This window comes from Suncus etruscus, chromosome 17, assembly GCF_024139225.1.
Source record: "Suncus etruscus isolate mSunEtr1 chromosome 17, mSunEtr1.pri.cur, whole genome shotgun sequence".
NCBI lineage: Eukaryota > Metazoa > Chordata > Mammalia > Eulipotyphla > Soricidae > Suncus > Suncus etruscus.
In genome coordinates, this window is record NC_064864.1 from 58433838 (window position 1) to 58578016 (window position 144179).

Genomic DNA, 144179 nt, shown 5'->3' on the forward strand with positions numbered 1-144179 from the left:
AGGAGGGCAGGCAGACATCTGGCCTCCAGTTCCCTCTTTGATTCTGGAGACCAGCTCTTGCCAGGTATGGGGTTTGGGGAGGCCCCATACCAGAGCCCTTCTCCCTGGCCTGGGGAGTGCTGGGAGGCTTGGTAGGCCCCCAGCCGTCCTTCTCTTTTTCCCCTGACTTCAGGCCTTCCCTGGGTGCCAGCTCAGATGGCCAGAAATGGGTTCAGGTGGACTCTTAGTAGTCCTCAGGCTTCCCCCCTCCCTCTCCCTACACTAATGGAAATGCACTTTGGGAGGAGGGCGGGCTGTTTTAGTACTCGTTTATGTTGGGACAGTCACTGGAATTTTTCTCTTTGTTTTCCTATTGATAGTATTGTATGCATATATTTTATATATCCATAACATCCATCTTGTATTGTGACCTTGATACTGCCCTACAAATCTCATTTCTATTATTTTACTGCCTCAGTCCCAACCCTTATTTCCTCCCATCTTCCCATGTAGATGCAACTCATGACATGAAGCTCACCACATAGAGTGATAAGTGCAGTTAGAGAAATAACTACCCTGAAAACTATCATAACAATGTGAATTAATGAGGGAAAAAGAAAGCCTGTCTCGAGTAGAGGTGTGGGTGGGGTGGGGAGTAGATAGAGCTGGGAAATTGGTGGTGGGAATCCTGCACTGGTGAAGGGGGGTGTTCTTTACTGTAATCATACAACTATAATTATATTTGTAATCATGCTGTTTAAATAAAGATAATTTATAAAGAAAAACAGGTAGTACAGTGCACAGGACACTTGTCTTATAGAACTCCATCCTGGGTTTATTCCCTGGAACCTCATTTGGTCCCCCAAGCCCTATCAGGGAGTAATCCCTGCAATCAGATCTCTGAACACTACTAATTATGTTCCCCCCCAAAAAAGAACAGTAAAATAAAATTACCCCACTCTTTTGATCTAGAAACCTCACTACTGGAGTGAAGCCCCACATTTGGGTACAAAGCTCTTTTTAGTCATTCCTAAGGTTAGAGATTTAATTGTGTTATATACAATTGTGGAAGTGAAGGACATGGGGGATAGAAGTTAGAAGACAAATGACCCAAACTCCCTAAATAAACTCCTATATTTCTGTCCAGGGAGCTAGCTCAAGAGTCAGGGGCACATGCCTGGCATACACAAGAACCCAAGTTTGATCCTTGGTAGTACCTAGCTCCTGAACATCATCTCCAGATATTGCCCTGATGGCCCGCAGCTCCAAAGATCTTGAGCACCATCTCATCACCATCCACTGAACCACCCAATCTGGTTAGCTGTCTAAGATATTAGAAATGCCCTAAAATTCAACTTTAAAAATAAGCCTATACATTTAAAAGGTAGAAGGATAAAATATGATGTTATGTCCATTTCTACCACTTTCTATGGTGTTCACCAGTAAACCCAACCCTGGAGCAGCTACAAAATAATCAATATTTGTGATGGGGATTTTTGTTTTTTTTTTAATAATCAATATTTGAAGTTTTTTTATTTTTATAGTATATTGAAATCATTGTGATTTATAATGTTCTTAATGGTTGGGTTTCAGACATACAGTGTTTCAGGGCCAATCTCACCACCAGTGTTTACCTTCCTCCACCAAATTGCATTCCATGCACCACTTCCTGCACTCAACCTTGCCATCATAGCATGCCCATTTTAAGTTTTGATTGTTAAAGTTTGGGTCTCTTGATTTTATTGCTGTTTACTTTGGCTTGGATATTTAATTCTGTCATTTGTTAACACCAACAATGCACCTGGGACCTCTTGGCTCCTGTCCTTCATCTTTTCATAGTTGTATTTCTCCTTCTCCACTCAATTTCAATAATCGCATGAATAATCAATGAATAAATATCAATGAATAGCATTGATTTAGAATATGCCCTTCAACATAATTTGTCAGTCCAAACTTATCACAGAACAGAAGAGAAATTGAGGGGTAGTGTTCTGATGTGTAGCCTCCTTTTCAGGGTCCATACATGGGTATTGTTAGATTACAATTTGGAGAAAGAGTTGTCCATTAAAGCCTTAAAGAACCTCCCTTGCAAACGTGCTAATCAGGCATATATTATGCGAGGGCATTTGTTTGATCTAACCCATGTTTGAGGTAAGCATGGAACTCAAGACTGGCCATGAGGACTGAACCTGGGGTATTGACCTACACCTCTGAGAAGAGCATCTCTTTTTAATGAGCATGACTAGGCACCTGGGGTCCATCTTCCTGAGAAGCCTTCCTAGGAACTGTACTTTGAAGAGACAGGTCCCCAAAATGAAAGAAAGCAAAGCCCTATCACCCCCATTTGACCTTCGAGGAACACCCGTGTGTGAGACAAATGGCCTCTGGAATTTTCCAGGAGGTAAATTCACTTCCTTCCTTCTTCCACACAGATATACATTCATGTTTATTTACCACTCAGCTCTGAGGTTTGCTGATATGTATTTAAATTGTGTTTCTGTCACTAGAAACACAAGTCCTGTGGACATGTAGCTCTGAGGATTTTCCCAGCATCACCATCCCAGCCCTGGGCTCTGGGGGCTGCTATTTGAACACACCATATGCACAGACAAGCACCTCCTCCGTGGGCCCATGCCACCTGCCAGCATTCTGGGCCCTCCCTGCTGCCATCTGCTTCCCTCTGGGAACCATCTGTCACCTGCCCCAGCACGGGACATGCTCCCTCCCCAGTGACTTCTCCCACAGCCTCTGCTCAAATGCAGCTTCAGTCAGAGGTGTGACACCTATCCAGCATGGCAGCCACTCACAGCTCGAGATGCTTTGCACTTACCTCCTGTTCGACTTCTCACTTCACAGGGCTTTTTAACTACTTATCAATCTTCTCACCAGCAGACACATTAACTACTCTCAAGAATGCCTTCACTTTTCTCTGCTTACTGACTTGTAAGGAATAAAGCCGGGCATGGAAAGATGCCTCAGACTCAGAGTCCCTGTTAGTCCATGGAGAAGAGCAGAGGGGCACTTCTGGAATGCTTGTAAAAGTTCACCAAGAATTTTCCTAAAATCCACCACAAGGGAAAGACGTGGGTGCTCAGTCTCTCTTCAGATCCCTTCCTCCTCCCCTCAGCATTTCTCTTACTCTATCTAGATCTCTTCAAACACTCAATATTCTGGGCAGGAGGAGATGGAATTTCATGTCTAACCTGCTCCCCAGATAATAGACACAATCAAGGTCTGGGGGCTCCAAGTAAATAGTACCCCTGAATTTTTAGCATTGTGTGTCTTTATCCAAGATCACATTTCTCCAGTGTTTGGCTGTCTGGAAGATCAAAATTGACTCCCTCTTTACAAAGCATACAACAGTCCTAGGTAGGTGTCTGCCCTTGAGCTGCTGGCAGTGAGACCCCAGCACTGAGGATAATCAAGGGGTCTCTTGGGCATGGGAGGAAGTGTGTACTTCTCCATCTTACAGTGTAAATTTGGTGGACCTTGCCACAGGATTTTCTAAAGGACAGTAACTTCCATTCACAGGTTGCTGCCATCTGAAAGGATACCCCCCTGTGTGGACTGTGATACCCCCACTTCAGCCTTTGAGCAGTGTCCAGCTCAGTTCTCCGAAGAAAGCATTGTGGAGGCATGACTACTCAATTCAGGCCATGTAACCCAGAGAACAAGTGACTGTGTGTGTGAGGGGAGCAGAGTTTTCATTTTACCAATGGGAGGGTAAGATTGTGTCTGACAGGTAATCTGTTTGACCACCCAACAAGACCTGTGACAGCCCCACAACTCAGAATCATCCAGCTCATCTGTCCATGGTCCCAGGATATATGACATTAATCGATGGGTAATTCTCTTCAAATTTGGCTCTGAGCCTACCAGCACCAGAATTAACATGGAGTGTGATGATTTGAACATTTTTTTATAATTTTTTTATTTTGAATTATGAGAACAAAGGATGCAAAGAAAGAGGATAAGGTAAAGTTACAGTGGAAGGACAATCACCCATAACATAATTATCAGAAGAAGTCCCCTTGCTGATATCTTAACTTTGAACTTTCACCAAAGAAAGTTAAGATAAATAAAACAGAATCCATGTGCAATTACTTTGTCCCTCAAGTCCCCAGATTGTAGCACATTCTAATATTTCTTAACAGCACACAAGGCAATCTAAAGCCATCAAACTTACGTAACTCCTTAAACATTAGAGGCATAGTATTTTTTACATTTCCATGTACATGCATATTAGCTTAAGTTAACCTCAAATTTTAAGTGGGTGCGTTTTAAGGATTAGAGTCAAAGGAGCACAGTAAAAACGGTGTTAGAGTGGCAATTGTTGTTTGCATAGGCCCACCAAAATATGAGAGGCATAGAAAGGAATAACCTTGGCCTAAACACAAAGAGATCCTACCCCTGAAGTTTCCTGGCATAAGACCAGTTCTAGGCCTCAGGAAAGTTATCGTTCGCTCCAAGACATTGTCCGTAGTGCCAACACACTTATCACACAGTCTCTGTTGTTGGTCTCATGTTTCTGTATTAAAGATTCTAAAATCTGCATGTCCTACATTGAAGTCATGATGTGGAGTGCCTTCTCGTTTCACCTCACTATGAAAGGGCAATGCAGGAAGCCCTGTCCTGTAAGCAGGTTGTTGTTGTTAAGTCTTCTCAGTGTTAAGGGAAGTCTCTTTTGAGCAGGACGATGTCTGAGCAGTGGTAGGGTCTTCCGTGGTAGAGGATTGCTTCCAGGTGATGTTATAGACAAACCTCACCATAAAGGGGCAATACAACAAGCCCTGTACAGTAAGCAGGTCATTGTTCTTGTTGTCTTCTCAGTGTTTAGCGGTGTCTCTTTTGAGTAGATCAATGTCAGAGCAGCTGTAGGGTCATCCCTGGTACAGGAATGCCTCCGAGTGATGTTATATACAACCTTGGATGTTTTGTAAATGTCTTCTGTAGATCAAGGGGTAAATGGAGAATGCCCATTCTTCTGAGGCCTGTGCCAGGTCTTTATGTCAATGTTCAGGGTGTAAGGTCTCATTGCACTACAAGATTTGTGTGTTCTCATTTCTATTAGATAAGAACTTATTGGTATGTATAGTATTTTCCCATGTTAGTGTGCCTACGCAAACAAGATATAAAGCCACGTAGTGCTATCAGATATATGGGGGCATAAGAACATTTCCAACAAGACCCATGACTTGGTTCAAACATAAGTATTAAACTGAGAGATTGTTTCACACCAAATTCCATATTGAGCAGTTCACAAAGAGAAGATAAAAAACATGGGGGGGGGATCATCACTGTATAAGAAAGTATTTAGCAAAAGTTATAGCCGTCAAAGAAAACACCCATAAAATGATGAAAAGATATGTGTCCTTTTTATGCCTTTTAAAATAGTTGGGTGGGTGTTAACTCTAGGGCACCACTTTGGTCTGTGACTTAGGACTCAACAGTACTTAAGTTAGAAAGGGTAAAAAAGGAGTAATGATGATAGGAGTTAAAGAAGTTAAAGAGAAATATGAACTTATGAAGGGGTATGCAACAGGGCAGAGTACAAAATGGACATTCTGCATACATAAAAACATAATTCAATGATAGTGAGTACTATTAATGTTTCTTGTGAGAGTACGATTAATGTTTCTTGTGAGAGTACTATTAATGTTTCTTGTGCACGCGCAGGGGCGATAGCCTCCGCGCGATTTTGAAAATGTAGACTGGACAGAGATTACCAGTGCAAGCCAAACCTCCTCCTGCTAGACTCCCAGCTCCCAGGAAGGAGAGATCCTTCAAGAAGCTGAAAGACCAGAAGTTCAGAGCCCCACCCAGACCCTCCCTAAAGAGCCGCATGGATAGTGGGGGAAGGCCTAGGGTAACTTCAAGCTCCACCAAGGGAGCCAACTCACTGGCTTGCCCAGTCGTGTGGCCCGGGGAAGCCCTGGAGATCTGGAGCAAGGTGGCAGAGGGGTGCTGGGGTTACCCAAGTCCCGCACCCCCCCTAGGCCTGGCCAAGCAGGCCTCCGGCATGGCAGGGGCCTGCCAAACCTCCTCCTGCTAGACTCCCAGCTCCCAGGAAGGAGAGATCCTTCAAGAAGCTGGGAGACCAGAAGTTCAGAGCCCCACCCAGACCCTCCCTAAGGAGCCGCATGGATAGTGGGGGAAGGCCTAGGGTACCTTCAAGCTCCACAAAGGGACCCAACTCACCGGCTTGCCCAGGCATGTGGCCCGGGGAAGCCCTGGAGATCTGGAGCAAGGCGGCAGAGGGGTGCTGGGGTTACCCAAGTCCCGCACCCCCCCTAGGCCTGGCCAAGCAGGCCTCCGGCATGGCAGGGGCCTGCCAAACCTCCTCCTGCTAGACTCTCGGCTCCCAGGAAGGAGAGATCCTTCAAGAAGCTGGGAGACCAGAAGTTCAGAGCCCCACCCAGACCCTCCCTAAGGAGCCGCATGGATAGTGGGGGAAGGCCTAGGGTACCTTCAAGCTCCACCAAGGGACCCAACTCACCGGCTTGCCCAGGCATGTGGCCCGGGGAAGCCCTGGAGATCTGGAGCAAGGCAGCAGAGGGGTGCTGGGGTTGCCCAAGTCCCGCACCCCCCCAGGCCTGGCCAAGCAGGCCTCCGGCATGGCAGGGGCCTGCCAAACCTCCTCCTGCTAGACTCCCAGCTGCCAGGAAGGAGAGATCCTTCAAGAAGCTGGGAGACCAGAAGTTCAGAGCCCCACCCAGACCCTCCCTAAGGAGCCGTATGGATAGTGGGGGAAGGCCTAGGGTACCTTCAAGCTCCACCTAGGGACCCAACTCACCGGCTTGCCCAGGCGTGTGGCCCGGGGTGCCCTGGAGATCTGGAGCAAGGCAGCAGAGGGGTGCTTGGGTTACCCAAGTCCCGCACCCCCTCCAGGCCTGGCCAAGCAGGCCTCCGGCATGGCAGGGGCCTGCCAAACCTCCTCCTGCTAGACTCCCAGCTGCCAGGAAGGAGAGATCCTTCAAGAAGCTGGGAGACCAGAAGTTCAGAGCCCCACCCAGACCCTCCCTAAGGAGCCGCATGGATAGTGGGGGAAGGCCTAGGGTACCTTCAAGCTCCACAAAGGGACCCAACTCACCGGCTTGCCCAGGGGTGTGGCCCGGGGAAGCCCTGGAGATCTGGAGCAAGGCGGCAGAGGGGTGCTGGGGTTACCCAAGTCCCGCACCCCCCCTAGGCCTGGCCAAGCAGGCCTCCGGCATGGCAGGGGCCTGCCAAACCTCCTCCTGCTAGACTCTCGGCTCCCAGGAAGGAGAGATCCTTCAAGAAGCTGGGAGACCAGAAGTTCAGAGCCCCACCCAGACCCTCCCTAAGGAGCCGCATGGATAGTGGGGGAAGGCCTAGGGTACCTTCAAGCTCCACAAAGGGACCCAACTCACCGGCTTGCCCAGGCATGTGGCCCGGGGAAGCCCTGGAGATCTGGAGCAAGGCAGCAGAGGGGTGCTGGGGTTGCCCAAGTCCCGCACCCCCCCAGGCCTGGCCAAGCAGGCCTCCGGCATGGCAGGGGCCTGCCAAACCTCCTCCTGCTAGACTCCCAGCTCCCAGGAAGGAGAGATCCTTCAAGAAGCTGGGAGACCAGAAGTTCAGAGCCCCACCCAGACCCTCCCTAAGGAGCCGCATGGATAGTGGGGGAAGGCCTAGGGTACCTTCAAGCTCCACAAAGGGACCCAACTCACCGGCTTGCCCAGGCATGTGGCCCGGGGAAGCCCTGGAGATCTGGAGCAAGGCGGCAGAGGGGTGCTGGGGTTACCCAAGTCCCGCACCCCCCCTAGGCCTGGCCAAGCAGGCCTCCGGCATGGCGGGGGCCTGCCAACCTCCTCCTGCTAGACTCCCGGCTCCCAGGAAGCGACTTGAACATTTTTAACACTGTATTTAGTCTCTTGGTTAGGAGCGCAGAATCTGATATGATTGTTCCATGGTACATGCTTAGGGACTACCCTCCCTGGAACCTTCCTGACCCTCATTCTCCTCTCTTGCTGCTTCTCTGACTGATCAGATAAGATGTTGAGGTTTAGGCTGCCAGGGTATCAATACTTCTTTCCACCAAGTTCCAGAATATAGTCAGGGAAGTTGGAGGTCATGCATGGGGCAAGAGATTATAATTGACTTAAAAGCCAAGTGATAGCAGTGAGATCATTCAGTTCAATGCTTTCTTTAAAAACACATTTTAAAAAAGGAAACAAAGATCCTAGAGAGATCATACAGCTGGTAAGTCACCTTACTTGTACATAGCTGACCCTAGTTTGATTCTAGCACCAGATATTCTAGCACCAGAATGACCGTTGAGCACGTAGCCAGGAGTAAGCCCTGAGAGCTTCCAGTTGTGGCTCAAATACCAAGAAATAAAAATAAAAAAACAGCATAAAAGAAGGCAGGAAAGTGAGGGGTCCAGATCTAGGAAGGTGAAAGTATATAACATCCATCTTTCATCAATGGAAGAGGCTTCAGAGGAGATGCGTAGGCACAAAGCTCCTAGTGATGAATGAGACCACTGATCCTTCCTCTTTTACCTCCAGGCATCATTAGAGGTAAAGGACATTGCTGACAAAGACATAGCTATGCGCCAGGAAACATGATCAGGCACGTTTTACTCCTCTTCCTTTGAAAAGGGAAAAGTGCTTTATTGCCTCAACCTTGATTATCATGTAAAAAAAACAAACAAACATTATTCATATGGTTTTATTGAATAGGACTGCCAGAGCCCAGACCCTGGTGAATGAACCTGATGCAGAGACACCACAATAATTAAGAAAACAAGACAGACATAATAGAGAAAGCATAAGATCAGGGGGCTCCAGCCTTATATATACACGTGCCCTCACATACATAAATGTGCACAAGAAAACATATTTACCATATACATGGAGATACACTTGTGTGTACAGGCATACACATATGAATATGTATATACATATATGTGTATATGCATATACACTTACATGCATAGGCATAGAGGCACATATATACAACATGCACAGAAATAGACATACATAAATGCAACACACAGACCTGTGTACACACATGTGGCCATACATAAGTATATAATTACAAGTATACACAGATATGCCTATGAAGGAACACACACAATGCATACCTGTACACACAGTTGCAGACATAGCAAAGACAATGCAGGTCCTAGCACCTACTTTTTTAACAAGCCTGTTTGTTCATGGTTCAAGGAAGCTACAGCGATTATATCTCTAGAGAAAACCACAGATTTTCAAGAAATAGATATCATGATCCTGCTTCAGGGGATTTCAAATCTGGGAAGAGGGAAAATCAGCCTCCATGAGGGATTAACCTGCAGATGCAGAAACACAGAAACAAAGGAACAAAGCCATGTCAGATAGGAATGGCTGCATAAGGACAAACATTTCTTCTATCACCTCTCCCTGACTCTTTATGTCTGAGCTCCAAAGTGAATCTCAATTTGTAAACTGGGGGCCATGCTGGGGACACAGACATGTCGTGTGTCAAGGCCATGTGAAAAATGTGCTTCTCTTCTGCCTTTCTTCCATGCCAAGCCCAAATTTATTCCATCCCTTCATTCCACAGCAAGAAACAGGAGTCAAGGATAGTCATCCCTAGCAAAGTAACCTCTAGAACAAATTTATTTGTTTCAGAGAAGGAAGCAAAGGTAGACTAGCCAGCTATGGAGAAGGATTCCTAGTCCCTGCAGGGATGTGATCCCTGGCCTAGTCTATGGCAGAAGGGTTCGCACTGTTCCAGAGAAGCAACTGGATCCATGAAATTTGGTATCCAAGAGAATATGGTTCACATTCTGTCCTTGCCAACTAATAATTATGAAAATGTGTACAGGCTTATTTCAACCCACAGTGTCTGGTTCTCGGTTTGCCCATGTGACATCTATTTCTTCTTCTTCAGATAACAGATGTGATTTTCCTTATACCTGAATATGTCTAACAGTCTCACCATAGGCCCTCAAGGTGGCATAAATCTCAGGCCAGTGATTATGTTCCATCACCCTGGCCATAGCATTAAATCTCCATGGTCCATAACACAAGCTAGAGGCAGTAGAGTCAATCTTGGGATTTGGAGTTGGGACTTACAAGAAGAAAAAACTTTTTTTACCGTATTTAAAACTGAGAAGGAATAAATTCAATGTATTAGGATTTCTTACCTCCAAGAAAATCTAGAAACACAAGGGAGAAAGTGGAAACAAAAATTAAATTTTATTTTATCATTAAGACCTTTCTAGCTCCAGATATGCTTAAAGTCTTAAAATTTTTATATAGAAATATACAATTCAGGGCCGGAGCAATAGCACAGTGGTAGGGTATTTGCCTTGCATGCAGCTGACACAAGATGAACCTGGGTTCTATCCCTGGCATCCCATATGCTTCCCCAAGCCAGAAGCGATTTCTGAGCGTATAGCCAGGAGTAACCCCTGAGCATCAACGGGTATGGGCAACAAACCAAAATAAAATTAAAAAAATACACACCTCTCTGTAAAATAAAAATCGATAAGTTGTGAGGTCACCCCACATGTTTCTAATCTCTTAGGTGGATGGGTTTGAAGAAGCCGAATAACTGTGAAGAAATAATAAAAAGCCAGTCTGCTTTTTGCCTCGATGTCTCTCTGCACCAACCAAAGCCAGAACTGACTTTTCTTTACTATCTCAGAATAAAATCCACCAGGGAAGAGTGGTTCAGGTGGGCTTTTACATATCAAAGGAGAGATTTATCTATTTCCCATAAATAGAAAGATGGGGGAACACATTTGTTTTGGGTGAATAGCTAGCTAGCTGGGTGTCATCCTACACCTCTCTACCTATGCCAATTTGACCCAATGCTTAACATTTGTAGCCACACCTCTAAGTAATATGTGCTCTAGTCCTAGTCCTTCATAAAATATAAAGAATATCATCTGAGTTTTAAAACCCATGTGATTGTGGTGAGGTAAACCTAAAATATAGTAAGTGATTCCTAACGTGTTGCCCTTTAATGCTAACTTCAGCTAGATGAAATGACAGATTTGGCATCAAGACTCAAGCTCACTATTCCATTCATATCTCTCCATCCCTCAACCCTCTTGAAAGTATGTGACAAGTCCTGGCCAAAGAAAACTCTGTTCAACAATGAAGAGTGTTTGACCTTTGATCACTCGTTAGCTTTGTAAAGGTATGATGACAGCACATGATCAAAGCAGCCAGAGCCTGAATGGAGGGCAGCTGTCCTGGAGGATTGTTAGAGCCACATCTGCTGGGGTAAACCTCTGCAATGTAGAGACAACTATTTATAGCATCAGAGTCTAACCTATATTGACTAAGAGACTCTTCCAAAGAAAACTTCCTAGCAAAGCTGTTACTCCATGCAGCAACTCATACAAGCCTCGAAGACATCATCGCCCCCTACACCCCATTCCAATTTCTAGAGCACGTCCTTAGGGAAGTTGGTAAAGCCTATTATTAAAATAAGTGCCCCTCAGTACTTTCTCCTCAGAATCCTCCTTTTCTTTTCTTTCTTTTCACCACACCATCTTCTTCAATATGTAACAATGGAGTGGGTAGAAGTCTAAACTCTCTTTATGGATTATTACCTTAAATCTCACAACAACCTTATGTAATGATCTAGAGTCTTTATCTCACACAATAGAAATCAAATCTAGGACTGTGCTTGGAAAGCTACTAAGTGATTTAAAATTGGGGGTTATTTAGAACCTAGGAGGACTGAGAGGTCAAAATTCTACCCAAGTCCAACCATTGGCAGGGTATGCCAAAGGACATGGGTCCCCACTTACAGGCCTGGCTCCCCAATGTCATCAGTATTGTCTTGGTCTCATTCTCATAGCCTCAATCACCTCACACTTGAGAGACTTGCCTGCCTAAGTCAAGACCTTGGACAGAAGTAGCCATTTTCTCAACCCATACTGGGTTCTTGGCAGACTGTTCTGGATCAGGTGCATTACCTGGACATGTTAGCTAGGATGCAAGGGGGATGTTCCAGAGCCAGGAAGTGCCCCCTCATTCTCTCTATTTCTGCTTTAGATGAAGGCCCATACATGGAAGACAACAACATTCAAGTCTCCGTATTTCAAATTCCTCGCCAAGACCTCTCTCACCAAGGAGGTATGAATAGGCAATTAATAATATGCATTTGAAGAAGTGCCCAGAGATGAGCATGAAGGGAGCAGCCAGATCTTGTAGCTTCTTCTGCTGAGCAGGGAGAGCAGAAAACAGCTTGAGTCGCTGGCTTCTCTTTACAGTAGAGTCAGATCCCAAAGCTCCAGTTGCAGTTGGCTGGAAAAGGATCTTAATTCTAGCAAAGACCCTAGTCATTCACTGTGCTTTCATCTATTTCTGCCTGGTAATTCACTACTTAACCTGCCTACAGCAACCAGTGGGCATTTTCCCAAAGCAGAGATGCTCCTATAACTCAGTATTATTATAATTATTTCCAGGTGTGGCCTTGACATCGAAACATGGAAAAGCTTTCCCCAACTGAAAGCCAAGATCAAGAATAACATAGAAATCTTGAAGATAATCCAGAGTACTCTTTGCTGGAAAACATGGCTCCTTGGAGCTGGAGAGATGGTGTGGGGTTTAAGACTCAGACCCAGATTCAACTCCCAATCCCACACGATCCTAAAACATCACCAGTTGCAACCTGAAAAGCCATAGGCACTAGAGGAGCTGAGCAGCACCAAATCCTCAGGCCCCTACATTGAATCACTGGCTGTTGTGAGCCATATTCTGTTTGCAAGACGCCAGCGCCTGCAAACAGATCCTTCGTAGAGTTCAGGAAAAATTCCACGGGGAGAAGGTGGACACGCGGAATGGCGAATAACGGAAATATATTGTAGAAATGAAATGAAACCACGCAGATTGCATGGGGACTTCATTCAAGGAACGAAGACAAATTTATTTTTTAAGCTGGCAGCTTTTAAAGGTTAGAGACTTGGAAGGCAGATGCAAATTCTAGGCATCAAAGAAACTGGGAGAAGAATGGAAAGACCCTGGCTAGATTAGCATATTAAAGAGCTGAATACTGAAGGTGAAAAAGACAGCTTGTTTTGGGTTCGCTTTGCTTTGGGTAAAACAGAAGGAAAAAGTAATTATCGGGTGAAATGTGAGGAATGTATCAGAGTTTCGGGGTGAAAAGTGAAATTACTTTATTATGAGCTAAGTAATGGAAAAAACCTGAATTTAGGCGCCAAGGTAGGAAAAATTACAGGGAGCTGTTGAATGGGAGATTTTTTGGCGGGATTAGCACTGTCCTTTGTTGTAGGAAGAAATAACTAAGGCCTGATTTCTAATAAAGGTTTAAAATAAAGAGAGAAATAGTTACAGCCCATATGAAATTATGTCCAAATAATCCACGCAAAGGGTCAAGTGATTTTGACTGCTCTAAGCGGGCCTTTTTGGCAGATAATTTCTTTTTTCAGGAGAGCACTACACTTTGGTGTGTGCTTCTCCAGAGTGGGGTGTAGCAACTGGCCAAATAACCTTCCACAAAAGGTGTTCAGGGCCTCTTAACATCATTTGGGAGAATCCCTCAAAGAAAAAAACACACAACAAGAAAAAAATATCCTTTGAAAAGCCAGTCCTTTCTCTACCTTTCCCTCCTAGGAACCATAATACTCAGCAGCACTCCCAGAAAAGGTAACTCTGAAACCAGTACCTGACTGGGCCTTAACTCTACATAAACTGACTTTCCTCTAGATCTGGATTACTTGGTCTTTTCTTGATGGGTGTTCAAGTGCAATAAACAAGGACCTCAAAAGCCACTGCCTTCCACTGTCACTTTATAGAGGAGGAAACTGAGGCTTAAAGAGGAAGCTGGGCTCTCCAGCTGAAGCAAAGGCCGGAACTCCCACGGCCCCATGTTTGAATTGCCTCCCTGCAAAGAATGCTAAGCAAAGGCTTCTGATGAGCGCTTGGTCAAAAGTTCATCAGCAAAATGTTTGTTCTTCCTAATGAGGTTAAACGCATGGAAGCCAATCCAGAGCCTGTGGCTCCCACAAAAGCCATCTTTTCCGCTTACTCTCATCTAATTACAGGGAGGTACAGTAATTGGAAACAGGCAATCTTGGATGGACGGGCAGGGTTTCAGGAAATGCAAACCTCTAATACAATTCTGCCTGGAAGAGGCTGCAGCCACCCTCCTGAGCGGCTGGGCCTCCTGCAAGGCTGGCCTGGGGAGAGGAAGCAAATGCCCAGGTTCCAGAGGACTCTGGGAAAGGGGCTTTCTTTGGGGACAAGATCACTCGGGCTTGGAAGAGCTCTAACCCTGCCGGAAAAAAAATCTAAGTCTTGTGTTACTGTAATGGGGAGAGAAAGAAGTCTTCTGTGCTTGGCCAGGTCTTGGAGTGGGGGTGAAAGGGCTGTGCAGGGTGAAGTGGGTAGTTACACTTACTGAGTAGGTTTAGGTACTGGGTTGGGTGTTGGTCCCATATTAAGGACTGATCCCTTTTATTTATTTTTTTGTTGTTGTTTGGGGTCCATACCCAGTCATTCTCAGAGCTTACTTCTGTCTCTACTCATAGTGATTATTACTCTTAGCAGGGTTCAGGAAACTGTGTAGGATACCAGGGATTAAGCCCAGATTGACCATATGTAAGGACAGTGCCTTCCCACTGAACTATCTCTAGTCTTTGGTTTCTTCCTGTAACCCATGAGAGAGGCACCTTTGTTGAGAAGAAGGATGGGGAGAGTGTGGAGGGTTTGACTCTGTTTGGCTCAGAGAAGGTGAGATCAGAGCTCTCACTTGCTCTGTTCCTCCCTCCAGGCGAGTGAGCCTTGTGTCAGCCCAGCCCTGGCAAGTGGAGAGAAGCAGAAAGCCTATTACAGAAAGAACAGAGGGGCAGATGCTGAACAGAGGACACAGAGGGTTTGGAAAGAAGTGCTGGCATGCAAAGTGTATCTCTGTTCTGCCCCATTGCCATAGGACACTGGCCATGACATCCCGCCATCCCCCACCATTCCTGGGGGCTGCCAACCCCAGCATCTGCCACAGGCAGGCTGGCTGCAGAGGGACAGTGGGGAGCCCCATCAGTCCATTGGCACCATCTGGCCTTCTAGGAGCACAGAGGCCCCTCAATTGGCTGCAGAGTGTGAGTTAAGCTGATCTCCAGTGGCTACCACTTAACAGGTCGGGGCCCATGGGTCCCCAAAACGGAAGAGTCGGCAGCTGAAGTCGGAAAGTAGCTTTGCAGCCAAAATGGCTGCAGGTGGTTTCTCCTGTTTGCCATCAGTCTCGTTAGCAGGACCCGATCTGCACATCATGGTTTTCCCATCTGGTGCCCACCAGCTGGGCTACTGGCAGCCAGAATTGATTTTTTTCTATCTCCCTCTCCCTGCTTCTTTCTCTCCTTTTCCCTCTTCCTCTTCTTTTCTTCTTCACTCCTCTCTTCCCCTCCTCTCTCTTCCTTCTCTGCTTTTTTAATTCCAAGCCAACTGGCTAATCAGTTTAAATCATAAGCACCTACCCCCATGTTGTCCTCATTTTAGCCCCATCTTCAAGGCTGAAGCAAAGTGGAGAGAAAGGCTTTCATAATCCAATCAGCTAAGTGGGATCCACCCTCCATTCCCCCCCTGAGGATGCACAAATGGTTCCAGAAGGCCACACTTAGTTAGAGGAAGGAGAAGGAAAGGCCACCTGTATATAGAAGTCATCTTTCTGCATAAGTCACTTCTGTTGTCCTGCTAACAGGCCTGGGGCCTTTCTAGAACCATCTCAGTCTCGCTTTTCATGGTGGATGGGAGAAGATAAACTGAAGCCCTTTTGGTGCCTCAGTAGGAAGTAGTTTCTTCCTTGAGATTCCAGAGTCTCCCAGGATGCCCTAGGCCTTCAGTTCTCACACACATCTGACAGTACATAGCTGCTTTCTCCAGGGTTCAGCTTCTCTGGGAGTCAACTATAGATAATATGCAACTCCTCCCCACCCAGATCCTTCGAGTCCTCTTATAGGGAGATAGGAATGACCTCTTATAGGGAGATAGGAATCACTTACTAGCAGAGCAATGCAAAGCAAAAAAAAAAAAAAAAGTGAAATATCAAATCATTGTGAGAATAGTAGAACCTGCATTAATGGGAATATGGTAACAAAGGAACCTCATTTCCTGAAGGTGGGGATGTTGACTGGAGCAACCTCTCTGGAAAACAGTATGGAGGCTCCTTAAAACACTCAGATAGAGCTTCTATATAATCAACTCAGCAATCCCACTTTTTGGCATCCATCTCAAGAATACAAAAACAGGTCCTGTCTCCTGAACCTCTTGGGTGTGGGCCGAAAAGGGCCCAGAAAAATCGCTCTCCCAGAGGCTCATTCAAGGGGCCGGATCGCCAAGGAACTGCTTCCTAAAGTGAAAACAGGCTATAAGCAGTACTTCACAGAAGGCAGGTCCCCTGTTTGTGATGTCAGGCTGGGAAAATCTACGCTGGCCTAGTGGGGCCCGACTATGAGAAACTGTGAGTGCTGCCTGTGTGTGTTTGTCTCCTGTCCTGTCTAGCTTCGCTATGTGGCCGTGCACTCTTTCTTAGGAAAGAACGCCACTACAACAAAAAGAAAAAAAATCACACTAAGAACTGAGCTGGATCACTGAAGCCCAGCATTTCTCCCCCGACTGTGTTCTCTGCTGCATGCTCGGGCCTAATTTCATCCTGTGTGAGGCTTCATCCATGGAGGACTCCCCTTCCTTGGAGGCAAGTTGACACACGCAGAAAGGGCGGAGCCAGAGGAGCATGGCCTAGCACATCATTTAGCCAATGAATAGCACCACAACACATAGAAAACCCACAATACAAGTGTGACAATGGGGAAACAACGGCAGGCCAGCATTAGACATAAAGAATGAAGATGACAATTCTGATGACCAGAAAATGGCCAACCAACTAATCAATCTCTCAGATAAGGAGTTTAGACAAGAAATATGGAAGATGCTCAAAGAACTCAAAGAAACCATGGATCGAGTTAAACAGAACACTAATAAGAACCAAGAAAATATAAAGACAGAAATCACAAAACTCCAAACTGAAATAACAGGTCAAATAACAGGCCTGAGAAACTCAGTAAACAAATTGAGTGACAAAATTAATACACTCTCTAACAGGCTAACAGAAGATGAGAATAGAATTGGTGCTGTGGAAGATGAGATAAATAAAAACTCTGTACAGCGGGAGAGATTGGAAAAAAAACTTAAAGCAAATGAACAGACAATGGAAAAAATTAGTCAAAGAATGGGAACAAATAAAAATAGAAGGTCTATCTGGTTGTTGCAACCAACACTGGACAGTACGCACCCAGGGACCAACAACAACAACAGCAACAAAAAGCTCTAGCCTAGCTTTTGGTATATGATCTGTTCAACAAACAAGAGCTCCAATTCCAGAAGTCTGACTGAGACAACCGCAACTGAACGGGTCTTCTGGAAACATAATGAAAGACTTTATCCCAGGCTCCATTCTAGGAGCAACATAACGACCAAGAACAACAACTACAGAAGATAGATTAAAACGACACTGACAAAGCATAACTGCTAGAACCACAAAGAAAGACTTCATAAACTCCATTCCCTGAGCTGCACAGCCACCAAGATCTCTAGAAATAGAGGTCTGATTTTACCATCCAAGACAAAGCAGAAGTCTTCCACACATCACGAAAGCAGCAAGGAGAGAGTAAATGATCATGCAAGGAGTCTAGAGTTAATCCCATGACAGTATACTTCAGGGGTGGAGAAACCCTGTATCTCCTAGGTCAGGGGTCTTCAAACTACGGCCCTCCGGCCACATGCAGCCCGCAGAGGAGTCTGATCCGGCCCGCCAGCAGTGAGCGCTGTTTGGTTGCCAAGATACCTGCCAGCATATACACTCAGTGTATATCCAAATATCAGGAACCATGCACTCAAAATGGTAACCATCTTTGGTAGCACTTATGCCTGTGAACAGACTTTTTCAAGAATGAAACATCTGAAATCTCCAACCAGATCAAGATTAACTGATGCCCACTTGCATCACTTGTTATGGCTGGCAGTGACAAATATGGAACCGGACATTGACCATCTCTTTAGCCAAAAGCAGGCCCATAGTTCCCATTGAAATACTGGTGCGTGATCTGTTTATTTATAAATGGTTTTCATTTTATTTATATAAGATATGTGCAGTGTGAGTAGGAATTAGTAGCTCATATAGTCCAGCCCTCCAGCTCTCTAAGGGACCGTAATCCGGCCCCCACTTTAAAAAGTTTGAAGACCCCTGTCCTAGGTCAAGGGAATTCCCTCTACAATATCCCCAGTAGTTACTGTGCCTATGCAGGGGGATAAAGAAAAGGAGAAAAAAAGCACAAAACAATCATTTTTCCACATGTTTATTTACCAATTGATCGATTTTTTTTTTACGTCTTTGTTTTGGTGTGGAGACTACGGTTGATGTCTCCAATATTATTTTATATTATTTTGTCTTGTCTTTCTCTTTCTTTTTGCACTCGAGCATGATTTGCTTTCAGAACTGAGACTATTGTGTGGTGCCTGTCTTTATTCTTGTAGTGCTCACTGGTTATTTAATTCGATTTTTTTCCTGTATTGTTGTGGTATCTCAATTACCTTTTATACGTCCTCGCTCAAACTGAGGTTGGAAGCCTCTAGAAGGACTCTGCCCATTTTCAGTGTACTTGACTTTTGACTTTTTTTCCCTCTTATTTTGTACCCCAATCTATTGCTTTTCTTTTCTTCAAACAAAACCACATACCTCGATTTTTCTAGCTCTGCCTCTTAAATAGAGGGGGAAACAAAGGAGGGTTCCAAGACTAAACAGATATGTGATCACTAATAGTAAGCCAGTCAAAGAGGGGTCCACCTACTCTAGCAGCCTGGGGGATGATGGTGGGGTATATGGGTTGTAGAAAGGGAACTGGAATGGGGGGAGGACATAGTTGGTGATGGGTATTCCCCTAATTCAATGTTAATATATACCTAAAATACTATGGTGAAAGATATGTAAGCCATTATGGAAAAAAATTGTGTTTTTAATCAAAAACTTTCTTTGACTTACATGTATTATTATTTATCAATTATATAATAAGTTATGTTATATCACTATTTTATGTTAGTTTACCTCATTATGTTAATCAATTTTGTCTCTTGAATAAATTCTTACAATACAAAATATATATATAAATAAATAAATAAAAAGAAAATAGAAGTCTATGATAAGCTCAACAGAAACAACTTAAGAATCATTGGAGTCCCAGAGACCCTGGAAGAAAACTTACAGGAAGAATCAACAGTCAAGAACATCATTAAAGAGAACCTTCCAGAGCTAAAGAATATATGAGATCAAATCCTGCATGCCCAAAGAGTACCAACCAAAAGAGACTCCAGAAAAAATACCCCAAGACACATCCTAGTCACAACGATGAATCCCACAGATAGAAATAGAATACTGCAAGCAGAAAAGATCAAAAAGGGAAATTACATTCAAGGAGATATCCTTGAGATTTACAGCAGACCTGTCACCAGAAACACTCAAGGCCAGAAAGCAGTGGTGGGACATAGTGACAAAACTCAGTGAAATAAATGCTTCACCAAGAATACTGTACCCAGCAAAACTCACTTTTAGGTTTGACGGAAAAATACCTATTTCACAGACAAACAACAGCTCAGAAATTTTACAGACTCAAAACCAGTCTTACGAGAAAAACTGAAAGACCTAATTTAAGACAAAACTGACCAAAAGACACACCAAATTTCGATATAAAGATTGCATTAAATCCCAGGACAACTCTTTCTCTCAACATCAATGGACTAAATGCACCAATTAAGAGACACAGAGTGGCTAAATGGATCAAAAAAAACTCAATCCAACCTTCTGCTGCCTACAAGAAATGCACCTGAATAGTCAGAACAAACATCGACTCAAAATAAAAGGCTGGAGGAAAATTATCCAAGTAAACAACACCCATAAAAAAGCTGGAGTGGCCATACTAATATCAGATGATGCAAACTTTATACTCAGGAAAGCTGTAAGGGACAAAGATGGACACTTTGTATTAATCAAGGGATATGTACAGCAGGAAGAAATCACTCTCCTAAACATATATGCACCGAATGAGGGGCCAGCAAAATATTTAATACAATTGTTGACAAATCTGAAAAATAATATCAATAGCAACACAATAATTGTGGGGGACCTCAACACAGCTTTGTCAACACTGGATAGGTCAACCAGACTGAAACCCAACAAGAATATACTAGACCTGAGAAGAGAAATGAAAGAAAGAGGCCTACTAGATATATATAGGGCACTCCATCCCCAGAAACCTGGATACACATTTTTCTCCAGTGTACATGGGACATTCTCCAGGATAGACTACATGCTGGCACATAAAACATACCACCATAATATCAAGAAGATAGAAATTTAGCAGGATACCTTTGCTGACCACAAGGCTCTGAAATTATATGTGAAATTCAAAGGGACACAGAAGAAAAACTTTAACACCTGGAAGTTAAACAGCCTCATACTGAATAACCAGTGAGTCCAAGATGAAATCAAAGAGGAAATCAAAACTTTCCTGGAAACAAATAATAATAAAGACACAAACTATCAGAACTTATAAGACACAACAAAAGCAGTACTGAGAGGAAAATTTATAGCTTTGCAAGCACAGATCCAAAAGGAAGAAAGGGCCTACCTGAATAGCTTAATGACGCAGCTCATAGAATTAGAAAGTGCTCAACAAAAGGACCCAAAAATAGAGAGACAGAAGGAAATAACAAAGCTGAGAGCAGAAATCAACGAAGTGGAAACCCAAAAAACAGTCCAAAAGATCAACAAAGCAGAAGTTGGTTCTTCGAAAAAATAAACAAAATTGATAGACCACTGGCAAAACTAACAAAGAACGAGAGAGAGAAACTTGATAACTCATATTAGGAATGAAAAAGGAGAGATCACTACTGATATGGCAGAGATTCAAAGGATAACAGAAACTACTTTGAGAAACTCTATGCCACTAAAAATGAGAACCTGGAAGAAATGGATAAATTCTTGGACTCCTATAGTCTTCCATGGCTGAATGAAGAGGATGTAGCATATCTAAACACCCCCTTCACTACTGATGAAATTAAATTGATGGAATCAAATATCTGCCCAAGAACAAAAGCCCAATATGAATTCTTTCAAACTTTCCAAGAGAAACTACTACCAAATCACTAATGATTTCTTTCAAACTTTCCAAGAAAAACGACTACCAAATCCTGGCAAGACTCTTTCATGAAATCAAAAAAATGGGAACACTTCCAAATAGCTTTTATGAAGCCAACATCACCTTGATACCTAAACCAGACAGAGATGCTATCAAAAAAGAAAATTACAGACCAATATCACTGATGAATGCAGATTCAAATATCCTCAACAAAATCCTGGCAAATAGGATTCAATGCCTCATTAAGAAGATCATCCACTACAATCAAGTAGGCTTCATCCCAGGAATGCAAGGCTAGTTTAATATCCGTAAATCTATCAACATAATACACAACATCAACAACAAGAAAAATAAAAATCACATGATCATATCAATAGATGCAGAGAAAGCATTTGATAAGGTCCAACACCCATTCTTGATCAAAACTCTCAGCAAGATGGGAACGAAAGGAACCTTTCTCAATATAGTTAAAGCCATCTACCACAAGCCAGTGGCAAATATCCTCCATGGAGAAAAACTAAGAGCCTTTCCTCTAAATTCTGGCACAAGACAAGGCTGTCCTCCCTCACCACTCCTATTCAACATAGTACTGGAAGTACTTGCTATAGCGATTAGGCAAGAAAAAGATATCAAGAAAATCCTGATAGGAAAGGAAGAAGTCAAGCTCTCACTGTTTGCAGATGACATGCAAACAGTACTTAGAAAACCCTAAATACTCTACCAAAAAGCTTCTAGAAACAATAGACTCATATAGCAAAGTGGCAGGCTACAAAATTAACACATAACAATCAATGGCCTTTCTATACACCAATAGTAATAAGGAAGAAATGGACATTAAGAAAACAACCCCATCCACAATTGTGCACACAAACTCAAATATCTTGGAATCAACATGACTAAAAACATGAAGGACCTATACAAAGAAAACTATAAAACTCTGCTCCAAGAAATAAGAGAGGACACGCAGAAATGGAAACACATACCCTACTCATGGATTGGCAGGACTAATATCATCAAAATGGCAATACTCCCCAAAGCATTGTACAGATTTAATGTGATCCCTCTAAAGATACCGTTGACATTCTTCAAAGAAGTGGATCAGGCACTTTTGAAATTCATTTGGAATAATAAACACCCTAGAATAGCTAAAGCAATTATTGGAGAAAAGATTATGGGAGGAATTACTTTCCCCAACTTTAAACTTTACTACAAAGCAATAGTTATCAAAACAGCATGGTACTGAAATAAAGACAGGCCCTCAGATCAGTGGAATAGGCTTGAATACTCAGGGAATGTTCCCCAGACATGCAATCACCTAATTTTTGATTAAGGAGCAAGAAATCCTAAATGGAGTAAAGAAAGCCTCTTCAGCAAGTGGTGTTGGCACAACTGGCTAGCCACTTGCAGAAAATTGAACTTAGACGTTAACATCCTGTACATCATGTAAAATCCAAATGGATTAAAGACCTTGATATCAGACCTGAAACCATAAGATATATAGAACAACACAAAACATTTCAGGACATTGAGACTACAGGCATATTCAAGGAGAAAACTGCACTCTCCAAGCAAGTGAAAGCAGAGATTAACAGATGGGAATATATTAAACTGAAAAGCTTCTGCACCTTAAAAGAAATAGTGCCCAGGATACAAGAGCCACCCACTGAGTGGGAGAAACTATTCACCCAATACCCATCAGATAAGGGGCTAATCTCCAAAATATACAAGGCACTGACAGAACTTTACAAGAAAAATATATCTAATCCCATCAAAAAATGGGGAGAATGGACAGACACTTTGACAAAGAAGAAATACAAATGGCAAACGACACATTAAAAATGCTCCACATCACTAATCATCAGGGAGATGCAAATCAAAACAACGATGAGATACCACCTCACACCCCAGAGATTGGCACACATCACAAAGAATGAGAATAAACAGTGTTGGCGGGGAGGTGGAGAGAAAGGAACTTTTTTTTTTTTTTGGTTTTTGGTTTTTGGGCCACACCTGGCGGTGCTCAGGGGTTACTCCTGGCTGTCTGCTCAGAAATAGCTCCTGGCAGGCATGGTGGACCATATGGGACACCGGGATTCAAACCAACCACCTTAGGTCCTGGATCGGCTGATTGCAAGGCAAATGCTGCTGTGCTATCTCTCTGGGCCCGAGAAAGGAACTCTTATCCACTGCTGGTGAGAATGCCATCTAGTTCAACCTTTAAGGAAAGCGATATGGAGATTCCTCCAAAAACTGGAAATCGAGCTCCCATACGATCCAGCTATACCACTCCTAGGAATATACCCTAGGAACACAAAAATACAATACAAAAACCCCTTCCTTACATCTATATTCATTGCAGCACTATTTATCATAGCAAGACTCTGGAAACAACCAAGATGCCCTTCAACAGACGAATGGCTAAAGAAACTGTGGTACATATACACCATGGAATATTATGCAGCTGTCAGGAGAGATGAAGTCATGAAATTTTCCTATACATGAATGTACATGGAATCTATTATGCTGAGTGAAATAAGTAGAGAGACAGAGGAAGACAGAGAATGGTCTCACTCATCTATGGGTTTTAAGAAAAATGAAAGACATTCTTGCAATAATAATTTTCAGACACAAAACAGAGAAGGGCTGGAAGTTACAGCTCACCTCATGAAGCTCACCACAAACAGGGATGAGTTTAGTTAGAGAAATAACTACATTTTGAACTATCCTAATAATGAGAATGTATAATGGAAATAGAAAGCCTGTCTAGAGTAAAGGTGGGGGTGGGATGGGTAGGAGGGAGATTTGGGACATTGGTGATGGGAATGTTGCACTGGTGATGGGTGGTGTTCTTTACATAACTGAAACCCAAACTAAATCATGTATGTAATCAAGGTGTTTAAATAAAATATAAAAAAAGAATACAAAAACAGCCACTTGAAAATACATACACTCTATCACAACAGTCAGGATATAGAAATAATCCAAAAAGCTCACAACAGATGAGTGAGTATATAAGTGGAGGTTTATTAGCACAATGGAATACTATGAAGTTCTAAGAAAGAGGAGATGATACAGTTTGTCATAATTTTGAATGAATTGGAGGGCATAGTGTTAAGTGACTAAGTTGAAGGAAAGAGGATATCTGTGGTATGAGAGAAAGAAAAAAATGGGAATAGACTAGATCCTTCATTGACAACCCCTAGGTCCTGGATTACAGAACTGAGACAATTAAGCATGGCAGTAAGGGTCCTGGGGGTAAGAGAAAGACTGAAAAAGCACAAGGACAGTTCTAAAAGGTGTCAGGCACTTTGGTGCTGGTGAGGGGTAGCAACTGTACATCAAGACCATAACCACTGACACACTACTGTAAACATGTTTCTTTAACTTCAGTAACAATAAAACATTAATAATTAGGAATGCAAAGAGGACTCTGCTAGGGTGGGTCCTGCTTCCTTTCCATTTTTATCAGATGGGGTCTGATCTGTCCTTGGAAGTCCTGACCAGTTGAAATGCCAGAGCTGGGAAGTGATTTCTCTTCGCCTTCCTGCTCTCAGCAGAACAGATTCAGAACAAGACAGGCTATATGCTGAGGATGGAAGGAAGGGCCAAGAAGGAAACAGAAGTGATGATCACCAATTAATATTTGGAGTGAGAGCCAGACTCAGTGGCACTCAGATATTACTCCAGGCTCTGTGCTCAAAAATCACACCTGGAAGGCTTGGGGGACCACATAGGATGCTGGGGATTGAGCCTGGGTCCACCATATGCAAGACAAATGCCCCAGACACTGCACATTATTCTGGCCCTACCAGTTAATATTTTCTAAATATGATTCTGCCACTTGGAAAGACAGTCTCGGAACCAGGCAGCATCACCCAAGATTAAGCAGGTGCTGTGGAAGAATGTGCCATAAAGGCAAAGGATTCAATTTCCTGGGATGTGAGTCAACATCTCATGTGAGATGTTCACAGGAGCCCTGGGAACAGGTGGCCATAGCTCTAGAAACTACTATTCACATTCCTCAAAGGGAATGGGTCCTTGCCAATAGTGAGCATTCACCACTGACCTACTTCTGGGGAGAAGGAAGCCATTCACAGCAGGTTCATGTCTCAAGATTAGAGCAGGAGGCTCCACCCTCAGGTTCTTCCAGAATCTCTTGGTCCCTTCTCCATCGTGCTCACTTCCTGAAAGGAAAAGTTGTCCAGCCTTGCCAACTACTACCGGGTCCTTTCCAATCACTCAGTGGGAGATCAGGGATTCCATGCCCAGTTGCAGGGCCAGGAGAGGATTGGCCTGTTGGTACCTGAGCACACACCTTTGAGGGAGACTGGGGGACACAGGTTGCAGTGTCTAGCACGACCTGATTCCTGCTAGAAGTTCTGACAATGCCCTGGATCTTTTTAGTCAACAAACACACACTAGAAACCTGTTCTTTGCCCTGCCCAGTCTCAGCCCCAGGGATGCAGGCGTGACAGTGTAGAGAAGGTCCCAACTCTGGGAGCATCATATGGAGCAATGGAACAAAGTGAACCTGAAAACCTAGAAATCAATTCTTCTGTGTGAAACAATGACATCAAGAAAGCAGAAACAGGACATAGCTCAGGAGTGAGCACATACTTTGCATGCATAAGACCCTGGGTTCAACCCCTAGCATTGGGGGAATGAAGGGGATGGCAGCTGTGGAAGTGGTTTCAGGGACTGGAGCACATGATGTGTATGTGCAAGCCCCAGACCCAATGGCCACATGCTCCCCTAGCAGCCCCAAGGATAACCAACTCCCCCCATAAAACTACAAGAAATAACAACCCAACACAGGCCACTACAATTGAAGCCAGAAACGTTTTTCTCCAAAGGGCCCATAGTCTCCTCTGTTTTGTGAGCCAAATGAGCTGTCACCAGACCCACAGCTGGAGGCTCGTTGGCTTCCGATGCCAATAGGTTAAGGAAGGCGAGAGGCCAAATGCCTCCAGGTCTCAACTGCAGATCAGACTACAGTGAGCCCTGGGCACAGTATCTGCTAACTAGAGGGTAGGGGACCATCCCTGGGAAACTAATATTTTTAAATAAAATAAATTTTTCAACTGAGTCACTGTAAGATACAGTTACAAAGTTGCCCATGATTGAGTTTCAGTCATACAATCTCCAACATCCATTCTTTCCCCAGTGCACATTTTCCACCACCAATGTCCACAGCTTTCTCCCACCTTCCCCACCGCCTTCTCCTTTCTCTCTTTCTCTCTCTCCCCATCCTCCCTTGTTTTTCCTTTTAGGCACTGCAGTTTAGAATAGTACTGAAGGAATATCATGTATGTCATTTTATCTCCTTTCAGCACCCAGTTATCCAGAGTGATCACTTCCAATGATCAAATCCTTGTCACAGTGTTCTCTTCTCTGACCTAAATCCTCCTTGACTATTTTTGACAAGCTTTTTACCATAGAAGAAAGCCTGGTCCTCCTGGTCCTCATCTCTATTGTCTTTAAGAATCATTATTATTCTATCTTGGATTATTTTCTGACAAATGAGTATAATCTTTCTATGTCTATTCATCCCCCTCTGACTCATTTTGCTCAGCATAATACTCTCCATACCCATCCATGTATAAGCAAATTTCATGACTTCATTTTCCCTAACTGCTGCAATTGGTGCTGGGAAAAGTGCTCAGCTACATGGGAAAAAGAAAAAAACTCAAACCTCTACTATCATGCACAAAAGTCAAATAAAAATGGATTAAAGACCTTGATATAAGACCTTAAACCATAAGGTATATAGTAGAAAACTTAGGCAATATTCTTCATGACATTGAAGTTTGAGGTATCTTCAAGGGCTAAACACCAATGACCAAACAAATGGAAGCAAAGATAAACAAATGGGACTACATTAAACTAAGAAGCTTTTATACTTCAAAAGAAACAGTGACCAGGATACAAAGACTGCCTATGGATTGGGAGAAACTATTTATCCAAAACTTATTTAAAAAGAAGTTAATATCTCAAGAACTGGCAAAGTTTAACAAGAAAAATATCTAACCCCAGCAAGAAATGGGGAAAAGAGATAAATAGAAACTTCCTCAAAAAAGAAATATTGATGGCCAAAAGGCATAAGAAAAAGAGTTCCATCTCATTAATCATCAAGGAGATGCAAATCAAAACAACAATGAGATATCATCTCACACTACAGAGACGGGGACACATCATAAAGAACAAGAACAACCAGTGCTGGTGTTAATGCGGGGAGAGAGGGACTCTCATTCACCACTGCTGGGAATGCAGACTGGTCCAGCCTTTCTGGAAAATAATATTCCTCAAAAAAACTAGAAATTGAGCTTCCATAGTACCCTGCAATACTGCTCCTGGGGATATAACCTAGGAGCCCAAAACCACAATGTAAAAAAGCGTTCTGCATTTTAATGTTCATTGCAGCACTATTCACAATAATCTGGAAATAACCCGAATGCCCAAGGACAGATGAGCAGATAAAGAAATCATGGTACAATGGAGAACTGGCTTAAAACATGGCATCCTTTATTAACAATAGTGTAAACCACAGTATCAAAAAGAAAGAGGGGGAAAGAAGGAGAAATAGAGTAAGAGAGAGAGAGAGAGAGAGAGAGAGAGAGAAGAAAATGTATGCCCCAGAGACAGAAAGGGGAGAGGGCATCAGGGAGGGTGAGAGGGTAACTGGGGCCATTGGTGGTGGGAAATAAATGTGCACTGATGAAGGTTGTTGTACATTGTATGACTGCAACTCAATCATAAACAACTTTATCTATGGGTGAAAAAACAGCTGCATTATGAACAATCTTGTAACTGTTTAAATTAAAAAATAGAATAAAAGTTACGCCTACCCCCAAAACAAAATTGACTAAAAAATGACTTTTAAAAAGGTGAGGTGCAGCCTGGGAATCATCCTGGTGAGGGTCAGGGCTTGGGCTAGTAAGGAGAGGGGTGGGTGTTTGTGGGACCCACTTGGAGACTGTCCAGGTGAGCTGGGGACCTAATGGGAGGGAGTTTATTCGAAGCCTGGGCAACTGTATGCTAAGAACTGGCTCCTCTTCAGGAGAGGGGCACCTCTTTGCTGCTATGACTCCCAGCCCATAGCTGTGTAGCAGCAGGAGTGGGGACTGAGTTGGAGAGCAGAAAACAGTCAGGGAAAGGCTCACCTAATATGAGCAGCTCAGGGGAAAGGGTGTGAAGGTGAGGGGACTTCAGGTGCATAAATTCTTGATCTCCAGAGACTCAAAACAGTGCAACTACAGAATCTCAGAAGGACCCTCTAAAATAGGGACACAACCATTTGCAACCCAGGCCTCATATATCAGATTAAAAGAGCCCAGCACTGGCCTGAAGGACAGGAGAACTTAGGGAGATTTTAGTGGAGGAGCCCAATTCTTGGTGCCCCAAGGCTCCATCCCTCCCCTTGGTGCTCAGATTTCAAGGGACCCAAAGGAATAAGCACATGGGGACTGTCAACCAGTCAGTGCACACACTGGGATATTTTTCCAAGTTGAACTTTTATTATCTTTGTGTAAAAGCTGGGCCAGGTAAAGTGATAGAAATGCCAGCCTGATCGAAGAAAGCCTGATGGCAGAAGTATGCTATGAGCTGTGATTGGACAATCCCCCACTGTAAAACTGAACAAGGGTCTGATCAAACCTCCAGATGCAAATTCCAGACTATATATAACTCCCAACCCCAGGGCATGAGTTTCCAGGGATCCTGGAGACACCAGCAGACAGAGGCCATGTATAAATGCACAAAATCGGTGACCAGATCTCTCAGCTCCAGCTCACAGGCCAAACTGAAGAGAGGACTGCCCAAGAGACTGTTATAAGCCTGAGTTGCAGTCAGTGCTGCCTGGTCCTAAGGAGCAATCCAGAGACACAAAGAGAAGTGAGGTACAAAGAACATTGAGCCCAGGAATTACTGTCCATGTTTTCAGGTCTAATCCTGGCTTTTTGAGGATGCCTGATTGTTATTGTTTAATCATAATCTTTTAGAACTGCTGGTTGAAGACTTACAGATGAAACAATACAATGTCAGACCTTTGCTATGAAACTGTCCTGAGGCAGAAAGGCCTAATATGGCAGGGACAGAACTGGCCCTGAGCCAAAGACCATACACATGCACAGTTGGGAGCACAGGGCTTCATTACTCTATAGGGGTGCAACATGAGAGTGAACAGAAAGTGTTTTTAAAGCCTTATGCTATCAGACTACCTCTGTTGTTAGCTCTGCCAGAGCCTAGTAAGACAGACTCAGGCTCCTGCCTTTTAGGGGAAAGAAGTGGAAAAGAAAGGGGAAGGAAGGAAGGAAGGAAGGAAGGAAGGAAGGAAGGAAGGAAGGAAGGAAGGAAGGAAGGAAGGAAGGAAGGAAGGAAGGAAGGAAGGGAGGGAGGGAGGGAGGGAGGGAGGGAGGGAGGGAGGGAGGGAGGGAGGGAGGGGAGGGAGGGAGGGAGGAAGGAAGGAAGGAAGGAAGGAAGGAAGGAAGGAAGGAAGGAAGGAAGGAAGGAAGGAAGGAAGGGAGGGAGGGAGGGAGGGAGGGAGAGAGGGAGGGAAGGAGGGAGGGAGGGAGGGAGGGAGGGAGGGAGGGAAGGAAGGAAGGAAGGAAGGAAGGAAGGAAGGAAGGAAGGAAGGAAGGAAGGAAGGAAGGAAGGAAGGGAGGGAGGGAGGGAGGGAGGGAGGGAGGGAGGGAGGGAAGGGAGGGAGGGAGGGAGGGAGGGAGGGAGGGAAGGAAGGAAGGAAGGAAGGAAGGAAGGGAGGGAGGGAGGGAGGGAGGGAGGGAAGGAAGGAAGGAAGGAAGGAAGGAAGGAAGGAAGGAAGGAAGGAAGGAAGGAAGGAAGGAAGGAAAGGAAGGAAGGAAGGGAGGGAGGGAGGGAGGGGAGGGGAGGGAGGGAGGGGAGGGAAGGAATAAAGGAGGGAGGGAGGGAGGGAATAAAGGAGGGAGGGAGGAAGGGAGGGAGGGAAAAAGAAGAAAGGAAGGAAGGAAAGAAGGAAAGAAGAAGGAAGGGAGGAAGGAAGGAAGAAGAAAGGGAGGAAGGAAGGAAGGAAGGGAGGAAGGAAGGAAGGAAGGAAGGAAGGAAGGAAGGAAGGAAGGAAGGAAGGAAGGAAGGAAGGAAGGAAGGAAGGAAGGAAGGAAGGAAGGGAGGGAGGAAGGAAGGAAGGAAGAATAAAGGGAGGGAGAAGCAAGGGAAGGGAGGGAGGGAGGGAGAAGGGAGGGAAAGAAGGAAGGGAAAAGGAAGGAGGAAGGAGGGAGTGAAAGAGGAAGGGAGGAAGGGAGGGAGGGAGGGAAAGAGGACGAGAAACTTCCAGTCACACAGCAGGATGGAGGGACAGAGCCTTGGCCCACAGATTCCAGGTTTCTCTGAGTGCCTTTGCAATATGGCAACCTTTTCATCCTCATCCCTTGAACTTCGAGATCTGCCCTGATGGGAACTATTCAGACCCCCAACCCAAGGGGCTCCCCCAGCACCAGGAGAACTATGCCCTGGGAGGGCTTTACCACATTCAGCCCCACCCCCTACATTGTCAACCTCATGAGTTCCTCCCAGTCTCTGAGCAGTTTCCATCAGGGTGGTGCTCATGTTGGTGGGAATCATCTGCTGATGGTATTTCAGCCCCAGTAGATTAATAACATGTCAGACCAGCCTGTTCTAGAACGAGCCCAGCAAGGCGGGGGGGGGGGGGAGGAAGCCACTGCAGATCAGCACTGCGCCTGGCTCCCGCTGCCACAACAGAAGCTGTTGCCAGGAGGGGTGAAAATTGGCAGCCCAGATGCCAGTCACCCAAGCTGCAGAGCTGGAGACGCAGGAGGAGCTGACAAGCCCCCATATGATCTCAGTGTTTCCCACAACTTGGAGCTGGAACTTTCAGAATCCCATAGGTGCCCAGGACCCAGAACTTGGGCTCCCCACTAGACCCCCTTCCTAGGACAACTTCCCTGCCCTGCAGAGAATTTGGCCCCATCTTTATGAGCCAAGGCAGAGCTGGGGGCACTGGGCCTTGGTTCCCTTGGGTAGGGAATGAGGCATTGAGCTCTGGGAAAAAAGCTGACCTTCCAGGTTGGGTCCTGACTCTGAGAAGACCCTGCCAGGCCCTGTGGCTGAGTCTCCTCTGCGACTCCATCCTCTTTGCCTAACTGGATCCCCACAACAGGGATCCAAGACCAGTTCACTGCCTTCCTGTTCTTCTCCCTCCAACACCCCACACACATACCCAGATGCTCCAAACCCCACAGCTCGGGGCTCCTAAAATCTGCTGCCTTTGTTTCCAGCTCCCTCCACCCAGACCACAGCTCCCTGGGGGCCACTTGGGTGCACAGATTTTGAGTCTTATGAGCACAGAAGACAGCAAGGCCGAGAAGCTGTGTGCTAAAGAAAGTCATGCAACACACACACACACACACACACACACACACACACACACACACACACACACACACACACACACACACACCAGGGCTAGTCTCTCACAAGCCCAGGGAAGCAACAGCTACCTTTGGAGAAGCAGAGAGAAAAGGGGTGCCCGACCCATGAGGGGTTCTTTCAGGCAGGCGGGATTGCTGCGATTTCAGGCGGCACGGAAGGGCGCTGGCGCCCTCTAGTGGAAGGAAGGGCCGCTGCGCTGCTGCCCCTGGATTCTGCTCTTTAAGGACCTGCTTCCTTGGGAGCTTGGGAGAAGATTCAGCGGCCAGAACAGCGCCTGCCCATGGCCAAACCGTGAACTGCAGGACGCTTGCCTCGCAGGACACTAGTCCCTCCTAGTCCGGGTTCAGTGATTCCTCGTCTCCCTCAGAACCCCAGCCGCCCAAAGGCCCTGCAAGCAGCTCTGTGGGTCTCATTTTAACTAGGTGCAAAATGAGGCTCGGCACGGTAGATTTACCAGGAGAGTTCGTTTGCAACGAGGAGGAAGCGGACCTGTGTTCAATCTGCAGCATCCCATATGGTCCGGGAGAGATTTTTGAGCACGGAGCCAGGAGTAACCCCTGCTCACTCCCCCAATTACATTTTCATCAACACCCCGGTTTTATTCACTGCACTCAGCATTGCAAATTTTCTTCATTTCTTCCTTTTACCCTTTCTTGCCAACTGGAACAGAAGCTGCAAGAGGACACTGCAGGGTTCACTGTGTGTCACTGTTACCTTGCTTCATACAGTGGGAACTTTGTGAATGTTGGAAGGAAGGATGGAAGGAAGAAATGGATGGAAGGATGGATAGATGGATAGATGACTGGAAGGAAGGAATGAAAGAAGGAAGGAACGGATCAGTGAAGGGGGTGGGTGGCTGGAAGGCAGAATGGATGGAAGGATGATGGAAGGATGGATGGATGGATGGATGGATGGATGGATGGATGGATGGATGGATGGATGGTGTATGAATGAATGGATGCATGCATGGATGAAAGGATGAATGGACGGATAGGAGAGGGGATGGATACATGGATGGATAGATACATGGATGGGTGAATACATGGATGGATGGTGATGAATCCAGTGTCATAGAAGTGCAGGGAGGGTACAGAAGAATGAACAGCCAACTGGGGTCTGGCTAGTGAATAGTGAGGTTGTAAAACTAGGAATCTTGACCTTGGGGATTAGCAGAAGGAAAAAGGCCCAGGAAACAATGACTACAAGCAGGAAGGGAGGGTACCAGAGCCGTGGCTAAGGCGGCTATCCCCAACGTGGCAATGACAAGAGCCTGCCCCTGCCCTGGGACCTTCAGACAATTCCCAGCCATGTAGAGGCTGTACTAGGACAGTGGACAGAGACCCTAGACAGGAGAGGTGGGCTGCGGGAGCCACGCCCATTGTTGCCCCGAGAATCCCCAAACCACGGTTCTGTTTGCGCTTCCCTTGTTGCCTTCTCTTGAAGGGTCAGTCCTAGGGTCATTAGTGGCATAGGAGCAGTCGGGGCGCCCCACTGCTAGGGCGAACCCCAATCCCACTGCTAAGGAGTCAGAAACCTTTTATTGCAGCCTGAGCGTCGGAGCGCACGGTGAAGTGCCAGCGCCACCTCGCGGACGGAGCCTGCAAGCGCAGCGTGACCGCACCCTTCCCTGCAAGTTCGAGGCCCTAAGGCTGAGTCGCCCCCTAAGTTTTGGGGTAGCTCGGGAGCACCAAGTTCTCGCCCCATACCAGACGCCTACCTGCCTGCTGGTTTGTGCAACGTCCGTCAGAGCCCTCGGTAAAGCAGAAGGTCTGCGGGAAGGTTTCTATGTCACCTGCAAAGGTTTACTAAAGGGACAGCTAAAGGGACTTTCTGTAGAGTGCACGCCCCCACCACCGACCCCCACACCCCGTGCCTGAAGGTTCTTTGCTGCTTTGAGTGCCCTGCCAGGTGAGCCCGGTCATTGATCTGAAGACCTACGCCCAACTAGGATTGGAACCCAGAAACGCTGCGGCAGGGCTGCAAGGCACTAGCCTCTGGAAAAGATCTAAGATCTAAGGTGGGGGTTGCAGCCACTGCAAAGAGGTAGGAACAAGAATGTTCGGGTTGAGGCATCTGAGTCTCCTGCTCAGGACTCCGGGACACAAACTTCCCCCCTCCCCCAATAACAACTCTGTGTATGTTTAATGTATTATAGTTAAGGCAGGAAGGAAGGGAGGGAGGGAGGGTGAGAGGGAGGAACAGAAGGATAAAGGACCCTGTCTTCACCGGTATTCCATCTTGCCCATTCCCAAGGCCTTCCCACCCATATCTAGAGTTTCACTTGTATTCTAGTGCCCAGAACTGCTTCTCAAATGATGTTATCTAGGCCCTTGTTTTGTTCCTTTGCTACCACAGAGTAGATACCCCAGGTCCACTTCTCTCCCACAATGCCTTGTTCCAAGTAATTGAAAACTTCAGGATTTCATGTTTTTCATACAGCTGGATAGCGTCCCATTGCATAGCCACAACCTCTTTGTCCATTCATCTATAGATTATAGATGGGTTGCTACCATCTCTGACATTGAATCTTAAATGTCTCTATGGAAGCCTTCAACATGTGAAAATTGGGGTTTCTACATTAAAAAAAATCGGACAAAATGGAAAACCGATCTTTTGTTGTTGTTGCAAGGGGCACTCCCAGCAGTGCTCAAGGATCATGCCTGACTACACTGGGGATCAGTCCCATCGAGCCACCTGCAAGGCAAGGGTCTGATTTGTTATATTAGCTCTTCAGGCCCTAAATAATCTTGGTTTTGTTGTTTGGGGGCCAATGCTCAGAGTTTATTCTTAGCTTTGTGCTCAGGGTCACTCTATGTAGGGCTCAAAGAATCTTATGGAATGCCTGAATGGCCACATGCAGGCAATGCCCTGCCTTTGAATCAGAGGAGATAGCAGTAACTACAGAGGTGAGAAGAGAGAGGGGAGAGAGGAGGAAAAGGAAGATGAGGGGTGGGAGAGAGAGAACAGAGAGGAGAGGAAAGGGTAAAGAGACAGAGACAGAGACAGAGACAGAGAGAGAGCGAGACAGAGACCGACAGAGAGAGAGACAGACAGACAGAGACAGACAGACAGACAGAGAGACAGAGAGAGAGAGACAGAGAGAGACAGAGAGAGAGAGGAGAGAAAAGAGAAGAGAGGGCAGAAAGAGAGACTTATGGGAACCAGTAGAGCCAGGGAAACAGCTCAGTTCTAATGTCAAGCAAGGCTTTGTGTATGTTAGACCTTTGTGCAGGTATGGACAGAAGACAGACCACAATGCTAAGAGGGGAATGAACCTGATGAAATTTAGCACAGGACAGAAGACCACAAATGTGGCACCAGAATGACCACCTATGAAGGAGTGACTGTGGTTTAGAATTTGGCTAGCATTTCTGCTATTTGGCAGTAGCCAGAGAGCTGCTCTGGCAAAGAAAAGCATCCATGTGCCCAAAGTCAGGTGAGGCAAGTGTGGGCATCAATATCACAGGACTGGCTGAGGCCAGGCTGGGGGCAAGTGGGCACAGCCAGGCCATGACAAGGCATGTGCTTAACTACCACCCTGGAGCAGAACTCGGGGGAGTGGCAGTGCCTGGTTCTTCGAAAGGATCCATGGACAAGAGAGCACCTGGAAAATATTTGTATCGTGTTTCAGAAAAGCAAATGAATATCCGAGTAATTATTCTGCATGAGTAGAAACTCCAACTGCTTCAGTGGACACTTCTGTAGAATATCTACGAAAATACAACAGGAATCCTCAGAGAAACCCAGCAACTCTGTGCTCTCAATCTTCAGAGCCCCAAATGTTTGCCCAGATTTAAAGAGTTCTGAGTCAAGAATAAAAATCATACACTGCAGGTTCATGAATTTAGATTATCAGGAAAAGTTCAAGCCTGTTAATGAAAGTCCATGGTAAGTAAAACAACTGTAAATCAATTATGTAAGGAACTTTTAACTACAAAAGGAAGACAAAATATGTTTTTTAATTTATTAAAACAAAACTACACATCTGTGCTTCTTACAATACATCTCACAGGCATAAAAATCAATCAACATTTTCAAATAAATCTCTCTCACAAAGTCACACAGTGTTATTTTACAGTACTTTAGAGTAATTCTTTTTACAACAATCTAACATTTCTTTGTACAACAGGCAAACAGTTTAACACCTTCTTCCATCAAGGCATTGCAGAGATTTAGATCTTTAAAAATAAAGTCAAAAGTCTCTTTCAAATGCAATCATTAGTTTGTATTAAACTAAATTGCCAACTCTCAAGTTCCTAAGAGTGTTTAGAAAACAAAAACAGATTTAAATCCAAATTAAATCATATAAACCTCAATGATAGATTCTATCATTTTTAAACACTAGAACTACCTATGGATAAAAATCTGCATTGAAATATGCAGTGTTTCCTCCTAGATCTGAATTGCCCGTTCCATTTCATCTTTGCGTTAAAATTACAACTTTTAATGGAAAAAAGAAATCCATGTCAGTAGAACTTTCCATGAAAGGAAAGAGTCCCATCCACGCATGTTAGTTTTCTGTGCTTTTGTCTCAAGGGGAAGAAACAGAGCTCTATAAACTGTACCGATTGTACAAAATGCACACAAATTCTGCCCAAGTGCCCTCTGTCCATGATTGTAATATCCCTGCAGGGAATGACCTAACATAGTACTTCCATGGGGTACTAGTGAGAGGTTCACCGATGCACAGTGGGGGGCGAGGTCTGGGGCTACAGTAATTTGGGACATGCTGGGTCAGACAGCCATGCACGGCCAGACCCGGAGCCCTTATTGCAAAAAAGTGCATTGTGAGTTTCTAGGAAAGAGAATTCATGAGCAAATCCATTTTACCAGCAAAACACGAACAGAAACACCTATGACCATCCTACAGAGCAACTCCTATGACCACACAAAAAATGGCAGGAACTGTTTTCCGCTTCGGGGAACTGGAAATTCCACCATCTGAAGTGACTAGCACTCCTCCCCAACGGATCACTCTGTGAGAACAAATAGAACCTTAGGATGAGGCAGTATCATGTTCAGTCACTAACTCCACATTTGTCGCCCTGATTATTTCCCTTTTTTTTCCCTCAAAGACTAAAGAGAGCGAAATTTCCTGCCCCTCTTTGGAATTACTCAGGACATTCTCAGTTTGAAAGAGTGCAGCTGCCTATTGCTTAGAGTTTATTCTGGTTGCTGCTAGGGTTGTGTTTTAAATTGGACTCACAGTCTTCCCCTGGATAGCATGCATTTCAGTTTCCGAGAAATGCAAAAAGAGTAAACTGTAATAAGTTATTTACAAGCACCTAGTTTGTTTAATCTTACGTGGAAGCCATACAAATAAGTCTTCTAGCAAGAGAGTGCTGTCCGGACGAGGGATGGGACGGTACATGTGGTTCAGTACTGAGGCACTGAAGAAAGGCTTGTGCTAAAATAACTCAAGGGTCAGCGTGGCTGGATGAGCAGAACTTTGGTAGAGATTTTTTTTCTTCCTTAAGGAAAGGTTTCAAAGCACCAGTTAATTATGAAAAGCATGCACATTTCTTCTCACAGTGAGTTAACTGGCAAGAGAGCTTAGCAATTCATACACAGCATTCCCAAAAGCACTGGGAGAGTTCTAGAAAACAAGCCAACTCAAAAGGGAAAATAAAGGCCAAGAAGCCATGGTGCTTTGCCCAGGCTGGCAGAGTGAGGCTCTTAGCAGAGGCCACAGGCAAGGCAGCATTGTCTCTGGGAAGGGGAGCCCCAATCTGGACTTTCCAGCTAACAAGGAAGAGTTAGAGTTGCCCTTGCTCTGCAACTTACAGGGTAAATAAAAGAGACGTGGGGAAATGTTTGCTTGCCCAGTAAGAAATGCTCAAGGGCAGAAATAAAGCCCCAGGGAGAGAGTTGAAAGCAGAGTGGCCAGAAGACCTTTCACCTTAGGAGGTGGCGTAGGAGGGACATGAGGTCCTACATGACAGCACAGAGCCGCCATCTGCAGTGTGGCAAAACACCAGCAACCTCACTCACATTACTGTTCTGAGCATCACGGGAGATCTGAAAGTGCCAGGCCCAAACCCAATACTCTCCCAAGACTTGTGGAATCTTTACCAAACTACTAGTAGTGTTCAAAATCCAAACATCTCAAAGCACAAACTTAATTCTCAGTCCTCTCATATTAAATTAAAAAACTAGGCAATCTTCATCTGGCAGATTCCTGGCTCCATAAATAATACCAAGCAGCGAAAGAACCATACACTGTTAGAACACGGTCTCATATCACATGATTTTTAACAATTCATCATAATTACTACAACTGGCTTACCAGTATGCTCCCTGCTGCCAAAAGGCACCTGCCTGCCAGAGTCAATTTTCCTAATCATTTGCCACTATCTGGCATTGAGGTTTAGGAAGACAATCCATTAAAAACTTTTAAAAACTGTGATTTCAATTTTCCTTGAAGCTAAAAAAATTTTTTGATAAATGCCTCCATCCATTTACCAGCAAACTGACCTGTCAGTACACTGAACAGGCCACACGCTGTCTAATGACTGGGAAGCCAAGCCCATACAGGCACACAAGCACATTCACTCCTCTTCAAGGCCTGGCAGTGGAGCCAACACGGTCCATCAGACCAAAGGATGCAGGTCGGCATGGCCGCTCTCTGGCTGGAGGTTCATGAGGAACAGCAGGACCAGAGAGAGGCAGGTACCAGGGTCCGGAGCAGTACAGAGAGGAAGCAGGAGTTGTTCCAAAATACTTGCTGGTTATTTAAAACAATGGCACTTTTGAAATGAGCAAGACGTTTTTTAATTCAGCTCTCTGGCCAAGTTCACCTTGAATCTGGCCAGCCAAATTGACTTCTTGATATCAGCTGTCTGGAATTCCCGGAGCTCTGGACCTTAACTGATAGGGCTCAAAAATAGGTTCCCTGGATTAGGTCAAAACACTTCCTTAGCCTGGCAGCAGGGGGCAGCACAATGATTCCTGGAGTTGATGCACATGAGCCCAATTATTTGTAAAGCACTTTGGGGGAGGAAAAGGGAAAGGGGGGTCACATTTAAAGCTGAGTCACGATCAACAAAGATAAACCTGCAAAGGAACAAACAGTGAAGGGACAATTCCATGATTTTCAGAGGAAGCACTGACCATCGGAAATTAAACTAACAAATCACCTGACAGCAGGAGTCTACAAAATTCAGGTCTAGAGCACAACTACATTTTGTTTGCAGCCATCACAGCAATTAGTCCTTAACAGTAAGTCGTACTTAAAATGTAAATTTAATAAGCTGCAAAATCATTTTCTTTTCAGATTTCATTTCATAATCTACTGATTCTGTTCCCACAGAGGCTGCAGCCCCCAACCCTGCCCACGAGCATTGCCTGTGGGCTCCTCAGCGACAGGGACGTGCAAAGATCCACAGACGAGGGATGGGCGAAGGCACTTGTCTCCCAGGAGGTCCCACCGGACCACACGTGGCACCTTCTGCTCTCCAGCTCGAGGCCGGAGCCTACGTGGGAATGGTCCCGTCCCCTGGCTGCCACTTGCCGGCGTGACCTACAGCACCACGAAGCTCAGGATGTACTCCAGGAGTTTCTGACGGTTGCACTGAGGTAGAAAAGTGCTGCTGAGTTCTAGAACAGACACTCGCTTTTGTTTGGTCTCTTTGAAAACCTAGAGAAAGGACACATGAAACTCAAGACCACAAAAGGAAAAGGACATACCTGTTACCTAGCCATCTGTTCCTGAATCCACAGGCCCCAAAGACTCAAAACCTGCTACTGGCATTTTGAGCGCTGGCCCATGGGTAGCCCAAGGCCCATGAAAAGACTCTGCAGGTGGTGATGTGGAGTGAGGGGGAATGGGAGGAACTCAACTAGTGAACCGAACTTTCAATTTTACAGCAGAAGGAAGTCATAAAAGCTCCTGACAAAAGCCACTGGGATCTCCAGGCAGCTTGGCCCACATAGTTCATGAAGGTACTGAGGATGCCACAGCAATGTTTTTAGAAACATGAAACAATAACCATTGTTCTATGACCAGAAAACAAGATCTCTTCCAAAGTTATAGAACCACCTGGAAACACATTAACACGTGCTATAGTGTAAAAACTGTTTAGGAATGAGAGGAAAACCAGGAAAATTCCAGGTCTCATAAATCTATACTGGCAGGCCTTGCCTCAATGTGGCCCTCACTAAATCCCCAGAAAGTTTCATGACTGACCCAACAGAAACTGTTTCTCTCAGGGTTCACCTCAACACACTAGACCTAAACAGTAAGTTTGACAACGTAAGCAAAGGACACTCACCCCAATATCTTTAAACATTTTCACAGCATTCTTCACGAGGCAATAGGTGGCACTCTCAGCTGAAAAAGGAAGAATAAAACCTGATCAGAGGTTTGGGCCAGGAGCAGGGAAAGAACAGCACACAGTGAGGAAGTGTGGGAGGGACTGAAGGTCCCTCACAAGGCTTAAGAGTCACACTATAGTCCTGCCCTCTGTGGCCTGTGAAGCTTGAACAAACTGAATTTCTTTAAAACAGTCATGTCATCTTCCAAGGACATAAAGAGGGACAAGAGACAGATGGACAGACAGGGCAGAAGATGTGTGTGGTGAAAGGACACCTTCCTTTTTGCTCTATAACAGCCCCGAGCCATTTACTAATGACAGTTCTCCATTCCCTCTGTTTCTAAAAATACATTAGAGTAATTTTAGCACTTATGTAAAGCGCCACACCTGTCACTCATTTGACAGGTTGTCTAAATGCTGGCCAGAGAAGGGAGCAAACTGGATGTCCCTGCCAGGAGCATCCTCGGGTAAATGAGGGGTATGCCCCCCCAGCCACAGGCAGACACATTCCCAATAGCATTTCTCACAGGGGCAAGAACTAGATTTTGATCCTAAACCACCCAAACACCCACCAACAAATGAATCGCTCAAGGTTTGAAGAGGCACATGATGGACGACAGGGTGCAACTGAGCCCTACAAGAATGAGCCCCCCATCCCTACCCCACAACGATGCTAAGAGAAAATAAAAAGGAAGATGCAATGTGTAGGATATCCTGTCTACGATGGAAGTAGATGATGCTGCCCAGACTCAATCAAGCCCTCTACCCAAAACAGACCAGTGCAGTGACCTGCAGAATCAGAGGTCAGGGTAATTGCACATTATTTCCCCAATTGCCAATGATGAGCAGAATCCAGCCACCCACCCAGAAGGGCCGCTGCACCAGGAGCCACCCCACGTACCGTACACTGCCACACTCCGCTCAGTCCTGGTGAGCAGGTATTTGTGAAGCTTCTGCAGGTACTCAGGCTCGGCCACAGGCCCACTAAAATTGTGGATGAAGATGGCAGCAGAGCTGTAGGCCTCCAGCAGAGGGCCCAGGAGCCTCTGCAGGAAGGTGAGGAACTGCTGATGCTGCTTGGACTGGCTCACCTGGGGATTAAAGAGGGGGCGAAAAGGGGAGGTGAGGCCAGGGAAGAGACCGAGGGAGATTCTTCAGTGTCAGAGACTGGAAGCCAAAGGCAGCCCCGCTGTGTGCACAGACCCTCAGCTGAGGCCAGATGCAGGATCAGGAGCCGGTTCTCTATAGCAGCTATTGATGCTGATGGCAGAGGAGGCTCAAGTTCACAGCCATTGAGCAGAATCTGTTGTTTCTATGTAAATGGCATCACTGGGACCCACTATTGTCCTATGTGGTCATATAGTCAGTACAACAATCAAGGTTACCCTTGTCCTTTCCCAGTCCTGCTTCTACCCTACTGCCTACAGCCCACAGTCCAGTCCCAGCCCAGTAGGGGAATACCAGAAGGGATGGAGTTCTTACGGGGGGCTGGAGGAACTCCCATGGTAGCTCCCCAGAATATGCAGTGTATATGAAGCATGGAGCTAAGATCACAGCCCCAACCAAAATCACAGGCCATTCTTCTGAGTTCCTGCTTAACCGTGAAGCTGAGTGTTCTTCCTGCACATCTGAATGAGTCTGGTTGGGTCCAGTATTGACGGTGAGTCGTTCATTGAATTTTTTTCACTATATCCCATCACTGTCTTTGGGACCAGATGGTTTCCTGTGGTAAATCTGTTATAAATCTTAAGTTTGCTCCTTTATATGTAACTTCCTTTTTTGATTTTGCTGCTTTCAGAATTTGATATATCTATATCCAAAAGAGCCATATATCTATGGCTTTCATCACTGTGACTAGGATGTGCGTTGGGGTATTTTTATTTGAATCCTTTGAGCTTATATTCTTCAGGTATCCTAGATGTGGGTGCGAGCATTCTCCAGCTCTGGGAACTCAGCGATGATGTCTTTGACTGTTGCTTCTTCATAGGAGTTTTCTTCCTGGCTTTCAGAGACCCCAATGATTCTTATGTTGTTTCTTTTATGTTTGTTTGTTTTTTCTGTTTTTGGGTCACACCCAGTGGTACTCAGGGGTTACTCCTGGCTCTGTGCTCAGAAGTTGCTCCTGGCAGGCTCAAGGATGCCAGGATTCGAACCACCATATATCCTGGATTGGCTGCATGCAAGGTAAATGCCCTACTCTGTGCCAGTTCTCTTAGGGTGCTTCAGTTGAATTTATCCCAAAGTTATCTTGTTGTCTATTTGTTTATTTTAAGGCTTTTTTCCTTCTTCTGTTGTTGTCTAAACATGTCTGCACTTCTGTCCTCAACTGTTATTCTGCTGGTGAAGCCTTTCAATGAATTTTTCATTTTACCTACCAAGTTTTTCAGTTCTGACTTTTATTTTCCTCATTTTTTGCTCTCATATTCTCCTATTTTATTGGCAGTCCATTCTATTGTTTCTTTGAGCTCATTGGACATCCTAAGCTTTTCCACTCTGAACTCCTTTTCAGAGAAGTTATATAGGAGGTTACTACTGCTGAATGAGTTGTAGTCTTCAACCACAAAGCATGGTGGGGTTTTGTGTTGCTTTATGATGTTCGTTTGTAGTCTCAAGGAGTATCGTATTTTTCGTACTGTAAGACGTACTTTTTCCCCACAAAAGTGTGTCTTATGGAGTGAATGCTGCCTGGAGCTGAAGGCTGAGTGCAAGGAAGGAGAGCATCTAGAAACTATGTGAGTCTTATGGTCAGATGCGTCTTATAGAACAAAAAATATGGTATATTTTACTGGTCACTATCAGTCTTCCCCACTGCCAGGGAAGTCTGAGAGGAGCTTATATTTGTGAGATTATATTGAGATCCTGTGGCCTTTGATTGTGTGTGAGAGTTCGTCTGTTGAAGTAGGTCAATTAGGTCTGCCTGTGGGTTGCACGCTATGGGCTGTTGTAGACCTGAGGCTCTGCTCTGGAAGCAGGAATCTGCAGCCCTAGAGGGCCACCCCCCAATCTGTACCCATGGGCTTGGTCTCTGACCCATCAGTGCTCAGGAAGTCCCTTATTTATGGCAGGTCATTCAGCTCTGCCTGCTGGCTGCGGCTCATAGGGCCATTCTCAATCAAGAAACTTCTCAGTGTCATAAGTAACCTCCAGAAGCTAGACTCTGTGTGTGTGTGTGTGTGTGTGTGTGTGTGTGTGTGTGTGTGTGTGTGTAATTTACTACTTTCTAAATTACAAGTCAGACAAAAGCATCATAGACGATTGTGTGTGTGTGTGTGTGTGTGTGTGTGTGTGTGTGTGTGTGTGTGTGTGTGTGTGTAATTTACTACTTTCTAAATTACAAGTCAGACAAAAGCATCATAGACGATTTGTCCTAATGATCCAAATTTTTTTCTGAGATCAGCCCTCCTTTCATTGAGACATTGAGGGCAAATAGTCTATGGAAAGATACAAACTCCTAGGACAACAAGATGGAGAAGGGCTCAGACAGAGCAAGCAGGAGATGACAGCTGACAATCTTTCCCTTGCCAAGGGACTTCCTGGCTCTGGGGACTTGTCATAGACAGGCATCTGGGGAGAGAGGCATGAAGGGCCACCCCCTAAGACATATCCAGTGTCATTTTCAGCCTCTTCTGTCCTTGTCCGTTTACCATGCTGCACACCTTCATGTACTGAGCTCACCTGGCTCAGGTACTTTCCTTAGCTAGGAGGTGGCCCCACAGATGCCCTGGACATGAAAAAGTCACCAGGACCTCCACTTTTAAAACCTCCCTGATCAGAGGTGACACAAACCCCAATCCTCACCTTATCACCCACCCAAAATGCTTCCCCAAAGTACCTTCAGAAAGCAATCTCGCTGCTCCTCACCAAAGTCACTGTCTTCATCTTCTTCATCACTGCGCCAAGACATAGGAGCAGGCAGCTTCTTGCCCCAGTGCTGCTCAGCAAGACCAGGGCTCATGTCCTCTTGATCATCTTGCTATGCCAAGGAAAAGACAACAGTAAATCAGTGAACACCCAGCACCCACCTCTCTGGGGCCCAAACACAGCAGTAGCTCACTGTCCTGACCTCCCACAATCTCTGTTCAGCCATTACGATGCTCATCCGCTTCTCCTCCCAAACTCAAACTCACTGGGGGTACCAAAGCCAATGAAAAAAGAAAGATCAGATGAAAATACCCTCACCTCTCCTAAATTGAGATCTACTTTCCCCAGCCACATCCTCTATAACAAATATATAAAATTAAAATAAGATCTCGAGAGAGAAAAGGGCACATGTGCAAGCTAAGTTAATAAGCACACTGGAGAATCACACAATATATTTAGAACATAGATGTCCCAGCATTCACCTATGAGATATGCCTTAGATAGCACTGACACATGAAAGAAATCCAAAACCTCAACCAGCCCAGATATTCATGCACCTTGTATTCGACTATATGTCTAATGCAATTTAATTTACTGGTTAGAACAATTGGCCATCCTATAAGTTAATATTTACTGATAGAAAATAAAATGAAGAGCAAGAAAAAAAGAGTTTTTCCTCTTACCTCTGCCACTGTGAGAATGCCGTACTGGATAAACCTTCCTACTGTTTCATGGCAAACTTGGTAAAATGTCTGGCAGGGCTGAAAAAAAAGACACAGGAATGTGAATGCTACTGCTCCACACCTTGTCTTAAAAGCCAAAAGCACAAAGCAAGGTAGTGGAAGAACTCCCAGGGTATCACCAACTTCACGGTACTGTGCTTGCACTAAGATCTGGCTTGCCCATTCTTGATGAGGAGGATAGCAAACCCTGGGAGAGCCCTCCTCAGCCACTGGTACAGCACCTAATGCTGTCCCACCTGGCAATGTTGTTTCTAAACTCAGTCCCCTTCCCAAGGCAGAGCAAGATTTAAGAATGGGGGCCCGGAGAGATAGCACAGCGGCGTTTGCCTTACAAGCAGCCGATCCAGGACCTAAGGTGGTTGGTTCGAATCCCGGTGTCCCATATGGTCCCTCGTGCCTGCCAGGAACTATTTCTGAGCAGACAGCCAGGAGTAACCCCTGAGCACCGCCGGGTGTGGCCCAAAAACCAAAAAAAAAAAAAAAAAAAAAAAAAAAAAGAATGGCTGCTTTAATGAGAATGTATGAGGGAAATGGAGAGCCTGTTTAGAGTACAGGCGGGGGTCGGGTGGGGAGGAGGGAGACTTGGGACATTGGTGATGGGAATGTTGCACTGGTGATGGGTGGTGTTCTTTACATGACTGAAACCCAAACACAATCATGTATGTAATCAAGGTGTTTAAATAAAAAAAAAAAGAATGGCTGCTTGACAGGCTTTTTTCAATGACTTATTTCAAAGACCGTTTTTCCATGACAGTTTCTCTTAGAATGAATATTGAACACAAAGGTGGTACATGAGAAAACACAATAAATGCCCCAAAAGGATAAGGCCAATATTTGGGATGCTTATCTACCCTGCCTCTCTCAGCTCTATACTACTTTCCTGTCACCCAAGGGTTCTGCAAGGCTTAATCTATGATTACCAGCCTACCACATGCAGGAATGCTGCAGAGGAAAAACATTCTCCAAAGACATGTACTCAAAAGTGTTCTAACACACATATAAGTGAGGAAGAAAAGATTCAGCTTGATTGGTTGGTCAGTTGCAGAGTCAGTGATTAAACCTAGATCCTCTACATGCAAGACTATACTCTACCACTGAGCCACATTCTTGGTCAAAAACATTAGACTTCAGGGGCCAGAGAGACAGCATGGAGGTAGGGCATTTGCCTTGCATGCAGAAGGATGGTGGTTCAAATCCCGGCATCCCATATGGTCCCCTGAGTCTGCCAGGGGCAATTTCTGAGCGTAGAGCTGGAAGTAACCCCTGAGCACTGCCAGGTGTGATCCAAAAATCAAAAAAAAAAACAAAAAAAACAAAAAAAAAAACATTAGACTTCAAATAAAATGTCATTTCTATTTGTATATTATTAAGATGTGTGTATAGGAGGGGGTAATCTGTATATATAAATGCCTTATAAATGACTGTAAATACTTTTCTATAGCCTAAATGTTCCTTAGGACTCCTTGGCCAACTTGGGAAGTGAAGAAAGAACTGAACAAAGGGTTTTTCCCGAGTGTTCCAGTCTCCATGCATTTTGTTCCTATTATCAAGGGTCAGGCATAGCTAGGGCCTCCAGCCTCAAGCAGTGAGAGTTCAGTAACTCTAGGTCTGACTCACAAAAAATGTGAGCAATCTGCATGATCAGCACCAGGGCTGCAGAGTTGGGGTGTCTGACAGCAAGCCAAGACAGTAAGGATGAGGTTGGTGTTCACTAAAACCTGGGATCTTAGTGAATCATGGACCAAAAAAAAAATCCACAAAATTCTTAGAGAAAAGCAAAGAAGTCACATGAAGCCCTAGAACATTCAAGACTAGTAGGGCAATGGTATGAAATACTTACAAGTGATAAGGTGCCTTCATTCGAGAGCAAGTAGCAGAGGCTGGCAGCTTTCCGAACTAGCTGCTCCTGGCTGACCAAGTTGGGGGACGCACTGGCAGGCCCTCCAGAACCCCTCTTGTTTAGAACTGCATAAAGGCTGCAGGCTACAAAAACAAAATCATCAATAAAGCTGTACTCCAGAGTTCCAAGAAATACTGGCTAGCTTGAATACCTCAGATAACTTTAATTACACAAATGTAACATCAAAATAATAGCCAACAGCCACTGGATAAAGAAATTTCGGTAAATTCCACATGATCAGTGTCCTGGAATCCCTTATTGCCCCAACTCATTCACAATTCCATCTTAGGAGCTTCAGTCTTCTCCACATGCCCCCTCTGCTCCCTCACTGTCTTCAATGAGTCCCCTCTACTCACTTCAATGCCAATACAATCTCATCTCATTTAGATTTTTCTGTTCCTGGATAGCAAGACACCTAAATTCTCTTCCTTAGCACTCACTGTAAAACTGTGCACTCAGTAACTACAAGACTAAGAAAATACTTGTTGAAAAATGTGAAAATAAGCAGCAGTGATTAAATTATTTTCATCTGAAAATAATAAGAGCAGACAGGGTCCTATCACCCAAACCGAAGGAGACACCACTATGTGTGTGTCATAAGCCCTTTCTTTCCTATGAAAACATTTCAGAGCCTAGCATACCTATGATAGCCTCCATGATAAAGACGTGGAGTACACCATTGCTGTAGAAGTTGAGTTCAAAGACTGACGGGATAGTTGTGCTGGGAGTAATGAAAAACTCGTCATTCCTGCTGGTGTGGGTGATGGTGACACAATTTCCCAGCAGCTGGATGGCATGCATAACTACATCTTCTGAATTTCCAGAGAACCCCAGGTCAAAATCACGAGCCAGGACTTCTTCCTTCATTGCAAAGAAGTCCTCCACCAATGTGGAGAGATCAATGCCCTAGAGAAACCGACAGAAAAGGCCTCACAATAGTGGAAAACATACTTCCCAAAAGGTTGAGAAGATATTCAATGTGTTTTTCTTCTTTCCATGACTTTCCACAAACAGGGCCAGAGGAATGCAGAGGAATTCAGAAAAGGAGTGAAAACTAGTTCCAATGGAATGGGTCATATGCTTTGCATACAGCTGACCATGGTCTAATTTCCAATGCCAGATTGTCTCCTAAGCATCGTGAGCAACACCATGAAGTTCCACAAGCACCACTAATGTGGCCCAGGTCAATCACCAACATCACAAAACCCAAGCAGCACTCAATCTTTGGGTCCCTATATTAAACTGCCAGCATAGTTGGCCAAGATTTGCAAAAGGAAAAAAAGAAAAAAGAAAATTCAGTCACCAGGATGGGAACAGATAGCACACACCAGTAAATACCTGACATGTGACTGAGCACACAGGATCCTAGGGGAGCAACACCAATCAGAAAGTTCAAAGTACTTATGTTTTTGCAAGAACTTCCCTTGCTATTCTAGTCATCTCCAGATGACTTTGAGACATACCTGCCTGTGTCTGTAGAGAAGTAGGCAGGCCACGATGTGTGTTGACATGATGGCACACGATTTGCTAGCAGCTGGAAGGGAAACACAACACATTAGTTGCATATATTTTTAAATATACCTGAAACTTCTGTGAAGCAGGTATTAAAACAGTTACTTAGAAGTAAATCTATGAGTACTCTCTCCATATCCTATAACTGTGATTCACTGAAAGGAACTTAGACCATTATACAGTATTCTTGCCAGAGAACCTTAATGCAGCATACTACTTATCATAGTCAACACAAGAGAATTAATAGAACACAGATCTTCCTTGAATGCAAAGGGATGCAGCAACTATAGCATGGCACAATTAATTAGGCTAACACCTGATCTCTAGCATGAGCCTGAACCTGTTCTAGGAGCTCTCTAGGCCATTGCACATATGTGTTGCTGGTCCTGGACTCAAACAACTATAATGACAAGTCCATTCTTGTTACTTTTGGCTTTGCACTCAGAAATCATTCCTGACAGTGCTCAGAGACTATATGGGTTACTGGGGAACAAACCCAGGTTACCGCATGCAAAGCAAGCACCTTAACCACTGTATTATTGCTCTGGTCCCCAGCAAGGCTACCCTTATGGCCGGTATTCATCACACTGAAACACAGATGGAGTGGAGCAAAGTGAATGTGATGCCAGAGATTCTGCACTTCTTTTTTTATGGTTTTGGAGCCACATCTGGTGACACTCAGGAGTTACTCCTGGCTATGTGTTCAGAAATCGCTCCTGGCTTGGGGGACCATATGGGACACAGGAATCAATCCCAGGTCCATCCTGGGTCAGCCGCATGCAAGGCAAACAAACACCCTACCTCTGTGCTATCACTCCAGCTCCTCTAACTCTTAACATCAATACTGACTGACTTTATGTCTTAGACAAAAGTACTAAAATCTCAAGCCTCAGCTTCCTTGGTAGTCAAATGAGACTCCCACCTAGTTCAATGGACAGAATAAAAATAAAAAGATTTTCATCCTAGGCCCACAGGTATGTCAGGGTTAAGAAAGGGGACAGACACACATTGTGAATGGCTACTGTCCATAATCCAGCACTTAAAATTATAGAAAACTGTAATTGTATAAGTTAAACACTAGAATGTCCAAGGAATCATCTGAAATGAGAACATGATTGTGGCACGAGCAGAAGGTGTTTGCCTTGCACGCGCTAACCTAGGACAGACAGCGGTTTGATCCCCTGGCGTCTCATATGGTCCCCCAAGCCAGGAGCGATTTCTGAGCACATAGCTAGGAATAACCCGAGTGTCACCAGGTGTGGCCCAAAAAGCGAAAGGAAGGGGAAGGAAGGAAGGAAGGAAGGAAGGAAGGAAGGAAGGAAGGAAGGAAGGAAGGAAGGAAGGAAGGAAGGAAGGAAGGAAGGAAGGAAGGAAGGAAGGAAGGAAGGAGGAGGGAGGGAGGGAGGGAGGGAGGGAGGGAGGGAGGGAGGGAGGGAGGGAGGGAGGGAGGGAGGGAGGGAGGGGGGAGGGAGGGAGGGAGGGAGGGAGGGAGGGGGGAGGGAGGGAGGGAAGGAGGGGGAGGGAGGGAGGGAGGGAGGGGGAGGGAGGGAGGGAGGGGAGGGAGAGAGGTAGAGGGGGGAGGGAGGGAGGGAGGGAGGTAGAGGGGGGAGGTAGAGAGGTAGAGGGGGGAGGGAGGGAGGTAGAGGGGGGAGGTAGAGGGGGGAGGGAGGGAGGTAGAGGGGAAAGGTAGAGGGGGGAGGGAGGGAGGGAAGGAAGTAGGAAGGGGGGAGGGAGGGAACATGATTTATAAATATTTTTATTACTAAGACTCATAAATAATTCACTCAAACAAGTTGTCCCCAGTGTTTGAAATATGTATGAAAAATAATAAGTATTGATACCGAAGAGATCCTACAGTAGGTAGGGTATCTGCCTTGCACACAGTAGAAACAGATAAAATCCCCCACACTGTATATGGTCCCCACTAACCCGGGTATGACCCAAAAGTCAAAAACAGAAAAAAACTTGACAAAATTTGCCTAGACTACCTAGAATCTTAGTTAGCCATTACAAAGAATATCGATAAGAGGTTTAGAAATTCAAATAATTGGTAAAAGCTAGAGACAGCAAATCTCCTGACTAGCTGATCACTAGGATTTTCATTGCTTTCCAACCCATCAACATTAAAAATACATGCATGATTTGTAGCCTCCAAATGCAGAACCATCCTGAGAAAGATGGTCAGCGCGGCAAGAGTGGCAGTGGGAAAAGCAAGAAAAGAGGAAGCAGGTTGTGTCCACAGAAAGTGTTGAGCATGAGACCAGGATGACAAACAGGGATGTCAAGGAATTGCCACCCACCTGTTGGACCTGTGACCCGCTACTGCTGTGGTAGGATATTAGTGCTACCATAACAAACCGCTGCAAAAGGGAACTTTAGATAGTGGATCCTGCAATCCCCCTGTCTAGGTCTCTCCCACTTCAACTAATTACATGCGAGAAGAATCCACATTCTCAAGGGGAAGAACCACTAATACCGGGAACAAAGCAGTAACACAGGGCATAAGGCGTCTGCCTTGTGCGTGCTAGCCTAGGACGGACCACAGTTCCATCCCCCGGCGTCCCATCTGGTCCCCCAAGCCAGGGGTGATTCTGAGTGTATAGCCAGGAGTAATCCTTGAGCATCACTGGGTGTGGCCCAAAAAACAAAAACAAAAACAAAAAACAAACAAAAAAAAAAAAACCCACTATTACTCTGCATGCTGCTCTCATATCTAATGCCAAATCATCACATATTCTAGCTGCTCAATTTTTGCAAACAAAGATCATCTATAGTGTCACAGGGAAAGAGACATGGATATGACCAATTAGAAACTGAGGTGCTTTTCTCAACAGTACAGAGAGACAGTTTTATGAGCAAAAAAAGAAGCACACTAAGTTAAGAGTACCCTTTTCTTAAAGTATAAAAACCAGCTTAAGGGGCCGGAGAGATAACATGGAGGTAAGGCGTTTACCTTTCATGCAGAAGGTCATCGGTTCGAATCCCGGTGTCCCATATGGTCCCCCGTGCCTGCCAGGAGCAATTTCTGAGCATAGAGCCAGGAAAAACCCCTGAGCACTGCCGGGTGTGGCTCAAAAACCACAAAAAAAAAAAAAAAAAGAACCAGCTTAAAGTATAAGAACACACAGCTCACCAAAAAGAGTGGTGAGTGCAGAGAAATAACTACACTGACAACTAACATAACAATTTGAATGAATGAGGGAAGTAGAAAGCCTGTCTCAAATACAGGCGGGGGGAGGGGGGAGGGAGGTGGGAGATTTGGGGCATCGGTGATGGGAATGTCACACTGGTTAAGGGGAGTGTTGTTTATATGACTGAAACCCAATTACAATCATGTTTGTAATCAAATTGTATAAAGACATTAATTAAAAAAATCAACACACAAGCACCAACTACTTAGCAGGTGCTGGATAAGAGATTTTGCTGGATGGCTGCAGAGCCCTCAGTGCTACCTTCTTCCAAAGAACCTTGCTGCTCAGCTTTTGAGTATTTGATTATTGAACAGGCAGAAGCAGGGCAAACTTCTGCCCATTCCAAGGCCTGCACTGTGTGCCCCTGCACCACAGGCTGAGAGGTGCTGCAGGCTCCACTTACTGAAGAGGATGTGCTCTGCCAGATCTGCGATCAGCCGCCTTCGGAAGGATTCATCTTCAGCATTTCTTGACTCATTGAGGGATGATGCTTCTGTGTCTGCGCCCTCCTCGGCACCTTCATTAGGCCTGAAAAAAATTTTTTTTAATTAGCCCCTCATAACCCCAGTCTGTTATAAAACAAATAAATGGGCGGAATGTTTAAAGTTATTAGATATTTTAAAATATTGTGTGTTCTAAATTTAAGTCAGATAGAAAGACTTCATTATATCTGATACAATTTCCTAGTTAAAGTGCTTTATTTAGATATAACTGAACAGCCTATAGATGCTTTACTTCCAAAATCAAAGGAGGAATGCATAATGCATTTACGCCATTTCTGAGAACATGATTCTTGAATACATTAAAGAAAGGACTTAGTATTCCTTCCTCTAAGTTATGACCTAAGTTATGAATTCTGGAGCTCTTTTATATGTGTCCTTTGTGTGGAACATATGCAAACTACTAAAAAGAACCCATTTCCACCATGCAAAAGCAAAAACATCGAAGAATGAGTCACCAAATCAAAAAGATTTACAATGCACATAATAAACATCTCCAGAGTAGTATGAAAATGTGTCATCTGAACATGCTTTATCAGACCAAAGGAAAAACTACTCAAATAGTACTTGAGTGAGAAGTGAAAACACATCGTTTTCTTATGCCAAGTCCCCAGGAAGCGAGAGCTTGGCTCTTACTTGGAGGGAAGGATAGCTGGTAACAAGGCTTGCTCCAGAGAATGGGGCGCAGACATTGGTTTCTGACTCTGGCTTTCTAAATATTCCTGGAAAACAACAGAGCACAGTAATTTACTCTCAGCATCTCACTTTCCATACATAGAAAACACAATTTAATCTTTGAAGAGGAAATAAGTGGTTTTTAAAGTGGGCTGTCTACAGAGGATGAGCATTCTAGACAATCTCCACAAGTCTGGAATGACTCAGCAAGCTATCAGGGATGAAATCTAAATATTGCAGACCCAAAGAAGCATATTCCTACTTCAGTAAAATTACTTTAAAACAAGGGAAAAAATTAACTTGCCTCAGATTTTTGTTAAAAAAAATAATAATAATGGCATCCCCAGTGCTAAACTGCTGATCAACAGACATATCAACAATTTTCAAAGGAAATCTGACAGCCTGTGGATCACATAACAGTCAAAAGAATCTCAATTCAAGGACAAATCCTAATGAGAGAGAAAGCATGCCAGGGCCATTGTTGTATAGATAAAGAAAATAAAAAGAATGGTAAGAAATAACAAGATTCTTCAAAGTTTAAGGCAGGGAAGGCCAGAAAGATTCACAAGCAGTTAGAATCTGGTTAAGAAAAACTGAGACTCACAATGGAAGCAGTGAGACGTGTTCCTCAGACCTACCCGGCCAGCCCTCTGCTCTGTCCCCTGTTCCCCAGGATAGTAGTTCGAGCACCTGAGGAACATCAGTCAGGACTCAGGCAGCCACCTGTCCGGGCTGCTCCCTACCACAGCTTTATGTGTGCAGCATGGTCCGATTGGCTAAACAGTGTGATTGCAGCAGACATGATCCACTTTTACCCAGCTCTCAGGATGCATGTCTTGAAAAACTTCTCCAAATGGCCATTTGAAATCAGCAACTAAAGCACTAATCTACAGATACACAACCCAACTTGCAAAGTGCTAATGAGTCTTAAAAATAAAAAATAGCAAAGAATGTTGAGATCAGTATCTCCCAAAGACAGAGAAACTCATGCTCCTTGGTCAACAGACATGCTGTGGTAGAAAAATCTAGACAAGTCCACATTCTCAGCATCCTCAGCTTTCCAGAAGACAGTGAGGCCCCAGATCCCACAGAGAAGAGTCTGACTGGAGCCTGGGCAGAAGCCCAAATCTCCACCCCAGCACAACACTCACCTTCAGGGAGAAGGGCTGCGCAAAGTCTACCCGCACACATCCATAGTTCTTCCGCAGCATTCGGATCACGCCTCTGGTCAGGCTCCAAAGACTCTCATTCTTCTTAGGTTTCCCCTACATTCCAATTTTGAAAGAATAAGATAAGAAATAAAGCTGATACACCTGCCAATATTCTGTTATCCAAAATCATGCATACTTAATGTTTTATGAGACCTGGAGGCACTAGTGAAAAAGACCACAGAGAATGATAAAGGAAAATACAGATTCCTAACTAAGTCTTGCCAGGAACTGTTCTGCATTTAAAGATGCTCCGGAGACAAAAATAAGTTTCAGATTCAGTTGAAATGTGATGGTTAACAGAGAGACAGGGAAAAGAGGACATGGGGGAAGAGGTCATGAGGATCATTTTCATAGCATGATGGCACTAGAACTATGGTGTGGTGCAATAAGACTGACACATATTTACTCCCAAAATGTTATGACATCAGTAAATCAGCAGTGAGTCAGTTAAAAGGCAATTTAGGGAAATTAAGCTACAGCCATGTCACTGGGAGAGGTAATGTGGGCAATGAAAGACACAACGTTTAATACTGATCCACTGTGTGCACTTTCTATCATTTCTAAGAATGCAAGTTAAGGTAGGAAAATGCACAGCAGCCTGGAAAACTGAGCTGCACTTAGCAGGAACAAGGGAACATGTCAAAGAGGCCATTATCTGAGGTCTGACCATCACCGGAGTCCCACTGCCTTCCATTAGGTAACTGAACACCAGAGCCAGCCCAATGGTGCCCTCTAAGCTCATGTTCCACTTCATAAGCATTTACTGAGTCTTTAATATTCATCAGACACATCTAATGGACACAGGACCAAATAGAAGACACAGAGTAGTCAGAGTAGACACTTGGGACACATATAACAGGGAAAAATCCACAAGACAGAGTCAGGTAATAAGCAGGCCTACTGGCTAATTTTCAATAGCCCAAGTGTCAGGTGTCCTTGGGCTTCTGATATTTGGGGGGGTGAGGGGTGGCAGTAAGCCTAAAACAAATAGTTAGCTAATACTTCCACACTAAATTTAAAAATAAAAACTAAATTCCTCTAGAACTCACACATTGGTAAATGTATTTTGAAACATATTTTGAGATGGTAACTATTTTACTAAATTTATTTTGGAAAAGTTGCAATGCCTGCAAAGTTTAACATACATATGTTGCCTATTCTGTTCCTAGGCACAGACCAACAAAATGCATACATAATGGTGGTCATTAAGCAAGACGTATAGAAATGATCACTTCCCCCAAACTAGAAATTTATTCACACAGTTGAGTAGATAAAGTATACGTTCTTTTATTCTTTTTTTTTTTTTTTTTTTTTTGGTTTTTGGATCACACTCAGCAGCACTCGGGTTACTCCTGGCTCTATGCTCAGAAATCGATCCTGGCAGGCTCAGGGGACCATATGGGATGCCAGGATTCGAACCACCATCCTTCTGCATGCAAGGCAAACACCCTACCTCCATGCTATCTTTCCGGCCCCTAAAGTGTACATTCTTACAATACAATACAGCCAGATGAATGGTGAGTTCTACTCACATATAACAATAGTTTAATCTCACAAACAATTACTTAAGCAAAAATCATATGGTCACCCATATGGGATTTCTGAGCATAGAGCCAGAAATAGCATAGAGCCTGAGCATTGCCGAGTTTGCGCCCCCCCCCCCAAATAAAGCACACACTAGAGGCAACAAAGACACAAAGACCAAGCACAAATGATACAGGGCTAGAAGACATAAACATGCAAAACTAATCTGCTGGATAGATAGTGAAGAGGGTAGTGCATTTGGCTAGCATGCAGCCAAACCAGATTCGATCCCAGACATCCCAAATAGTCCCCTGTGATCCCTGAATACTGGGGCAAGGGTAACCCTTGAGCCTTATTGGGTGTGGCTCAAAGCCAAAACAAAAGAATAAGAACAAAATATACCTAATCTGCTCTATAAGAAATGAAGGGAAAAGTAACACTTAAGGAGCAGCAAAGAAAGAAGTGGAAGGAGTTGGTTTCTATGTCAGTGATGTTGTTCCTCAAGATGGTGCTGGATACACGGGTGTGCTTACTTTCTGATCATTCAGGCTGTATGCTTAGGATTCAGACATTCTTCTCTAACTATTTTACTTCAATATGATACAAAGACACTAGTCAAATTAATTTGTAGTTGCTTTACAGACATATTCCCACCAGTGTTCCAGGACTAACTTAGAATCTGCACCAAAGGGGCCGGAGGGATAGCACAGTGGTAGGACATTTGCTTTGCACGTGACAGACCTAGGATGGATCCAAGTTCGATTCTTGGCATCCCATATGGTCCTCCAAGCCTGCCAGGAGCAATTTCTGAGCATAGAGCCAGGAGTAACCCCTGAGCACTGCCGGGTGTGGCCCAAAAACCAGAATAAAAGAATCTGAACCAAAGCACACCCTGGGAAGACTGAACCACATATAACTGCGCCCTCCCCTAACCCCCAGGAGAAACAGAGCTGAGCATTCTCCCATCTCCCCATCCTACATCCAAGGAGTCAATTTCCAACAAACCCAGAAAAGCATCTCACTAGCATGACCAAGCAAATGGACAGAGGAGATAGATGAAAGCTGTTCTCCAGACCCACATCACCATGTTTCCTACTGTCTCTAAGATGTGGAAAAACTAACACCACAGCTTAGTTAAACTTTTGTCTCTAAAGGCAAAAGACTTGAAAAGGACAGAGGCCTCTTTAGTAAGAAGCCCTCTTACCAGCTGTTCACCGTTGTAGTGCCCTTCAATAATACGGTCGTAGGAGATTCCCACGGGTATGACCAAGATGTCTGAGATGACGTTGGTAGAGAGGGTATCCACCACAACAGACAAAAGTCCTGCTCGGGCACAGGATGTCTTCCCACTCCGAGAGCGTGTGCCTTCCAGGAAAATCTCCAAGAACTGCTGCTGTCGAAGTAATTCAACTACATGCTGGGAAATGAGGACAAAGAAAAACATAAATTCAACACAGAATAAACCCAGCAGGCTGAGCTTTGACACAGCCAACTGCTACCACAAAACATACTAACTGCATATATATATAATATATATTATATATATATTGGTGTTATCAACAATTAATCAAACCCAAACTCAAGCAATGATCACTCAAACAGTTAAAAATCTCCCTCAAGTCCCTTTTTTCATGCTCATCCATAGAGCAAACTGCTATGGGGCTCTAAGGGCTAAAGTCAACACATACCCCATGAAGCAAAGCTCTGTAGAGAATGTCTTTCCGTCCATCTGGTGTTTCATCGAGCCTCCGTCGTATGAAAAAGCCCCCAAGCTTATGGATCAATGTACTATGAATTCAAGAATATATTAATTATTTATGAAGAAAAATACAAAAGGAAGACTCAAATCCAAGTTATTTTCAGATATTTGCCATTTGGATAGAACCCATGTGTGGTTTTGAGTGAAAATATATACATATCCATTTTCTGTAGTACTGACATATTCCAGTCGTTTGTACTGTTTGCCAGCCTCTACAGTAACACTGAGTCATAAAGTCCTATTACATCTGTTCCAAGTGATACCATTAAGGTGATGGGACAGATTCTAAGACAATTCTGAAAGAGGCTGTCCTTTCAAATCTTGTCCAGGGTCTCTCAGGATATTGACTGCTAGACATGCTGAAATGTCTTTATAGTATATTTGTTACAAATGAATGTAATGCTACAAAAACGAGTGGGCCAGAGAGACAGTATGAAGTAGAGTGTTTGCCTTGCATGCAGGACAGTGGTTCGAATCCCGGCATCCCATATGGTCCCCCGAGCCTGCCAGGAGCTATTTCTGAGCGTAGAGCCAGGAGTAACCCCTGAGTGCTGCTGGGTGTGACCCAAAAACCAAAAACCAAAAAAAAAAAAAAAAAAAGGAGAGATGAAGCATCCACAAATGATGGAAACAGAGACTTTTAGGTCAGAGAAAAGAAAGTAGCAAACAGCCTGCATCATCTCAAGTCTGGCATGACTGAATAAAAGATAGGCTTGGGAATGGGGGTGGAAGAGAAATAATACAGCAGGCAGAAGTTTGCCTCATATGTGACCAGTCCAGGTTTAATTCTTAGTACCCCTGAGCACCAACTCTACCCCAGGAATGATCCCTGATCAGAGTCAGGAGTAAATCCTAAGCACTGGCAGGCAAAAGAAAAAAAATAATAATAATAAAGCATTATTAGGTATGAGAAATGATTAGTGCTTAAGCACCTTCTAATAAGAGACTAGACCTGAAGGGAAACAGGTGCAGGGTTATCCTAATTACAGGCAAGGCAAACTACTAGGTGGCAAGGTTTCTTGAGAACCACATGGAACAACCTGTCCATCTACTTGATTTCTCTAACCTCTAGCAACTTTCTGGTAACTTCTAATTCCACTTTTTGGGGTCCCTGAGACTAGAAATTGGTAACATATATTCTAATACCCAGAAGGCATGTGTGTCCTCTATGTAGGGTCCTATCACTGTCATGTAGTTGGTAGCTGCTATTAGATCAGGAGCTATTTGCAGGCAAGGGCTCTGTGTCTTATTCACTCTTATCTAAAGCACAACGGGGTATCAGGACACGATTGAATGAATACCTTCTTTTCCAGTGTTCTGATGTCTTATCTGCTCTGGAACTTGGAATCAAAGGATTAAGGAGTTCCCAGGTCTATGAGGCTGAGTATCAGACTTCCCAGCCACCCAACTAGGCCCTACCAGTAGAACCTGCCAGCCATCTCCTTCTGTCACTCTCCAGATTCATCTGCTTCGCACTCTCTCCCACTTTACAAAGTGGATCTTCTGCCATAAAGTCTGAAATTTCATTTTCACAAACCAATGAAACTTTCTTCTGACCATTCCCCAAGGAGATTGGCCCTCCTGCAAACCCAGTTCCCAATGCTAAACACCTGAGTGCCTTCCTCCCTCTGTCCATCTCTGGAGCCTTACAGCACTCAGTTCAGCAAATATAATTTACAAAATTGTCCTCAAATCTACGCCCTCCTCTCAACAGCACTATCCCACTATCGTTTAAAACTCCAATATCTTTCATCTGAACTATGCAATAGTCAGACTGATTCAATCCCTTTTACATTTTCAAAATAAAAAAATCAAACACATCATTTCTCAGACTTGGGGCGCAATAAACTTTTCCCTTACAACCTGTTTTGGATCTAGTTCTCACTATCTGTGGTAACTGCTTCCTGCTTCAGATCCTTCCCAGAGCATCTTGCATTCTAATTTTACTAAATCTCAGTGTCTTTTGGATGCAGAGCACCTTTAGAACACACCTTATTTTTGTTTTTTTGTTTTTGGGCCACCTCCAATGGACACTCAGGGGTTACTCCTGAGTTTGTGCTCAGAAATTATTCCTGACAGTGCTCAGGGGACTATATGGGATGTAGGGGGTAGAACCCAGGAGAGCCACATACAAGGCAAATGCCCTACCTGCTGTGCCATGCTATGGCCCAGAACACACATTACCTTTTATGAACTTGTTCTACCAATACCATAAGGCTAAGGTATCACAATTCACCAACTTCACCAACTATGCCATGTAACACACAGAAACGCAAACCAGGACTATGGCTCAGTAGCAGAGCAAAGGTCTCATATGTATAAGGCTCTGGGTTCAAGACACAGCATCCCAAAATAAATAAAGACAAATAATGGTGACAGCCTCAATGCTTTTTCTTACATCTTGAAGTTTCCACAAGTAACATGCATTACTTTATATTGAAAAAAAAATTTTTTTTTGGTGTTTTGGGCCACACCGTTTGATGCTCAGGGGTTACTCCTGGCTCAGAAATTGCCCCTGGCTTGGGGGGACCATATGGGATGCCGGGGGATCGAATCGAGTTCCTTCCTTGGCCAGCGCTTGCAAGGCAAACAGCTTACCTCTAGCACCACCTCTCTGGCCCCTACATTGAAAAATTTTTAAATAAAGCACTCTTGTCACAATATGCATATCAAAAGATAAAATAAAGAGGCTGGAGAGATAGCATGGAGGTAAGGCATACAGAAGGACGGTGGTTGGAATCCCAGCATCCCATATGGTCCCCCGAGCCTGCCAGGAGCGATTTCTGAGTGTAGAGCCAAGAGTAACCCCTGAGTACTCCTGGGTGTGACCCAAAAACCAAAAACCAAAAAAAAGATAAAATTAAAAAAAATTCCAAATGTAATCCTTTCATACCTTCAAAAATAAACTGATTTTATTTTGAATAGCTTGAGGCTAAGGTGATGACTCAAAAAGCTTGAGGGCAAGGGACATAAGCTTTGTGCTTTAGTATAGAAGCCCAAGTTCAGTCTCTCCCACCACAAGATTCCCTTAAGTACTGAGTTGGACTGTGGGAGTGGCCCCAGAACAAATAAACAAACAACCACCACCACAACAACAACAACAAAAAAAAAAAACAGGAAAAAGCTGACCTTACCTCAAGATGGGGATGCTGAGGTTATTGCCCGAAGCAATATAAGGCGCTTTGATGTTATGGCAGAAGAGAATGAAAGTGAGCAGCAGATAGTCAATATGTGATCTATGAACTGGTAGAAATATAAGCGGCAAATTTGTCTAGTAAAGGAAAAATGTCAGATTTAAAATTTAAAAAGTAAAGTTCATCACACTTTGCAATTTCATAGTTTTGTCAGTCACTTCAAACACAGTGACTATATGAATAAACTTTTTTCTTTCAACATTAATCTTTTAATTTAAAATTAGTCTTTTAAAAAAATTAGTCTTTCAATTTAATACTCAGCTAGCTGAAAAATAAGAACTGCAATATAGATTCGGGAAGGATTCCTCCTTTAGTTAAGCTGAATTATCAGCTGAGAGATAGGTCTAACCCCTATAGGTTACCCCGTTTTGGTAACAACCAAAACGGCAGATAACTGAGTTGAGCTTGACCTGGCTGGATACCCCAAGCCAAGTCCTTCATAAACTGTTACTTCCTCCTGTATTATTATTTAAAGGAGGGAATCTTCCCAATGGAGCCAGAATCAGCAACAGTATACAGGCAAATATTTCTTAAACCTAGAGAAAACAAAACAAACAACAGATTGACAGTGTTCTTGCCTCAGTTGCAGCCTTCACCATCTCCAGTTGACCCTTATGAATCTGAATGTTCCAAAAGAAGCTGTTGAAGAGTTTTAGCAGCACCCACCCGGTCAGTCTGAAAAGAAAAGTAAAATAAATAGATGAATAAGTACATATATGCACAGCTAAATATGTAGTTGCTTTTTACTTCAACTCTACTGAAGTTTCTGAGCCTAGAGTGCTTGTGAGTGGAAGTAGGAGTGTGACTTTACATATACATAACTTTTGTAAGTATTTAAAACACAAGAAGATCTTACTTTCCATTTGAAGAGTTCACACCTCAGAAGCAAAATCTGTATCAAGCAAATCTTTATAAAAGCAGAGAATATAGAGGTGGGTAAAAGACAAAAAAGCATCCCCTGGCACTGGAGAGACAGAGAGAAGGCACTTGCCTTGCTGAAGCTGTCCCAGGTTCAATCCATAGAATCACATATAATATATATAATCCATAGAATCACATATAATCCTGATCCCTGTCAGGAGTAAGTAACCCTGAGCACAGAGTAGGAGTAAGTCCTGCACAGCCCTCATTGTAGCCCAATCCTCACCTCCTCCCTTCCCCATTTCCCCCAAAACCTCCCCCTAAGAAATGGATATATCAGTCTGGCACACCACCAATCAGGCCAGTCAGATAACAACAAGCCATCAGTCCCATGTTGAAAACCTCAAAGAGACTTCTACAAGGCTGCTCCCCTCCGCCACCCCATCCCACCCTCCCAAAAAAGGGTGAGAGTAGGGGCCAGCATGGTGGCACTAGAGGTTAGGTGTCTGCCTTGCCAGCACTAGCCTAGGACAGATCTCGGTTCGATCCCCTGGTGTCCCATATGGTCCCCCAAGCCAGGAGCGACTTCTGAGCACATAGCCAGGAGTAACCCTTGAGCATTACCGGGTGTGGCCCAAAAAACAAACAAAAAAAAAAAGGTGAGAGTATTAAAAAGGCATGGATTTAACCTCAATGGGTTCCAGGATCTTTGGGGTCAAGTGTTTTATGCTAGGAAAGGAAAAATCCAAGACCTGAGATCTTGGACACAGGCTTGCTCCAGCTGCAAGATGTCTGCCTTGTGTCCTCATACCTGATCATTGCTGGTGAGACAGTGGCAACCATTTCCTGCAGGATCCTTTTGGCTTTCTTGTTCACTTTATTGATGGCTTTTGACTGCTGTTGAGCAGACCCATCAGGGTTTAATTCAGCAGCGACTTTTGCAATTGCCTCTTGCACTCTGGTTTGAAAATAGAGGAACAGACCAATGTAACTGGCATTCCACTACTTTGTTTTCAGTCAATTCTAAACTACCAATCTATACTATCACCTGCTCTGTACCAAAACACAATAATTCTTCTTTACTGTCATAACATTGAGGAATAGTCTCAAGTTAGCAGTGATTTTTTTATTGTATATTAATTAGGAATACTATATTCCTAAATGAATGAATGAATCCCTAAAAAAAATCAGAGAAGTAAACTTAAGAATTTATGTCAGGGCCTAGAGAGATAGCACAGCGGCGTTTGCCTTGCAAGCAGCCGATCCAGGACCAAAGGTGGTTGGTTCGAATCCCGGTGTCCCATATGGTCCCCCATGCCTGCCAGGAGCTATTTCTGAGCAGACAGCCAGGAGTGAGCACTGCCGGGTGTGGCCCAAAAACAAAAACAAAAAAAAAGAATTTATGTCAAATTTAACCAAATGAATTTAATGCAAATTCACTGGCTAAGTTTCTCTAAATATTTTGGTTCTGCTAAATATATGGACACAGAATTGTATTCCAGTAGAAGAGAGCAAGGAAGCTTCCATTGAGAGATGTAATTCAGAGGCATCCAGAGCCTGCTGTCAAACCAATGTGTGATTTTTTGTTTGAAGAAGTAATTTATTAAGCATGAATGTTGTGACATTCCCAAAAGAATTATATGCAAAATTCACTAGGAGAGATCAAAGAGGAACATAAATATTTACAAGTATTTTTCAAATCAAACCAGAAGTTTAAAAGTGCATAGTTCTACATTAAAATAGTATAGAGCCCAGAGACGTAAGCAACAAAGAAAATGGGTAAATTTAATTCAGCTTTGTAAATCTTCCAAGTGATTTGGGAAGAATGCCTGAGGTTAAATGTTCTTAAATCACTTCTAACATCCAAGTTACTAATAATAAGTTATAACATATCTAGATGGAATGAACATATGTAAAAGTTTTCACTCTAGCAAATAGAATATATAATAATGCAACGAAGTTTCAAGATTCTTTTTTCCTCTATGTTGCTACAGTTTTACATTAGTGTACAGCAAAATTCCACACAGTCCCAAAATTCATTAATACTAAAAGACAAGCTTTTCAGGACACTCAGACAATGACTTTATTCTTTGATTTTGTTTTGTTTTGGGGACACACTAGGTGGTGCTAAGAGCTTACTGCTGGGCTGGAGAGATAACATGGAGGTAAGGTTTGCCTTGCATGCAGAAGAAGGATGGTGGTTCAAATCCCAGCATCCCATATGATCCCCTGAGCCTGCCAGGAGCGATTCCTGAGCATAGAGCCAGAAGTAACGCCCCCCCTCCCCAGCAAAAAAGAAAAAGAGCTTACTGCTGGTTCTTCACTTTGGGGTCACTCTGGTCAAGAAAATGTTCACAAGGAAACAGACAGGACTATTACATTTATTATCACTTATTCACACATTGATTCATTTATTCAGTATTTACTGAGCATTTACTATGTGTCAAGCAATCTTACACCATGAAACCAACATTTCTATGAAAGCTTCTACACTCCTCAAATCCAAGCAGATATCTACCATGAGCCACATCAAAGACCCAGATCCCCTTGCCTAGATAGACTTGGGAGTGATTCTCTTCTATTTCATCTAAATTCAGTTCAGTCTCTTCCATTTGAAAGCAAATTCTTCTAGGAGCAAAGACAAAAGAAATTTCTTTTTTTTTTTTTTTTTTTTTTTTTTTTTTTTTTTGGTTTTTGGGCCACACCCGGTGACGCTCAGGGGTTACTCCTGACTATGCGCTCAGAAGTCGCTCCTGGCTTGGGGGACCATATGGGACGCCGGGGGATCGAACTGCGGTCCGTCTCCTAGGCTAGCGCAGGTAAGGCAGGCACCTTACCTCGAGCGCCACCGCCCGGCCCCTTATGGTTCGAGTGTTTCATTTTCTTTTTTTTTTTTTTTTTTTTGGTTTTTTTGGGCCACACCCGTTTGACGCTCAGTGGTTACTCCTGGCTATGTGCTCAGAAATCGCCCCTGGCTTGGGGGAACCATATGGGACGCCGGGGGATCGAACCGCTGTCCGTTCCTTGGCTAGCGCTTGTAAGGCAGGCACCTTACCTCCAGCGCCACCGCCCGGCCCCAAAAGAAATTTCTAACAGTGACTTTCAAACGCAAGAAACTGTGACTACAAATACACTCAGTTTTTTGGAAAAGCTTTACACTTGCTTCTCTTGCCTACAAGAGGAAAAAGAACATCCTAAACATTTGTAAGTGAATAGAGAATGCTGAGAACACATGTACCTGAGCTCCCACTTGCCTTCCATGTAGTAGAAAATTCCACTCAAAAACCCCGACAGCGCTCAGGGGTTATCCTGGCTCTGTGCTTAGAAATTGCTCCTGGTAGGCTCAGGGGACCTGAGGGATGTCGGGGATTGAACTCGGGTCCATCCCGGGTCACTGGCATGCAAGACAAATGCCCTACCGCTGTGCTATATCAAGGGCCCCAATGCACTCAATTATTAGTCCCTAAAATAACATGCCACATGGCTCTCCTGCTCTCTAAAATCTGTTTTGCTTCTTTTCCTAGGTTCTCTTTGGACCTTATCATTCAATGTTTGGAAATACATATACCTCTGAACATCCAAGGAAAACAAAAGTTAACAAAATAAATCATGCCCCCTTCCCCACTTTCTCCTCCCATCATGCCTCTCCCCTGGTCAGCAGTCACCCCAGCCTCACCTACTGCTGTTCAGCACATTTTCAGTCACATTGGTGGCAAACATGCCTTTGTGAACATCTCGCTCCTGAACGAAAAGCACGTAAGAAAGACGCCTTGCGAGCCATCCTCGGTGTCTGTAATGAGAAAACAAGGTTACGAAGAAGCAAGTCTAGGAGCATCACAAGCACAGGGGTTCTGTTCTGCTGAAGAAACTCAGAAAAACAGTCTCACTTCATTTCCTCCAACGAGAGGTTCTCTGGTTGCAGACTAAACTGAGCAATGCACGAGGCAATGAGGGGAACTCTAGTTCTACTTTCTTTCATGCACCCTGGAATATGCGAGTTAAGATTGATTAGGTAAATGTTTGAACAGTATCACTTTGCCAAATAGCCAAAAACTAACAAGAAACCAATAATAGACAGATCTCAGTCAGTTACACTTTTATGTTCTTCATGCAAAATAGACCATAAAATAAGACATTCAAACACATATTTTGGCACAATTCAGTTGCAAAATCAAGAGAGGAATGAGTCAGAGAAAGCAGTAAGAGAAATCTACTTCATGAAAAGATTTATCCTAAAATCACAGCAGCATCAAGAGTTGCAGGTGCTGTCTGTCAAACTTTAAAAAAAAAAAAAAAAAACTTCCTGTCAGTTTCACATCAACTTTCCAAAACACAAAGATTAGTCTGAGTATGTATTTATTACGGGGTTTTCCTTTCAGTATACATTAGAAATATAAAATTTGGGGCCGGAGAGATAGCATGGAGGTAAAGTGTTTGCCATGCATGCAGAAGGTCAGTGGTTTGAATCCCGGCATCTCATATGGTCCCCTGAGCCTGCCAGGAGCGATTTCTGAGCATAGAACCAGGGGTAACCCCTGAGCACTGCCGGGTGTGACCCAAAAACCAAAAAAAAAAAAAAAAAAAAAAAAAAGGAAATATAAAAGTTATTTTACCTTGTGTGGGTCTCATTGATATAAATAACATTCCGCAAACCTAAAGATGGAATACTGGGGTTGAAAAATTTATCCTGCATAAAACAAAATTGAAAAGAAATTAATGACTTTATTAAATGTAACTGGACATAATGACTCCTCTAATTCAAGTATAAAGTTAGGCATTGATTCAAAAAATAAGTGAATAAGGAAGACTACTTTGAGGTAAGAAACATTTTTAGTCTCCAAAGATCACAAACTCAAAATGACTACTTAGCCCCTAGTGTTTTCTCTCCTGCTAATGCCCTCCCTTCCCCCCAAACCCAAAGGACTGAAGCTAAGAAAGTTTTAAGTCATGACAGGAATACTGGAGAGTTCAGTGTTCCCCAAACACGAAATATCAAGTTAGGGCTGAAAAAAATAATACAGCAGGTAAGGCACCTGCCTTACATGGGACTAACCTATCTGGACCCTGAGCCCCCAGAAATGATTCCTAAATGCAAAGTTATTAGTAAACCATGAGCACTGCCAGGTGTGGTCCAAAATCCCAAATTAAAAAAAAAAAAATCATGGTAACTGCTATGCAGTTATTGTTAGATTAGTAAATATCCCAACAACTGTAACACACAAATGCTATCCCTATTTATAAACAGAAAAATCGAAACTAGCAATTGTATTGTCACTGTATTCCCTAAATGGCTGTCTACCAGATGAGAAAAGCTATTGTTGTTTGCTTGTTTTTAGTTTTGAGCCATACCAGCTATGCTCATCTCTATGCCTCTGAGCTCAGGGATCATTCCTGGTAGGGCTCAGGGGAATCCTATGGGATTGAACCCAGGCCAGCGAGGCAAGCACTTTATCTACTGTACTATTTCTCTAGCCCCAACAAGAAAAGTCATTTGATGTTTGTTTGGAAGGAGGAGAAGAAGAAGCGCATGCACACTAGGATTCTTGGAGGCCTCTCTTAGCCCAGTACTCAGTTTACTCTCAGAGGTATTTGGGGGATCATGTGGTACCAAGAAAGAACCCAGACCTCTATCCAAAGTATGTGCTCCAAAGATCTGCGCCATCTCCCCAGCCTGAGAAAGTCTAACTTTATCCACAAGGACAGAACAGTAAACTGGCCACAAATTAATGCCGAGAAAGCAACAAGTACCTCCAGCAAAAGATGGAAAATATCTGAGTGAAATCTTCACAGAGAAAAGGAAAATTAGAAACTCAGACAAAAGGCCACAAATATAAAAACAGTAATAGTAATAATTATTAAAAGTATTGTCAAACTGGGGCCAGGAAGATAGTTCAGGATTTACAGTGCTTTTCTTCCATGCAGCTGGTCAAAAATGGTTCCCTGGGCCTACATGTGGACCCCTAGCAGCCTAGGAGTGATTCCTAAGCACAAAGCCAAGAGCTAGTCCTGAACACCAGTAGTAGTGGCCCAAAACTAATTAAAAAATAAATAAGGGGCCAGAGAGATAGCATGGAGGTGGAGCATTTGCCTTGCATGCAGAAGGACAGTGGTTCGAATCCCAGCATCCCGTATGGTCCCCCAAGCCTGCCGGGAGCGATTTCTGAGTGGGGAGCCAGGAGTAACCCATGATTGCTCCCGGGTGTGACCCAAAAGCCAAAATAAATAAATAAATAAAACATTCATGGATATATAAATAAATAATTCATGGATAAATTTTGAGGTAAGGTCTCTCAGGTAAAAAAAAAAATTTTTTTTTTTTTTTTGGTTTTTGAGTCACACCCGGTGATGCTCAGGGGTTGCTCCTGGCTATGCGCTCAGAAATCGCTCTTGGCTTGGGGGACCCTATGGGAGGCCAGGGGATCAGATCACGGTCCATCCTAGGATAGCGCTGGCAAGGCAGACACCTTACCTCTAGCGCCACCGCGCAGGTCCCTAAAGAAAAATTTTTAAATAAAATTCATCTACTTTCACTGCCAAACCATCACCACCACCAAAGAATTTCCTAAACTCTCTCTTGGCTAGAGAACACATTACAATTAAGGTATGGGTTTCGTCTTTTACACATTCAAAATTAGTCTTAGATGGAATACCAGGTCTGAAAAGAGAAACCACATGATGTTCTATTTAAATATTTATTTCTAATAGCAGATTAGCCTGAAGTGGCCCAGCTCCTTAGACAAGAAATGTCCTCTTTCCATCCACGTTTTTGCCAGGAGGTACTTATGCTTTGAAAGGAACAATGTTTATATCAAATGTTCTTCAGAATTTATCTCACTTTTCTTGGGTACCATCCAAATCTCTCCTATGCTAGTAAATCCCTTTATACCAGACTCAGAAACCAACTTGCTGCCAGGCCAACTCCAAATAGAAAAGGCACCCAGCACATTTAGCAATGCACACACAGTATAAGGTCACTTATACTCATTCTCTCTCAGTTACAGCAATTTACTATAGTTGGGGGGTGGGTTCTATTTCCTAATAATTGGTCGATTCTAGAAAAATCCTTCATATGCCTCTTAAAAAACAAGCTATTGCTTAGGACACCACCAACTGTACCTGGATGTGCTTGCTCATTCATTGGGTAGCCTATGATGACAGGCAACTCTCCTTCACTTGATTCTTAGCAGTTAGTACATAGTAACACAGAAAAAGGTGCTTGACTTGAGTTTGTCAATATAATACCCACACACTCTAAAATTTTCCTCCTGACATTTTATTGACCATCGTTCTACCATACAATCCATACACCCTTCTTCTACCCCTATACTAACCCCCCAAAACAAGACCAAACAATGAAAAACCATAGTTTTCACTTATTATTCTCTCCCATTATTTCTTGCTCATCTTACAAAGATTTTCATGTTTAAGTGCTAACGTTCAGCATCTGAAAGTTCTACATAGGCTCTCACTAACTCTGGAAGAATTAACTGGGAGTATATTCTCTTTGCCTAAATTTGTAATAATTAAAAAAAAAAATCCAGAGAGATAAGTCACTGGATAGGGCTCTTGCTTTATACATGGCTGACCCGGGTTTAATCCCTAGCATCACATTTGGTCTCCCAAGACCACCAGAAGTGATTCCTGAACAGTCAGGAGTAAGCCCTGAGCTCTGCACTACGTGCGGCTCCAAAACAAAAATAAACCTATCACTTTTCAGGAATTACTGATGCATTACCTACTAAATAAATAAATGAAAAAGAATTTCATCCAATGTCTTTGTAGGTTCACAGGCAAAAGTTCCAAAGATGTCCTGTTCATGAAGATAACACCATAACAAATCCACAAAAAATCCACTAGAAATCTGTGTTAGGGATTTCTATCAGTTTCTGCTGTTTTTAGCAGCAGGCTACTTACCCAGCTCTGAGGAGTGCAGGAGTAACAACATCGTCCAACAAATGGCCTTTTCCGGCTCAACAGGCTTTCTTTCCATTTTAAGGTTGCAGATCTGAAGACCGTGGGGCCGAACCCACACTCACCCTAATAAATACCAAAAAAAAAAAAAAATTGTGTCTGGATGGTGAGAATTTTACCTCAAGTAGAAAGAAACTTATGACCTCTACTTCTTATGATAGCATATGTTTTTCAAAGAGCTTTTCACTCAAGGGATTCTGTCCAAGATCAACATTTAAAACAAAGTTTGGAACATAAGCAAGAGTAAAAGCTGGCAATAGCTGTTACACACCCAAAGACCCATTGAAAGGCTTAAGAGCAAAGTTGTGAAAGGTCATCAGCCTTATAAGAGCAAGAGGAAAAAAATCTGCCTCCTAGAATTGATCTTAGAAATCCATCTTAGCTCCCCCTAAATCAGAGTCCTACAAAAGAACAAAAAGCTTTAGATAATAAGCAAGTTGATAAAATATAACTCGAAATATTTTACTTTAAATGAGATAGTTAGGGACTGGTGTGACAGCACAGCAGTAGGGTGTTTGCCTTGCATGTGGCCAACCTGGGACAGGCCTGGGTCTGATCTTCAGTTTCCCATATGTTCCCCGAGCCTGCCAGGGGCGATTTCTGAGCACAGAACCAGAAATATCTCCTGCACACCACAGGGTGTGACTCAAAAACCAAAACAAACAAACAAACAAATAAATAAGTAAATAAATAAGGAAGTCAAAGGCTCTGCCCCTCTTCCCATCCAGCTCTCCCTGGGTGCCCTGGACCAAGAAAGCCCTGTCACATGGCTCTCGAATCCAAAACAGTGCAGATGTTTCTTTTAACCGGTCAACCTCCCCAATTCTAAGAGTTGTAGGTTTTGAAATCTTGTCTCAAATACCTCCATAATAACCCTCTCTGGTTATTAACTATTTACCTATATGATCACTGAAATAGCATTTTAAGGACAGAGATTGCTAGATGAATAGGTTATAAGGAGCAACAGCTTCTGAAAAATAAGGAAACAGATTAAATCTCAAATAATTGGGAATCTGAAGCTCAAATCACAGCACACACAAATCTTTTAAGAACAACAAGGAAGGACGGGGCCAGAGTGGTAGCACAGTGGTAGGGCGTTTGCCTTGCATACGGCTGACCCAGGAGTCGCAGGTTCAAAACCTGGCATTCCATATGGTCCCAATTTCTTTTTTTGTTTGTTTGTTTTTTGGGGGGCTCACACCCAGCACAGCTCAAGGGTTACTCCTGGAAGGTTCGGGGACCATATGGAATGCCAGGATTCAAACCACCATCCTTCTGCATGCAAGGCAAATGCCCTACCTTCACGCTATCTCTCCAGCCGGCCCCTCCAGGAGCAATTTCTGAGGGCAGAGCCTTGAGTAACCCCTGAGCACCGCTGGGTGTGGCCTCCCTCAAAAAAACACAACAACAACAAAAGAGAACAACAGGGAAACAAAGGAATAAAGCTGCTCTGGCAGGTAGGTAAACTAGTCCTGATAAACCAGTGAGCTCAAATAAAGCCTCAAGCCACATCAGTAAGAAACTTAAATAATGCCCCATGACATGGAAATAAAGCAATCATTAAGAAGAAAAAAAAAAAAACAGCCAAGTGAAAGATGAAAAATCCTGAGTTTCCAAGATTCCATACAGATGCAATTGAAAGAATTGAAAACACAATAGCAAGCTACAGCGACAGAATTCAACATGTGGAAGACTGTACCAGTGATATTGAAGAAAAATAACAGCCATCATCAATAATAAAATGACAAAAGAAAAGAGATTTATAAGATAATGTAAAATTCATAATAGGTAATTGCAAGACGAAAAATATATTATAGGAATACCAGAAAGAAAAGAAAAAGAGAAAGGTGAAGTATGACTGGGAGAAATAGTGAGCAAGTACTTTCCTGATCTCTGGAAAGAGGCACTATACAGATTCAAGAGGCCTAATGAGGAACAAACAAAATAGACTCAAAAAAATAACATCAAGATACACAGAAATCAAAATGGTAAAATTAAAAGACAAAGGCAGACTACATAAAGCAGCATGAAGGAAGAAAACCCTCAAATACAAGGGAAACAATATAGTCACAACAGATCTTCCATATGATATCTTACAAGCCAGGAAGAATGGAATGACATATTCAAAATACTGAATTTAAAAAATAAATTTTCCAACCTACAGTCCACTACCATGCAGAGCTATCATTTACACTTGAGGGAGGGATGAGATAAATAAGACCTGGCAGCATTTGCAACAACTAAAGCAATTCTTGCAAAAACAACTTGATTCCAGGTTGGAGAGATAGCACCACGGTAGGGCATTTGCCTTGCAAGCAGTGGATCCAGAACAGATGGTGGTTCGAATCCTGCGATTCCATATGGTCCCATGAGCCTGCCAGGAGCAATTTCTGAGCACAGAGCCAGGAATAACCCCTGAGTATAGCCATGTGTGACCCAAAAAACAAAACAAAACAAAAAAAACTTGATTCATACACAAAAATAATAAACTATATATCATTAATCTTTCCCAATGTCAATGAGCTAAACTCCCCTATAAAAAAAGGCAGAGGAGGGGCCGGAGAGATAGCACAGCGGTGTTTGCCATGCAAGCAGCCGATCCAGGACCAAAGGTGGTTGGTTCAAATCCTGGTGTCCCATATGCACACACACACACACACACACACACACACACACACACACACACACACACCCGTGCCTGCCAGGAGCTATTTCTGAGCAGACAGCCAGGAGTAACCCCTGAGCAATGCCGGGTGTGGCCCAAAAACAAAAAAAAAAGGCAGAGGAGGGCTGGAGAGATAGCATGGAGGTTGGGCATTTGCCTTGCATGCAATAGGATAGTGGTTTGAATCAAAAAAAGGGAAGTAATGGGGAACAGGGAGTCAATGTTTCAATGGGAGAGTGACACAGCTACACATATCCAAACCACAGACTTATACAACACTAAAAACATGTGATCTAAACTGCAACCACCGTCAACTGGAATATGCCTGGGTTGGGGATGGTGGTGATAGGAGTGGGTGATATTTGAGTGTAGAAACAATAGAGGAGAAAGATGACACTAGTGTTGGTATTAAAATATGATATGCTGGGGCCGGAGAGATAGCATGGAGGTAACGTGTTTGCCTTTCATGCAGGAGGTCATCGGTTCGAATCCCGGCGTCCCATATGGTCCCCCGTGCCTGCCAGGAGCAATTTCTGAGCCTGGAGCCAGAAATAACCCCTGAGCACTGCCGGTGTGACCCAAAAACCACAAAAAAAAAAAAAAATATATGATATGCTTGGGGCCAGAGCAGTGGCGCTAGAGGTAAGGCGTCTGCTTTGCAAGTGCTAGTCTAGGATGAACTGCAGTTAGATCCCTGGTGTCCCATATGGTCCCCCCAAGCCAGGAGCAATTTCTGAGTGCATAGCCAGGAGTAATCCCTGAACGTCAACAGGTGTGGTCCAAAAACAACAATAACAACAACAAATAAAATAACATATAATACGCTTAAAACTCAATTATCAAAAACTTTATAAAGCAAGGTTCTTTAAATTTTTAAAAAATTGAATGCCAGGCCCGGAGAGATAGCACAGCGGTGTTTGCCTTACAAGCAGCCGATCCAGGACCAAAGGTGGTTGGTTCGAAACCGGTGTCCCATATGGTCCCCCGTGCCTGCCAGGAGCTATTTCTGAGCAGATAGCCAGGAGTAACCCCTGAGCACCGCTGGGTGTGACCCAAAAACCAAAAAAAAAAAAAAATTGAATGCCATTATATGTAGGGAAAAATATAAGAAAAATGGGGCCGAGAGATAGCACAGCAGTAAGGCATTTGCCTTGTACACAGCCAACTCAGGATGGACGGTGGTTCAAATCCCGGCATCCCATATGGTCCCCTTTGCCTGCCAGGAGCTATTTCTGAGCACAGAGCCAGGAGTAGCCCCTGAGTGCTGCCGGGTGTGACCTCAAAAAATATAAGAAAATGCACTCCCTTTTCACTGAAATTCACACTAAAATGTCTTCTTTTTAATCACACTTTTTATTATAAATTCATATTGATTAAATATAATTATAAAAAATATAAATAAAAATAAATTTTTCTGGGGGCTGAAGCAATGGCACAGCAGTAGGGCTGTGCAGCTACAAACAACAACAAATAAAATAAAATATAATATTATTAAAACTCAATTATCAAAAACTTTATAAATCAAGGTTCTTTAAATTTTTTAAAAAATTGAATGCCGTTATATGTAGGGAAAAAATATAAGAAAAATGGGGGTGTAGAGATAGCACAGTGGTAAGGTCTTGCATGCATCTGACACAGGACAGACCGTGGTTCGAACCCCCGGAATCCCATATAATCCTCCAAGCCAGAAGCCTTTTCTGAGCACCTAGCCAGGAATAACCCTTGAGCATCACTGGGGGTGGCCCAAAAAAAAAAGAATTTTTTCACCTTGGCCCCAGAGTACAGCAAGGAGAAGGAAAGAAACTGTTGGAATAGGGCCCGGAGAGATAGCACAGCAGCGTTTGCCTTGCAAGCAGCCGATCCAGGACCAAAGATGGTTGGTTCGAATCCCGGTGTCCCATATGGTCCCCCGTGCCGGCTAGGAGCTATTTCTGAGCAGACAGCCAGGAGTCACCCCTGAGCACTGCTGGGTGTGGCCCAAAAACCAAAAAAAAAAAAAGAAAGAAAGAAAGAAAGAAAAGAAACTGTTGGAATAGGAGAAACATAAATATAAAAGGATGAAGGATGAGGGCCAGGGATCAAGCAGTCTTAGATGCACTGGTAATGTTTTAAAAAGGACAGAACTAAATTTATCCAAGCCAAAGGCAACAACAATGGAATCAAGAGACTCAAACTTTAACAATCTAAACTTAAAATGGGCCTATCTTACTGGCAGGCTGGGGATGGGAAGGTGGCATAGGATGCAATTAGGGCATATTGGTGGAGGGAGGCGGACACTAGTGGTGGATTAACCCTGATTCATTGGATGTCTGAAACCCAACTATGAAGGACTTCATAAATCACAATTTTTCAATAAAATTAAAAATAAATGATTATGATTACACTACCCAAAATGACTACTAGCAGTGTTTTTTCCTGTGTGTTATGCTTTTATCACAATCACTGGACATTTCTTACCCAATATTTTTCCTAATTTGCATAATACCATAAGAATTTTCCAATGACTTCAGTCACATAAAGTAACAGCTAAAGGCAGTTCTTGTTGCTATGAAGGTGCTTTGATATTAAGTTGCATATGAAGGTGATTTGATATTATGTTGCATTCAGCATTTTCCTTTTCATAAGTAACAGTAAGGCTAAATGCCTTTCAGCCATATCTCAAACTTACCCATTCTTCATTGGCGTGTTTACAACGACCAACACTGTATTCAGAGGAATTTGGCAGATAAGAAACATCTATGGTGCCAAGAGTCAGTGCAGATTCATCCATGTCACAAAGTGCAATTTCCAAATCATGTGCTAAAAAAAAAAACACACAGCATGTAAGTCAGTGAAGAACTCACTTCTACATTATTTTGCACCATAATGGACTGTTAAATCAGCTACTACCATAGACTGCGATGATATTCAAAATGGAAAACTGAAATCTGATGTAACTAATTAAACCCAGACAGGCACAATTTTTAAATAATTTAATCTTTAGACGTCCTAAACAAGGCAGCTGGGAAATTACAACAGAAAATAGTTTGCTTGTATTGCTGCTTTATAATAGTCCTGAAACATAAAGTCGTGTGTATATTCAATCTTACATGAATGCACACAAGTAGTGAATTTTTTTAAAAATCATAGGGGCCAGAGTGGTGGCGCAGTGGTAAGGCTTTGGCTTGATTCCCCCAGCGTCCCATATGGTCCCCCAAGCCAGGAGCAATTTCTCAGCACATAGCCAGGAATAACCTCTGAGCGTCTCTGGGTGTGTACCAAAAAACAAACCAAAAAAAATCATGTGCAGGAAATTTCAAGTCACACATTATGCAACATAAAATGAGTAAAGGCAATGAGACTCCCTCCCTGTATATTATTACTCAACTGGAATTCAGCTTTGGCTTTTCTTGTAATGCCTTAATAAAATTTATTTTTATTTTTAACACATTCATCACACTCTAAAACAAAGCATACTGTTTTTAAGATATCTAGTGTAATCAATAAATAAGCATTATACTATCCTGGGGATATACTCACTAGCAATGAACTAGCTGCTAACCAAAACAAAATTGTTAATAACCTAAAATATAAACACTTCCTAAAATTCCCAGATTATTTTAGCTTTTGGCTATTTCTCACCTAGCCTTAAATCATTCATTTAAAACCTTGAAGGGTCATGCTCATGTCAGGTTAATAGTGTTCCTTGCAGGGCATATTCTGAATTCTGTTCAATCCCCGAGAGACTGCAGCAGTAATTCTTATTCTTTGCATAACTGTATAGACCTGAACAATTTAATGGAAGCAACAAATAAGAAGGGGAAGAGGAGAGCAAAGCAATGCACCTGGCACCAATGCGCTTCTGCATTAGACAATAAAACTCAAGCTCTTCATTTCAGGCACAGAATGGAGGGAACTACATACAACAGAGGGAGCTCTTGGCTGCGGGAGAAAAGGAAAGAGGCAGCTGGCCCCAGGATGAGGGAGCAGAGGGGAGGAGAAGGAGCCCAGTCTGGGACCAATGGGAAGTTCAGATTTAGTTCCTCCCTTCCCGGCAGCATTAATCCAAGGTCAAGATTTTTTTTTTAATTAAAAAAAAATAAAGAGGCACCAGATTAAGGACAGAGAAGTTGATTGTAGGATCTTTAAGGCCCCAGCTCATAAATCAAATCTACTCAACTCCCTCCACTGTGTATTGCAAACCAGCTGGTTAACTTTCTAAGCCTTAGTTTTCCCTATCTGGACAATGGGCTTATAAGAGGGCAGCATCTAGAGCCTGGAGGTAGGGCACCCTAGCATGGTGCCCTGCACAAAGTGAGCTAGCAGCTGTAGGACGTCATGAGCACCAGCTGCTCCCAGAGCACCCCTGCAGCTGCAACGCCCAGGCCAATATTCCCCCAAACCCTCCACATCCCATTCGGGAGCACTGGGTAGGGAGTCCGGGGAAAACTTTCCCTCCACCCCAGCAGAACCCCACGCTGCAGCCGGAGCTCCCGGGACAAGAGAACGAACCATCCCACCCTCCACCAGCCCAGCACGAGCCGGGCCCATCGATCTCTTAAGGGGAACCCCCGGTTCGGGGAGGGGGTGAGTTAAGAGCCCAGCCCCGCCACTTGCAGGAGCCGCTCCGATCCCAGCGGTGAGCGCGGAGACGCACCTGTCCCGGCGCCGCCGGCCCGAGCAGCCAGCCAGCCTCCCGCAGCCCGCAGCCCGCCCTGCCCGGCAGCTCGCAAGGTGCAACTAGCTCGGCCGGCTCCAGCTGCAGCGGGCGCCGCAGTTCAAGTCTCTGCTGCGCCGGGCCCGGCTGCGGCGTCGCGCGATGATGACGCCACGGGGCCGGGGGCGTGGTCAAGGCGCCCGGGGCCTCAGCCGCTTCCTCTGCGGGGGAAGCGCTCAGGCCTGGGACACGAGCAGTGAGAGCCGAGTTCGCCCTAGGCCGGCGCGCGTGAAGGAATTGACTTTCTATTTTCCTGGACGTCGAGGCAGGCGTGTGTGTGTCTGTGTGTGTGTTTCCCATTGTCCATTTCACTCTGCTCTGAGGCTGGGAATTGTGCCCCCTGGGTGGTCCTTCTTGGATAGGATTTGTAAGGCGATGCAGAATTTATTAGGGATACATTTATTTAGGAATTTATTTATTAGGGATACATTTATTGAGGAATTTATGAGGGATACATTTATTTAGGAATTTATGAGGGATATATTAGGGAGGTAAAAGTAGACATGAGCCTCTTGTGTCATTTCCATAGTAGTGACTGGCTGAAGTTTCTTTTTTCCTTCCAGGAAGAAAATGTTATTAAAGGAGAAACATCCATGAAGCCTGAAAGAGCACTGAGTTTAGAGTTGTCCTTTAAACAAAAACGTGGCAAACAGGACAAGAGTTTCTTGCACACTTATTTTGTCATGCCTGGGACCAGGCCAATGGTTATCTGGCGTATTAGCCATGTAGAAGGAAAGAGATAGCACTTAAACCAAGTGTTGAGTTTATCTAGCAGCTGCAAGTGATCGATGAGGCATAACCCTTGTTCTCAAAACACTGCAACTAACCCTGGTTTTCCTCTCACTAACCCTATCCTTCTCCTTGGATTTCTTTATATGCTTAGTCTATATCCGTCACAGTTCTAATGATTACCTGAGTTCACATTCTGCTGGGATGTGTGTGTGTGTGTGTGTGTGTGTGTGTGTGTGTGTGTGTGTGTGTGTGTGTGTGTGTGTGAGAGAGAGAGAGAGAGAGAGAGAGAGAGACAGACAGACAGACAGACAGACAGACAGACAGACAGAGTCAGACAGAGACAGAGAGAAGAGAGATATGTGCTAAAGTCAGTGTGCTATAAGATGGATCCCACCCTTTGGACGTGGTAAAACAACTAACCAAGATTCGATATTGCCCAACTTTCTCTGGGTTAGCCCTCAACCTAGACTCTGAAAGTCAAGTTTTCCTTTCTTGGGTACAGTGGCATTTTTTCATTATGCTCATTACTATAGTGCAAAATGAAGTCAATCACTTTAGGAATTAAGGTCTATAACATAAAAAATTAGATTATCTTACATAAAGTTCATTTGTAGGTGGCTCTCCTACAGCAACCATTGCACAAGGATTTTTATTGTCCTTATAGAAGATATGGTTTGCAATATGAGGTGTTTCTGGTTACGTAATGAAAATTGTTTTAGAAACAGGTAACAATGGAGGCAATCAGTTTTATCAGCAGACCACAATGATTTGTGATGATCCAGTCTAGCCAGAACAACAAGGACTGATTTTACTTTCTTGCTAGACAACTTGAGGGAAAAAAAAAAAAGTAGAATGAAATAATAAGATATGTGGGCAGGACAGGAGGACAGTGGCCCAAATGGGAGAAGAAATAAGGTGAGCACCATGATTGCCTCAGAGAGCACCAAAGTTGCAGTGCATTCCTGAAAGAATCAAACACCTGAGTGAAAGAGATAGAAGTGGGAGACACAGTAGGCCCAAGCCACTGTGTTGGGAGTACCAACTAGATAACGAAGGTTCATGAAGAAAGAGGGGAGCTATTCTGACCTGGGTTCAATCTTCAGCACTCCATACAACACCCTCAGCCTGCTGGGAGTGAACCCAGAGCTCAGAACCAGGAGTAAGGCCAAGCACCATAGGAAGGAAGGGAAGGGAGAAAGGGAGGGAGGAGGTGGGGAGGGCAGCAAAGGAAGAAAAGATAAGGGTTCCGGCAAAGGAATCACCTCCAAAGCAGAGAGATTCTAGTAGCCAATACCTCTACAAGATAGAGAATTATTCCTGTTCCTACCAGTCAGAACAAACACATACTCTATGATCATGCAAAACCAGAAATAGGGCCTGATCCTGGCACCCAAACTGGAAAACCACATAATTTATGACTCCCAAGGTCTTGGCCCAGTAGTGGATAAGGTTACCTTAGAGTAAATGCATTTCTGTCCTCCCAAACCAATCTTAAAAGCTAGCCCAAAATGGATCAAACCTTTTCCAGAAACAAAATGTACCAAAATGTTCCACAGGAATACTTAAAAGAAATAAAAACTAACAATCACCAAGGTGAAAGTCACAATGTCTGGCAATCAACAACAAGTCAAGCAAAAAGGGCAGGAAAGCATGACACATAATGAGAAAATCAATTTCAAAACCACAGCAATGATAGACATAATTATTTAGACAAGAATTTTTAACAGCTATTTTTATGCCCAAGGAAATAAAGTTCAAGCATAATAAGACATAAAAATCCCTTTTGTAAGGGTGGACAAACTAAGATGGCAGCTTGGGGCTCAGTCACATGAGATACCATACCTAGCTTGCACTTCGAGATGGTCCCGAGAAAACTCTTTAACACACACTTTATCTCTAGGTTATACCTTCTTTAAGAATTGAAGAACGTGACCAGTCAGACCACCGAAGCAGCAACTGAGATGTACAGACAAACTACAGGCTCTACTCATTGAGCACATTCAAGCAAACTAGCATTCCCTTGATATTTTCTCCTCTCTTCTCACTACTTTCTTTTTTATTTTTTTCTTTTCTTTTCTTCTCTTTTCTTTTTTCCTTTTCTCTTGTCCCTTTCTTTCTAATGTATTTTCTCTTTTCTCCCTTCCTACCCCTTCCATATACCTTCCCCTTTCCCCGCTTTGGAAATCCAACTATCCCTTCACCCCTCAATCCCATCCAGACCTCCCACCGTATTAAAACTCTTCACCCTCAGTTCTTTATTAGGCATCAAGATTGACCTCCTACCCCAACGAACCAGTACCCAGCACCCAAGCGAAGGGACACCCAGTCAAACCCACACCTCGTCCCCTGCAAGAAAAGGCAGCCAACAATCCTGCGGACTCATGCTGCACGGCCCTCCCTACCAACTCACCCTCTTAACGTGGACTGTTACTTGAAACCGGACTTAGTTCCAAAAGTATCCCCAATGCAAGAACTCTTCCAAGACCTCCCTGCCGCAATCTGAAGAAGGTAAGGGGGGGGGGTGATGGAAAGGTGCCTGGGAACCCACACACCACAAGAAAAACCCAAAAGACAATGGGAAAACCTGTACTTCCAAAGTAAGTATAAGACCTGTATCACACCACCTTTTTACCTGCTTTTCCCCAAATGTAAGGTAGTCTTTTGCATCACTTTGGTCCTTTAAATACTTTGTTAATTCATTTTTTAAAAAAATATCTGTTCTACATAATGTATGTGAGCACATACATTTTTATTCCTATTTTTATCTTTTTTGGGTGTGTGACCTGTTTCAGTTTTCTTCTCTGTCCACCCCCAAATGCACCGACAATATAATGTAGCACCATTTCTCCCTGCAAAGGCACACTAAAAAAAGGGGGAAATCTTACATATAAAAAAGAGCTCTTATCTACTAGGGATAGGAACTCATAGTTGTTTACAATACAGGAATATCTCCTACCTTGAAAATATGTCATGTGGACTCAACTTAGACCTCAGGTGATTAGACACCATCCGTCCAGCCTTGAACCCTGGATCCCAGGCATAGAAACGGCACAGTTCTTCACAACAGCTGCAGGAAACAAATCCCATTCGGAACAGCCTTAATACTGCTGGGCCACCAACAAGTGCCAACTCTAATATGATATCCTGACAACGAGGAAAATGGGAACAACTTGACCTAAGAGCAGGTTATCCTACCTTACCAGCTAACGATAAGACAAAATCAGAAGACTTGTCACCCTTTGGTAGGTCCAAAAGCCAAGATCGCGATTTACAGATGACTGGCTGCTAGAACCATGACCAGACTGTATATATCTTGGGACCAATAAAAAAGCCCTAGTCTAGGGTTTGAACTACAACCTGCACAATAACCATGATCCCCAGTTCCAAAGGTCTGGCAGAGACAATTGCAATGGAATGGGGCTTCTGGAAACATAAAGAAAGACGCTATCCTAGGTGCCATCCTAGGTTCAGTGCAAAGACCAAAACCACCAACCACAGAAGATGAATTAAAATGACACTGAGGGAACAGAACTTCTAGAACCACAAAGACTGACTTCATCATAAGTCCCACTCCTGGACTTGTGCAGATATTGAGATCTCTAGATACAGAGGTCTGATTTTATCACCCAGGACGGAGCAGAAGTCTTCCAAACACCATGAAAGCACCACCGGGAGAGTAAATGATCCTGAACAGAGTCTATAGTTAATCCCATGACAATATACTCCAAGGGTGGAGAAACCCCATATCTCTTAGGCCATGTGAATTCCTTTTTGAATGACCCCAATATTTACTGTGCCAGGGCAGGAGGGAAAAAAAGCAAAAAGCACAAAACATTCTTTATTTTTTATATATTATTTTTTATCTTCATTTATTATTATTTTTTATTTACCTATCTATTTTTGGTCGATTTCTTAGCTTTGGTGTGGTTATTGAAGTTGTTGTCCCCATTTATACTTATTTTCTCTTCTTTTTTGTTTTTTTCTTTCTTTATGTGCTCTGCCATGTTTCTTATCTCAAGACCATGGCTTTTTTTTTTTTTTTTTTTTTTTTTTTGTGGTGCTTATCGTTATTGTTGGAGTCCTCACTTCTTTTTGTACTGGTGGAGTGTTTCACCTTCTTTTTCTCCTTCGTCTCTCAAACCGATGATGAGAGCCTCCAGAAGGATTCCGCCCATTTTCGGCGTATTAGACTTTTACCCCAGTTTATTACTTTTCTCTTCTTCAAACAAAACCACGTAATTTGAACTAGCTAGTCCTGCCTCCCAGTTAGAGGGGGAAATAAGGGAGGCACCAAGACCAAACAGATGCAAGACTGCTAAGTAGTAGGCTAGGTACAGAGGGGACCACATATTCTAGCAGCCCCAGGAGTGAGGGAAAAGGATATGGGAGGTAGGATGAAAACGGAGGTGTAGGGAGGACAAATTGGTGATGGGAATCTCCCCTGATTTTATGTAAATATGTGCCTAAAATATTATTGTCAACAATATGTAAGCCACTATGATCAAAATAAAAATTATATTTAAAAAAATCCCTTTTGTAAACCAAAGAAAGACCCTGAATTTGTTAAAAATTACTTTCTGAAAATTGTTAACATATAGAAATGCTACTTTTATGAAACTAACAATAAAACTGAAATGCTACTGGGGAAAAATAGATTAAGGAACCTGAGAACATTGCATAGAAAATATACAAAATAAGAGCAAAAGTAAAAAGGCAAACTAAAATTGAGCAGCATATAAGTGAGGCAAGTAAATTCCTTTCCCCTCTAAAAAGAAAGAATATAGGGAGAGGAAGGGTCAGAGAATACAGAAAAAATATTTGAAAGAATAATGAAAATAATGAAAATTTTCAATAATAAAATTTTCGATAATTTTCAAAATTTCAAAATTTTCAATAATGAAAAATATTTCACAGAATAATGAAAATAATCAAAATTTTCTCAATTTATTTCAAACCACAAATCCCAGGCATTCAACAAACTATGTAGAAATTTGTAAATTCTATGAGTGTGCCCCACAATTAGTTGCTCAAAACCAATGTAAAGTAAAATTAAAAAGTTGATAGTGGCCAGAGACCAAAAAAAACAATTAAAAGATGGGTGGGGAGGGAAAATTTAAAAGATGGTTCTTTTTCTGGTGGTAGGGGACACACCGGCAGTGATCAGGGGTTACACATGGCTCTTTACTCAAAAATTACTCCTGGCGGCAAAAGCTGGCTCCCTGTGTGTGACACCAGGCGGGGAAAATCCGCGAAAGTACACCGGCCCAGTGGGGCTCAGCTGTGAAAGACTGTGAGTGTGACCTGTCTATGTCTGTCTACTGTCCTCTTGCGTGAAACTCTTGCGAGTGGGGCAAAAAGAGCCTCCAGAAACCTCGCTCGCCCAGACGCCATTTTCAGGGAGGGACTTCAGAGCATAAAAACCGGCTATCCTTTGCAAAAGCTGGCTCCCTGTGTGTGACACCAGGGGGGGAAAATCCGCGAAAGTACACCGGCCCAGTGGGGCTCAGCTGTGAAAGACTGTGAGTGTGACCTGTCTATGTCTGTCTACTGTCCTCTTGCGTGAAACTCTTGCGAGTGGGGCAAAAAGAGCCTCCAGAAACCTCGCTCGCCCAGACGCCATTTTCAGGGAGGGACTTCAGAGCATAAAAACCGGCTATCCTTTGCAAAAGCTGGCTCCCTGTGTGTGACACCAGGCGGGGAAAATCCGCGAAAGTACACCGGCCCAGTGGGGCTCAGCTGTGAAAGACTGTGAGTGTGACCTGTCTATGTCTGTCTACTGTCCTCTCGCGTGAAACTCTTGCGAGTGGGGCAAAAAGAGCCTCCAGAAACCTCGCTCGCCCAGACGCCATTTTCAGGGAGGGACTTCAGAGCATAAAAACCGGCTATCCTTTGCAAAAGCTGGCTCCCTGTGTGTGACACCAGGCGGGGAAAATCCGCGAAAGTACACCGGCCCAGTGGGGCTCAGCTGTGAAAGACTGTGAGTGTGACCTGTCTATGTCTGTCTACTGTCCTCTTGCGTGAAACTCTTGCGAGTGGGGCAAAAAGAGCCTCCAGAAACCTCGCTCGCCCAGACGCCATTTTCAGGGAGGGACTTCAGAGCATAAAAACCGGCTATCCTTTGCAAAAGCTGGCTCCCTGTGTGTGACACCAGGCGGGGAAAATCCGCGAAAGTACACCGGCCCAGTGGGGCTCAGCTGTGAAAGACTGTGAGTGTGACCTGTCTATGTCTGTCTACTGTCCTCTTGCGTGAAACTCTTGCGAGTGGGGCAAAAAGAGGCTCAGAGGAGCACGGCCGCTCCGCTTCGCTACGCGGCCGTGCACTCTTTCTAAGGAAAGAACTCCATTGCAACAAGAAGGAAAAATCACACTAAGAACGGCGCTATATCACAGAAGCAAACATTTCTCTCTGGACTGTCTTCTCTGTTACATGCTCGGGCCTAAGATTTGACCCAGTGTGAGGCTTCATCCACGGAGGACTCCCCTCCCTTAGAGGCAAGTCAGCCCATCCAGAAAGGGAGGAGCCAGAGGAGTGTGCTGCCTACATCATATAGACAATGAATACCACTACAACACGTAGAAAAACCCACAATACAAATGTGACAATGGGGAAACAGCGCAGGCCAGCATCAGACATAGAGAATGAAGATGACAATTCTGAGGACCAGATAATGACTGAACAACTAATCAACCTCTCAGATAAGGACTTTAGACTAGCAATATGGAAGGTGCTCAACAGACTCCAAGAAACCATGGATCGAGTTGAACAGAACACTAATAAGAACCAAGAAAATATGAAGGCAGAAATGACAAAACTCCAAACTGAAATAACATGTCAACTAACAGGCCTGAAAAACTCAGTAAACGAAGTGAATGACAAAATGGATAAGCTCTGGGACAGGGTATCAGAAGCTGAGAATAGACTTGGTGCTGTGGAAGATGAGATACATAACAATTCCATACAGCAGGAGAGATTGGACAAAAAACTTAAAGCAAATGAGCAGACAATGGAAAAATTAGTCAAAGAATGGGAACAGACGAAAATAGAAGTCTATGATAAGATCAACAGAAACAACTTAAGAATCATTGGAGTCCCAGAGACCCAGGAAGAAAATTTCCAGGAAGAATCAATGGTCAAGAACATCATTAAAGAGAAACTTCCAGAGCTAAAGAATATATGTGATCAAATCCTGCATGCCCGAAGAGTACCAACCAAAAGAGACCCCAGAAAAACCACCCCAAGACACATCCTAGTCACAATGACAAATCCCACAGATAGAGACAGAATTCTGAAAACAGCAAGATCAAAAGGGGAAATCATGTTCAAGCAAGCTTCCCTGAGATTTACAGCAGACCTGTCACCAGAAACGCTCAATGCCAGAAAGCAGTGGTGGGATATTGTGACAAGACTGAATGAAATGAATGCTTCACCCAGAATACTATACCCAGCAAAACTCACTTTCCGGTTTGATGGAAGAATACATGGTTTCACAGACAAAAAACAGCTCAGAAACTTCACAGACACAAAACCAGTCTTAAGAGAAAAACTGAAAGACCTAATCTAAGACAAGACTACCCAAAAGACACACCAAATTTTGAAATAAAGATGGCGTTAAATCCCAGGACAATTCTTTCTCTCAACGTCAATGGACTAAATGCACCAGTTAAGAGACACAGAGTGGCTAAATGGATCAAAAAACTCAATCCAACCTTCTGCTGCCTACAAGAAACGCACCTGAATAGTCAGAACAAACATAAACTCAAAATAAAAGGCTGGAGAAAAGTTATCCAAGCAAACAACACCCATAAAAAAGCTGGAGTGGCCATACTAATATCAGATAATGCAAACTTTATACTCAGGAAGGTTGTAAGGGACAAAGACGGACATTTTATATTAATCAAGGGGTACGTAGAGCAGGAAGAATTCACTCTCCTAAACATATATGCACCGAATGAGGGGCCAGCAAAATATTTAATACAACTGCTGACAAATCTGAAAAATAATATCAACAACAACACAATAATTGTGGGGGACCTAAACACGGCTTTGTCAACACTGGACAGGTCAACCAGACTGAAACCCAACAAGAATATACTAGACCTGAGGAGAGAAATGGAAGAAAGAGGCCTAGTGGATATATATAGGACACTCCATCCCCAGAAACCTGGATACACATTCTTCTCCAATGTACATGGGACATTCTCCAGGATAGACTACATGCTGGCACATAAAACATACCTCCATAAGATCAAGAGGATAGAAATTTTGCAGACTACCTTCGCTGACCACAAGGCTCTGAAATTATTTGTGAACTCCAAAGGGACTCAGAAGAAACACTTTAACACCTGGAAGTTAAACAGCCTCATGCTCAATAACCAGTGGGTCCGAGATGAAATCAAGGAGGAAATAAAAAGGTTCCTGGAAACAAATGACAATAAAGACACAAACTCTCAGAACTTATGGGACACAGCAAAAGCAATACTGAGAGGAAAATTTATAGCTTTGCAAGCACACATCAGGAAAGAAGAAGGAGCTTACCTGAGTAGCTTAATGACACAGCTAATAGAACTAGAAAATGCTCAACAAAAGGACCCAAGAACAGGAAGACAGAAGGAAATAACAAATCTGAGAGCAGAAATCAACGAAGTGGAAACTCAAAAAACAATCCGAAAGATCAACGAAAGCAGAAGTTGGTTCTTTGAAAAAATAAACAAGATTGATAGACCACTGGCAAACCTAACAAAGAAAGAGAGAGAGAGAAACTTGATAACTCGTATCAGGAATGAAAAAGGAGAGATCACTACTGATATGACAGAGATTCAAAGGGTAATCAGAAACTACTTTGAAAAACTCTACGCCACTAAAAATGAGAACCTGGAAGAAATGGATAAATTCTTGGACTCTTATAATCTTCCACGGTTGAAGGAAGAGGATGTAGCATATCTAAACACCCCCATCACCATTGATGAAATTAAAACAGTAATCAAATGTCTGCCGAAAAACAAAAGCCCAGGTCCAGATGGATTCACTAATGAATTCTATCAAACTTTCCAAGAGGAACTACTGCCAATCTTGGCAAGACTCTTTCATGAAATTGAACAAACAGAAACACTTCCAAATAGCTTTTATGAAGCCAACATCACCTTGATACCTAAACCAGACAGAGACGCTACCAAAAAAGAAAATTACAGACCAATATCACTGATGAATGCAGATGCAAAGATCCTCAACAAAATCCTGGCAAATAGGATTCAATGCCTCATTAAGAAGATCATCCACTACGATCAAGTAGGTTTCATCCCAGGAATGCAAGGCTGGTTTAACATCCGTAAATCTATCAACATAATACACAACATCAATAACAAGAAAAATAAAAACCACATGATCATATCAATAGATGCAGAGAAAGCATTTGATAAGGTCCAACACCCATTCTTGATCAAAACTCTCAGCAAGATGGGAATGGAGGGAACCTTTCTCAATATAGTGAAGGCCATCTACCACAAGCCAGTGGCAAATATTATCCTCAATGGAGAAAAACTGAAAGCCTTCCCTCTAAATTCTGGCACAAGACAAGGCTGTCCTCTCTCACCACTCCTATTCAACATAGCACTGGAAGTACTTGCTATAGCGATTAGGCAAGAAAAGGATATCAAGGGAATCCAGATAGGAAAGGAAGAAGTCAAGCTCTCACTGTTTGCAGATGACATGATACTCTACTTAGAAAACCCTAAAGACTCTATCAAAAAGCTTCTAGAAACAATAGACTCATATAGCAAGGTGGCAGGCTACAAAATTAACACACAAAAATCAATGGCCTTTCTATACACCAACAGTAATAAAGAAGAAATGGACATTAAGAAAACAACCCCATTCACAATAGTACCACACAAACTCAAATATCTTGGAATCAACTTGACTAAATATGTGAAGGACCTATACAAAGAAAACTATAAAACTCTGCTCCAAGAAATAAGAGAGGACACACGGAAATGGAAACACATACCCTGCTCATGGATTGGCAGGATTAACATCATCAAAATGTCAATACTCCCCAAGGCATTATACAGATTTAATGCCATCCCTCTAAAGATACCCATGACATTCTTCAAAGAAGTGGATCAGACACTTTTGAAATTCATTTGGAACAATAAACACCCTCGAATAGCTAAAGCAATCATTGGGAAAAAGAATATGGGAGGAATTACTTTTCCCAACTTTAAACTGTACTACAAAGCAACAGTTATCAAAACAGCATGGTATTGGAATAAGGATAGGTCCTCAGATCAGTGGAATAGGCTTGAATACTCAGAAAATGTTCCCCAGACGTACAACCATCTAATTTTTGATAAAGGAGCAGGAAATCCTAAATGGAGCAGGGAAAGCCTCTTCAACAAGTGGTGTTGGCACAATTGGATAGCCACTTGCAAAAAATTAAACTTAGACCCCCAGCTAACATCATGTACAAAGGTAAAATCCAAATGGATTAAAGACCTCGATATCAGCCCCAAAACCATAAGATATATAGAACAGCACATAGGCAAAACACTACAGGACATTACAGGCATCTTCAAGGAGGAAACTGCACTCTCCAAGCAAGTGAAAGCAGAGATTAACAGATGGGAATATATTAAGCTGAGAAGCTTCTGCACCTCAAAGGAAATAGTGCCCAGGATACAAGAGCCACCCACTGAGTGGGAGAAACTATTCACCCAATACCCATCAGATAAGGGGCTAATCTCCAAAATATACAAGGCACTGACAGAACTTTACAAGAAAAAAACATCTAACCCCATCAAAAAATGGGGAGAAGAAATGAACAGACACTTTGACAAAGAAGAAATACGCATGGCCAAAAGACACATGAAAAAATGTTCCACATCACTAATCATCAGGGAGATGCAAATCAAAACAACGATGAGATACCACCTCACACCCCAGAGAATGGCACACATCACAAAGAATGAGAATAAACAGTGTTGGCGGGGATGTGGAGAGAAAGGAACTCTTATCCACTGCTGGTGGGAATGCTGTCTAGTTCAACCTTTATGGAAAGCGATATGGAGATTCCTCCAAAAACTGGAAATCGAGCTCCCATACGATCCAGCTATACCACTCCTAGGAATATACCCTAGGAACACAAAAATACAATACAAAAACCCCTTCCTTACACCTATATTCATTGCAGCTCTATTTACCATAGCAAGACTCTGGAAACAACCAAGATGCCCTTCAACAGATGAATGGCTAAAGAAACTGTGGTACATATACACAATGGAATATTATGCAGCTGTCAGGAGAGATGAAGTCATGAAATTTTCCTATACATGGATGTACATGGAATCTATTATGCTGAGTGAAATAAGTCAGAGAGAGAGAGAAAAACGCAGAATGGTCTCACTCATCTATGGGTTTTAAGAAAAATGAAAGACACCCTTGTAATAATAATTTTCAGACACAAAAGAGAAAAGAGCTGGAAGTTCCAGCTCACCTCAGGAAGCTCACCACAAAGAGTGATGAGTTTAGTTAGAGAAATAACTACATTTTGAACTGTCCTAATATTGAGAATGTATGAGGGAAATGTAGAGCCTGTTTAGGGTACAGGCTGGGGTTGGGTGGGGAGGAGGGTGATTTGGGACTTGGGTGATGGGAATGTTGCACTGGTGATGGGTGGTGTTCCTTTTATGACTGAAACCCAAACACAATCATGTATGTAATCAAGGTGTTTAAATAAAAAAAAAAAAAAAAATTACTCCTGGCAGTGCTTGGGGAACAATATGGGGTGCCTGGGACCAAAACCAGATGGGCCTCTTTCAAGTCAAACACTGTGATATCACTCCAGCTCTCAAAAAGACGTTATTGTACAGAGGAAAAATGGTAAATAACAACCAACTTCTCATTGGAAATTTACAAATAAGTATTGAGTAAAGCAGGGGTCTCAAACTCAATTTACCAGGGGGCCGCAGGAGGCAAAGTCTGGGTGAGGCAGGGCCGCATAAGGGATTTCGCTTACCGAATATTCGAAATAAAAAATTGCATTAGTAAGAAAATAATCGAAAAAATCGTACTAAACATTTGCATACCCCGAACGGAACTGCTCGGGGTATGCAAATGTTTAATGCGATTTTTTTCTTACTAATGCGATTTTTATTGCGATTATTTGGTATGCGAATAATCGCGAATACTGCGATATTTGAAGGCCGGCCGCGGGCCACAAAATGTTGTACGGAGGGTCACAAACGGCCCGCGGGCCGCGAGTTTGAGACCCCTGGAGTAAAGCAACATCTTTAAAATTCTCAGTGAAAAAAAAACTGTTAATTTAGAACTAAATCCATATGAATATATATCAAAAACAAACCAAAATAATGATGTTCTGATGACAAAAGCAGATTGAGTTCATCAACAACAGACAGTCATTACAAGAAATATTCTGCAGAGAGCAAGAATGAGAGAAACCACATGGCTCCATGTAGCTGGGATACCAGGATCTAGTGCTCCTCCTCATCAGCCAACCCCCCCCCCCCCCAGCACTGCCCTCAGATGCCTTTCTGGACCTACACTTTCCCAGTGACCACTTGGGGGAATCTAAGGGACCCCTTTCATCTTGGGCTGGAGGACATTCTGACAGAGGAGGAGGAAGGGATGGTGGTAGGACTGTCGAGAGGTGTATGGTCCCCCCCTCTGGGCTGTCTCTAACCCCTGTCCTCTGTGTCCCCAGCGGTTTCCAAGGCCAGCAGCTGCCAAAGCAGCTTCAGCATAAAGAGTCCTGATCAGGCCTCACCCCTCTCCTGGGACTTCCCCACCCAGGAAAGGAGGACACCGAGAAAAAGGCCCCGCCTTTCCAAACCCCACCCCCAATCCTTGAGACATCCCAGCCCAGGTGTTCTGGGGTATTGGATAGATGAGGCCCCATCTCCTTTAGTCAAAGGTCTTGCCTTTCCTCCCAGAAAGACCAAGTAGCAGGTTTTGCTGTAGAAAGGCAGGCCTGTGAACTCTGGGAACCCACCCTGGATATCACAACTTGGGACTCACTTTTACCCAGGTGAAAGAAGCAGACAATCTGAGCTCTGTCTCTGTTCCTTAGGAACTCTGTCCTTTCTAAGGGTCCCAGGAAAGATGTGTGTCAGGATATTGGTCCTAGACCCCCTCTTAGAACCTCTGGTCTCATCCATTCTGGCAAGAAAGAAGTTTAAATGGTGGAGCTCTCTCCACCCTGTACCTTCCCCATGAAACTTGTCCTACCCAGGACAAAGGCAAGAAGTGTGGGGAGAGCTGAACCCATCACCTGGGAATTCATTCTAAACTATCTTCTATCAGTGGAAGAGTCCCACCCTAACTTTCCTATAGGATTAACTCAGGCAGGTATTTGAGGCTGGGAGGAGTCCATCAGAAAAACCAGACACCAAGTAGAGATCACAGCTCTTATCTCTTAGCCACAACCCATCCAAACATTCCACTTTGCATGGAGGAGGAGTACTTTAGCTCTCCCACCTTAACCTGGAACCAACTTGACTTAACCCACTGGTTCGCAAATAGTGGGGCGTGCCCACCAGGGGGTGCGCAAGGCTCCGTAAAGGGGGGCGCGTTAGACTTCGGCAAACACTATCATAACAAGCTCTGTCTCTGTATGTCTCCGAGTTGAGAGTTGCTGTGCCCTGCTTCAAACCCCGCTTCGAAAAGCTTTGCATTGCAAAACGTGCTCATTGTAGCCATTAATCCAGACATCACCTCTGATTAAAAAGTCAGCTCAAATTATTTATGTATTTTTGTTTTGCAGGTTAAAGGTTTTTTTAATGAAGATATTATTTACAGTCGCGCGGGGGGGGGGGCGCGAAAAATGTTTTCTTCTTCCTAGGGGGGCATGACAAAATTATTGAGAAGCACTAACTTAACCTAGGAGACCTCTGAGCCTACTCCCCCTTGGAGAACAGATGGGGTGGGCAGTCTTGATGATTGGTGCACATTCTAGACCTAGATTAGTTTTCAGACTCTCCTCACACTTGGACAGCGTACTGTCTTCTTGAAGGGTACTTTGGGGGTAGATGATAGGGATTAAAGGATACTGAGTCTGGACTCTTAAGAATGAGTACCCCAGGGGCCAGAGCAGTGGCACACGCGGTAAGCATCTGCCTTGCCCAGGCTAGTTTAGGACGGACCATGATTCAATCCCCCAGTGTCCCATATAGTCCCCCAAGCCAGGAGCAATTTCTGAGCGCATAGCTAGGAGTAACCCCTGAGCGTCACAGGGTGTGGCCCCAAAACCAAAATAAAATGAGTACTCCAGTACTCTTGTTTAATGTGTAAAGGAATCACCTGAAGACCTTCTAGGGGGGGATCTTTCTCAACCAGAAAAAGTGAAAGGTAGAGACTTGGAGGGAGGTTGCATATTACCTCTACTTTTGTCTGATTTTTTTTTTTTTATTGATCCCCTATTCAGAAGCTAGGTCATATTCCACATTTGGTCTTCACCAAAGTCTTGGTATGGAGGAATCCTTTCCATTTCAGAATAATTGAGGGACATTCTTAACCCACACTTGCCAACCACATATACCCAAAGTTGTCATTTTAGATATTGGAGGCAAGCCCCAAGGAGAGTACACTGAGGGGTCTATAGGTTAAATAATAAATTATTAAATAATTTAAATTAAATTATGGGGCCGGAGAGATAGCATGGAGGTAAGGCGTTTGCCTTTCATGCAGAAGGTCATTGATTCGAATCCCAGGGTCCCATATGGTCCCCCGTGCCTGCCAGGAGTGATTTCTGAGCGTGGAGCCAGGAGTGACCCCGAGCGCTGCCAGGTGTGACCCAAAACCCCCCCAAAAATTTTTAAGTTAATTAAAATGATTAAATGATTATTAAATAATAATTAAATTTAAATTTAATTAAATAATAAATGGTAGGTGTTTTTGAAGTGCTTTTAACTTTGGCACTGAAAAAAAAGAAAGAAACCACATGGCTCCATTCAGAAAATTGAATCTTCACAAAGGAAGTAAGAGCTCGGGGCCGGGAAGGTGGCGCTAGAGGTAAGGTTCTGCCTTGCAATCGCTAGCGTAGGAAGGACCGCGGTTCGATCCCCCGGCGTCCCATATGGTCCCCCCAAGCCAGGGGCGATTTCTGAGTGCATAGCTAGGAGTAACTCCTGAGCGTCAAATGGGTGTGGCCCAAAAACCAAAAAAAAAAAAAAAAAAAAAAAGGAAGTAAGAGCTCAAGAAGTCACATGAATGGGCTAAAGAGATAATACAGTGGGTAAACACTTGATTTGCATGTGGCCAAGCTGGCTTTGATCCCCTGAATATTGCTGCAAGTGACCCAAAATCAGTCTCCCCCAACAAAAAATGTCACATGAAGATAATTTTAAAAGCTCTGTTCTTTTCTTAAAGCTATTTAAAAAATTAATTACTTCATGTAAAAATAAAAGCACTGTTTTGTGGGATTTAGAATATAGAGAGTAAGACATATGACAGTGCAAGATCCAGAGAGAGCTAATCATTCTTTATGGCATCCTTATGCTAAACATAGAGTGGTCTAATGTACTTCAAGGTACATTACTTCAAGATCAATTGAACAGTTTAAAATTTAGACTCTAGGGCCAGAACTGTGGCGCAGCAGTAGGGCATTTGCCTTTCACATGCTAACCTAGGAAGGAATGAGGTTTGATCCCCTGGAGTGCCATATGGTCCCCCAAGCCAGGAGCGATTTCTGAGCACATAGTCAGGAGTAACCCCTGAGCCCCACCAGGTGTGGCCCAAAAACAAAAACAAAAACAAAATTTAGACTCTAATTACCAAAGCAACTACTATGTAATCAAAACAAATTAATACATAAATATGGGGAAGCATAAAAAAAAAAGCAAAGGCCTGGGGCCAGCGAGGTGGCGATAGAGGTAAGGTGTCTGCCTTGCAAGCGCTAGCCAAGGATCAGGACCGCAGTTCGATCCCCTGGCGTCCCATATGGTCCCCCCAAGCCAGGGGCAATTTCTGAGCGCTTAGCCAGGAGTAACCCCTGAGCATCAAACGGGTGTGGCCCAAACCCCTCCCCCCAAAAAAACTACTCATTGAAAGGAGATGTAGCCATGGAAATTAGAACGTATTTTGAGTCCAGTGATAAGTGAACTGCAACACATCATAATTTGAGAGATGCCATACTTGGTGAGAAATGTATAGTAGGAAAACACCTATATTAAAAGAAGTCTAAGTGCCCAGAGAGATAGCACAGTGGTGTTTGCCTTGCAAGCAGCCGATCCAGGACCAAAGGTGGTTGGTTCGAATCCCAGTGTCCCATATGGTCCCCCGTGCCTGCCAGGAGCTATTTCTGAGCAGACAGCCAGGAGTAACCCCTGAGCACCGCCGGGTGTGGCCCAAAAATCAAAAAAAAAAAAAAAATCAAAAAAGAAGTCTCAGACATTGATTTCAGTGTTAGCCTGGGCGGGGGGGGAATCTAAATTAAGTAAATCAAAAATCAAGGGTAAAGGTAGAAATCTGTGAAACAGAAAACTAAAAATAATAAATTAAACCAACACCTGGCTCTTTCTCTAGATCAATAAAATGTACAAACTTCTAACCAGAAAAATTAGAGAGAGAATAATAAATATATTACCATTACTAGTTTTGAGAAAAGTATCCTTTCCACAAATTCTACATATACAAATACGCCAGTCTTCCAACCTCTTGTTTTCAAACTCGAACTTTAGGGTGACATTTTATTATGTTTTGTTTAGGGTCAACACCTAACTGTGCTTAAGGATTACTCCTGGCTTTTCACTCAGGGGTCACTTCCAGCGGGATTCAGATTCATATGAGATGCTAGGAATCAAACTCAATTTGTTACATGTAAGGCAGGGACCCTACCCCCTGTACTATCTCCTTAACCTGTTTGTGCCTTTTTAAAACATGTCCAATGAGATCCTTAAAAAAAAAATGTTGATCCTAAAAATTGCACCAGTAAAAAAATTTCAGGGAACCAGGTAGACCCCACCAGTACCTTTCATAATGACTGACATGTATCTGTGTGTATATATTGCATTGCATTTGTTTGTCATTTCCCACTCCCCAGTCCTTCAATATATATATATATATATATATATATATATATATATATATATATATATATATTGGTTTTTGGGCCACACCCAGCGGTGCTCAGGGGTTACTCCTGGCTGTCTGCTCAGAAATAGCTCCTGGCAGGCACGGAGGACCATATGGGACACCAGGATTCGAACCAACCACCTTTGGTCCTGAATCGGCTGCTTGCAAGGCAAACGCCGCTGTGCTAGCTGTGCTATCTCTCCGGGCCCTCAAGATATTTTTTACAATATTTTATCCTGCCATCCTACATGTTGACATTCCTGCCAACATCTCAATAGGCCTTATTCTTGTGATCCTGCAAAATACTCTGGTTTTTAACTTACAAATAAGAAAACTACAACTAAAAGAATTGAATAATTGTCCAAATATCACACCTAGAAAGTAAGTGATTTGAACTAAACCCTTTACTGTACTAAACCCAGATTTCTGCTAGCAGTTCCTCCTTATTTTCCTTCTAGCTCCAATACAAAAATCTTTGCTCCAAACTCACTCAAATTCTTGGCTCAAAACTTGCCATGATCCATTTTCTCAACTGCTACAGATTCCCCTAGGTATAGGAGAATTTCTCTGCAAGAATATTATGAGGAACATTATCAAATAACTTGGTGAAATCCAGTTATAACCCTAACCTATCCTCAAACATATCAAATACTATATTTTATGAATACCTGTGAAACAAAATTAAGTCTGATCTGACTTATCCTTACTGAATTGATGCCGTTATTTACTTTCCTCCAGGTTCTTTTGATCTTTCTTTTATTCAGTGACTACTAGTTGAGTACCAAATGCACAACAGATAAATATGAATTACAAATACAATTTGTATTTATAGCAATGGAGGAGACACCGCAAACATCTCCCTCTTGTAGCTTACTGCCTAAGAGGCACATACAACTCTGGTTTAAGCATTGTTTTCAAAAAGTTTCTCAAACCAAGTGTCAAGTTTATTAGACTATAACTTTCATGGCCTGTGACTTTCTAGATTTGGGGAAGGTACTAAGACCTACTTGTCTCTTCTCTCCCACTTTCTGGCTTTCAAGAGCCTGATTTTGTTCCAAGTGCTCTCTTGCTCAGCTCTAAAGGGAAAAAAATGAATCAAGCTATCTAAGCTATTTGTGCTCATTTTGTTTCTAATATTCTTTCCTGCAATCAATTAGCCAGTAGTTTCACTACTCCAGGCAGTGAAACCTGAATGTCAGACTTGTGGGTTTCTGGAGCTGATCTTTCCCATCCCCATTTGTTGCACGTAAGATACATACTCTATCCACTGGGCTATTGCTCGAGTCCCCCAAATTTATTTTTATCTTTTCAAACCTTTTTGTTTCTGTTTCTATCCCCAGTGATGTTCAGGGGATAGTCTTGGTTCTACACATAGTAATTAATTTGGTGGACTCAAGGGACCACATGGGATGCTTGATCAAACTCAGAATGATCAAGTACAAAGAGCCCTACCCACTCTATTCCCTTTACCCCCAAACTTCTTCCTCAGGCTAAAAAAATCCCTGCTTTATCTGGGTCTTTTGACTCTCAGGCCCTGCCTCTCTTGTCCTTTCTCTAGTTCAGCCCAGGCAGGCCCCATTCCTTGCTCTTTGCTAACTTCCATCTGCTTACCTGCTGGGCTCTGGCCATTATATTCTCTTAGAAATGAGTTCCTTTCATGGCCAGGTCCTCCTCAGTCTCCAGATGACACACTACTTTGCCTGAGAGGGCCCCCTCCCCTTGTATTTCTCCCTGGATTTCTCTTTGCAGAGACAATTAACTTTTTTCTTACACTTTCACACCATTCTTGGTTATTCAATTTGCTTTGTCTATTATTGCCTCTTCCACACATTGGACCAGGAGACTGTTTAATCTCTAAAGGCTGTTGTGGTGATACCAAATGTATATCCCCAGGGTCTCACGGGGGTGTATGGTTGAAGCAGTCTTCAGTTTTGGTGTTTTGAATAAATGTTGACTTAATCTGTCCCCAGTGACTCATGTTAAGTGTCCCCAGAAGTCCCATAGTAATCATTTAGGGGAATCCCATCATCTCTATCATTCTGGCACTTGTGTTGCACAGATTGAGAACAGAGAAGATGACTCAGTTCATTTTGGCCCTGTGGAACATAAACGTTCTTGTTCTTCACAAAATTCTAGCCACTGATTTTCATGGAAACCCTCAAGAGTCTAGAGTTTCATGCCTAAGTCTAGAGTTTTCATGCCTAGAGTTTCATGTCCTTCCACTGGCATTTTCTTCTGAACATCAGCCATCTCTAAGGTTGTATCATGACCAGCCTCAGAACTCTCCACCATTAGCCCTTTGACTGTGCTCCATTAGCCTCCATTGGCTTCTCATACACAGTCTCTCCTCACACAACCCAGTTTTACTCTACAAGAAAAACAAGACCCCTGAAATTTCGTCTTCCTGGTGACCAACTTTAGTCAATAGTTTCTCTCTCTTTCTTTCTTTCTTTCTTTCTTTCTTTCTTTCTTTCTTTCTTTCTTTCTTTCTTTCTTTCTTTCTTTCTTTCTTTCTTTCTTTCTTTCTTTCTTTCTTTCTTTCTTTCTTCTTTCTTTCTTTCTTTCTTTCTTTCTCTCTCTCTTTCTTTCTTTCTTTCTTTCTTTCTTTCTTTCTTTCATTCTCTCTATTTCTCTCTCTCCCTCCTCTCATAGAAGTAAGATTGTTTCTCAGGAAATTTCTTAACTTTCCTGAGAAACCATGGAAGCCTCAGGACATAAAATATCCTGGAAAAAACAGGGGAAACACCTTTTGTTTCTTAAGACTGAACTTCTAGTTATACAGAATAAATAAATAAATATTATGAGATAATTTCTTAATTATCCTGTTCTACTAGTTATCCCATGCAAAGCCCCAGATGCAGAGGAGAACTGGGGCCCTGCCCTGAGACCCAGCCAATGGTTGGCAAGTCTGGTAAGATGGGCTCCAAGGATCCTGACTGCCACTTGCTTGGGTTATTTAAAGTTTCCAGCTTATTCAATGAACAAAATGATGAAAATGATTTTCAGTCAAATCCAAATTGTCACTCTGCCATCAATTGAAATGTGAGTCAGAGGGACTTCATTCTCTTCATAGATGCTAGAATTACCTTAGCATCCAGAACTAGGCTCAAAATTACACGAGTTGATGGGGCTGGAATGATTGCACTGCAGTAGAGCATTTAATGCCTTGCACACGGCCAACCCTGCACAGACTCTGGTTCGAATCCCAGCATCCCATATGGCCTCCCGAGCTGGCCAGGAGTGCAGAGCCAGGAGTAAACCCTGAGTGCCGGGTGTGACCCCAAAACCAAACCAAACCAATAACCAAGCAAAAAAACCACACACACACACACACACACACACACACACACACACACACACACACACCAAAAAAAAAGTGAAAAACCCAAAATACCAAAATGACACAAGCTGTCTGCAAGTAACAGAACACAGTTTATAGTATTTAGAAATGTAACAAAATCCAAGAGCATCTTGAGGTATGTGATGCTTCATTTCTTTAAATTTTGGGTGTTGGGAATTGCTAAAGTAATGCTGAGGAGATCTGGGGGATTGCCATTTAAGGCAAAAATTGGGTAACAAAGCCAGATAGTTCTGTGCCCAAGTCTAGCACTGCAAGCCCAACAGTGCTGCAGGCCATGGGTCACTTCAGTGATTCTCAGGAGGCTGTGCAAAGCTGTGAATTGAAATGAGGGCTTTGAACCTGCAAGGCATGTGCTCCATCACTTTGAGCTTTCCCCTGGCTGTCCTTCCTGGTTTTGAGTCTTAAGATATCTTCATAACCACAGCAAGTGTGTGTGTGTGTGTGTGTATGTGTGTGTGTGTGTGTGTGTCCAGACTCACCCAAAACTCATCTGCTGTTGGATAATTTTATATTAAATTCTGGGTGCTGACAGCCTGTGGAGCAAGTTTGGGCTTTAGCATAAGGATCAAGGCATTTCCCCAGCTTTCACAATGCCATATTTATCTGGGTTTCTTTCTACATACCTGGATATTTTATCTTAGCATCTCTGGCTGGCTCATGGCTCTCTATTATTCTTGCTCCATAATCTCTTCTTAGTAGGCTGAACCTAGGAATCTATTTCCTTCCCACATCATACCCCAATGCTAATGTTTGGCAATTTTATTTTCTAAAATGCTCTGACCCCACCATATATTTTCCTTTCTCTATTTCACTCTTTCTCTAAACTGATCTGATCCCATCATTCCTCTCTTTCTCTTTCTCTCTGCACTCTCCTTTCTTGGCAACTACCATCTTTATTGGGTGCTATTACCAACTTACTCTCTAGACTTCTCACATCTGGTTTCCCACTGACCACCTTTCAAAACCATCCATAGTTCAGCCAGAATGAACATTGTAAAATGGAACACAGAACAGACCAAACACCTTCATTTCTTGACCCGATATTCATTCCCACTAATTAAAAATCCTTTCTATTATTCAGTATAGTTGTAAAGATTGAGAAAAATAGAGTCATTAATGCTTGGCTCTGTCTGCAATTGCTAACCTCACCACCTCCAACTTCTCCCTCTCGACTCTTTCTCACTCCAACTCTACTCACCCCCAATATAGCTTCCAGATTACTGAACCTCCCTTGGACACTTTCCTTCCTATGTCAGCCCCCAATTTTTCTCTCCAATTTCTGCCTCTACATGAAAATCTTCTTGACCCTCTGATAAAAGTTCCTTGCTTCTCTTCCATAGGAATGGAAACTATTCTATACTTGAGTAGTTTGTTATATAATTAGTAAGTTAATACCTGTCTTTCCTTCTTAATTGTAATTCTTGACTTCTATTCACTTACCTATATTTCTTTTTTGTTTTGTTTTTAGGCCACACCCAGTGGTACTAGGGGTTACTCCTGGCTCTGCACTCAGAAATAGCTCCTTTTCTTAAATCAAGTATTTCTTTTTTTTTTAATTTTTTAATTTTTAATTATGAGAACAAAGATGCAAAGAAAGAGGACAGTGGAAGGACAATCACCCATAACATAATTCTCAGAAGAAGTTCCCTTGCTGTAAATCAAGTATTTTTTAAGTGCTCAGACCCATCTCAGGAGGGTCAGACCTCCAACAACTTATGAATAAATATCTAATGTTTGTCCATAAGTGGGCATATATTTGTATACAGTGGACTACTTTATGTCTGCCCAATCAATAATGTAACCAATCCAAGCCTATATTGTATATACTTCCTCTTAGTATTATCTCTCCTCTTAGTATTATCCCTGTCAGACTCATTCTATCCTACAGTTCCCTCAGTCCTGATACTATGGCCCTTCTTCTCACACTCCCCCCTAAATGTGATTGTTGCATGCTACCGAATTCAGCTCCAGTAGGATCCCCAACTCAAGGACACTACCTGATCTCTTACTTCATCAAACCATTTCTCAAACTCAATAAGACTATGATGTGGGATGAAAGGTGCCCTGGATCTCATCCCCCAAGAATATCTAATAAGACTTAATGGGGATATATATTTTCTCTGTATGCGTAATACCTCAATAGTTATACCTTTTAGTGCTCTTATTTCAAAATGTAAAGGTAGCCTCCTCCATTAATTTTTTTAATTTTTATGATTATTTTTATGATTTATTTATTTATTTTTCATTATTTTTTTTAATTTTGCTTGTTTTGGTTCTGCTTGGTATGAAATTCTAGAAGAAAAAGTCTAGCTTGGAATAAAAGCTCAGGTCAAAACCAGGACACAGAGAATGTATAGCCTGTCATTCTTACCACCCAAAGCACCAGCAATATAATATGACACTATTCTCTTTTGCTTAGGCATACTAAAAAAGGGGAAATCTTATATATAGTAGCAAGCTTTTATCTACTAGTGATAAGAACCCATAAATTTTATAATACAGGTCATCTCCCACCTTGAACACTTGTCATGGGGACTCAACTTAGACTCCATGTGATCGGACAGCAACTGCCCAACCCTAAATCCCAGATCACAGCTGTACAACTGACACAGTTCCATGCAGCAGCACCAGGAATCAAACACCCTCTGGGGAGTCCCTAATGCCATGCTGGCACCAACTTGCACCAGGTTGATATGACATCCTGATGATGAGGGAAAAGCAACAACTTGATCTAAGAGCAAGTTGCCCTGCCTCATCATCTAAAGATAATATGAAATCAGAAGACACTCCACCATTTGATCTGTACAAAAACAAAGATCACTAATTATAGAAGACTGACTTTGACAACCACGACTGAGCAGAACTCTTACTGGGACCAATAAGTAACACCCTAGTCTAGGCTCTGACCTAGAATTTGTACAAAAACCAAGATCTCTAATTCAGAGATCTGAAAGTCAAAGGTCTGACTTTGACAACCATGACTGAACAGAACATCTGGTACTATAAGGAAAGACTCTATACTAGGCTTTGTTTTAGGATCTGTGCCAAAACCAAGATCACTAATTACAGAAGACTGACTACAATAACCATGACCGAGTAAAACTTCTAGAACCATAAAGACTCTATCCTAGACTTCATCCTATGACCTATACAAATACCAAGATCTCTAATGACAGAAGATTGATTTAGCCAGCCACAACTGAGCAGAACGTTTCCTGGCACCATAAAAGGACCTTGCGATTCTATAATGAGCATGTCTAGAGCCTGTAGTTGTTACCATGACAGTATGCTTCAGGAGTAGAGAAACCCAGAATCTCTTAGGCCAAGGAAATTCCCTTTCTAATATTCTCAATACTTATTATACCTATGCCAAAAAAAAAAAAAAAAATCTTTGCCATACTAGCTCTCCCCATTTTTTCTTTCCTTTTCCTTTTTTTCCTTATTGCTATTTTATTGCATTTTTCTTGTTGCTGTTGTGTTTTTTGCTGCTGCTTGTTGTTTTGTTGTTTTATCTTATTTTGTTTTGTTTTGTTTTGTTTTGTTCCAACAGAACCTCAGAACTTGAATCATCTTGTTCTGCCTCATAAATTGAGTTGAGGGGAAGTGAATGAAGCCAGGAGCAAGCAGTCGCTTGGAATTAGAATAGAAATAAAAAAATGATTAAACCTAAACACCAAACCCAAAGTCAATGACAACAGAATTAAGACCCCTAATCTGCAACAAGGTACGTACAAAGGGACATGTTACACTAGCAGTCCAGGGAGCAAAGAGAGAAGTATCAGATGCATCCTGAGAATGGAGTGGAGAGAGGTCAACACTGGTGGTGGGAATTGGCCTGTTCACTGTCACTGTGTACCTTAAATATGTGAAAGACTTGTAATTCACATTGGTCATAATAAAAATTTTTTAAAAATAGTTAATTAGAAAAGTAATAAGAAAAGAATGTGATTGTATATGACAAATGCCAACCGTTCTGGACAAGAAGAGCATTTAGTTTTCAAGTAGGTTAATATGAGCTGTACTTTGTGTAATGATTTTGAAGCAAAGACCTGGATTTGGGGCTGACATGGAGCAAGGAAGCAGATTGTTCATGCCTACCCTACTTACCCCATGTCAGAACCCAGAATAAAGGGCTACAAATGGGAATGGGATGCAGGTCTCCACTATGCAAAAGGAAGTTATGTCAAGAGTTGGGCAAAGCTAAGACTAGAAGGCAATTCCCCATGTGCCCAAGACACTGGAAGGAATGTGAAAATACTTAAAAGGGAAATCAAGACATGTCTGTAAATAAACTGTTCTTATTTGTACTTAGAATCAGTCTTTGAAAGAAAGGAAAAATCTTCCTAAAGAAGAAGAGTAGGGTGCTCGCTTCGGCAGCACATATACTAAAATTGGAATGATACAGAGAAGATTAGCATGGCCCCTGGGCAAGGATGACACGCAAATTCGTGAAGCGTTCCATATTTTTAGTTGTTGAGGAGAAAGCTATAAAAAAAAAAAAGAGGAAATTCGTACAATTTTCTGCAACCTGGATGGAACCAGAAGAAGATGTGATGAGTGAAATTAACCAGAGGGAGAAAGACAATCACTAGATGATCTTACTCAGGGAAAAAAGAAAACAAGAATAGCCTATGTCAATTGATAATCAACTCTGGGTACTGAAGTACAAACTGAGAACACCAAATTGAGAGTGGGGTGAGTAGGTAGATGGAATGGGACAAAAGGTTATGGGGAGAACCTTGGGACTTTGGTGATGGTAAGGTTAGTAGTTAGGCCAAGACCATAAATGTCAACACCATTGTAAACCCACTACTTACTATAATAAAACAACAATCCCCCCCCTAAGAAGAAGAAGAAGAAGAAGAAGAAGAAGAAGAAGAAGAAGAAGAAGAAGAAGAAGAAGAAGAAGAAGAAGAAGAAGAAGAAGAAGAAGAAGAAGAAGAAGAAGAAGAAGAAGAAGAAGAAGAAGAAGAAGAAGAAGAAGAAGAAGAAGAAGAAGAGTAGGAAAACTACATTTGCCTTTATTCTTTGTCAAATGAGTTCAAAGTAAAGTAGCATTTAATTTGTTCTATCTAGTTGGGGAGTCTAAGTTCAACTAAGATTTCTTTTGAATGAGCTACACCAGTGCTCAGGGGCTATTCTTGGCTACTACTCAGGAATCTCTCCAGGGTTTGGGGGACCTTATGGGATGCTGGGGATAGAATCCTTGTTGGCCATGTGCAAGGAAGCACCCTCCTCACTTTACTCTCTCTCTAATCCCCTAAGACTTCCTCTTAGAGTGTTTTACAAAAAAACTTAATTTTGTTACATTGGGGGGGAAGTGTATTCTGTTAAATGTTCTAAATATATTTCAGCAACTATCTTTACCTTTTAATTTACATATTTTCCAAATAGTATTCCAAGATTATGAAGTTTATCAACAAGTCCAGTACACAATTACCTAAAGTACCTGTTATGAAGCAAAACCTGATAAACATAATACAATATGGGTTACTTTTGAATAAATTTCCCTGATAATCTTGTTATCTTATTTCTTCAAACATTTGAAATTCATTACAGTGATTCAAAAATTCAAGTAGGTTAGGCTTTTCAGAATGCTGATTCAGTGCCACCTAGCCCCACCTTATTCTTACTAAGAGTTGGTTTCAACTCTTTCCAGAGTTAGGGTGACTTACACCCCCTTCTGTTGCATATCTATAAATACTTTAATTTATAAAATAAATTCTTTAATTGAATCACCATGAGATACACAGTTACAAAGTTGCTCATGATTAAGTTTCAGTCATACAATGTACATACCCTTTACTCATACACATTTCCTGCCACCAATGTCCCAGTTTCCCACCTGCCCTCCCTTCTGTCTGGTTCTGTGGCAGATATTTTCTCTCTCTCTCTCTCTCTCTCTCTCTCTCTCTCTCTCTCTCTCTCTCTCTCTCTCTCTCTCTCTCTCTCTCTCTCTCTCTCTCTCTCTCTCTGCCTTCCTCCTCCTTCCCTCCCCTTTTTATATCACTTATCTCCTTTCAGGACCCAGTTCTTGTCTAAAGTGAAAAATTCCAACTCTCATTGTCATAATGTTGCCTCTTTGCCCTAACTCCGCTTCTTCGCTATTTGTGGCATGCTTCCTATCATGGCCATCATGAATCTCCTGGCCCTCATGTCTATTTTCTTTGGATATTATCCCCATGCTGTATTTTTTATATATCCCAGAAATTAATTTGATCATTCTATGTCTACCCCTAGACATACTTTATTAAACTTTGGAGAAAAGCCCCCAAATAGAACCTAGAGGGTACAGGAGCTATTTCTAGCGATAATCAGCTAGTGGGGACATTGGTTTTGTGCTAGGGGGCAAGGATTTGGACCGTCTAGGACTCGGTGTACCTGGAACCATGAAAGCCATAACTAACAGTGCTTGGAGACCTCTAGGGCTATGCCTGACATGCTGGGGAGGGAGCCAGAGGTGCCAGTGTTCAAACAGGAATATCTTCTCCTACCCCTACCTAGTGTCACACATGGCAATGCTCAGGAGTTACTCCTGACTCTTCAATCAGAAATCACCCCTTACAGTAGTCTGAGGATCATATGGGATGCTGGAGATTGAGCCAGAGTTAGCCACATATAAGGCAAATAAATGCCCTGCTCACTGTGCTATTGTACCAGCTCCCCTATTAAGTTATTTTATAGTTACTTTTCCCAAAGCCTTCTAGGTCTACCACAGAATCACTACTTAACCTACATAGATCACTGACACATGTATATACAAATTATGGGTGCATTTAGAATTATTAGAAACCACTGTAAGTCCAGATAAGATTAATATTCACAATTTATTTTTCACTAGATTATGTTTAACGGGCATACAGGAAAGTCCATTTAATCTCCAGGCCCCTACTCATTAACTATTGATTAAAGAAAATCTAGGCAGTGCAAAAATCCCATATGAAGTCCTGTCAACTGATATAATCTTGGAACTAATGAAGATTTTAGTCTTTCAGAGAAGATTGGGTTCATTTGAAACTGTTTTGGGCCTGGCATGCCCTATGGACACAGTATTATTTTTCTAGTGTTGATGATAATGTTGATGATAACAAATATCATTTGATCAGTTTCCCAGTCATATAAACTACAGTAACTCTTTGTTGAAGCCTAATTACTCAGATCAGTCAGCTGACTCTCCCATTCCTGTGGCTTGCCATCTGTTCTTACAAGACCTGAAGTGGGGCATCTAGGACTCCAGGTACTAATAGGGCACATGCTTCAAGATTACTCCCTGGCTATTATTGAGGCATGCTCAAAATGATCATTATTCTGAACCATTCATTAAAGCTGGACAAACTACATGATCCACAACTGTGAAGGGTCTTGGAATGTGAGATGTAAACTCAACACATGGCTGTAGACTCTCTGTGCCACGTATTCCTCAGCTATAAAACAAACTTGTTACTAGTACCTTCCCCTACAAGTTGATTGTGAAGACTGAGTAAAGTATGTAATGGGCTGGAACAGAGCCAGATAAGTAGTGGACACAGCAGAACATTTGTAGTTATCCTATGAGTTCTGAGTAATACAACCAGAATCTACAAAGAAAAATATCCTATTATGTACTTTTTACAAAGCATAAATGATAAATGATCATAGAGATATATTCCAGAATCTCAGTATGCCTCTGCTCACCCCAATACACATTCCTTTCCCAGGAACACATATTCTTTTGAAAACTTTGCTATTGATTGAGTTGGGAAAGTCATAAAAAACAATACTCCTTAAATATTTTTTGCAGTCTGACAATGTTTTGATAATCTAACAAAACTCTAGACTCTTCCCTAGAGGGGTAGAAAAAGTGCAAGGAAGTGTTTGTATCCAATTTTAGGGAATTATTTGTGGAGTCCAGATTAAGAAAGCAAGTTTGAAAGCATGATTTTGAAGATGATCACATTCGGATTTTGTTCCTTGAACAATATCTAAGGCCAGATGAGACAGCAACACAAATATCCATACTCTAAAGAAATTGCTAAGTAATTTTTAATAGGGTTCGGTGATGATGAAGAGCATGAGGAGGAGAATAAAGAAGAGAAGGAGTCATCCAAGATGGACAAACATGGGTCAACTAAAGGTTTACTTTTACATTTCAGTGAGCCAAACAGCAAAGCTTTGAAGGGGGAAAGTAATGCCCCATGGTCATTATTAACAATTCCTGAGGCAGTTGGAGTAACTGATTTTATCTGAAACTTTCTTTTAAACCTGGAACAGGTAAAAATATTATCACAGGCTCTTCACGCCTGCTCAATGATCCAGACATAAAAGAAATGCTAATTATGAGAACTGAGCTGTGAATTCTGAGGGACCCTAGAGACAAAAAAAATTATCTGGTGGTCTTAGGTTGCTGGAAATTTATTAGAGTGTTTTCAGATTACTGTTAACTGATTTTTACCTTAAGTGCTCTGCCTGGAGCTGTTTTAAAGGCTCTTGATAAGAAATGATTTCAAAGAGGTAATGGTATTAGCAGGAGAAGCGGGGGTACTGTAAGGCAAAAGCCCAAGTGAGGTCATGCTATCCAGCTGGAGCAGTGTGACGTGTTTGCCACAACCTAAAGTGCCCCTTTGACTAAAGCTCACTGGGGCCTCTAATCGTCTCCTGTTTCCATCATCACCAATGCTCACCACCAAAGAAGATGAGTGTAATTATAACAAAGGTCATAGAATGAGGCCAAGGACCCAGTTACATTTCTGTCCCATTATGATCTCAGATTGCATCCCTGCCTCTAAAAGCTAAACATCTTCTCTGGGCCTTCTCTTATCCCAACTGACCCCTGATCCCCCATCCTCTGCTATTCTCCTCTCCTTCATGGTTCCCTAGTCTCAAGGCCACCACTTTATTTTTGGACCATCTTTAGCTCAATCCTGGCTAGGGCCTCGGTTTAATGCCCCACCACCATCACCACCTGCCAGGAACATTCCTTTTTGAGATACTTGCGTGGATGACTCATTCTTACATTTAGGTCTTCGAAACTTTCTGTCCCCTGCCTTGTCACTTATTTTCAGATCCTCTTCTATTTATAGCATCAATCATTCTTTAAAATAATCTGTTGATCTCTCCTAATCCTAGTGTCTCTCTTCTACACTAGAATTTGAGCTCCATAAGAGCAGAGCTGTTCTATATTTTGATCATTGCTGTGACCACACAAAATCCTACCCCACTGCTTCTGTCTCTCTGTCTCTCTCTGTCTCTCTGTCTCTGTCTCTGTCTCTGTCTCTCTCTCTCTCTCTCTCTCTCTCTCACACACACACACACACACACACACACACACCATCCTGGTTCAGCACAAAGAATCACGAGATATACATTTCCTGGCTAAGGGAAAGAATAATCTATGGTAATTATCATTTCTTGAGCATTTACTTTGTGCTAGGAACGGAGGAATAGAACTACAGGTTTGTTTGTCTGTTTGTTTGTTTACAAATATTATTTTAATGGATTCCCACTGCATGCCTGCAAAATCAATGTAAAGTCAATGCTGTGTCATTGGCATGTTAGTTTCTGTGAAAGTCTTGTGGCTTCCAAGGTCATAGCGAACACATGGCAAAGGACTGAACTGAACCCAGGTGTTTTGGACTCCAGCACTTTTTTTTTTCCCCAAAGGCTGAATCTGTCAATAATTAAGGTTTTGTGGACCAGTTGACCTCTTCTGTGCTGTGCTACTTTGTTGTAGTAAGAGAGCAGTAATGGGACCGGGAAGGTGGCACTAGAGATAAGATGTCTGCCTTGCAAGCGCTAGCGTAGGACGGACCTTGGTTCGATCCCCTGGAGTCCCATATGGTCCCCCCAAGCCAGGGGCGAAGTCTGCCTTGCCCATGCTAGCCTAGGACGGACTGCTGTTTGATCCCCCAGCGTCTTATATGCTCCCCAAGCCAAGAGCGATTTCTGAGCACATAGCCAGGAATAACCCCTGTGTGTGTGTGTGTGTGTGTGTGTGTGTGTGTGTGTGTGTGTGTGCCCTCCCCCCAAAAAAAAGTAAATAAAAGAGAAGAAGGAAAGTTAAAGAAAGACATTAAAGTGTATGTTCTGTCCATGGTGAACCCTCTTCCAGTAAGAAAATGATCAAATGCTGGAGCTAGAGAGTGTTTGCCTTGCATGAAACCAACCCAAGTTCTATTCCTAATAACCTATATGGTCCTCCCGAGCCCTGCCAGGAAGACTCCCAGGGCACAGAACCATGAGTAAGTCCTGAGCTCCTCTGGGTGTGGCTCTCAAACAAAACAAAACAAAACAAAACAAAAGTGAACATCTACATACACTCATTTTTAAAAGGCAAAATAACTAGCAGGGTTCAACTGGAAATTATAACTACTGACTCAACCTCTTCAGTTGAATTATAGCCTCACTTACGGCTACAGTAGAGCTTAACTCAAGTGATTCCATTTTAACCAAGCTTCCATTCACATTGTAATTATACATGATTTTTATCTATTTGTTTTTTCTCCAGCAACTGTCAGAGCTTTTGTTAAGAGGTGAAAGATGAGAGGGAAGTTTCATGTCTGATCTAGTCAGAGAAATCATTTGTAGTATTATTGAGAGGAAGAACTTGTCTGTGCTCAGCTGTTTAGTGATTCAGAGTGGCTCTTAAAACAGAGCATTAGCAATAAAACTTATACTAACACATCCTTGGGAGTGGGCTGAGCTGAGAAGTAAGGGTTGAACTTGGAGAATGTGGGAGACAGACAAAGCTATGGTTTCTACACTGCTGGACTGGGTAGAAGTAATAAGGCTAATGCAGTTGAGAGCCTTGAGGTGTGAGACCTCCTCCCAGTAGTAATACTTCTTCCTAGTACTCTATGTCTCCCAGCACTCTACTTTTCTCTAGGTAGTTTTAGATCATTGGAAACATGAAATAAAACATCCACTTCTTATCCAGAGGGTTATCTCTCAGGAAATAGCCTCCAGTATTTCAGGAAACCCCGGGGATTCTTAAACCAAGAACTTGTTCCTCAACATGCAGTTTTCTACACAGGTTTTTACGTTTGAGCTGGTGCCAAGGATTTAAACTTCAAATTCATGACTCTTTTCCTTATCTCTGAACATTTCTTGAAATCCAATTTTAGCAAGATCCTTGCCTGTGGAGTCTGTTGGACTAGAACCTACCATTGGATTGCTGACTGAGGTCCATGTACTTCACTAGTCCAGGAGAGGGCTGATACCCTGGCTGCCTTCAGCAAAGACTCTTGCTATATTGGTTCCTTATAATCCCACATACCTTTGCTATTGTCTCTTAGTATAACTTACATATTTCTGAACTCTATCTGCGCTTTGGATATTATTTTCTTTATTTTTCCTATGATATTATTTTCTTTATTCCTGTGTTACTAAGCTCAGTCTTCTCTCCCTAATGATCCCTGAACCTCTCAGGATGGTCCTGAGTAAGAATGCCCTAACAAATTTCACCGATGTTTTAAAAGCATCATTGATTTTTTTAGGGGAGAAGTGGAGGTTCACTCCCAGTGGTGTTCAGGGTATATTCTTGGCTAATGTTTGGAGGTCGCTCCTGATACTCAAGGGACCATATAGTGTTGGGATCAAACCCAGACCTTTCGCATGCAAAGCACTTACTCAGCTCATTAATTCATCTCTCTTTTGTTCAAACAAAGGAAAGCAGCCCCTCTGGGTAGAATTTAAACCAAAGGAACAATCCAGAGATGGGAGAAATCCTATTCCTGCTCAACCACAGTGGAGGAATTCACTTCCTCACTTCCACACTTTGACAGAGTTTTCTGATGGAGACCAGAAGTAATTTCATGATCCTTTATGTCCATCCAAATATTCATTTCACTGAGTTGTCTCTTGAATGTGTTGTGTTTATATTTTATAATTATTATCTATAATAACACACTATTTATAAAAAAAATAGATTTCTCTGGAGCATATAGTACTTAAAAGGGTTGTACCATATGCTTTCCTAGCTTTATTATTTCATTCTCTCATCTTTTTTTTTTTAATTAATTTATTTATTTTTTCTTTACAAACCCTTGTGTCGAGGGCTGACTTTCAATAGATCGCAGCGAGGGAGCTGCTCTGCTACGTACGAAACCCTGACCCAGAAGCAGGTCGTCTACGAATGGTTTAGCGCCAGGTGCCCCACGAACATGCGATGCGCGACGTCATTCTCTCATCTTACCTCTGAGGAGGGGCCATTGTCATTGAGGTCTCATATTAATAGAGGAGGTTCAGAGAGGTGACATAAACTCCCTACTATCAGAGAGGGGAAGTTATCAGCTTTGATTTTTTTGGGGGGAGATCACACCCGGCAGCGCTCAGGGGTTACTCCTGGTTTTATGCACAGAAATAGCTTCTGGCAGGCTCAGGAAATCATATGGGATGCTGAGATTCGAACACCGTGTTTCTGTATGCAAGGCAAACGCCCTACCCCCATGCTATCTCTCTGGCCCCTTAGCTTTGATTTTTAAGATAGATATATCAGCTCTTGTCATATCAGTTGGGGGCACAGAGTGCGGGAGGAATAGATCATAAGAGATTTATAACAATGCTGACAAGGCTCATAGTTTTCATAACTTTGAAAACAATAAAAGATCTCATTCTTTCAGAATTGGGGGAGAGAAAAGAGGAATGAGTCTAATTACTGACAGTTTAGTATGATCTAGATACCTTTTTAATATACTGAGCCTTACATTATGACAATAATGTATATTTTTAATATACTGAGCATTGCATTCTGACAGCAATGTATAAAGTTAATGTTTTAGATATTAAATGAACGTAATAAGAAGACACAACTATTTGCTCTCATTCTACTTTCAAGTTTATTGATATCTAATTAAGATTTTCATGAAATAGATACTCTATATTTACACATACACGCACACTTGGCTAAAAAACTTAGTACCTATCATAAAGTAGGATATCAATAATGGAAATTAACAAATATTCATCTAGTTCCTCAAATTGATACAGGCACCATCTCATCCCTAGTGTGATTTTGCTAACAGGCAACATTTGAAAATATCCGGAATTATTTTTGGTCATCATAAAAAGAGGAGTTGTGATGATCACATGGGACTGGCCAGGATGCTACTAACATCAGTGGGTGCTCAACAACCCCAACAAAACAAAGGAACTGAACCCTAATATCAGTGGTGCCAAGGTTGAGATATCCTGATCTAATTCGATACACTTTTCAGAAGAGAAAACCATCAACCATAAAGAAGAGGAAACTTTCAGGGCACAAATACTGGTTGATAACATCCTCAGGAGACTTGTATATGTTCTTAACAGATTCTATGCAGTTGACCAGATGAAAGACTCCCACCACAGAGGCAAAAATTCAGTGGAATAGATCAGCCCAAGTAAATAAAATAAAATTTACCAGTTCAAGTGAAACAAGCATACTGTTCCACAGTTTGGCTCATGCCCTAAACACACAGCCATGGGAAGTTCTAGTGTCCTAGGAGACCAAAATGCAGAACTCAGAGTTCTCACCTCCAGGCCTTTATTGCCCATAAGTCTCCCACTCCCATCTCTTTCTTTTCTTAGGATTGCAGACCAAAAGAGAGTTATATGGTAAAATAAGCAATTTCCTTTTAATAATTAAATAGGGAAGTTAAAAATAGTAATGATGAAGGGGTCCTATCAGTTCAAGGTAGAGGCTGCCAGAAACCATTTCTCTCCAAAATATATTGTCATTTGCATTATCCATGTCACCAGCAATTTTTTCAACTTCTCTGCCAAGATATAATTTGGGTCATAAAGGAGACAAGGACAGAAAGAGAAAGAAAGGTTGTCCACATATCACACGCAGAGAATACCTTTGACCTCAATGGATGCTTGTTCCAAACATAACTCTTCTTTGCAATGAAGGGCCCTCACAAAAGCCATAAAAGACAAAAGAAACCCTACTCACAGAAGTACTAAAGTCAAGCACGACTCACTTGTTTTTAGCAACATTTAACAAAGAAACATTCAACAACAACGCAAGAAGTTTTATTTTTGGAATCATGCCTTCTTGATGGACAATTTCTTCTATCCATCAAGCTTTGTGGGAAACTTCCAATGCCCTGAATCATTTTTGCAAGGACAGGAAAATTCAATGCTTTGGTTTAACCAGTGCAGATCTGAGCACAGCTGCCCTACCCTAATCAGGTGAATTGAGGTCCCCTCAAATGTACCCCCCTACACAGGGGACTGGCATCTATTCTAACAGTTTCTAAGATATACTTTGGTGGAAGCTAAAGATCTGGGTTAACACAACTCTGAAGATCAACTTTAATCTTGAAATTTCAATGAAAAATTAAACATCTTGATAACCTTGGGTACTAATGGCTTTTATTTCCATTGCAATGGCTTTCTGAGACGGATAATTCCCCTTTAGATTTTCATGAGTTTGGCCCAGAAATTGGATACTCAAGTCATTAAACATACAGGAGCTTGGGACACCAAGAAAACAGTAACGTCTATTTAAGGACTTGGCTGCCACCAGCAACTAAGTGTCTTGGGGGAGTGAGTGCAATTTGAATATAGCAGCTCAGCCACTTTGCTAACAGGAAATTCAATGCAAGAAAGACACTCCTTCAACTCCTGCTTGGGTATGGACAAGGGTGTTAACCTTAGTGACAAACATTTTGCTGGGAAGAGCTCAAAGTGCAAGAAACAAATAAAATCTAATTTTTATGCTGCCCATGCCTAAAAATAAAATTAAATAAAAATGAGATTGATAATTTATCAGATCCATCTTTAGATTTAAAAAAAAGGTTTAATTTTCCAACAAAAAAAAAGGATAGATTTTTCAGAACAAATAGAAGTCACATCAACTTTCACATTCCTCTCCCTATTCAAGGCTGGCTACCTTGTCCTTAATTCTGAAGACACACCTCACTAGCAAAACATCACAGATCCAGAATCATTTGCAGCCTATAACGGGGAATATATTGTATGTAATCATCCAGGGAACTTGCCCAGAAAGGATTTAGGGTTGGGATTCAGCCTAAAAGGACAAGGTGTTGCAGGGCAAGGAGACAATGGGAGGGATGAGCAGGTGGGTTTGGAAGGAACAAATTTTGCCCAGAGTAAAAGCTTCCATGCTCTGAGGTAGCACTCTGCATGCCGTAAAGCAACACCAAATTGCTTGTCTAATTATCTATGTCATCTACTGGGCTTTGAGTTCCTTAAGAGCAGTTGCTGTGCCTGGTTGCCCAGAGCCACAGAGCTTAGGCAGGGATAGGAAAGGAAGAGTGGGGCGAAGCATAAAGAATTTGGGACTGTTTCATCAACCCATACAGCCTAAGAGCACATCTAGTTCGCATCTTCTTTGATCTGGTCAGGTTGGCCATTTCTGGCTGGTATAGGAGAGGGAGTCCCACTGCCAACCTATCCTACAAGTTCATCCTGAGCATCATCCCACAAGATAATTAAAATCTGTCCCAGAGGGAATGTGGTCATGGTCAGGTGCCAGGGGACCTCTGAGTAAAGGCTGAACTCCTCTTCCCTGGTCCCTGGGGATATCTGGCAGGGCCCAGGGATGGGAGTGGGGAAAAGCCAACATCCTACCTTCTTGCTGCTTGATCCCCACCAACCTGATCCTCACCAATTTCCCATGGCCAAGTCCAAAAAATGCTCCTTAGGGTGTCCGTTTTCCCAGGCTCTTGTTCCTCACAGTCACTTTCCAGAATTGACTAAAAATGTCTTCCCTTCTATTACTGGTAGCCCAGTGCTAAAGTTCATGGCCACCTCCTTTCCCTACAAGCTAGAGTAAGACCAGTCCATGGGGAAAGGATATTGCCTTCTTTCAAGACTCATTGTGGGAGGAAAGGGGCCAACCTGATTTTGGCAGGACACTGAAGCCAATACACAGAGCCAATCCCAGCTAAGCTTTTCGCCAGCCCCATGGGGCACTGGGCAGAAGCCAGGGGTACAGCTCAGTAAGCAAGTGTAGTGAGCATGGGGAAAAGAGGTTTCTACCCTGCCCCCACTCTCATAACTCAAGAACCCCAGGAGCAAGGCTACAGTGTTTTCCTTCCTTCTCAGGACAGTGCTGAAGGGAGGCTGAAGGAGCAGCTTCCAATTGGGATCAAGCAGGACTGTGGAGTCTGGGAGCTGACCATTGAGGGGGGACTTCCACTCAAACATCATAACAATTTGTTCTTGTGAATTATTGGTGGGATGGGGTTGCTTTGGGAATGCAGCTTGCTATTCAAAGATCTGTGGAAATGCTCTTGTTGTCTATTCTATTACTTATTTCCTTGATTCCCTTCCCTTCTCTAATATCCAATCTTCCTTGAGCCTGAGTGCAAGAAAAGACAAGATGTAGTGTGAAGTTTAGCCACCAGTCTTCCCATTTGGGCTACATCCCTTCAAGGCATGCGGATGTCTCTAGAACAATGCCACTAAACCCCCAAAACAGCAATCAATGGTGGGGATTGACGGGTAGATTCACAAGTAACTGAACATGAAAGTAAATCCAGGTGGGCAAGAAGAAATACACAGGGGACTTATGTGTCCATGGAGGTCAGGGGAACAGGAGGTCCCCTGAGGAAGATTTCAACAGGCTGACAAGCCCTGAGATGCACCTCTTCCTCTGGTCATTCTCTACAGCCCTGGCTTTCCTTTCGCCTCTAGAGCTTTCAGCTGTGTCTGGAAAAAATGCTAAGCAGATTTCACAAGAGTTGTCACCTCTATATACCCTGGACAGAGCACCTGCAAGAGACATCTTGTGCCATGCAGTTGGAACATAGTGCTCTTGGGAGGCAGGGAGTGGGATGGGGGCAGCATGTGGGTGGGGAAGGAGGTGACCTTGGAGGCAGCCATGGGTAGTTAAGAAGACAATGGACCATCTAGTCTACAGCTGGATGCTTCTCTTCTAGCTTACCCTTGCATGGAATTTCACCTCCAAGAAACGAACTCTCCCCACTTTCCTCCATTAGGTGGGTCACTTTCTACCACCAGGTGGGTTTGTGATCCTAGACATATAGGGACTGGTGGAAGGAGGAAGATGTGTTTTCCTTTTTTTTTTTTTTTTGTTTGGTTTTTCGGGCCACACCCATTTGATGCTCAGGGGTTAGTCCTGGCTAAACGCTCAGAAATTGCCCCTGGCTTGGGGGAACCATATGGGATGCCGGGGGATCGAACCTTGGTCGCGATCTTTCCTTGGCTAGCGCTTGCAAGGCTTACCTCTAGTGCCACCTTGCTGGTCCCATGTTTTCCTTTCTAATCTTAGGAATTTTCTTCGTTTTTAAAAAAAATTTTATTTTATTTTATTTTATTTTTGGTTTGGGGGTCACACCTGGCAGCACTCAGGGGTTACTCCTGGCTTTGCAATGAGAAATTGCTCTTGGCAGCCTCGAGGGACCAATAGAATGAATTGAACCACCATCTGTCCTGGGTCAGCTGCATGCATGGCAAACACCCTTCTGCTGTGCTATCTGGCCCCAGGGATTTTCTTCTAAGTCACTCAGAGGAGTGAGGGTGCCAGGGTTCAGCTGGGGGAAAGGAGTGACGGTAGACACAATCTACTCACTTCCTTCTGAATGTGGCCCAGCCTCCTTTGTCAGGGGAGACAACTGAGAAAGAAGCACACTGGCAGGGAGGCCAGGCCTTGCTTCACCCTGCTGCTTGCTCTGAGCCCAGAAAATCGTGAATGCCAGAGATAGACATCTCAGTAATGAGAAAAATCTCGGGCTATCTCTCCCCATGCATAAGCAATACTCTGCACATGCAGACTCCACATCTCAAGAGCTGCAGGTGTGTGGTCATGGTGGGCAAGTGCTGGGCACCTGTTGTGTTCTAGAAGAGGAAGCTGGTTTGGTGCTTGCATGCTGTGACTCAGGATATGTTGGGAGCTAGTCCTGGCTCTTTCTTGGAGTCAGTCTAGTGTTGCTTGAAGGGCATATGGTTCTGAGGATAGAAACGGGGCTAGCTGCAACTACCTTCACATCTGTGTAGATACAGATCCAAGGAGGCCTTTCTTGACTAGTTCTTACCCTCAAAGAGGTAAGACCTCTTGTATTTTTTCCTAAGCATGGATAGGAATTGTGTGTGGGTGTGTGCATGTATAGGATAGAGAGAGAGAAAGAGAGATGCATAGGCTCTCCTTCTTCCCTGAGCTTCAAGTCTGTGTATTTTTTGCATTTCCATATCTGGAATACATTTTTCATTTCTATTTCTAGCTCCAGGTCTGGCCTTTATGACTCTTTGCATTTCCTCTCGGCCCTCTTTAGCTATAGTTTTCATGAGACCAAGAAGAATTCTTTACCACAGCCCCTGCTAAATCCAAAAATCAAACTGGAATACTCTTAAAGTAACCCACTGGGGAGAGTATTATGTCCATTTTACAGAGGAACAAACTTGGAATCAAATCAATCTGTGTCAATAACACAGGACAAAACCACAGCCTGACAAGTCTCCTTATCTGCCATCTGAATTTCTGATAAAGTCCATTATTTGGGGGCCTTGGTATAGGAGTTTCTAAGTATGATGTTCTAGAATTTGCTTTCAGAGAGGAGGGACATTCTGAGACTGAGGACAGTCAAGCTATGGGGGACCCTGGTAGACCTTCAGTCTTGCCAAGCCATATTGTAGACCTGAGTCCTGGCTGGCCCCACCACAGGGATGGGGTTCCCACTCAGCACCTAGAAAGAGAAGCAGGAAATAGAAGTATCTACTTGATGGGAAAATTTGAGGGAGCTCACTCCGAGGATGCAATGAGTCCAAAGCCAGGCTCTGAGCACTAAGGGAAAGGCACAGGCCTATAAACCAAAGGCATCAGAAATGGATCTTAGCCAGAAAAAGTTAGTGGCCTTAGCCTTGGCCTGGCCATTTTATCTACAACTCTCTTTCAGCAGGTGCCATCAGCCATGCTCCCCCTCAACAAGAAGGAGAAAAATGCACTGGGGCCTCCACTCAACACAGCACCTGTGCCCTGCTAGCACCCAGCCAAAGCTATTTTTCTAAGCACTTCTTCCAAGACTGAGTTGGAGCCTCTCTCAGCATTGAAGGGAAACAGCATATTGGGGCTGCATTCTCTTGCCATCAAAGCCTCTAGGCCTGACTCATGCCTGCTCCTTAGGCCTGAGTCAAGGGATAGAGCAAGGGATCAGGACCTTGTTCTGACCATTAAATGAGGCCATTCTTTGAGTTTCACCTGCTGATTCAGCAGCAAGCTGATTCAGCAAAAGTGTGGCCCAGAGGCTCTGGAGTGATTCTGCCCCCTACTTGGTTAACTGGGCCTCCTCGTTTCTCATTTGTGAACGGGGGCAGTGCTCACCTGACCAGCTGGCTGTGAGGACCAAGCCAGGGTGTGATGTGAGGCCTAAGAAGAGCCTGTGGGTGGGTATAGGCCCCTGCCTATCATGAGTGTCAGCCATTACCACTGGTGACAGTTGTTCAGGACCCAGGATCCTGTCTGGATGCCAGACCTGGCCTTCACAGAACTGCTAGAGGCAAAAGATAAAGGGAACCCCAGAAGTAACTCCACATCAGGCAGGACCTCAGGGGATCCCTGCAGGCAGATGTGAGGGACACAGTGAAAGAGTGGACAACTCTTTCCAGTTGCATGGAAAATACACCTTTCCACAGAAACCCCAGGATCTAAACATTTCTCTCTGGCTTCCTTCTCCTGCTCTCTGCCTCCCACACTCTATGTTGCCTCCCCACCTTCCTCCCTCCCATTTTCTAATGTTGTAACAGTCTCAGAAGCGAGAAACCATCCCTGCCCATTGCCCTCCAGCCCCCCACTCTTTAATACCTGTGTCCTGGACTCTGATGTTTGAGAAATTATTCCAGGCAGTTGATAAAACAACACGGATGGGCTCTGGAGAAGGCAGCCAGGCTGTTTCCTAGCTCCTTGCTGAGACTGGATACAGGCCCCGGTGCTCGCCAGTAACCTCAATAAAAGTCGCTTGGCAGTAGCCAATTCTCCCTGCACTGTTTTGAAATACCACCAGAGGAGGAGGAAGCCTCTTTAATCAAATAATAAATAATCAGCCTGAGATAAGGCCTGCTAAGCTGAGCTAGACCAGCCAATCACAGGCTTCCTGCCTACAAAGCAACAAGGGCAAACAGACCTAGGCTTCGGAGTAAGTTTCAAGGCTTGTTATAATTTAATGATGCTGTGGGTGGTGTCTTCTTGGCTGTGCCTGGAGGGAACTGTCTCACTGAGGGATGAAGCTTCCAGCTCTGAAACCTTCCTGAGCAGAGGAAGCTGGTGCTGGTGCTATAGCTGAACCACTTGAGTGACCACAGGTGCTCGGAGCTGCCACAACCTGCCTCTAGGTCTATGGTTCTCACCCCTACTTGAAAGTTATCTTGGGGGGTCGGAGAGATGACATGGAGGTAGGCATTTGCCTTGCATGCAGAAGGACCGTGGTTCGAATCCCGGCATCTCATGTGGTCCCCCGAGCTTGCCAGGAGCGATTTCTGAGCGTAGAGCCTGAGTGCTGCCAGGTGTGACCCAAAAACCAAAAAAAAAAAAAAAAAAAAAAAAAGTTATCTTGGATAAGACTGAGTGGGGTCCAGGTCCCAGAATGAGTCTCACTGGCCTCAGAGGCACAGCACACTGGCCTTTAAGAGGTCATGAAAAGCCCCTCATGCTCACATCTGTTGAAGATGCCTTTAGCCTTTGCTGAGTTCCCTAAAAGGCAGTGACAGTGAACTTCTCTATTCTTCTGACTTCTTCCCTTGCCAGCTTTGTCAGGAGGCCACAAAAGGTTAAATAGATAGGTTCAGTGGAGCCTAAGAATGAATCATGACTTGACAATATCTCAGCTCAGTGACTTCCTTTGAACACCTCATGCAATCTCTTCCTTATCAAAGTGCTATGGAGATTAAATGGGAGACCAAAGCTAAAATTCTAGAGGGTTCTTCAGGGTATAAAAAGTGAATGTTCAGACAAATGGTATTGCTAACCAAATATTTAAAGAACTTAAGGGAAAACCCTTTGTGATCTGAGTCATACTTAGTGAATGATTTGGGAATTTTGTCACCCCATAAAAACCCCTTTCCCATTATACCCTCAAAACTACCTTATTCACCACTACTGACTCAACAAATATTTATTTTGAATCCAGAGACAAGTGAAGTGATCACTGGGCCCACCAAGAGTCCTTGAGGATGTGCTAAGCAAGAGGCAAGGGAAGGTTCAAGAATCCTGGATGTAGGGCAGAGGATGAGAGGGAGAGGTTCCTCCTGCAGGGCTAGGTCTGTTCAAAGGGAATAAAGGCAAAGAAATAGTTCCAGTATGAGGCCACACTTCCTCCAAAGGACCTCACAGCTGTGGGGTGAGGGGAGCAAAGAAGTGTTATATCCCTATTGATTTCTAAAAATGAGGAGGGCTAGAAAGACAATTCAACTGGTTAATTGCAGATTTGCATGTGGGAGGCCTTGTCTAGTCCCTCATATCACATGGCCCCTGAACATCTACAGGAGCAACTCCCGAAGAAGTGAGCTGGAAATACTTTCTGAGAAATGCAGGGTGTGGTCCCAAATCAAGAGAGTAAAAAGAAAGAACCAGTGTATTGATTCTTAAGATACAGCTCACACACCATATAATCCACCCACTTGATGGAACTAGTAAATCTAGTAGATTTACACAGTTAATGTTACCATCAGCTGAGTTTCAAGTTTTTCAGATATACCAAGGAAACAATTGGGACTCCCCTCAATTGTACCCACTCCGCTTCTGCCAGCTCTAGCAGCCACACCACTATTCCATGTCCCACACAGTCTGGCCTGTTCTGGACTTTTCCTCTAAACAGGGTCACCTGCTCTGAGATCTGGTGACTAACTACTTCTCATTTTGTATGATGTCTTCATGGTTCTCTTCATACAAAACACTTTATCAATGTATATATCATAATTTGTTTATTCATTGATAGACATTTATTTGCATTGTTTTCACATGTTGCTGTTAGGAATGATGCAGGATATGGATATTTATATGCAAGCTTTCAATCCTACTTATCTCTAAAGTTACAAAACCCCATAACAGGAATCAAGAAAGAAACTGAAGAGCTGGCCAAGAAAATAAAGCTTTGATGGGTCTCTCTTTGGCCAGATGTAACTCTCTGAGCAGAGCTGGAGCCCGATATTCACAATACAAAGCTTCCAAGCATGTTCCACCCCAGACAGTCTTGGGAAGGGGAGAGGTATTCTTTTTATTTCTGCTTTCAAAATGAGATAATCACAAATCAGAAAGGATGAATAACTTGCCAAAAATCCCTGGGCCAAACGCTGAAGCCAAAATGAAGTATGTGGTTCTTTTTACTCTAGTTCTTCACATAAAACAAGTCTTCATTCTTCTCTGATGTTTCTGTTTGATTCTTAGGATGGTTTGTTCAAGGATAGAGACAAGATGAAAGAAAAGAAGAAAAGAAAGAAAGAAAGAAAGAAAGGAAGGAAGGAAGGAAGGAAGGAAGGAAGGAAGGAAGGAAGGAAGGAAGGAAGGAAGGAAGGAAGGAAGGAAGGAAGGAAGGAAAAGGAAAAAGAAGAAAGAAAGAAAGAAAGAAAGAAAGAAAGAAAGAAAGAAAGAAAGAAAGAAAGAAAGGAAGGAAGGAAGGAAGGAAGGAAGGAAGGAAGGAAGGAAGGAAGGAAGGAAGGAAGAAGAAAGAAAAAAGAAAGAAAGAAAGAAAGAAAGAAAGAAAGAAAGAAAGAAAGAAAGAAAGAAAGAAAGAAAGAAAGAAAGAAAGAAAGAAAGAAAGAAAGAAAGAAAGAAAGAAAGAAAGAAAGAAAGAAAGAAAGAAAAGACTTAATTTACAAAAAAAGTGGTCATTGGGCCCACAAGTAAGTGTTACTATCTGCCAGTAAAAACCTTTACCTAAGACTCAGATTCATTTTGTAACTAAAGTCACAGAATTTGTCAGCTAACTATTAAGGTTTGAAAGACAAGTATAAAACCCCAAATACAAGCTAAGTCAGCTTGCTTTTCTTTTCTTTTTTTTTTTTTTTTTTTGGTTTTTTGAGCCACACCCATTTGATGCACCCAGAAATTGCCTCTGGCTTGGGGGGACCATATGGGGCACCGGGGGATCGAACCGTGGGTCCTTCCTTGGCTAGCGCTTGCAAGGCCAACACCTTACCTCTAGCGCCACCTCTCTGGCCCCCATAGCTTGCTTTTTCTTTTCCAACATCACACAGAACAGCAGAGACAGGAGAAAGGGTGATTATGGAAGGAGTACTGCTGGAAGTACTGGCTTAGAGAAGGATGATGCCCGGCCCAGACATAGTAGGTGGTATGAAGAATGGAAGTGTCAAGAAGACAGAAGGGGTGACAACAAAAAGCAGAACAGAGTGGCTAAAGCAGTGGCACAGGGCTTAAGGCATCTGCCTTGTGCACATTAGCCTAGGACAGATGACAGTTCGATCCCCTGGTGTCCCATATGGTCCCCCAAGCCAGGAGCGATTTCTGAGCACATAGCCAGGAGTAACCTCTGAGCATCACCTGGTGTGGCCCAAAAAACAAGCAAACAAACAAAGCAGAACAGAAAGAACATGGGGAAATTTCCCATAGAAGAGGGGGAAAATATCAAGCAGGTATAGAAATCTGGTTACCATCCAGGAAAGAACCCCAATTCTCCTTATCTGTCAGCACTGTCATTGAGCATGCAGAACACCCCAGAGGGCCCATCCTGGGACAGGAGATCGGGAGTCTTCAAAAGGTGAGTATCATTTAATCCAGGCTTTGACTAGATCCCTCTTGCTCATGGGAAACATCAGAACCATAACCAACATTTCTGTGGGAGATTTCTCTGTGTTCTTTCTGTTCTGGAAGCAGCCAGGCTTCTCAGACTTCCTGATCGTAAGTGTTAGCTCTAAGTTTCACTGGGCTTCTTGGCTCAATATTTTCAGGATTCAATACTTATCAAACAAGACTCTGTCAGGAAAAAGAAATGAATAGATAAGCTCTCTAAAATAGGAAGCAGTGAGTTCTGGGCCTATCAGATCTCAAGTGAGCTAAAAGTTACATTTCTGGAAAATAAAAGGTATTTTGAGGTTTCCACTTCAGAGTATCAAGCAGACTAGGTGTCAGGCACCAGTATGAAATGAGCATCTACTAGCTTGTCTAATATGACGAGAAAAAAAAAAGAATTTAGCTACCAGTTTGGGCCCTATGTTTAGACAAAAATGCACATATCTTCAAGTGCTTAATGCCTCTGCCATGGTGGGCAAAGAGTCTAGAATATAAGTCATCCTCCAAGTAGGATGTGGAGGGATCTCTTATGTAGTATTATTAGAATTATTAAGAGAACCATTATATCAGGAGTCTCCAAGTCATTATTAAACATTTAATTTCTAGGCACTGCTCTGGAAGCCCTAGTGATAAGCCCAGGAATATCTTTACAGAAATATCAAGTAATTCTATGACATATAAAACCATTTTTCTTGTCATTTCCTCTAGAAAGAACTTCTCTCTTTTCTTTCTCTTTTCTCCAAAAGATGATTTTCTTCCATATGACTCCTCCAAGTTGTATTCCTCATAATAACTAACTAAAATAATCTAGTATATAAATTTTTTCAAAGTACTTTGTGAGCACATTGTTGAACCCAGATAACCAATTGTGGAGACTCCTGCTCTCACAGTTGATCAGTAAGAAGTAAAAGAAGCCCCAAATTTTCAATTGGCTTCTAAAGTGGTGAGGAAATCCCAGAGATTGAATTCTTTCACCTGTAAGATCTGATTTGAATTCCAGTATTAGAATCATAGTGAAATATAAAATACCCAGTTGGAATTGGAGACATGGCCATATTGCAGAAACACACATGTCAAGAATCAGGAATGTCCCTTTAGTGTTTTTCAAAACTACTCATAAATATTCTCACATATAATTCTATCACTATTAAATCTATAAAATAGTCATAAGTTGTTTTTCTTCATATACCCAGGAGTCTAAAGGTAGATAATTATAGACATTGATTAGTTATTCAACATCATCCTATTGTTCTGTCCTGAGTCTGATGAGCTTCTGTCCTCAAAGATGCTAATTTTTAGGATAAACAAGGTACTACTACAATAACTACAATAACTTGTAACCTCAAACCCTCAGATGTTTAAAATATTTTTCCAAGCATATCACATGTTTATTGCATATTGCTATAAGTCTTCTAATCATTAAGGACTTCAAAAACCTAGACTGATGGATACCTCCCCGTGTCAAAAGAAGGTAGTGAACATAGTTCACTAGCCAAATAGGTCACATGGTTAAAGCTAGTTTTAAAGAAGTTAGGGAAAGCCCATCCTTTATATGCCCTTAAGAAGGACCAGTGGAAATTTTCAGCAACTAGCACCAAGTTTTACCACATTGCTTACAGAAGCACAATGGCAGAAGCCATTTCCCACAGCACATTCAGGTTTAAGATGCAAAGGGTAAATGGAACAAATAAATAAAGTCACTGCCAGGCATCCATTCATTTTACATGCAAAAGCACTCCTGGAGACTGCCCTTGAGATTGCCCTTCAATCTCATTGGCCAGAACTCTTTGATTGCCTCCTGGCTAGACTGAAGGCTGCACAGAGGCTGTTTCCTTCAGATCACAGTATGGGTTTGGGCAAGAGAGGGAAATGTTGGAAGGGTTCCTGTCTCCCTATTCCCCCCTTCCTTTCCTCTGCTCTTGGAATTCTGGGAAATCAACTTCTCAGCCAAAGGCAGAGGAAATGTTGGCATGAGTTGAAGTGTTGAGTTGTTGTGTTTAAGTTTCTCACTCCCTGACACATTCCACCCTGCATTTCTGCTTCCCCACAGGATTTCTCTGGTGCCTCATCAGACTTGAATGATAACTCTGCTGGTAAGGGTGGGCATGGCCAATGGTTTCTCACTCTGACTGATAGCTTTGACCATCTCAGAAAAAAATTGGGGGGATCAAAATGACAGTAAAGCAGGTAGGCTGCTTCCCTTGTGCACAGCCAACCCAAGCTCCATCCTTAGCATTCCATAGGGTTCCCCAAGCATCTCCAGAGTAAGTAACCTTAGAACATCATGGGGTGTGATCCAAAAACCAAAAACAAACAAACAAAAAACAAAGAATCAGAATTTCCTAAAAAAAAGAAAACAGGAAAAGGCGAACAGTAGTACACACACACACACACACACACACACACACACACACACACATATCAGGGTGGTTTAACTCACTCTCCAAAAATCTTTTCATCTGTATTTTTTCTGTGAACAGCCTCTGGGATGATAGTCCTTAAAACACTGCTACATGATGAGATATAAACTCTAGCACAGGGTGACACACCTAAGAAGAGCCTGAGCTCAGCCTGGGTGCCTTGGGTCCCTTATCACTCTACTCATCATCTCTTCTTTGGATGAAGGTGTAGGAGTGCATACTCCTGTATAGAACCCCAGAACTTACAACCCCAATGCTGAGCTTGGACTGAGCTAAGGCACATGAATTCCCAGAATAGAAATCATGGCACATGCCCTCCTCACAAGAAATGGGGCAGTTCGACCCCTAAGACCTAAGTCCCCCTCAGACACCTATTGGTCTGCTGCAGATCTGACTCACCTACAGACACAGGTGTCATTGAGCCAAAGCACATCAGTGGAACTTGGTCCAAACAAGGCCTGATGAAGTTGTCTGCTCCCACCAGCGACTGTGTGCCTTGACGTTAGTCTCCTCAGCTTCCAACAGGTGATCAAATAGAAACTTTTTTTTTTTTTTTGGGGGGGGTCACACCCAGCAGTGCTCAGGGGTTACTCTTGGCTCTATTCTCAGAAATCACTCCTGGCAGGCTTGGGGGACATATGGGATGCCGGGATTCGAACCAATGACCTTCTGTATGAAAGGTAAACGCTATCTCTCCAGCCCCCACATAGAAACTTTTTTAATGAGAATATTTAGAGCCACCTCAGTGTATTACTGATCTGCAACTGTAGAACTGGAGTTAGTTGACCTGGCTTCAAATCACAACTCTGAGGGATTGTGAGCATATTATTTTGCTTCCTTTTTATTAATATGTCTATTTTTAATATGATTTTAATATGTTATAATAACTTTTTAATTTTTCTTTAATAATAATTTATTGTTTAATTTCAAAATTTTTAATATTAAATAAATTTAAATTATTTTTCTTTAATAATAATTTAATTACTTGTTTATTATAAATAATCATTTGTTTATGGTCACAAACATACTCATAGTTGGGTTTCAGCTATAAAATGAACACACACACCCTTCACCAGTGAAACTTTCCTGCCACAAATGTCCTCACTTCCCTCTTCCCCCATCCACTGCCTGTCTTTGAGACAGGCATTGTATTTCTCTATCATTGTCATGATATTTTGCTTCATTGTGACACAACTTTCTCATTTGCAAAACTGGGGATAATAATAGAGTTCTGAGGGTTATTGTGAAGATCAAATGAGTTTACCTAAGGAAAGTTCTTAGAACTAAGTAAACTTCGTAGAACTCCTGGAACTTGGTATTGTCACTGTGTTTCTTTTTCACTCCAAATATGTTATCATTTATATTGTGAACTTCATATAACATAAAAATTAGCATTCTGACCCCCTGTTGTTCTCCCATAATGCTAGAAATCATACTCAGGGCTTAACATAGGCAAGGCATGTTCACTACCCCCTTGAAATCATATCCTGAACTCACCATAACCATTTTTAAATGTACAGTTTAGTGACTTGAAGTATATTCTCATTATTATACTACACTTGCCCTATCCGCCATAAAACTCTTTTTATTTGCAAAACTGAAACCCTGTACCCACTGAACAACAAATCTGCAATTTGCCCTCTCTCCAACCCTGGCAACAAGTGATCTCTTTTTGGTTCTGAGTTTGGCTAGGCTGGGTACATTATATACGTTGGACGAAACAATATTTGTTTCCTTATAATTGACTTAGTGTCTTCCAGATTCATTTGTACTTAATCTTGTCAAAATTTTCTTCCTTTCAGGGCCAGAGAGATAGCATGGAGGTAGGACATTCGCCTTGCATGCAGAAGGACGGTTGTTCGAATCCCGGCATCCCATATGGCTCCCAGAACCTGCCAGAAGCGATTTCTGAGCGTAGAGCCAGGAGTAACCCCTGAACATTGCTGGGTGTGACCCCTAAAAAAATGTCATCCTTTATAAGACAGAACAATGGTTCATTGTACATATATATCACATGTTGTTTATCCATTCACTCATCCATGAACACTTAGGTTACATCCACCTTTGGGCTATTATAAATAATGCTGCTATGAATAAGGTTATTATTTCTAATTATTTTGCAATGTTGGGTACAGAATTCCTGGATCAAATTATAACTTTATTTTTCACTGTTTTATAAACAATCACACTATTTCCATAGTCTTATAGTCCTACCAACAATCTATAAGGATCTCAGTTTCTCCATATCAACACCTGTGTTTTACCGGGAAATTATTGATAGTCGCCAGTCTAATAGTGGTAGATTGTATCTTATTGTGATTTTGATTTGTATTTCTCTAATTAGATTTGCTGTGGCAGTGTATTAGTTATTTTTAACAAATGTTTGTTCAAGTCCCTTGTTGATTTATGTATCCAGATATTTATTCATGAGGCTGTAGTGATAGCATAGCTGGTAAGGCATTTGCCTTGCATGAGGCCTATCTGGGTTCGATCCCTGGCATTCCATACAGTTCCTGAACCTGCCAGAAGTGATTTCTGAGCACAAAGCCAGTGGCCCCGAAACAAAAAATCAAACAAATGACATTTATTAGTGCTGAGTTTCCATCATGATTCTTAAAGCATTGACCTCAGTGATCTTTATTATTTAAACTTGGTAATATTGCAAAAATAAAAAATGTCCTTTTTTGCATTAGCCAACAAAATAGAGTATTAAAACTGAATCCAGAACAAACTGATGGTGTAGCTTAGTGGTAGAACATTTGCCTAGTATATGTGAATCCCTAGATGTGATAGCTAGTACAGAGAAAAATTAAAAAATATATATAAAGCTGCAGTTAGTTGAAGGGAAGACATAGCATTGCAACCAAATACCTATTCTTCTTTGTTGTTGTATAAACCTCTAGAAAGCAGTGTACATAAACTAGTATTTTGTCATCAGTAATAAAAACATACCGGGCAGAGGAAAAGCTGCTGAGAAAATCTTATACAAATGGCATACACTCTAAAAAGGAATTAACACAAATGCTGAGACATACAGTCATTATTTTATTACAGAAATCTAGTCAAATAGATTGGTACTTGCAGAGATAAGCATGAGGGCCTTCTAGTTTATGCATGCAGACTCACCGTGACTATTGCCAAAAGGGTTCTCAAAGCCTCAAATGCAGTTCACTAAAGAGCTTTTATAGGCTAGGGACAAGTTATGTGCTTATAAAGGGAAAACTTTATTTAACGTATAGTCAACAATCAATATGATTTAACAGCCCTATAGACATTTACTAATTTATTCCCTGTGGCCCTCATTTCTGCTCATACAATCTGATTTGACTTGCTCACTTGTTCTGTTCTTATTTTACCTTTGTGAGTTACGACTGATCATCTTTTTTTTTTTTTTTTGATTTTTGGGTCACACCTGGCAGCACTCAGGCGTTACTCCTGGCTCTATACTCAGAAATCGCTCCTGGCATGTTTGGGAGACTATCTGGAATGCCGGGATTTGAACCACCATCCATTCCTGTATGCAAGGCAAACACCTTACCTCCATGATATCTCTCCAGCCCCACAACTGATCATCTTTGCCCAGCTCTTACCATGGGTCACTCAAAGGACCTGACTCTAATTTTCTGATAAAATTGTTACGATTCTACTCAAAATTCCAATACTTGCGATTTAGAAAAGCTGTAACCAACACTAACTCAAAAGTACACAGAAAAGTTGCCAAACTGTGTACAAGAGAGATTTGTGTGCTTGGGTACAATTTGTCTGTGTAACTGCATATTTTCTTTTTTTTCTTTTTTTGGTTTTTGGGTCACACCTGGCGGTGCTCAGGAGTCACTCCTGGCTGTCTGCTCAGAAATAGCTCCTGGCTGGCACGGGGGATCATATGGGACACCGGGATTCGAACCAACCACCTTTGGTCCTGGATTGGCTGCTTGCAAGGCAAACGCCACTGTGCTATCTCTCCGGGCCCGTAACTGCATATTTAAGAAAGAAGTTCACACCAAGAATTCAGGTTATATTGTTTATGTTCATTATGTTTAGTACTTAGGATCATTTGAATCCTCTGAGTACTGAGTGTTATTAAAGTGTTTCTCTTTCTCACAAATCTCCTTTCTCACAAATATGAACATAGGAAAATATCAGTGTCTTCTGGCAGGAACACACTTCATAAAATCTAGTCTTCCATGCAGAGTTCTCTGAAGCAAAAGCACGCACTAACTTCTTTATTTTGCTAATTAGGCTGAAAAGTGATGCAGAAATTATACTTCACAAGCCGTCTTTTTTCAAATAAATAGCCTAGTAAAAATCATATGGATTATAAAATGACCAACCCTGAGTTTTATACCTGGGCTCAATGCAATACATAATGCAACTAATACCCCTGCAGATGTTTATAGATCACATAAATGAATTATTATTGGAATAGCATTATGAGTTTATTCCCAGCCCAATCTGTTATTACTCTTATTGGTAAATCTGTATTTTCTATTTTTTCATAGTGAACATAAATGAAAGTCTTCTTTCCTATTGTGAGGATCACCTTGTTCTCCACAGATCTTTCTTGTTATCCATCTTGTTTACCAAGTTCATACATTTCTCCTAAAGCCAAGACATGGTCTAATAAATTGTTTATTTAGTCTTTTTTTTTTTTTTGGTTTTTGGGCCACACCCAGCAGTGCTCAGGGGTTACTCCTGGCTATCTGCTCAAAAATAGCTCCTGGCAGGCACGGGGGACCATATGGGACACCGGGATTCAAACCAACCACCTTTGATCCAGGATTGGCTGCTTGCAAGGCAAACGCCTGTGCTATCTCTCCGGGCCCTGTTTATTTAGTCTTAATCCAGAAGTCAATCATGGTATAATGTGGGAGAATAAAAAGCAAGAAATGTCTGTTCCCTAATGGTAGTACACATACCACTGATTGATATATGTGTATATATATATATACATACATACATACACACACATACACACACACACACACACACACACACACACACACCACTCAATTGTAGTACATATATCACTCAATGGTAGTACATATGCCATCGAGCAGTAGCTAACATTGCTCATTGGGGTTATCTTAAGTTTTACAAAGAACTAGTTGGCATCCCTATTTCAAACCATTTCATCACACTATTAATGTCAGCATCACACCACATGACTCGATCACATCTCTCCCACCAGCTAATCACCTTTCCTGATCTTTCCCACAGTTCTACTGTTAGAGAATATATCGCCCCACCCCCCAAATTTAGAATGAGTTCCCAACTTCTGGCTAGAGGTCAAAATAAGAGCCGCCTGGACCTAAGTTGAACATAGTGTATGTCACCTGTTGTCAGGACCTCCTAGCTGCCATATGTTGCTTATTTTGGATATGTTCAGAAACAACTTAAAGAGAGGAATTAAGAGGCAAGAATTGGTATTGTGAGGCAGCCCCTCCACACCAGAAGAAGATTTAACCTCAAAGGGATACTTCCTGGAGTTGTAAACAAGAGATAAGGAAACACACCAGGTATAATAGTCCTGAGAAAATAAGGGGAAAGGAACTCTCCCACAAGACTGATAGCCCCAAGGAGTTGAGAATAGGGGAGGCAAACTCATAAATTAGGTAAGTGTCAATAGATTATCAGGATGTCTTGGTACTCTAACCTTGTTTTCCATTTCTCTATACATACACAAGTGCACCCTGTGTCAAATAAGGTGGGAATTGGCCTTGTCTCCTCCAGCCTTTGTGTAAAGAAAGTAGTATATAATGTCTACTAACAGACAGCTCTGAGATCTTGGTTTCTCTTTGGCTCAAGGGTCCTCAATGCTGAGTTTTAATAAACTCTTTTTCTTTAACTGTCTATCTCTGGTGTCTCTATGTCTCTGGGGGTCTGGCCTAACACTACCACCTGCATTTATAGAATCCAAGTCCCAGCCTAAGAGTAAGATGGTATTTGGAAACAACAGTTCCACTATTGTGGAAAGTTTATAGTACCAGAATAAACCTATTTTTCCTCACATTAACTCTTACATCTCATCTTTGGGCAATGACCAGCCAGACCTTGGCTTTGGTGACACCATCACAGGATCACATGGTACAGAGCTGAGCAGATAAAGGGTAGCTCAATTCAATGGCTTTACCCTTGTTTTATGTTTTAGCATGAATATTAATGAACAGAACTTCAATCATTTAAATCCACTTACACTCACACATAACTGTAAAAATTTTAACAACTCATTAGTGTTTATAAGGACCCTTAATATCATATATGTGTGTCAAGGGCCCATATTATCCTAGAACCTTTCCTTGGAAGGTCACTAGTGAATGAGAGAAGGAAACATTTGAGTTTGAAGAGAGTGGGAATGACTCAAAACATCTAAACAAACACCCCATAATGCCTAAAGGGCACTTCTCAAGCTTGCCTCCTCTTTAAGAAGCAAGTACACACTGTTCCCATTCATCTTGGGCACGCTGTCACTTACCTTTCATCTTTGCCTCATTTTTTGCTGAGTTACATACATTCACATATTTGAGTGAGCAAATCTGATTTGTCCAGGAAGACAATAAGCCACTGGGGAAGGTGAAGGACCCCTTTAATATCTAGATTCCAGGCCTAGTGTAGTTTTGTATACAAGACCGAGGCAAGTGGTACCTGACTTAGTAAAGAAATGGGGCAGGGGGTTTCTTCTGGACTTTTCTCCTTTTAGACAACCATATCCTAATGCATGACTGGCTGACAGTCCTTGCCATGCATCACAGCATCCTGCTCAGGCCATGCTTTCCAGGGCTGCTCTAGATCAGTGGCTAAACTTGATGGGAGCACAAAAGTCAGCTTGTCTTACCCTATTCTTCCATCAGCCCAACAGAGCAGTTCTCAAAGCCCTGCTGTGATCCCAGGATCCCCACTGGCACCCATCCTTTCCTCTGTTTTTTTTTTTCTCACAAGTTCAGCCTTATGTCAGTGTTATTGCTATAGTTTGTACCTGCTGCTCCCTCCCCATAAGTCTCTTATAGGTCTAGACCCAATTTAGCATCTGCCTTTCAAATGACCCAAAGCCCTGAATGGGTAACTTTCCTTGGGAGGTGGGAAGTGGGAGAAGAGAGCCAGCAACCTTTCAGTTTACCTGTGCAAGTTTGGTAGTAAATTTTCATCCTGGAGTCAATTCAAGAGATTCTGCTCCATACAAAAATATTCTCCTCTATTCTGAAGCTATACATTTTAAGGGGATGAATTAGGGTCCCTGTTGAGACCTACACAGTTATACTCTGGCATTGAGATAATGAGAAAAGCATTTTATTTAATTATTAAATGAAAAAATAAAACAAGACTAAGAAATTATACTTCCCTCCTTCATGGAAACATTGGCAATCTAGATATAAAATTATATAAAATGTGTACTATCTATAACTATCTATATATTTATAGCATGTGTGACTAAAACATCTGGAAAACATTTTTTAATTAAATGGTAGATTTTTGGCTTTGTAACCTGTGTGTGTGTGTGTGTGTGTGTGTGTGTATGTGTGTGGGTGTGGGTGTGAGACTCAGTTAAATGGTAGTTTTACACAACCTGTTGCACAAAAGCTGATAAATAAAGATGTTGGGGTATACTAATCAGGTTACAGTATTTATTAGAGACTAAGAATTTCAATCCAGGTTCATGACCAAGGTCATGTTGGTCTAAGGTCTGTTCTGACAGGGTCAAGGCAAAACATATCATTGCCTTTGTTCTTTTGTAGGAATTACCCAGTGGTGCAGGGGCCAGGGGTCATTTCTAGCAATGCTCACCCAGTGAGGAGGGTCCGAAGAATCAGTGCTTGGATTCAGTGGTGCTCAGGAGTTACTGGGTCATATTGGGAAGTACTTTGGTGACCATGCAGAGTTGAAGATCAAACTCTGGACCTCACTCTTGCTAGGCATGATCCACATTCCTGCCCTGAAAAGATTTTTTTAAAAATCAAGAAAGGAAGTGGGGACTGGAGGGATAGCACAGCATTAAGGCATTTGCCTTGCAAGACACTGCTGATCTTGGAAGGACCAGAGTTCAGTCCCAGCATTTCATATGGTCCCCAAGCCTGCTAGAAGCAATTTCTGAAAGCAGAGCCAGCAGTAAGCCCTGAACTCCATCAGGTGTGGCCCAACCATCAAAAAAAAAGAAAGAAAGAAAGAAAGAAAGAAAGAAAGAAAGAAAGAAAGAAAGAAAGAAAGAAAGAAAGAAAGAAAGAAAGAAAGAAAGAAAGAAAGAAAGAAAGAAAGAAAGAAAGAAAGAAAGAAAGAAAGAAAGAAAGAAAGAAAGAAAGAAAGAAAGAAAGAAAGAAAGAAAGAAAGAAAGAAAGAAAGAAAGAAAAAGAAAGAAAGTGGACAGAGTTAAGGTCATTTGTGGTTATATGCCATTTCTTGAATCGGCATACTTCTGTGTAAGTGTGTGTGAGTATGTATGTAAGAATTCACATGTGTGTGTGTGGGGAGGGGGTGTGTGTTGCTAAGGACCATGAACCCATGAGCCTTCTACTTGCAAGGTCTGAGCTCTGTCATTAAGCCACATCCCTGCCCAGGTTTGTAAGTCATCTTTTCTGTCACTGGCTGGAGAACAAGTGTCTCCAGACAGAATCTACAGTATGAAGTTCTTTGGCCATCATCAACAAACTATCTCCCAGTTTAGTTCATAATCATTGAATGTCCATAAACACTGTTTAATCATCACCTTGACATGCCATGCAAACACAAGATGGAGTCTGTTTGACTCAGACCATACACAAACCAGAATATGACAGTGTTTCAACAGAAGTTTGTTTAAATCAAAACTAATGACAAATTAAGGTAAGTCCAAAGGCTCTAATTTACGGGTCTTTGTCCTGGAGTCACAGAAGCTTATTGCTGAAAAAGGTAATAAGTATCATGAGGCACTAAGACTTTTCCTCTTGTACCCTGTAAGATCTGACTAAAGAATGATGAAGCTTTCTCCTGTGGAGCTTAGAAGAGGCTTCAGAATCCTTCTCAGCATGGAACAACAGAATCAGCAGCTGACTGGAGTCATGATGTCTGTCAGGTTCTTCTGATCTTGCTCCTTCCTAGAGGACCCAAATGAGGAAACAGGGACTACTGCCTTCAATGGCACATATTGAGGTATTATTCATTATGTGAAGTATATTTTCCATGCAGAATTCACTGGCCTTAAGCTAAAAGGTATCCATTTCAGACATTATCTAAATAGTAATAAAACATTGCATACCAACCAAGTCTTTTCTGTAGCAGGAGGAAAAAAAATTGCAAAGTTCTATTGCTCTATCCCATTACCTGGAGAGTAGCAATTCATTCCTACACTATGTATGAATAAGTCTGCTCCTTTCTTGCACTCCCAGAAAATTTATTGATGCATTGGTACTTGGGAGTCCAAAAGACAAAGGTTGCACGTTTCTTGTAGGGCCACAGTGCTGCCAAGTCTGGGGTGCACATGGTCATAGATTATCTCCAACCCAGGGCCTAAGGCAGAACTTGTCACAGCCAACCCAAAGGGACCTTAAACCTGGCTTCTCCTCAAAGCTTTGGTAACTATGTTCTGAGAAGGCAACCTTGGCATTTCTTCTCTCTTTTCCACTTGCTCATCAAAAAAGATCAAAGTCCTCCATAAAACATGCTCATCCTGGATTTGCAAGATTGTGATTGATAGTAAGTAAAGTGCAGTTTGGTCATTAGACACAAGGCACTTAAAACCCTTGGAATTTTCCAAGTGGAAAGAGTGATAAAGGCAGCCTTATCTTCATAAAAATCCCTGTTACCCACACCTTACTTGATATGGATGAGGAGAATCTGAGAGGAGATTCACCAAGTCAGTAAAAATATGTAGGTGACTGAGATTTGAAACTTACCCCACCATCACCCCATCACCTCAATACTTCTTCAGTTCTGGGAGAACAATGCAGATGGAAAATTGAGTTCAATTACCAATAACTAGTCTTACCTATGGAATAAAGCTTCTATTTAAAAAATATAAAAGCTAGGCAATATAGGTCAAAGGAGTTGAGGGGCATTCCTTGCATGAGAGAGGCCCCAAGTTTGACCTTGGGTCCCTTGTGTGGCCCAATCACTTAAATGTCAACTATGTACCAATGGATCAAGTTTCATTAGGAATGACCCCCAGACTCCAAAAGGACAAGGATGAAAGTGACCCACAGACCTCAAAGGACAAAGATGGATTGGTGGCTGTGAAGAGGATCACTGTGTGGAGGCCTCTTGTCCTTGACCTAGCTTGTCCCAGAGATCTCGTTCAGTGGAGGGTTCCCAAATTGCCTTCTCTATTCAACACTGTTTTTATAATAAAAAAAGTTCTTTCCTAAGTTATTTGAGTTATCCTAGCAAATTGATAAAACCCCAGGAGGAGGGCATAGGAATCTCCAATTAAAAGTGGGTAGATCAGGAGCACAGGTGGCAAGCTGGGCCTGCAGCAGAAGCCACTCCTTCAAAGAACCTGACACTAACTCTAGGCAGAATGTTCTGAAGTAAACTTCAGGTCACCCTGACACATTCATTGAATTTTCCCCTTTGTGTACAACAGCCTGTTTGTAACAGAGTGGTATCAGGGCCAAGAAGGGAGAACAGAGACCACACAGAGGAAGTGGGAGCCTTTCTTACTAAACTCTGCCCTTTGAGCCAAGTTCACTTTTAAATATGAAAGAGGGGGATTTTTCCCACTTGACATAAAGCCCTTCATCTGGAACTAAGCACACCCACAAACCTTTACTGGAAGGGCACATCTTGTCATCATCTCCAATCTTTCTCAATTCCAAGATTACTTCTTGATTTGTAAGTAACGATTGTAATCCCAGATAAGTACAGAGCATAATCCTTTCTGCAGACTGCATCTGGCCACCTAGCCCATGTCATTAAGCTGAATCACTCTTAGTGAGAAGATGATCCTTGGGTTGACTTGGCCTGTTGAGAGCCTCCCTGAAGATCTTGAATTGATGTAGAGTATGCAGCCACCCAGCAAGGGAAATTTTTAGGGATCTCTCTCCAGGCAGGCAGATGAATAGCCTTCCATTTTTTCAGTATGGTCTTCAGTATGCTGCCCCTTCACAACTTGCCCAAGCCATATTTCCATGCCACACACAAAGGGCTTCCAGGAAATTCTTTGGTCAGGCTTTCTGACAAGGCCCAGAGGCTGCTGCAGAGTTAGTTCTTATAAGTTCAGAATGCACTTCAAGTTCAGAGACACCAGGGCACAGTGTTCAGAGGTTCAGAACACCACGCCACTTGGGTAGGGATCTGCCAGGCCTTTCCACCTTCACACCTGTGCTAGCCAAGTAGCCTCTTTGAAGGACAAGATGCCAATGTGGGAAATGAAGGAAAAGGAATGTTCTAGAAAGCAATGGGGCAGTGGTTTCTAGGTGGGATCCCTGTGGCTTGATGCAAGATAAAACATGATGCAGCAGAAAACAGTAACATTTTCCTCATTTGCCATCATCCAGCCGCTCTGGTCCCCTCACCGTTAGGCTACTCACTGCATAAGACTCTGAAATCCTGCAGGTTACAGTGGTTTTGAGTTGCCTACTTTCAGCCAGATGTCAGCTTCTTCATGGTAAGGAGTTTTGTTTGACTGGTTTTTCTCCCTGCCATATCCCAGCAGCTAAAAGCATGCCTTGCCCAGTAAGTCTTGGTAAATGACACTTAAAAAATGAAAAAAAGGGGTGATAAGTGACAAATGAATAAAGGATCACAAAGTCTACATTTTGACAGTCAGCCTCCATTTTTACCTTCTCTGGGAGCTTTCCCACATTGCCTTGAGGAGCACACTATTTCTTTATAATATCCATCCATTCTTGGACCAATAGCTTGCTAAGTTCTATGTTTTTTAAGAAACATTTAAAAAAGCCCTTGCCCTCCAAGAGCTCACAGTATGGTTTAGCCCATAAAAGCATCTGATGTGGACTTTCAAATATATACTAATGAGAAATTTTACTTGTTCATTTGTGTGTCACACCTGGCTGTGCTCAGGGTTTACCCCTGACTCTGTACTTAGGGATCACTTCTCACAAGCCATATTGGCCATATGGGGTCCAAGGTTGGCATCATGCAAAATAAGTACCCTACCCATTGTACTGTGACCCTGGCTCAAGATACTTTTTAATACAGCAGACACATGTCAAATTTTTGTCATGTTCTGCTTTTTATTGGTTAATTTATTAATTTTATATATTTTGGTGACCACACCTCATGGTGCTTAGGGTTTACTCCTGCATCTATGTGCAAGGAGCACTCCTGGAAGTGTGCAGTGACTATATGTGGAGCTGGGGCTCAAACTGGGGTTGGTTCATGCAAAGCAAGTACCTTAACTCCTATAATAGCTCTCTGGCCCCTGATGAGAGATTGTCTTCTCTTTTCCAAGATGCAAGTGAGTGCTGAAGAAAAAAGAAGGTTGACATTGCCTGAGCATCTAGAATATTCACATAGTATGAACAGTGATCTTCTATAACCAAATTAGTTTCTCTGCTGCCATGCACCTGATGGCAGAGGAAGTAAAGGAACTTAAAAAATACAGGAACCCAGACTTTGGGGTTGAAGGGACATGGGTTCATTTCTCACTGGAAATATAAAAGAGAGCTCAGGATAAATAGGAAGAATTCCATGACCAAGCTGGACTGGAAATTGTTGTGACTATGAGATATTCATTACTCTCCCTGTCTGAAATGTTTCTGTACCAGCAAAAACAATTCTTAGTTCAGATCTCTTTAAGCATTAACATATGATCCTTTCATATTAGCACATCATCTTCTTCCTTCCTTTCTTCCTATAGACTTTTTTCCCTTTGGCTCTACACAACTGCCAGTGCTTCTGTGACTGTTGTCTTCCATCAAGAAGACTCCATTATCCTGAATTTTTATTTCTTGGGAAAAATAGTTTGGGAGAATAGGAAGAATAAAAGAAAGCAATGGTTTCTCTACTTTATTTTTCTAAGTAACCCTACAATCCTCTCTCCTATTCCCCCTCCTCTCAGGATCTCCCCATCCTGAGACCCAGCAGTTGGCTGTCCTGGTTCTTCTCTCACTGAAATGGCTCACCTGATTGGTTGTGAAACTAAAGCTTTTTAGTCACCAAAGGCCTTGGCTTCTGGCCCTATGACCACCCACATAGCCAGCAAGACTTATACTCTCAGATGACCTCTGTCAACACATTGGTCAAAGGGGAAAAAAAAAAAAAGACAGATTGAGCCAAAAAAAATGAAGTCTTTATCCAAAGACACTTATTTAGCAATAAACATTTATCCCAATCTCTGAATATACAGAGGTCAAAGCTCCCATCCCCACCCCAATCATTGTCCTATTTTATGCCAAGGAGAATTGCATGACAAATAATATAGAGCAATGTTGGGAACCATAAACAAACTAGATTGATTTGTTCCCTAGGCTCATTGAGCAACAACATTACCCTTTTTCCTTTTGGCTCATTGGCTGTCAGACTCCCTCCTGACCCACATCTACTCTGACAGGAAGAACATCAGTTCCTCAGTTACAAAGGCCTGGGATGCACCAAAAATATTAAACAAACAAACTACATCCCATTTACAATCATGACAAGAGGACAGTGGTAGAGACAGCTTCTTGCTAATTCTTTCCAAGTTCTTCCAAATATAACTTTTCTTTAAAAAGTCTAATCTTACTCCTGAACTAAGACATGCCATCAGTAACAATAGTGAAGTGATGAAGTGTAAAGTAAATCCTACAAATTGTGAGATTACCCCACATGCCATGTTAGGCATGTAAGGCATGTCCTTTGGTGGATGGGTCTGAAGCAGGTAGGGTAGTGGTGAAAGATTACTAAAACAAACCAGTCAGAAAAGAATCATGGAATCCATAGCTTTTCTTCTCATGGTCTCTCTGAATGTCCCAGTCAAAAACTCCTCTTTATTTATCAACCCATTCCCAATTCACTGGGAGGGAGCAGCTTGAGAGAAACAAAGGTACCTATCCAGGCTTTTACATATCAAAGGAAGAGGGGTAAAGAAAGAGGTAGTTTGGGGAATGCCTTTATTTTGGATTAATAGCTGGGTGTCATCTTACAATGAATGACCAGCAACTGAAAAAACTTTCTCGAACCAAATCATACTACAGTTCCACAAAATATATTTGATTATAAATGATGATCTTAGAGCCAGGGAAAGAGCTTAGAGGGCTGAAGAACAGGCCTTACATGTAAGAGGCCCTGGATTTGATCCCTGACACCACAAGATACCTCACTGTTGGTTGTCTCTCTGGTGGCCCCCAGCACCTCTGAGCCTGACATCTTGCTACTAGATATAAATTTTGAACGTTCTAGCCTGGTTAACAGAATATAGTTTGGAGTGATTTCAGGAGGTCCTTAACCATTGCTGGAGAGACCCTAGGAATTGAAAAATTAAGGACCAAAACGATAACACAACAGTAGGGCATTTGCCTTGCACGCAGCCAACCTGGGACAGACCCAGGTTCAATCCCAGGCATACAATATGGTCCCCTGAGACTGCCAGGAGCAATATTTGAGTGCTGAGCCAAGAGTAACCCCTGAGCACTGCCAAATGTGGCCAAAAATTTTTTTTGATTAAAATAAATAAATGACCATTTTATAATGACCTAACCGAACAACTGCACAAATAACCCTATTTTTTAAAATTCTCTTAAAGACCTAAGAAGCCTTTAAATATCATTATATTTGTAAGATGTATTTTTGCAGATGTTAGATATATATTTTAGGTGTATAAAATGTGTATCTAATATCTTTAAATATCAGATTTTTTTATTTTATATGGTACTGCTGAATATCTAAATTGCAATATATTTTTTTTTTGCACTCTGTTGTTTGATTTGTTTCACTTTGACTTTTAGTATAACAAACTTTTTGTTTTTTGGTTTTTGGGGTTTTTTGTTTGTTTGTTTGTTTTTGGTTTTTGGGCCACACCAGGGGTTACTCCTGGCTTTGTGCTCAGAAATCCCCTGGCTTGGGGGACCATATTGGACACCAGGGGATCGAATCAAGGTCCATCCATCCTAGACTAGCATAGGCAAGACAGACACCTTACCACTTGCGCCACCACTCCGACCCCAACAAACATTATTTTTAATAAGAAAACACAAATCCTTTCATAAAAAGATTCATGCTGTATACAAAATATTACCAATGAAAAAGCAATTATTCCAAATTTTTATGAATATATTCAAGGAAGAAACAAAGCCTAGAGACAAACAAAGCTGGCATTAGGTACTGGGAATAAAGATTATTACCATTTCTTCCTTCTGTTTCTCTATATTTTCCATGTTGGACACATTTAAAAAAAATAGTATTAGAAACAAACAAGGATCATGGGGTATGTGGTTCTCTGCCTGGTCCTGGAGGAAAGGGAGCCTTTTAGCTAAAACTGAAAAACAGTCTTTGGAATGAAAACTACCCTGAAACAAAGCTTTCGACTGAGAAACAGACCTTATTTGTTAAGACCTAAAAGGAAACAGGGAAATGCTTCCCTCCTCCCCGTTTCTTTCCTCCAAAAGCACTTTCTGCTGAGAAACATTAAACCCCCTTAACATTCTTCAGGGGATTCTCAGGTCCAAGCTTAGAGTCCATAGAAGGATATTTGTTCTTTCTGGTGAGTCAGCTGTGAAATGCAGAGCATTGTTTCCAGGCAAATATGGCCCCAAAAGGGGCCCTTTCATTGCCTGCTTTCCTCCCTGGAGACTGAAGAAGCTGGGAGCAGAGAGAAGGCAGATGGCTCCTTTGCCTTTCAGATGGTCCAGACCACGTGCAAATTCAACAATCATTTCCTTTCTCTAGTTTTATGTATCTTTCCCAGGAATGTGCACTTTTTTTTTCAAAAGGGTAAAGGCCATCTGTACTCCTCCTGTATTTTGCAAGACAGAGATAATAATCCAAAAGGTCCAGAAAATTAACCCTCTGCTAGACCTTTCCTTAAGCATACATTTATTCATCCACTCCCTTAGTCATCATCCATCCATCCATCCATCCACCCATCAATCAATGATTGCATTTGGCCTAGGGACACATCCAAGCAGCAACTCATTGCTAGGCCCAAGCACTAAACTGTTGAATTCTGAGATCATTATCCCTAGAAGTGGCCCTAGGGCTCCCTAAGCATAGCTTGGAAGATACAAAATAAATATTTTAGAAAGTGGGCATACTGCTTTCAAAGTATAAAGTTGTCATGGTTCTAAAGAACACAAAAGAGCAAGTGGGTAATAAGGGTCATTAGGAAGTGACACTGAAATGGACACTTAAATGATGAAAGGGAGAACTTGGGAAGCCCAAGCATGATACAAGAAAATGACAGTAGGGAAGGGATGAGAGCCTGGAGTCTAAAAGGCTGTGAGAAGGACAAATGTTCATCAACAGGGTCCATAAAACCAGAACCAAGGGTGCAAGCAGCTATCAACCATTGGCCAATATTCACCAAGGCCTACTGGATGAGAACATGGATTATGTTAAAACATCTTATTTCCTTAGAGCATCTAGTCTATACCAGGAGACAGAAGCAATGCTCAGCAGAATTCCGAAAGTATTCAGAGATAAGTGGGGTCTGCTTTAAAAACCCAAGAGTCGTACTAGTTGGGATGTGGGTATGTCTGTGTCTGAAAAAATGAGGAAAAGTAGCAATCTTTTTTAGGGGGGTTGGGGATCTCACCCAGCACCATGAAGTAATCACCTTTAGGACCAAACCCTAAGTTCAGATCTGGGAATAGCTCCCAAGTACCATTGGATATGACCTAGATCCCCTCATGCCAGCTTCATCACAGGAGAGAAGAGATGTTCGTATGTCCTTCTTCAGAATCTGAGTAAGCCCTTCTCCATCATCAGGTCAAGAAAGAGAGGAGGAATAAAGCCCAAGAGGAATCCCAATATACAAAGATGTCCCCGCCTCTTATTCCAGACTGAACCCCAAGGTCAGAAACAGCCAGCTCTTACATAGTGTGGGGTCTAAGAGTAGACAAGAGCCACTCTAAGGTGGTGCTAACCACATACCCCTTTCACTAGACACTTTCTTTTTTTTGTTTTGTTTTGATTTTTGGTTTTTGGGTCACACCCGCAGCACTCAGGGGTTACTCCTGGCTCTATGCTCAGAAATCGCCCCTGGCAGGCACAGGGGATCATATGGAATGCTGGGATTCGAACTACTGACCTTCTGCTTGAAAAGCAAATGTCTTACCTCCATGCTATCTCTCCAGCTCCTCACTAGACACTTTAAACCTGTTTCTCTGTCATAAAGAACTGCTTTGGGGTTGGAGCAATAGCACAGAGGTAGGGCATTTGCCTTGCACAATGCCAATCCAGGACAGACTTCAGTTCAATATCCAGCATCCCATATGGTCCCCCAAGCCAAGAACAATTTCTGAGTGCATAACCAGGAGTAACTCCTGAACGTCACCAGGTGTGGCCCAAAAAACAAAAACAAAGAGAGAGAGAGAATTTGAAAATGTTATTTACTAAATGACAAATAGTCATTATTCTCATGTGTTTATAAAGATGCATGAATATCTCTCTTCATGAATAATACAGAACATAAAGGGGAAAAAAGAGCATTATTTCCTAGGAAATTCATTGTCCCAACCCACACAGACACATACATAGTTTTCTGTTTCCCTTAGTCCAGAGAAGAGAGAGTCAGTGGGCTGAGAGAATTTCCTTCAGCTGAAAAAGCTGAGAATTGTCTTCCAGTATCCTCTCTGGCCCTGTCCTGGCTTCACTTGGTTGCTTGGAAGCAGATATTGAATTATAACTGGGAGCAGGTGGCTCTAGCAAGAAATGTCCCAGAAAGTAGGATGGAGAATCAAGAGGAGGCAAATGAAGGCAACTGAGGGTGGTTCTACCACCCAGTGACATGAAGCCCAGTTCCCCCAGAACCGTGGATCCTTAGATTAGTGACCTTCTGAAGGCAGGGGGCAGAGGTTCTGATCTCTTAATCCATATCTGATATGTTCTGGGTTGAAGATTTTCCCAGAGTTCCTAGCTTTCCCCAGGTCCAGATTAGCCAAGCCTTTAATCATCTAGGGTGTAGAGGGAAAATAATCCTTCTGAATATGTTCCTCTCTTTGGGGCTTAAATATGGCTTCATATTGCAGGTGCCTCTTCACTTTACTCATCATTTTGTCATCATGCCACATTTACCTCTCTGGGAGAAATCACACGACACACATTTCTTCAGTGAAATTGCAGTGAGTCATTTCTGTGCTAGAACTTTCAAGGCCTGCTGTGAGTTGCTGCTGCTACTCTGGCATGGTGCTAAGCCTCCAGAATAAATTCCTGGGCACAACTGGGTGTGACCCTTAAACACACAAAAAATAATCTGGTCACTATGCCTTGTATTTCTTTGTTTGATTAGGAGATCAGATGTGATTACTCCATGCATTATGCTCTGGCTCCTGATGCCACTCTGAGCTCCTGCACTTTTTCCCCAATGCCTCAGCCTCCTTGTACTCCTCCACTCCCTCAGGCAAGCTCCTATTTCTAGAACTTTGTCCTTCCTGGTTTTATTTTTTGCTGAAACTAGTGCTCTGCTCCCCAACATTAGTGGGACTCATTCTCCACTCTCCTGAAAAATTATTGACCAAATGTTTCTTTCTGGGTAAGGTCTGTGTCCCATTCCTGGGTCCCTTAAAGTCCTGTTTTCTTCTGCTCTGTCTTTCCTTATTATTCTTATCACCACTATGCATTTTCCTGATGTGTTCATGCTCCTCTTGCACTAGACGGGCAGGCTTTCACTAAGTGGACAGTGACTGGGTGATTAGTCTATGTCATCCCACAGCAGATTCCATTTTGCACTTGACTCTGGTGACCTATTGGAACATCACTCCAGTTCCCAGTTTGACTCAGACTCTAATATCAAGCTGCATTTTTCAATGCATGTTCAAATATTGAACATGTGAATATTGAACAAGTGTTACAGCAGCAAAGTTTCACTGCAGCAAAATACCCAAAGCTTCCAAAATGTATCTAACTCTGCTTGCCCAAGACCCAGAAAGTTTAGTCCTGGGCATAAAGTCAACCCATTAACAGTTATTGACCATCATTCAAGCAATGATGTAAAGTCTAGTATATTTTCAATGATTGCAGAATTTCTCACTTGACTGATGAACTCAACAATGGTTTTCCTCTTTAGATGTCCTTTCCCTAGGGAAACTCAAAAACACATAAAAGTCTTGGGTGATGGTATGGTAAAATTAGGCTGGAATCAGCTAAATTCTAATTCTTTTCCCTTCCACCTCTGGCTATGAGTTTGGAGCATTCTTTTATAGTTTCTGAGCCTCTGTTTTCCAGAGAGAGTTTGGCCTAGATCAGCATTCTTCAACCTTTCTAGTCCTATGAACTGGCTCCTATATGGGTCCAGAAACCAGTTCAGAGACCACATTTTAAACCATTTCTACTGATGGTAGACCAGTAGTTTTCAACCTTTCTAGAGCTACAGACCTACTCTGATCTGTAGATTAGGACTGAAGGTGTCTGGGTTAGATCATCCTTGCAAGATCCTTCACAGTTCTGAAATGCTAGTGACCCGTGAAATGCTAGTGAAGATGTTGGAGTAACCCCAAAATATGTTTCCTTCTCTTCCCTCTTGATCTGTTTTCTCTTTATAATCACACCTCTCTCCTCCTTGTACAAAAGCACTTGTGCCATCACACCCAGGATCATATTAATAGTGAAGTTCCTTGGGTTGGACAACCTAGTGTGCCTGGAGCCTAGAAATGGTCTTATTCCAGAAAACTTCAGGGGTAAGGTCTCCTTGTATTTAGGCCAAGGCTTTTCCTTTTCATGTCCCCCATATTTTGCTGTGTCTATGTAAACAACAATTGCCACTCTAACACTGTTTTTGCTGTACTTCTTTAACTCTTATCGTTAAAAAAGAAGAGAAGAAGAAAAGATGAAGAAGAAAAGAGAAAAAGAAGAAAGAAGAAGAAAGAAGAAGAAGAAGAAGAAGAAGAAGAAGAAGAAGAAGAAGAAGAAGAAGAAGAAGAAGAAGAAGAAGAAGAAGAAGAAGAAGAAGAAGAAGAAGAAGAAGAAGAACTACTTATTAAACCTTCTGCTAGGCAAAAAAAAAATACTGAGGTTCCTGAGTTTCTGAGTTTCAAAATGCTCAGCTTTTTTTTTTTTTTTTTGGTTTTGGGGCCACACCCGGCGGTGCTCAGGGGTTACTCCTGGCTGTCTGCTCAGAAATAGCTCCTGGCAGGCATGGGAGACCATATGGGACACCGGGATTCAAACCAACTACTTTAGGTACTGGATTGGCTGCTTGCAAGGCAAACACCACTGTGCTATCTCTCCGGGCCCGAATATGCTCAGCTTTGAGCTAGAATAAGGGTGAAGATCTCTTCACACTTGTGGGTATCAAATGTGCTGCCAACTTCCTGACACAGATTGGACTCTTTTTGAGGGGAGGGACCGGGCCACACCTGACAATGCTCAGGGCTTACTTCTTACAAGGCTCAGGGGACCATATAAAATGACAGGAGTCAAACCCAGGTCAGCTGCATGTAAGGCAAGACCAAGCCCACTGTACAAATGCTCTTCCCTGCAGAGCAAGCTCTTAACATATGACCACCCCTTTATTTTCTGACCCATTCAGAAAGTTAGTTAAATAAAAATAACAAGGTAGAAAAGGCATGTGATCAATCCTTGGAAATGAATTTGAAGGCCCAGTTCATTCTAATTCTGTTCTTGCTAACTTCTGTTCTTGCTACCTTATTAATCATTTACCTTATCAACATCTGTATGAGAAGATAAAATCAGATCT

At 42.7% G+C, this 144179-nt stretch overlaps 1 protein-coding gene and 1 non-coding gene across 4 annotated transcripts; one reads left to right on the forward strand and one right to left on the reverse strand.

The window, feature by feature from the left end:
- Positions 1-37662: 37662 nt before the first annotated feature.
- Positions 37663-113047, reverse strand: GPAM (glycerol-3-phosphate acyltransferase, mitochondrial). 3 transcript variants are annotated; one of them, XM_049764427.1, is made up of 21 exons: positions 112911-113047; positions 74118-74248; positions 68728-68850; positions 65427-65500; positions 64490-64603; positions 61625-61771; positions 60531-60627; positions 59893-60029; positions 56688-56787; positions 56204-56416; positions 53416-53529; positions 52226-52311; positions 51493-51617; positions 47850-47920; positions 47028-47292; positions 46327-46469; positions 44427-44504; positions 43715-43855; positions 40784-40973; positions 39841-39899; positions 37663-39206 (listed from the first exon to the last, which is right to left on the reverse strand). In XM_049764427.1, the coding sequence occupies exons 2-21, from the start codon at positions 74217-74219 to the stop codon at positions 39090-39092; spliced, it is 2496 nt and encodes an 831-aa protein (XP_049620384.1). In that variant the 5' UTR covers positions 74220-74248; positions 112911-113047; the 3' UTR covers positions 37663-39089. The 3 variants fall into 3 exon arrangements, with proteins under 3 accessions (XP_049620384.1, XP_049620383.1, XP_049620382.1); XM_049764426.1 differs by lacking the exon at positions 112911-113047 and adding an exon at positions 76086-76181; XM_049764425.1 differs by lacking the exon at positions 112911-113047 and adding an exon at positions 75071-75170.
- On the forward strand, positions 101683-101789 carry LOC125995266 (U6 spliceosomal RNA). Its single transcript, XR_007490815.1, has one exon. It is a non-coding gene; the product is annotated as a U6 spliceosomal RNA (small nuclear RNA).
- Positions 113048-144179: the final 31132 nt, after the last annotated feature.

Bases quoted from the DNA above. Each gene is read 5' to 3' on its own strand.
- GPAM (XM_049764425.1), bottom strand. The intron at 40,974-43,714 runs GTACTTTGGGGA...TTTAATCCCCAG, and splicing joins AGCGAGATTGCTTTCTGAAG to GTGAGCCAGTCCAAGCAGCA. The intron at 39,900-40,783 runs GTACGTGGGGTG...TTCCTTTTTCAG, and splicing joins GCGGAGTGTGGCAGTGTACG to CTGAGAGTGCCACCTATTGC.